Source organism: Astyanax mexicanus, chromosome 2 (genome assembly GCF_023375975.1).
Source record: "Astyanax mexicanus isolate ESR-SI-001 chromosome 2, AstMex3_surface, whole genome shotgun sequence".
NCBI lineage: Eukaryota > Metazoa > Chordata > Actinopteri > Characiformes > Acestrorhamphidae > Astyanax > Astyanax mexicanus.
Genome location: NC_064409.1, coordinates 53,567,117 through 53,704,687, shown reverse-complemented (window position 1 = coordinate 53,704,687; position 137,571 = coordinate 53,567,117). Strand labels below are relative to the sequence as shown.

At 37.8% G+C, this 137,571-nt stretch overlaps 7 protein-coding genes across 19 annotated transcripts in view; 5 read left to right on the top strand and 2 right to left on the bottom strand.

Annotated features, from left to right (window-relative positions):
* The first annotated feature begins 17,881 nt into the window (after nt 1-17,881).
* rfwd3 (ring finger and WD repeat domain 3) lies at nt 17,882-27,028 on the top strand. 3 transcript variants are annotated; one of them, XM_022672296.2, is made up of 13 exons: nt 17,885-17,941; nt 19,842-20,059; nt 20,396-20,652; nt 20,847-20,905; nt 21,082-21,294; nt 21,514-21,605; nt 21,696-21,810; nt 22,894-23,116; nt 23,202-23,352; nt 23,678-23,854; nt 24,736-24,950; nt 25,900-26,117; nt 26,240-27,028. In XM_022672296.2, the coding sequence occupies exons 1-13, from the start codon at nt 17,918-17,920 to the stop codon at nt 26,381-26,383; spliced, it is 2,106 nt and encodes a 701-aa protein (XP_022528017.1). In that variant the 5' UTR covers nt 17,885-17,917; the 3' UTR covers nt 26,384-27,028. The 3 variants fall into 3 exon arrangements, with proteins under 3 accessions (XP_049330517.1, XP_022528017.1, XP_007244317.2); XM_007244255.4 differs by having other exon boundaries at nt 17,898-18,117; XM_049474560.1 differs by lacking the exons at nt 25,900-26,117; nt 26,240-27,028 and adding an exon at nt 25,775-25,884 and having other exon boundaries at nt 17,882-17,941.
* Nucleotides 27,029-27,839: 811 nt separating this feature from the next.
* glg1a (golgi glycoprotein 1a) lies at nt 27,840-55,327 on the top strand. 2 transcript variants are annotated; one of them, XM_049474559.1, is made up of 28 exons: nt 27,840-28,231; nt 37,209-37,238; nt 37,516-37,602; nt 38,616-38,831; nt 40,944-41,147; nt 41,261-41,332; nt 41,484-41,670; nt 42,434-42,645; nt 42,983-43,104; nt 43,282-43,383; nt 43,911-44,064; nt 44,516-44,545; nt 44,891-45,028; nt 45,236-45,322; nt 45,523-45,585; nt 45,742-45,855; nt 46,019-46,107; nt 46,521-46,638; nt 46,761-46,853; nt 47,226-47,363; nt 47,447-47,570; nt 48,453-48,595; nt 48,711-48,812; nt 49,457-49,564; nt 49,659-49,779; nt 49,898-50,004; nt 51,625-51,788; nt 54,580-55,327. In XM_049474559.1, the coding sequence occupies exons 1-28, from the start codon at nt 27,923-27,925 to the stop codon at nt 54,602-54,604; spliced, it is 3,459 nt and encodes a 1,152-aa protein (XP_049330516.1). In that variant the 5' UTR covers nt 27,840-27,922; the 3' UTR covers nt 54,605-55,327. The 2 variants fall into 2 exon arrangements, with proteins under 2 accessions (XP_049330516.1, XP_007244318.2); XM_007244256.4 differs by lacking the exon at nt 44,516-44,545 and having other exon boundaries at nt 27,841-28,231.
* Nucleotides 55,328-56,234: 907 nt separating this feature from the next.
* On the bottom strand, nt 56,235-69,006 carry si:dkey-234i14.3 (fibulin-7-like). Of its 3 annotated transcripts, none has more exons than XM_022672304.2 (7): nt 68,896-69,006; nt 60,978-61,146; nt 60,620-60,793; nt 60,294-60,470; nt 58,831-58,968; nt 58,572-58,707; nt 56,235-57,034 (listed from the first exon to the last, which is right to left on the bottom strand). In XM_022672304.2, exons 2-7 carry the CDS (start codon nt 61,015-61,017, stop codon nt 56,674-56,676), a joined length of 1,026 nt encoding a protein of 341 aa, XP_022528025.2. In that variant the 5' UTR covers nt 61,018-61,146; nt 68,896-69,006; the 3' UTR covers nt 56,235-56,673. The 3 variants fall into 3 exon arrangements, with proteins under 3 accessions (XP_022528025.2, XP_015460013.3, XP_015460012.3); XM_015604527.3 differs by lacking the exon at nt 68,896-69,006 and adding an exon at nt 64,486-64,662 and having other exon boundaries at nt 60,987-61,146; XM_015604526.3 differs by lacking the exon at nt 68,896-69,006 and adding an exon at nt 64,486-64,655.
* On the top strand, nt 67,410-70,234 carry urahb (urate (5-hydroxyiso-) hydrolase b). 3 transcript variants are annotated; one of them, XM_007244261.4, is made up of 4 exons: nt 67,410-67,637; nt 68,856-69,000; nt 69,540-69,675; nt 69,771-70,234. In XM_007244261.4, exons 2-4 carry the CDS (start codon nt 68,864-68,866, stop codon nt 69,858-69,860), a joined length of 363 nt encoding a protein of 120 aa, XP_007244323.2. In that variant the 5' UTR covers nt 67,410-67,637; nt 68,856-68,863; the 3' UTR covers nt 69,861-70,234. The 3 variants fall into 3 exon arrangements, with proteins under 3 accessions (XP_007244323.2, XP_007244322.2, XP_022528026.1); XM_007244260.4 differs by having other exon boundaries at nt 67,411-67,637; nt 68,853-69,000; XM_022672305.2 differs by having other exon boundaries at nt 67,415-67,637; nt 68,718-69,000.
* A 1,338-nt stretch (nt 70,235-71,572) lies between these two features.
* On the top strand, nt 71,573-94,448 carry tdrd12 (tudor domain containing 12). Of its 5 annotated transcripts, none has more exons than XM_049474558.1 (38): nt 71,573-71,827; nt 72,632-72,681; nt 73,433-73,597; nt 73,734-73,870; nt 74,599-74,718; nt 75,074-75,129; nt 75,232-75,317; nt 76,289-76,490; nt 76,579-76,658; nt 76,766-76,848; nt 77,394-77,465; nt 77,554-77,602; nt 78,819-78,922; nt 79,009-79,062; nt 79,160-79,249; nt 79,351-79,411; nt 79,528-79,635; nt 79,723-79,908; nt 81,463-81,616; nt 81,759-81,886; nt 82,047-82,235; nt 82,846-82,974; nt 83,075-83,192; nt 83,318-83,457; nt 83,624-83,829; nt 84,928-85,009; nt 85,294-85,475; nt 85,992-86,199; nt 86,519-86,611; nt 87,440-87,612; nt 87,740-87,967; nt 88,161-88,225; nt 88,336-88,405; nt 88,509-88,622; nt 89,887-90,040; nt 90,612-90,672; nt 90,763-90,865; nt 91,247-94,448. In XM_049474558.1, exons 2-37 carry the CDS (start codon nt 72,640-72,642, stop codon nt 90,834-90,836), a joined length of 4,263 nt encoding a protein of 1,420 aa, XP_049330515.1. In that variant the 5' UTR covers nt 71,573-71,827; nt 72,632-72,639; the 3' UTR covers nt 90,837-90,865; nt 91,247-94,448. The 5 variants fall into 5 exon arrangements, with proteins under 5 accessions (XP_049330515.1, XP_022528019.2, XP_022528018.2 ...); XM_022672298.2 differs by having other exon boundaries at nt 71,574-71,827; nt 76,573-76,658; XM_022672297.2 differs by lacking the exon at nt 71,573-71,827 and adding an exon at nt 72,010-72,127 and having other exon boundaries at nt 76,573-76,658.
* Nucleotides 94,449-103,306: 8,858 nt separating this feature from the next.
* Nucleotides 103,307-117,145, bottom strand: dbndd1 (dysbindin domain containing 1). 2 transcript variants are annotated; one of them, XM_022672308.2, is made up of 7 exons: nt 115,467-115,702; nt 113,055-113,318; nt 111,754-111,858; nt 111,357-111,581; nt 110,285-110,431; nt 107,416-107,553; nt 103,307-104,410 (listed from the first exon to the last, which is right to left on the bottom strand). In XM_022672308.2, exons 4-7 carry the CDS (start codon nt 111,385-111,387, stop codon nt 104,238-104,240), a joined length of 489 nt encoding a protein of 162 aa, XP_022528029.1. In that variant the 5' UTR covers nt 111,388-111,581; nt 111,754-111,858; nt 113,055-113,318; nt 115,467-115,702; the 3' UTR covers nt 103,307-104,237. The 2 variants fall into 2 exon arrangements, with proteins under 2 accessions (XP_022528029.1, XP_049330514.1); XM_049474557.1 differs by lacking the exon at nt 115,467-115,702 and adding an exon at nt 116,714-117,145 and having other exon boundaries at nt 111,357-111,858.
* nfat5a (nuclear factor of activated T cells 5a) overlaps nt 115,723-137,571 on the top strand; it is a 22,466-nt gene continuing 617 nt past the window's right edge. The window contains exons 1-13 of the mRNA XM_007244265.4: nt 115,723-116,055; nt 123,094-123,216; nt 124,831-125,407; nt 127,871-128,054; nt 128,144-128,334; nt 128,434-128,606; nt 128,700-128,834; nt 128,948-129,000; nt 129,093-129,225; nt 131,107-131,181; nt 131,279-131,403; nt 131,505-133,800; nt 134,406-137,571. The exon at nt 134,406-137,571 is cut by the window's right edge and continues 617 nt beyond it. Of these exons, the coding sequence (XP_007244327.4) occupies nt 115,983-116,055; nt 123,094-123,216; nt 124,831-125,407; nt 127,871-128,054; nt 128,144-128,334; nt 128,434-128,606; nt 128,700-128,834; nt 128,948-129,000; nt 129,093-129,225; nt 131,107-131,181; nt 131,279-131,403; nt 131,505-133,800; nt 134,406-134,626 (4,359 nt within the window). The 5' untranslated portion in view covers nt 115,723-115,982 and the 3' untranslated portion in view covers nt 134,627-137,571. The remainder of the gene's footprint in view (nt 116,056-123,093; nt 123,217-124,830; nt 125,408-127,870; nt 128,055-128,143; nt 128,335-128,433; nt 128,607-128,699; nt 128,835-128,947; nt 129,001-129,092; nt 129,226-131,106; nt 131,182-131,278; nt 131,404-131,504; nt 133,801-134,405) is intronic.

Genomic DNA, 137,571 nt, shown 5'->3' with positions numbered 1-137,571 from the left:
AAAAGAACTTAATAAAATAGAATCAACCTGTGCATTAGACACTAAGGCATTTCTCAGCACTAGTCTCGGAACAGACAGCCGCATGGTGTCGCCAAACGCCGCATCAGAGCTCCTCCACTCACTTACCCGGTGTCTTCAACTGTGGGCATTGTCAGGTTAATGAAAATGTCAGCTAGATGTTTTTACCTTTAAACGAGAGAGTATTCAATGAAGATCAGTCTGAGCTCGAGCCTTCTTGACCTTAACATTGAATACATAAAATACGGCATACAATTCAGTTTTTTTATTCTGATTTTAGTAGTACTTCAAGCTACACCTATTGTTGATACTACAGGTCTATAAATGTGCACACACAGCTTCCACAGTCGTGGACAGAAGTATACATACACTGACGGACATATATGATAGTCAGCACAGTACTATTCGAGTCTTTATTCGATTAAACTTTTACAAACACAGGGTAATAGGGCTAAGTAGAACACAATTAATACAGATACGTGCATTTGCAAATGTGTGCATAAATGCAGAGGTGTAATTCAAACACAAGCTAAATTGCAATATTAATAAGCAAACTTTACAAATATGTAATCCAGTGATTATTATTGGCAGTTTGTGTGTGTTAATGGCAGAGTACAGTATGTATAGTATGTTAAGGTAGACAAGGTCTGTTTTTAGTTGAATTTTAAAGTGCATACAGACCCTGTGCTAATGTATCTTAGTGTGTACTTTTTGAGTGTCCTGGGAAGTTCAGAGTTATCAGTAGCAGTGTCGGTTGTATGGTTAGTGTTGTTGATAAGACCAGTTTAACAACGTTAAACTGTTTTTGAACCAGGTAGTTCGTGCTCTGATGTTTCTATAGCTTTTTCTGGATGGGAGGGGTAGGAACTCTGAGTTGCTGGGGTGAGTGGGGTCATGTTGATGGTTTCCTCCAGCAGTGCCGTGATGCAGCTGGTCGGTATGCTCTCCACAGTGAACTGTACTCTGTAAACGCTAGACTCCACAGTGAACTTCCAATCACTTGTTTGAACTGTTCTCTGTCTGGGTCAGAAAACAGAGTGTTAAAAAAGAGTGTAGAAAATAAACCAAAAATAAGAAAATATTAAGACAGTATGGAAAATATAAATTCTAAACAGAGGTCTTACACTGACCTAGATTTTATTGCAGTCCAAAAAAAGAAAGTTTAAAAGATTTCAGTCAACTTCATTTAATTTGCTAACGTACATATACTTCTGTATTTCAGGCCTGTAACGCATTTCAAAATAGAAGTGGGAAAAACAATTTTGTCATTTCTTCTCATAAAACACAATACATTTTGGCAGAAAGGATGCCGAACAATTAAAGTACTTAGTCCCATTCTTCCTGCAAGAATGTCTTAAGGTATGCAACAGCATAGGGCATCCTCACATATTTAATAACATTCTACAAATATTGTCTACTAAGGACAGGTCAGTATACTACAGATAGGCCAGTCCAGTACCCATACCCTTTCTTCTGTGTTTGTATTGTTTACTCCATGTGGTTTTGTTATCTTGTTCTACAATGTTGGGATGAACATCCCTGGAAAAGATGTTGCCATAAAGGCAGTATATGTTGCCCTCTATGTACTTTTCTTCATTAAAGCTGCCATCACAAAATCCCATACCAATACAGTCCCTGTTTTTTGGACGTGTTGCTGATAACTCTCCACTTTTTATTGAGAGCAGAAAGTGTCCAAAAAAGATATAAAATGAATTTTCATTTCGGAACTTTCAGTTGTATACAAATGACATACATTCTTGATATGTCTATGTCAAACATCTATCACCTTTCTCATTGTATTATGTGTAGGTCACACTTTTTTATATAAAGACAATTATGACCACTAACAGGAAGCTAATAGGCCTTGGTATCCCACTAAATCAATTATCATAGAACGTGTGCATATATGGTTTTCTATTAAAGATGTATGCTGTTTACACATTTTGTCCTAGAAATATAACACATCAAAGAAACCGCCGAAAGCCCAACACTGCCATGACATTTATGTATATAATGAGTGTATATAAACTTCTGCCCACAACTATATAATCTCCATAGAAAAGCATTAGAATAGGATGATCTGGGCAGCTATACATGAGTCACCATGACCAAAGCCAAAAGTCTATTGAGTATAAAGCCTACAATATTAAGTTGTAGAGCAGTGGACTGAGGCAGTGGTCTTGTTGCCTGAGGCTACAGCCAGTGCAATTGTGATGAGCTGAATAAGTGATTTTGATACTGAACTAATCAGTCAACTCAAGTACTAATGATTTTTATGATTGCAATCAAATCCTTAAAGCAATGTTTACACATATAGTGTAATGCTATTGAAACAACATTATGTACTTATACCGAGTGGTCCAGCGGTCTAATGCACTGCCACCACCTGCTCCCTCCAGGTGGGTAGATGGCGCTCTCTCTCCCCACATCACTCCTAGGGTAATGTCCACAGCACAGGGCGTCTGTGAGCTGATGTACCGGAACCGAGTCGCTGCGCTTTCCTCCAAGCGCGCTGGCTGCTTGGCAACGCTGCATTAGCAGCAGCTGTGTAGAAGCGGTGGCTGGCTTCACATGTATTGGAGGAAGCATGTGTTAATCTTCACTCTCCTGGTGTGTTGGGGTATTACTAAGTCCTAATAAGTGTAAATTGGGAAAAATTAGAAAGAAATTATAAAATCATTGTGACGGTGACTGTAATATGGAGAATTGTACATGCTACTCTATGTCCGAAATTGCAACTGCAGTATGAAACTTTGGTGGAGCCGCACAAGAACGGTTCCAGTACATCAGCTCACAGATGCCCTGTGCTGTGGACATTGCCTAAATCATATTTATATACACTGATAGGCAAAAGACATTGGATGGCAATGTGCAAATTGATCATCAATGATTCCATGTGTATATGTTGTGAGGTGTTATCTTGGAAGTAAGGCTGAAAACTGGCCAGCATGCTCATGGTGATTTCCTAAGTTGTGCAGGCATTTAACATTCCTCGATACACAGTGTCACGTGTTAACCTGGAATACATCATTAAATACATTACCACCCACAGTGGACAGTGCAGTGGGTAATAATGATTGTTACCACAGACATCTGGCTAGAACTGTCTGAGTAAACAAACAGATGACTCGTACCCACATTTAATGCTAGAGGCCCCCATATGCATAGCCTTCAGGTCAGTGCAACATCCTTTAGCTACCGTGGGACATGGCAAAAGTCATGGGACCAGATACTAGTGTTGCATGTCAATGAAAAATGTAATGTTTTATACAAATTAGATACCGGTTCTGTATGCGCATGTACGGTTATCCTTGAGGGGAGTCTCCAAAAGCAGTTTGTTTTTATTGGGAAACACAGTAGCTCATTAGTTAATTTCACAAAAACAAAGATCTTCAAACTGTTTGACATGTAGTTTATAACGTAATATAAAATTTGAAGCTTTCATTTGCAAAAACAGGTGCTACTCTTTAAACATACAGTGCCATGCAAAAGTATTCGGCCCTTTTGAACTTTTCAACCTTTTGCCACATTTCAGGCTTCAAACATAAAGATATGAAATTGTATTGTACAAAATTTATTGTATATCTTAAACTTTTTTTAGAAATAAAAACTGAAAAGTGGGGCGTGCAATATTATACGGCCACTTTACTTTCAGTGCAGAAGTTCAGTGAGGATCTCTGAATGATCCAATGTTGACCTAAATGACTGATTATGATAAATAGATTCCACTTGTGTGTAATCAAGTCTCTGTATAAATGCACCTGCTCTGTGATAGTCTCAAAGTTCTATTTAAAGCGCAGAGAGCATCATGACACACCAGGCAGGTCCGAGATACTGTTGTGAAGAAGTTTGAAGCCGGATTCGGATACAAAAAGATTTCCCAAGCTTTAAATATCTCAAGGAGCACTGTGCAAGCAATCATATTAAAATGACGGATTATCAGACTACTGCAAATCTCCCAAACCCGGTCGTCCCTCTAACCTTTCAGCTCAACAAGGAAAAGACTGATCAGAGATGTAGTCATGAGGCTCATGATCACTCTGGATAAACTGCAGAGATCTACAGCTAAGGTGGAAGATTCTGTCGACAGGTCAACTATTAGTCGTGCACTGCACAAATCTGGCCTTTATGGAAGTGGCAAAAAGAAAGCCACTGTTGAAAGAAAGACATAAGAAGTGCTGTTTATACAGCAAACATGTGGAAGAAGATGCTGTGGTCAGATGAGGCCAAAGTTTAACTTTTTGGCCTAAATACAAAGTGCTTTGTGTGGCCGAAAAGTGACACTGCTCATCACCCTAAACACGCCATCCCCAAAGTGAAACATAGTGGTGGCAGCATCATGGTTTGGGCCAGTTTTTCTTCAGCAGGGACAGGGAAGATGGTTAAAATTGTTGGAAAGATGGATGGAGCCAAATCCAGGACCATTCTGGAGTCTGCAAAAGACCTGAGACAGGTCAATGAGACAGGTCAAACAAGACAATGATCCAAAACATAAAGCAAAATCTACAATGGCATGGTTCACAAATAAACGTATCCAGGTGTTAGAATGACCAAGTCAATGTCCAGACCTGAATGCAATCGAGAATCTGTGAAAAGGGCTGAAAACTGCTGTTCACAAACGCCCTCCATCCATCTAGCAAATCATAAAGAAGAATGTGAGGAATGCTGAGGCTCATAGTGTGCAGAGGTCACCAACTTATTAGCTCAAGAACAGTGTGTAGAGAGCTTCATGGACAGGGTTTTCATGGCCGAGCAGCTGCATCTGAACCTTACATCACCAACTACAATGCAAAGCATCGGATGCAGTAGTGTAAAGCATGCATCCACTGGAGTGTAGAGCAGTAAAGACACATTCTCTGGAGTCATAAAAATGGACTTCTCTGTCTGGATATACAATGGACAAGTCTGGATTTGGTGGTTGCCTGAAAAAAGGACTGCATTGTTCCAACTGTAAAGTTTGGTAGAGCTAGATTATTGTGTGAGGTTGTTTTTCAGAAGTTGGGTTTGACCGCTAATTTACAGTGAAAAGAACTAAAAGACCGAGATATTGAACAATTTTATGCTTCCAACTTTGTGGGAAAAGTTTGAGGACTGTCCCTCCTGGTTCCAACATGACTGTGCATCAGTGCACAAAGCAAGTTCCATTAACAACAACTTGACTGCACATCTATGGGGATGAGTCTGGACCTCATAGAATGGTTTTGGGAGGAGTGTCTTACAAATGTGCTTCAAGAAGAATGGTAAACTCACTTCTAAATCTTTTGAAAAGTCTTCTCAGAAGAATTGAGGCTGTTATATCTGTTATTATAATTTGATATTTGCAGATGATATTTGTTTAATGATATGGTATTTGTTTGATATGATGCTGGTTGAACAACATCACATTAAACCTTATGGATAAAAAATAGGATGTCACTTAAGTTCATATGTGTGCAAAGGCAGGTGAGCAAATACTTTTTGCACTATAGTCTATGTCACCAAGTCCATCAATGCTTGGAAGTCCTGGAAGATTTTGGAGTGGCCATCATAGTTGTCTGATTTGAACTCTACTGAAAGTCCTTGAGATTTGAAAAAGATGGTTGCAGCACACAAACCAAAAAATATGAGTGAACAAATAGTTCATGAACAAAATGGGCTTACATTCCTCAGGAATACTGCCAGAAGCTGGTGTCTTGCTCTGCATCATTCTTATAGCAGGCAGTAACAGCAAATGTGTGATCCCTTATTATGAAGGAAATTTCTTCAGTGCAGAAACCTTTTTTGGTCCATATGGCAAATCATACTGAAAAACAGCATCAGTCTAAATCAGATGAACAAAAATAGAGCTAAGTTTTGGGATTAAAAATGGGTGCACAAATCTGTGTCCAAAATCTGCATCCAAAAATAACATCTTTAGCAACCCACATTAAATGTGTTCTGCAATAGTAACACTAACAAGAAGAGTGATGTTGTTGATGTAGCAACAAAGCTAGACTTTCCCCACTCCCCACTGAAGCTAAAAATATCCTGAATTCGGCTGACTATAGGCTGGAAGTCGCTCAAAGCTTCTCCTCATTTAACCTACTGTGCCTCAGCGCCAATAAACAGGAGCAAAGCCTGTGGTTCCAGCAGATGGCCGGATGTAAAGTGAAAAAGCAACAATTCAATAGCTTCTTTACACTGACTCACTGTTTGTGATCATCTGTACCTTTTACAGGGTAAAAGCATTTTTCAATATTTTTTTTAGAAAGAATAATGGAGCCTTTTTGTACTAACAAATCTGTAAACCTCTCTTGTATTTGGTGTTTCCAAATAAATCTGGTTCATAAAGAGCCCGCAAACTTCTATATATAAAATCCAAGAGGCAACGTGGTAACTTTGTCAATTGTTTCTGTATATAATAATATAGGATTCTGTATATGATGACACGGCAAACTGTGACTTAGCCTACATAGAATACTAATGGCATGAAACCTGTTTTCTTAATAAAGAGCACATTGTCAGCTACACAGACAGTGCCATTCATTCACTAATATTTGTTACTGCAAATGATCAGGACCACGGACAGCACCAAGAATAGTCAGAAAGGCAGGCAGCAAGTTGTTGACAGAGGCAGCATTTTGTTGACTTGATAACTACAGGATTTTAGCACAATGTTGGCATATACTTCCAAAATTCAATACCACAATATTATCCAAAACTCTACACAAAACAAATACAGGACGTTTAGACCCAACTTCTAGTCTTTGTGTTAGATGTTGGAGTATGAAAAAGGCACTAAAGACGCTAACATGCCAAAAGAATCTGAAGTGTTCCCTAAAGTTGTGGCTTGGGACCACCTGCACCATATTAGTTGTGAGGTTTTGTCTTGTGGGTGAGGTCAAACAGCTACCTGCGTGCTCATGACTAGCAGCTAATGTGTGGCTGAGTCCCAGAATTCTTATGCAATTTTTGAGAATTATATGTCTATTATTCATACAGTGGTGTGAAAAAAAATTTGCCCTCTTGCATTTTTTGTTATTACATTTACCTATTACCTATATATAACCTAAGTAAATATAAAAAGCATGTTTAAAATGATTATTTCATTTATTAAGGGAAAAACTATCCAAATCATTCTAGCCCTTTGTGAAAAAAGTGTTTGCCCCCATAAACTGTGATTAATCACACTTTTTGTATAGCTGAGTTCAATTTTACTAGCAACAACCAGGCCTTTTTACTGCCAGACCTGTAGAATAAAGAAATCACTTAAATAGAACCTGTATCTTTCTTCTTATTTAAATATTAACACTGAACACGTGAGACCTGCAGTTCTTTAAATGTTGTTCTGGGATCTTTTTTTGACCTCCTGGATGAGTTGTCAATGCCCTTTTGAAATCATTTTGATATGCTGGCCATTCCTGGGAAGGTTCAACAGTGTTTCATGTTTTCATGTTCCATGTCTGACAACACGAAGCAGATAAAAGATCTCAAAAAGCAACACATTATGTTGCGATCTTCAAAAAGATGAAAAAGCATTAATATCTGTTTTCTAATGCTTTGGGAATCCAGAAAAACACAGTAAAAGCTATTTTTTACAAATGGAGAAAACAGAACAATGATGAACCTTCTTAGGAGTGGCCAGCCGACAGAAATAATTCCAAAAGGGCATGGACAACTTATCCAGGAGGTCACAAAATAACCAAGAACAACATTTAAAGAACTGCAGATATCAACTGCCTCAGTTAAGGTCAGTGTTAATGCTTCAATAATAAGTAAGAGACTGGGTGAAAGTGGGCTCCATGAGAGATTTCCAGGGCAAAAACCGCTGTAAATATTCTTTGGACTGACGTGACAACAGTGGAACTTTTTGGAAGGTGTGTGTCCCACTACAACTGGCGTGAAATTAACACATAATTTTAGAAAAAGAACATCTGAACGTAAAACACAGTGGTGGTAGTGTGATGGTCTGGGGCTGCGTTGCTGCTTCAGGGGCTGAACAACTTGCTGTAATAGATGGAACCAGAAATTCTGCTGTTTACCAGACAATCCTGAGGGAGACAGTCCGGGGATCTGTTTGTGACCTCAAGCTCATGCGTACTTGGGTTCTGCAGCAGGTCAATGATCCAAAGTACACAAACAAGTCCACCTCTGAGTGCTATTTAAAAACAAAATGATGTATGACAACAAATGCAAAAACACATCGCTATATATAATTGTGTGCACTATAGAAGCTGGGTTAGAAATCAGTGCATTTGAAAACGTCTGAATTAATGAACTACAAACAAAAAGTCTGAATACTTACATCATATTTGGCAAGAAATGCAGTTACTGTGGAGCCAAATATACACCTCCACATTACAAGACATAGCTTTACTTACACCAAAATATTTTTTACAACTAATAGTGTAGTTCAGGGTTCTGCTTAAACAGGCCCATTAAACCTCACAATGAAACTGAATCAGGAGCATTTCAGTAGTTAAATAACCTGCTGGACATTGGCCCTCCAAAGCTGGAACCCTGGTGTAGATACAATGACTATACCTACTTTAATTAATTATAATATGAAGAGCAAAAGCTCAGACAGAACCACACTCTTTCTGATTTCTGCCACTTACTACTTTAGCATCACAAACAGCACATTTAGAATAGAAATACATGTTAAAGAATAAATTAAGGAACTTTTATTCATTTTCAGTTACAGATCCAGTTTTACTGCTCAGATCAGTGCACTTAGTGCCTTAGTAGTTCCCTGCAGAGTAGACTAAACAGCATGCTTGGTCATTTGAAGTGTGGTACCAAACATGGAGTCAAAACATTCAGTATTCAGGAATTTCAGACTGTGTTTAAGGAGTTTACATATGAAGGCTTTCAATTAATCAGTTCATCCTTACCTCATGTAAGGGAAACCCTGACATGCCAAAAGTCATGGAACCGGAACAAGTATCATGTCCCATGACTTTTGCTATGTCTCATTGAAGCTAAAGAATGTTGCACTGACCTGCAGGATATGTGTGTGTGTGTGTTTCCAGTGTATGTGTCTCTTAGTGTATGGGTTTTTCGTAGATCCAAGTTTTGTATAGAATTAGTTGGATACAAGTTGCGGGTGTAAGGTTGAAGATTTTAATGGTGTCCTGTAGAAATGTGTACAAACTGAGAACCATTCAGGAGCATTTGTTAGTTTACTCCCATCTTATAGTTTACCAGTGTACTACTATTAGTCTTAGACAAAGATGTTTTGTTCGCAATTCTTTGCCCTCAATTCAGTTGTTTGGACTTATTCAAGCTGAGGGCCATTATAAACACCTACTTAATCAATGTTTGCAAGTAACTCAAAAGGCCTTTATGGTCTCACCTAACAACTGACCAACAAACATAACACAAGCTCCAGGATTCCTCAGTGTTGCCTTTTTAATGTAAACAAAAACACACACGGAAAGGAAGTGTTTATTTGACAAAACTGGCTAGATCTTGTCCATCTGGATGGTGCACAGAGGGCTTGCAGGATATCAACACAGAATGGACACCGCCTAGTGTTTTTGCTTGCTTAAGCAGACTAGGCTACACTGCTTTTCTACAGGTCCCATTAAAAACATCATCCAAAATATTTGCATTGGGTTTCTCACACATGTTTCTTTTTCCTTTGTTTGATGTCCCCCCCTTCTCCACCCCCTGCTCCCCCCCACCCACATCTGCTCTCCCTCGTTTCAGTTCCTCCACCCGGCGAGACACACAGACACATTCTAGGAAACGGACACTGCTCGGGTGGTTTCAATATGGGAGCCGAGAGAGAGAGAATCAAAATTGATGAGGGTTTGTTTGAATTTCAGGCTTAGATTAAGAATCTCCGCCCTTATAGCCCTCTCTCTCTCTGTTTATTTTTCCGTCTCTCCTGCCTAAATGATGTCAATGGAAGCCGAGCTATAAAGCTATTTATAGCATCTCCCCCTCCCATCAGAATCACATGATTCAGAGCCGAGGCACAATAACTACCTCAAGAGAGGAGTCTGCATGAATAGAGACAGTGAATATTTATGAACGGGCAGACTGCTGTCACATGATGTTCCCTCTCCGTAACACGCGAAAGTTTTGGGGTGGAAAGTGATCCAGAAAGACTGGCTCTTAGCTAGAGTCACTTTTTTTTAGCTTTTCTTTCATTTCTGGGCGTTTTAACCCCTCGTGTTAAATTCATTCATTATTCATTCATTCGTTCATTCATTCATTCGCTACTCCACTGTACAGATTCGCGCTGTTCTTTTCTCAAAATACACCACAGATTCAAAGAACAGAAAAATACTTATTTATAGAACATTTAATTCGTTAAAAAAAAAACACTGCTTGAACAAAGCCCACAACCCGTTTCTGTCGTGCTATAAGTGGTAGTGCTGAAGAACACTGTACAGTAGATTGAAACTATGCTTAAAAAAAATAAAGAAAAACATGTTCTTTGGAGCGAACCCATTAAGATTTTTTTTACAAAGAACCTTATAATGCACGGTTCTTCAAATAACCATTTTTGCACCATATTTTGTATGAGCTTTGAAGAAAGTTATGTCAATAATGTAAAGGTTCTGCACAAATGAACCATGTGTCCAATAATTCATCCATCCATACATTCTTTCTTTCATTCATTCATTCACTTCTTCACAGTACGACTTTCCCAATAATTTCTTAAAATACACCACTGAAAAAAATTTTTTTTAAAAAGGAGTTCTTATTAAAATAAGAATCCCATAACTAGTTTTAGTCGTTTGTATTTCCATGTGGTGTTCCAGTGCTGCGGGTTTCTCCTCAATTAATCCAACCTGCTCCCTCCATTCACATGCAGGCCTATTGCGTAACACGTCCAAGTCTACCCCTCCTTTAAAACACTCACTCACGCGCGCGCGCGAGCACACACACTCAGTCACATACACACGCAGTCCCGTCGCAGTTTTGCATTATAAAAAAAAGCAACACAAAAAAAACATTCAAATGATCAGCAGCCCATTGAGCTTAACCACCCCACCTCACCAATACACACAGAGAACGACAGAGAAGCAGAGAGATTTACTGCTTTGCTATAAATCCCTGAATTTACACCAATATATTCTTCCCTCCACTGCAACACACTGTCTCCACCAGAGCGAACACGAGCGCGCGCACACACATACAGCCCGTGTAGCCTATAGATAGATGAGCTAGGCTAGGCTAGGCTATCTTCTCCCCCGCACTGAAAGACCGTGCACCTTTTTTACGGCTATTTTGACCATATAAGCATGTTTCACATTATTGCAGCATCCATCCTATCTGTGTGTATGTGTTGCCCCCAACGGCCACACGTGTGGGAGAGCACTCTTCTCTCTGGTTCCTGGTTGACATGTTAACACTCCCTGGCTGCTATATTTAGTAAGCCTCCCAGTGCTGTTACTATTCCAGGCATTGTACATGAGGGGGCGGATGATACTCGTTCATGAAAAAGAGGATAACACTCTCACTCTTTCCCTTGCAGCTCTTAAGCCACACTCATATGCTGCCTGTTTTTTTTTTTTTTTTTTTTTTTTTTCGCAAGGCTGCAGCAACAGTGAACTGATGCCTCCTCATAACCCACCGGTCCGAGAGCTGCCCAGTGTTCAACAGTATGCAGTAGGCTACTTCCATCTTCATCCACAGCCTGCTAAGCCACAATTTAGTCTTCTGCTACATCCCGGTAAAAATACCTGCATTTAAAAGCAGATGGATTTGGCTATATGTGGGAAATCAAGTCATTCTGTAATCATGTATAATACTTGTTGATGAAATGTATGAATTAATATGGCAGCAGCAAATACGCAGGTTTTACCCTGCTTAAATATCCAATTCATGACCTGCATTTGTTGTTAGTTGGTTTTGGATGGTCTGTCTAAGCTGGTTGAAAAACTGAACATCCAGGTGAAAAGATACCTAATGCCAGCAAGCTAGCTGGTTAACCTTTTTGAACCAGCAAAATGCATGCTTAGCCATGCTGGTCATCGAGTTTGGTTATACTGTATTTGCTGGTCATGCTGTTCTTAATGTTTGACCAACTTGGGCTATGTTCCCATTAACAGGCTTAAGTGACTCAAATCTGATTTTTTGCTCAATGTGGATCAGATCTGATTTTTTCATGGCAGTGTGAATGTGCCAAATCCGATTTTAACAAATCAGATTTGAGTTAATTTCATATGTGGTCCTAAATTGGATACTTATCCAATCCGATCCGTGCAACATGAATGTGAACGGTCAAATCGGAATTCTTGTACCCACACATCTCTTGGTGCAGCTGTGCAGCTATAGCTGCAAAAACAGCAAAAGCAAGCCGCCGGGCCTTTTTACCTCCTGAGCATGTACTTCAGACGGCTGTTTGCGCTCCATTTGAGCAAAAGGTGCTCCACAAATGAGCTGCAAACGCATCCATTTTCCTTTATAAAGCTAGGAGTCGTCTCTCAAATATGACATTTTTTGTTTGTGGTGAAGAAGGCAACATTCATACATGTATCAATGTGCGCATGTGAGGCGTTTCAGGGACAGATTTGTTCACATTACACACAGACACAGGTTACTTACATTTGTGAATGTGAACCATTAAGATGGTTAATCCGATCTGGCCAAATCCGATCTGAAAAAAACAGATATGAGCAATGTGGCTTTTAATGTGAATGTAGCCTTGGTTATGCTAGTCAACCGGCCTGGTCTTTCTCACTGGCCAGTGTGGTCATTCTGGGGAATCAAGGAAGTTTAGGTAGCAGAGTTTTAGCCTGTACATTCATCTTTTTTTTCCATTACAGAGCTGAAAATCTGTTATGTTTCACCCTCTAATCCTAGCCACTGCCCATTCCCCAATCCTATTTCATCATCCTGTGTTGCAAGGTATGGATTACAACAGCAGGTAAACAGTATACTGCAAGTTTATCACAAAAGTAAAACACAAATAAATATTGCTAATGTGTTTGACAGATGGAGACAACTTATAATCCAGAAGAACTACAAGACAGATACCAAGCTGGTTAATTTTCTCTTCCGAACAGGTAAGCACAGAGCAACCATATCTAGATAATTTATCACAACCACTGGTAGAGATGGCCATTTAAGTCATTTAAACATTCAAGTGCTCACATTTATACTCAGAGTGTAGCTGGGTTGTCAAAGCATTGAGTATGTGAAATAGGTAAAGTGATCCAGACTACTACTGGCTAACATCGTCATGCTATTGCTATTACAAGAATTGCTATTAGTCACAGAAGAGGCGAAAACAACAGGCTCACCTCAGCAGCAACCAGTGTTAAAGAAATATATTACAGAAATGAAGTTTGACTTTGTATTGGCTTAAATTTTGCAACTAATGTGATTACACAATGCCACTGCAAAAGTTCTCGAAACTGGTTTTGCAGTCAGTTGTGTTGGTTCAGTGTCTTTAACCGGGCAAACTGCGTTAGCTTCGTGTGTGGAAAGGAGTGGGTGGGCAGACGACTCTCTCCAGTGTTTTGAAAATGGACTGTGGTAGCCATTTTACACACTTGCTGTCATTTGGTACATATTGTTCCTTGTAGGTCCATGAACAATGCTTGGTTTAGTGTCTTTTTGAAAAGAGAGTGCGAGTGTGTGTGTGTGTGTGTGTGTGTGTGTGTGTGAGGGGGGGGGGGTATCTCTGTGAGAACAAATCATGTGACACATTTCTATTTTTAACCCAAACAAACCTTGTAAAGCAAGGCTCCGGTGCTCCGAGTTGGGTTCACGACGCAGGTTTTGAGGACTCCTGTGGTTTGCATGTAATGTATTGGTGTGAATGTGACTAAAACATGAGCTTCTGCTCTCGGCTCCCCACAATCACGCATGCGCAGAACTTCTCCAACCGCCTGGTTTGGGAAATACCTTTGTCACGAGCGCCGAAGGGGAAAGACTAGCAGGACAACAGCGCCATCTACAGCCTTATGAGTCTCCACAGGGAGACTGTTAGACACACAAACTCAACATAGAACATCTCTATTAATATACATAAACATCTGTAATAAAAAAAAATTGAAAAAGAAATTGTTTCATCCAGAAAAGCTAATCAAGCTGATTGTGTGTTGATTTCATATAAAATAAATGGACAAAAAACGTAGCTGGTTCGTTTGGTACAACATACGTCTCTGTTATTGAAAACGGTCACATTAATATGATATAACACTGAAACAACTGTTAAGTCTGAAACAAGAGTAAAGAAAATACATTTCTCTAAAAATCTGAAATATAACATGTTTTCTTACCTGCAAAAGGGAGACAGTTCGTGGTGTGTGGGCTTAGGTGGCCATCTAGTGGGGAGAGTAACAAAGTTTCAGTAGAACTGTTCTGTCTGTCCATAAAATCAGGGGGTCACACAGGGCCACGTAAATAAAGGAAGGCCGTCGTTTCTCGTCCTTTAGCTCAGTATATCTTAATCCTGGTACTGGAGACCAATATGCTGCACATTTCAGTGATTTTCCTCCTTTAACACACCCACCTGAATTCAACAATGAATTAATAATTAGCTGATTATTTGACTTGGGTGTGTTTGATGCAGGAAAAACACTAAAAGAGCAGGGCAGTGGGCCTGTGTGCTTATGCATATGCCCAACTCTATGTGTAACTCTATGTTAGTTTGTTTTGTGTTCATTTTTTTGTAATGTGAACTTCCCAAAAAGACTATATTGTGAATACATAATGAGAGTGAAATTGTGACAAAGCTGTGATTAATGTGTTATGAGCTTTGTTTAGGATCAGTTTAATTTGGTTATTTTACCCTTTTGTAGCTAGGGTCCTTATAAATGCTACACCAACAGCCTTTAAACACAGCTTAAACACAGCGTGAAGACACTTAACTAAGTAATTCAAACTAGTGTTGCTGAACTACACATTGTCCTGCATTGTGAATGATTATTCATAAAAAAAAATTTGTATTTCATTTTATATCCTATATAATATGTTCACATGTAAATACGACTTTGTAGTATTCACTGCACTGATGGGTTATAGGCGGAGACCCAGTTTTACCTGTGCCCAGCATATCATGTATATGGTTGTCTTGTTTTAAACAAGACTTTCATTCCAACCCCACAGAAGCTTGCTTATATATATTTAAAGATCAATTATATTGTAGCAGTGGCATGTTGAGAAACAGTCTTTATTTGTAGCTCTTTTTTACTTTGTTCTCCAAAACAGGTGTGTTCTATAAAGCGGAAGACCCGAGACTCATACTAACCCCCTGTATTAAACCTCTTGTTTAGCGGTCCGTGTGCCACGGCCATAGTGACAACAGACCAACTCAGGCACCCGCTGGCAAGTGGACCCACTCATAACACAACCACTTCGTCTGTTTAAGTCCACAGTTAACCATTACACACAAGGAGCATCCCAGGAGCCCCAGGGGCTGACTCAGACTTACATGGTTGGCCCACCATGATGCCATAATCATTTTTGTACAGATGTTTTATTTTAAGACACTTTATTTTGCAGCATTTGTTTGGAAACATGCTTTACATTTTCAGATTGTATTATTTACCATCTCTTTAAATTTTTTGAAATGTTTTCTGAGTATTTTGCCCCACTAGCTGAACAAAGTATGCTTGAAAGATTTGTTTTTCCCCTTTAGATAAGCCTGCAGATCCAGGGGTTCATGGACATAGGGAATTGTGGTAAACTGAGATGCTGGTGCTGTTGTTTGCCCACTGCATGTGGTCACTCAGGTTTGTGGACAGTGGAGTGGGAGGATGCCGGTGTTTCAGGGTGCCTCCCTGTCTATGTTACCTTCTGACTCTCCGCCTTTAGTTAGGCTGTTTTATTCAGATCTGCCAGAGTCATTAGCCACACTCTGATAATGTTTCATATTTTCTCCATAAATCCAGTCAAAACTAATTCCCTTCTTCAACCTTCCTCTGAGTTACTGACTGCCCACCAGTCTGACCCAATACCGATGGATGTTGGACCCTCAGGCTCTAATGTTTCCTGCCCGGCCAGACTGATAGAAGTTTCTGAAGTCAGGCTTTCCCATCATCCACCACAGATTAGCTGCCCATTGTCCCTCTCACTCTCCACTACTGATTACATTCAAGCTTACATGAACTCTAACTTCTTCCATTACTGGTGCTGCTGTACACCTGAATATATAAGACCTATGTGGATGTATAAAGACTTTTAAAAATTCATTTAAAAGCTCTCTGTCCAGTGGAAGGATGATCGCCCCTTATATGTGAGTCTTGGTCCTTCCAAGATTTCTTCCTCCTCCAGCTCTGAGGAAGTTTTTCCTTGCCTCCATGCTTATTGGGGTTCTGTGTTCTGTATTCTGTGTTTTTTATGTTTAATATTTTGCCTGATCCTTTGTCCTGTAATCATATTTGTGTTAAGCTGCTTTGTAACAACATCAGTTGTAAAAAGCGCTATACAAATACATTTTATATAAAAATAATCTTATTAACACTTCTAAAGACTAAATACTAAAGATTTATCAAATATTCTGCACTTTTTTTATTTAGTGAAAAAAATGGTGAAAATGTCAAATAAATTATACAGAAAAAGTTTTAAGAGTTCAGAAATCAATATTTAGTGAAATAACCCTGGGTTTTAATCAGTTTTCATGCATCTTGGCATGTTCTCCTCCACCAGTCTTGCACACTAATTTTGGGTAACTTTATGCCACTACTGGTGTAAAAATGTAAGCATTTCAGCTTGGTTTGATGGTTGTGATCATCCATCTTCATCTTGATTATATTCCAGAGGTTTTCAATTTAAAAAAATAAAAGAAACTAATTTGGTGGAAAAATGTAGTGAAAATGTCAAATAAATTATACAGGACAATAATTAATTTAGTCTTATTGCAGTGTTTTCACTAAGATTTTTTTTAGCTTCGGTGGCAAAACCACAGTCCATGTCCTCCTCCCTTAGCCCCCTTGACATTATGTATCAGAGTGCTACTGTATTGGTGCTACATGACATAAAAGGGAGGAGAACTACTTTACCTAAAAGTACATTTCATTGAAATGTGTGATAGAAAATATTAACTGGACAAAAGAATGGTTACTTTTCTACAAATACTGTATTTAGTCTGTCTCTTTTGGGATGTAATTATTATTTCTCCAGTATAGACAATAATATGAGTTTACTCTTATTACAAGTGTATGTTTAACAAAACTGCACCCATACTGCATACATTTATGATTGGAATTAAGTATATTCATAGTTCTCTAAAGCCCATAAAAACTCAAAAAGAATCAAATTTGGTGTTATGAACAGTATGTACAGTTGTGTTTATTATTTTTTTGTGAGTCATATGTATATAATTGTTCTTATTATAAGAAATCTTATTATATTAACTTGTTTTCTTTGCATTATTGCTCTGCATCTTTTTTGTTATTTCAGCCATTTCTCATTTTCTACAAATAAATGCTCTAAATGACAATATTTTTATTTGGAATTTGGAAGAATTGTTGTCTGTATTATCTAGAATAAAAGAACAATGTTCATTTTACTCCAACATATACCTATAAATAGCAAAATCAGAGAAACTGACTTGGAAAATTAAGTGGTCTCTTATTTTTTTCTAGAGCTGTATATGTGACCATATAATATAAGCTATTAAAAAAATACATAAAAAACAGTTAGGAAGAATCATTCATAATGCAGACCAATGTGTAGTCAACAACACACAGAAGTTTAAAATAAATAAATAAATAAAAAATAAATAAATTATAAATAAATACGTCATATATAATATAAATATTTTTAAATATGGGATATCAACATTACATTTATTTTCTGTTTATTCTCATTTTTATTTTTAAAATTGTTTCTATAGTTAAATATGTTTTTTTTAACGTTGTTTTCCTGAGCGGTCGGATCAGGTTGTGTGATGAGGGTGTCTGATTGGATCGCTGAGGGCCTGGTCGAGGCGGTAGTTGTGTAAAGCTGTGGGAATGGGCGGAACTACAGTATGGCGCGGACTTCAGAAGCTATGGTAGAGAGACTTTGAGCTCAGATCGATCTGAAGTGTAAATCTGATTATATAGAGTCAGGTATTGATCTCGGGAGATTCTCAGCAAACTACCCTCGACCCCTTTTCGAAGCGCGTATGGGTCAGTAGATATATAATGGTTGATTAATGTGGAAGAGGACGGGAATTGCGGTTTTAAGGTAATGTTTTTGTAGCTTCGCAGTACTGTGAGCTGGGTTTAGCTAACCTAGCTGTTTGCATCACGAGTTAGCTTCGAAGCTAACTTGCAGTCTGTGCTTTATAAACACGAATCGCCATGCATCAGACCACGCTTTAATAGCAGTAAACCGACAAAGAGCTGTGTATATTTATACTGAGGGGGGTTAAATGTGCTGCATGTTTGTATTCGACTGATAGATGGTAATCTGTTTGCTAGCTAGCGCTAGCAGGCTAACCAATGTAACCTAGCGCCAGACTCATAAATTCACTAACTAGCTTTGCTAACAGACCCATCTAGCCACCTCGCTCAATTTAAGAACATCTAGTAAACCCACCAAGAGGTTACATAGCTAAATTAAAGCATTTGCACATTAATTAAAAGCCATTATAGCTAGCTAGCTAATCTAGCTAGTTACGTCCATATATAGCTCTTGAGAAAAAAATAGTGCCCATTTCAGTCTCTCTGATTTTGCAATTTATAGGTATATATTTGAGTTAAATGAACGTTTTTGTGTTACGGACATTTTTCCCAAATTCCCAATTTTTTTTTTTTGTTATTTATAGCATTTATTTTGCAGAAGATGAGAAATGACTGACATAACAAAAAGATGCAGAGCTTTCAGACCTCAAATAGTGCAAAGAAAACAAGTTCATATAAAAAAAAAAGTTTTAAGAATTCAGAAATCAATATTTAGTGAAATAACCCTGGGTTTCAGCTTTTATGCATCTTGGCATGTTCTCCACCAGTCTTGCACACTCATTTTGGATAACTTTATGCCACTCCTGGTGAATAAATGTAAGCATTTCAGCTTGGTTTGATGGCTTGTGATCATCCATCTTCCTCTTGATTATATTCCATAGGTTTTCAACTAGGTAAAATCAAAGAAACTAATTTGAGTGGTGTCCTCTTATTTTTTTTCCAGAGCTGTAGTTAGCTAGCTAATAGCATCTTGGGTCACTGTTTATTTCTGACATTTTAACTAACTTATCTAGTTAACCTACCTAATTAGTTAGTAAGCAACTACTAACACTTGCTCCACTATCAGAGCTTTAGTAATTATTATATAGGTGTAGTAGTAAATCTTCTGCTGTATTAAGTGACAGCTTGAAGTCTGTCAGGCTCATGTAAGACACACTGTGGGAGGGAAATGGGGCCTGGTGCTGGACATCTCTGGCCTGTAGGTTGGTGCTTAAAAGAGATGGCAACCTTTCCTTGTTGCCCGTACCAGTTGTTTCATAGACCCGCTGGGAGCAAAAACTACCAGGCTGATTTTATACTATGGACCAGAGAAGTGGTGTACTGCTTCAAACGTTGTAAACCTGCAGGGCTGCTTTAAATACACAGACTAGATGGCACTAGATGTTGTCCAATCCTATTTCCAATTTCTACTCCTTCCCTCTGTTTTCGAGTGTATTCCTTTTTCTTGGAACAGATATACAAGAGAAAGGGGTGAAATCTGTTGCACCATTAAAGGCAGAACAGGGATGTTAGTTTAAACAGAGGGGTAGAACTAAGTGGTAGGGCCAAGAGGGGAAATGGGATTGGCCTTTGTCTCACTGTCCACTCTAAAGCTTTTTGTAGCACAAATTGTGGTGTCACTTGCCAAGGTCAATAATAGAAGGTTTGTTCACTCTGGACTCTGTGCCTATAATAAAACAGAGTAATTCAGCGTAACATACTAACACTTTTTTTTGTGCTTTCCAGATGGAAGACATGGAGGTGGATGTGCAGTTAGGAGCAGCAGGGGCAGCTGTTAGTTCTGTAGGGGTGGAGGTGCCGATAGTCATTCCTGACTCTGGGAGCAGCACAGAAGTAGAGGAGGATGAAGATGGTGATAGACAGCTTGAAGGAAGAAGCACTGTCCCAATAGAGAGGCCACGACTTGCATCAACTCAGGCTGTCAGGAGAAGACGGAGAGCTAGGTATGATGAATAAATACACAAGTAAGCCTGTTGGTTGGCGCCTTTGCAATCAGCTGTACATAATTTTTTAAATGTTCAAATCTGCTGCTAATGTACTTTTAGATCTTGGTCAGTGGTTCCAAACTGAGTTTCTGGAGTTTTCACATCCTAAAGTTAGTTAATTTAATGGATTAGTAGAGTATCAGTGGTTTTAAAGCAGAATAACTTCAAATATGCTATTCAGTGCTAGGGTTACTGTACATTACATACTATACATGTGTATATATTAAGTACAAGCCCTGCATGAAGATGTGTGTTATAATTATGCTTAAACATGCACTTCAACTTGCTTCACAGGCCAGGATTGCGGTTCCAGTACTCGACTCAGACTACACTTCTAAACAGAGGCCCTTTAGACTTCTTGCTCAGGGTTTCAGCAGGGAGTGACACAGAACCAATCTCAGGCAGCACAGAGGAGGTGAGTGACTCTGAGGAAGAAGGACAAAATGGACAGAGCGCAAATTCTGGACAGTCTTCAGAACCTGCCCCTGTGTCTAACTCCAGCCAGCAGGCTCCAGTGGTGGCTCCTCTACTTCAGGAACCCAGTGCAACAGGTAAATTTTCACATTGATATTCAGAGAATGTAAGTGGAGAATTTAAAGAGACTTTAGAAATACTTCTGGTTTAAAATGCTGTTAAGTGTACTATAAAATAACAATTCTCCATAATGTAGCTTTAAATAGTGGTCTTATCTTGTTGTGTTGCATAGTTTAAACAGAGTGTCCATTATGTCCTTGCCTTTACACAGGTCCTGTTGTTTCTGCTGATGTTGAGAGGACAGAAGCCCCAGTTCAGTCTGAACCCAAGGTTTGATTTTTTTACTTTAGTTTGTTTGTTTTTCTGCCAATTTCACAGTTACATGTAACAGTAAAACTGTTTATATTGGTCCTTTTTGAAAGGTCAAGAATGTCTTTCATATTTAAAGAAAAACAGTAATTGGAATGTCATTCTCAGAGTGCTTATGACTTAACTTTCCCATGCAGACTGATTCAGCTCCAGCAGCAGCTGCTGCAACTACTGCCTCCTCAACTGCTGTGGATGAAAGTGAGGAAGGAGAGGGTGAGACCTGCTCCATATGCTTCGAACCTTGGACCACTGCGGGCGAGCATCGTCTGGCTACTCTGCGCTGTGGCCACCTGTTCGGCTTTACTTGTATTGACAGGTGGCTGAAGGGCCAAGGAGCCAAATGCCCACAGGTCAGTTGCCTTCAGATAGCCATGAGAGCAGTTGCAATGATAAATCAGCATTTAACGCCCTCTTCCTCCACAATTAAGGCTTCATTGATTTCATAATTATTGTATTTTAAAAGTGGACTGAAATATTTATTTAAGATAATTTTATGAAGTGTTTAGTGGGGAAACTGATTTGGGAAATCTATCAATACCTTAAGTTTGTGTTTGTTTGTCTTCTTTCAGTGCAATAAGAAGGCCAAGCGAACTGACATAGTCTTGCTTTATGCACGGAAACTGAGGGCACTGGACAACACAGAACAGGAGAGTTTAAAAAGGTATAGCAATATCTTTTAAAACTACAGTTTGTTGTTTTTTTGTTTGTTTGTTTTTACCTGAATAAGATGATTGTTTGTGTTTGTGTCTAGATCATTAGAGCAGGAGCAGAGCTTAAGGAGGAAGGCTGAATTAGAATCTGCTCAGTGTCGCCTGCAGTTGCAGGCAGTATCAGATGAATGTGGGAAACTCAGACGAGAGGTTAAGGTATAAAATCTCCCTCACGTTTTTCAAATAGGCTACTGTTTATATATTTTTTGTTTCATTTCTTGCTATACCTTAAATTATCTGAGCTGATGCCGATAGCCAAAACCACACAAATATATCTTTGGGTGTCGACATTTGTAACTTACAAAAAGGCTAGACACCCTGTTATAATTACATTAATACAAATAAAAATAAAGGTTTATTTAAAAAAAAATAAGTAACACAGCTAGCGTTGGCCAGCTTGTTGTAGTAGCTTAAGCAGCATCACTTAGTCCTTTTCTAGCATACAATAAATACGTTCAGCTAGTATTGTTTGAAATATTGGCAAAATCAGCCAATGATTAAAAAAAAATAAACACATTCAAATATAATTGTGCATCACTATTATCCCCTAAAAAAGGAATCTGATGGTTAAAATTAAGGCTGCCCAATCATCCACATTTACCCACATTTACCACAACCAATTCAAAGATTATAGTATATTGGAGTATTTTTCTGCTCATTTTTTTAAAATTTGCCTTTAAATTTGGACAGAATAATGCATGCCATTTATGCAACAAATATAGATGTTATTGCATGAAAAATATTTTTTTATTCAAATTTTTTGTCATTGTTGCAGAGCACACCTTTCTCAGTAGTAGATATGTGTAGTTATCAGACAACTCTATTCCCACAGTCACAGTTTATACCTTGCTAGGTATTCATAATCTTGTTTAATTTTTTAACATTGTTTTTCACATTTGTGAATTTGGAAGTGTTATTGATGAATTGACCTTTAGAAATATTTCAAAATAAGTGATTTACATTCATTTTAATTTAAATAGAAAATTTGTTGTTGCTACCATTTGGGAGAAAATATTTTGCATAATGAGAACAATATGGGAAAACAATACTGCTGTGCCTCATGGAATTAAATATCTGGTCAATAATGGCACTGTAGTCAGTGCTGGGCAAATGCTAGCTGGAGTTTTGTCCAGTGTGTCAAAAAAAATACCCTGTAAATACATTGGGGTCAACTGTAATAGTGTTAGACTATGTTTCTACATGTCCAATAAACCTGCTTTTACATTCTTTCTTGTGCAGGAGTTACGGATGTTGATGGGACAGACTGCCTCTAGCTCCTCTCAGTCCCAGGCGTCCACTTTGTCACTGTCTCAGAGACAGGAGTCCTCTAGCGGAGGACACTATGCCTTCTCCAAAGCTGTTCTCGTGTCTCAGGCTGGAGGCTGTCGTGTGTTGTCTTACTGTGAGCCCCTTAGCTGCCTCTTGGCCTCTCAACCCTCCCCTCACTCTACTCTAGTACCTGGTGAGCATTTGTGAAAGCCTGCTAATCTTTCTCATACCATAAGTATTCATACACAAAAACTAACCTTCTCGCTCTTTTTTTGCAGGGTATGGGGTGAAGAAGATTAGTGCTGTGAATCTGAAAGCCAGTCATTATGTCCCTATCCACGCTAAACAGATCAGAGGCCTTTCTTTTAACAGGCAACAGGATAGCCTGTTGCTCTCAGCTGCTCTCGATAACACTGTCAAACTCACCAGGTATTTACCTTCCCCTCCCTTTCATATGCTGTTATTTTCCTGCTTTGGTCCTAAAGACGCCTGTACTGCAAATGTTTAATTTGTCAGCTTAAACGCAGCTAATTGTTGTTTAAAAAGTATTGATCTTTTTGCAAAAACACACATAGTATGTGTGAGCCTGACATGGTGACGTAGTTGAGTAACAGTACTGGTGCATACACTACACTTTCTTCTGTCAGTGATCATCTGGGCATTGACTAAGAGCTCAAAATTCTGTATTAGTCTATTGTACTGTACTATAGCTTACAATGTTATTCTGTTTATACATTCATTATTTTTTCTACAGCTTATGGACAAACACTGTGGTTCAGGCCTATAACACTGGTAAACCTGTCTGGAGCTGCTGCTGGTGCCATGACAACAACAATTACATATATGCTGGCCTAAGCAATGGCTCTGTGCTGGTGTACGACACCCGGGACACCAGCACTCATGTGCAGGAGCTTGCCCCAGTACGCTCCAAGTAAGTGAAAGACTTCTTTCTTAGTGATAATAGGGATAAAAGTAATTCCACTGTTGGTCTGTTTTTTTCCCCTTTCTCTCTGTCTCTTCTTCATTCACTATCATTTTGACTTGGGCTATTGGTGTGCTGGAGGTAAAAGTGCCTACAATTATTCTAACATTTTAGCATGGTTATGTGTGAAGCAAGTAAGTAGAATCTGTTAGCAATTGTTATACATATGCTTCTGTTTTATTCTGCACTTTGTTCTTGATCTTGTCCTCATAGTCCTACAGCGAGCTACTGCTTGGTTAATACAAAAGGAAAATCTACCAGAGGCAGATTGTCTGTCCAGTATAATTTATTCTTTTCTAATATTGGATACACAAAATGCATTTTAATTGTGGCATGCTGGATCATTGATTTCTGTAGAAATCAACAAAAGATTTCTTAATTTGCTTTTTCAGTTTATACTACTGTATATGTCACAGAACATCAAAATATTGCAGTGTCATTTTTTTTTTTAAAGTATTGTGCAGCCCCTAATCAGTGTTTTGAATCACCAGCAATACTGTTTTCCTTAAACCAGCATGGAACACACATAACTTGGAGTACCCTGTACTATTTTTGAAGGCTGTAACTTTTAAATCATCCTTTAGGTTTATTGGAACTGTCTTTTGGGTCACTTTTTTGGGTCACATTTTTGCACACATTTTCTTCATATCGCTCAGTTCAGTGGTACCCACCTCAGATCATAAAGTCCTTATTTCAGTTCAGGACGTTTATCTTTTTATTATTATTTTTTTTTTTATATCAACAATTTCCACTCAAAGTGGTATAACAAGAGGCATAATACAATGATGTTACTTAATTTCTATTGTTATTATCTTTTGTTTTGTCTGCAGTTGTCCAGTTGTGTCTCTGTCCTACCTTCCCCGTGCTGCTTCCAGTCTCTTTCCCTGTGGTGGCATCATTGCTGGCTCTCTTGAGGGAGCCTGCTTCTGGGAGCATGTCGATGGCACTACCTACAGACCTCATGTTCTGCCTTTAGAGTCTGGGGGCTGCACAGATATACAGGTGGAACCGGAGAGCAGACACTGTCTTGTCACCTACAGACCTGGTAATGATTTTATTTGAAGAACCTCTGTTATGAGGGAGTGTAGGGCTCTTTAAGTATCAAAGTAAGAGACGTTGGGTTGTGCAGGATTTGGCTATTCGGTATTCATTTCATCTAAACTATCCTGCTTATTTTGTCAACCAACAAATCCATGTATTTCATGATTACCCAGTTCCCCTTTTGCATAGCTTAGTTCATAGTTGGGTTGAGGTCAGATCACATTCTTAACCTCAAGCAATCTGCCGGTGTTTGTGCGTTTGTTTGCTCCACATTTTAATAAGATAATAATTTAGTTTATTTATGAGTAGGGCTTTTGCACAAACTAGTAACCCAGGACTCCTTTTCTTATACAAGAGAACTCTTTGCTATATGCACAAATGCTCAACTGTATCATGACTGACTACATATTCACTACAGCCAGTGATACTGTACCTTAATCTGGTGTGTACATATTTGTAGTGTTTTTATTGCATGTCTGCTGTACTATTGTCTACGCACCTTTATTTTGCCTAATGTCTATTTTTGCACTAATGTATGTCTGTTACTGCACTGGAAATCTAATATAAGTATGTTGTACTGTACAATATAATAAAGTTAAATTAAATTGAACATTTTGAACCACTAGATGGCGCCAAATTACCAGCAGGCACCCTTATCCAGAGCGACTTACAAAAGTGCTTTATTGTTTACTTTAAAATATCCATAGCTAGTTTGAGACTAGGATCAAGAGATACACCAAGCTTTGATAATGTTTAGAACCCTATGAGATTTTTTTTATTCGTTCATGATTAATAATTCTTCAGAAACACTGCATTGTGCAATTTCAGTTTCCTCTGAGCTCCAACACAACTGACAACACACCATATAGGGTAACTGAGTGATTCCTAAACTAGATAAAAAGTTTACTTAGTCATATCATGACTAGTGACCTAAGGCGTGTGTGTTGTTGCAGGCCGTGCAAACCCTTCTCTTCGCTGTGTTCTGATGGACCTGAACCGAAGCCCCCACACTGATTCCTCCCAGGCACCTGTCTGCTCTTGCTCTCCAGTCCAGACCTTCACTGCCGGCTCCTCCTGCAAGCTGCTCACAAAGAATGCCGTGTTTAAGAGCCCAGCTGGTGAGGGATCCACACTTGTGTGTGCAGGAGACGAGGCATCCAATTCAACCATGGTATGATATTGTTTGACTGTATTGCTTTGACTGTAAATTTCTTAATTTACTTAGAAGCTGTTGACCTAGGATTGAAGTTGAGTAATAAAAAGGTTCTCAAACCGCTCTGTTGTCTTTTGAAGGTGTGGGATGCTAGTAGTGGTGCCTTGCTTCAAAAGCTGCCTGCAGATCTTCCTGTATTGGACATCTGTAGTTTTGAGATGAACCAGGAACACTACCTGGCCTCACTCACTGAGAAGATGCTAAAGATCTATAAATGGGAATGAGCGGAGTGAGAGTCTCTGAAGATGTTACTGATGGGAGGCTGTTTTAATTAAAGGACTCCTTTAAGGATGTTGCTTCTGACTGAATGTTTGAAGAGATCTCCAGCAGGAGTAAAATCAGCTGTCATAATGATTCTGATCTCTGCCTCTAATCTGAATCAAGTGCTTGTCTTCAAGGCATCATCCTGACTGTGATGAGGAAATATGGTGACGTGACATTGAAAGATAAGAAGTGGAGTGACTCTTCTGTTGGCCTGAGTTTTATTTGCAGACCCAGACCTTTTTGGGTGTGGTCAGCATTAACAGAGCTTATAAACTGGGCTGGTAACAGAATCTTCATTTATGGAAGACTGCTTTCATTGTCCATATATATCTGATATTTCCTGGTATTTCTAAATGTTTGTCTTTTTAGTGTTGTTTTTGTTTGTTTGTTTGTTTTTATGCAGATGTTTAGTTCTTCTACATCCACATTTTTATCCACAAAATGATCAGTGAACACAGCAGAATTTAAGAAACACAAGAGTGACCTGCCTTCATGTTATGGATATTTGTATATTTGTGTGGTGGCAAATGTATATATGTAAATTGATTTTGAAATGTTTTGTGTGCTTGTAATGTTTAATAAATACTCAGATGTTTAACATTAAATTGTGTGGGTGTATCTTCAGTCCAAGCCTCTGGAGTCAGTGTCATATACAGCTTCTGGGGGGATAAAAAGACCACTTACTTTTGATTTGACCAAATTAAAAACTTCTGCAATATAATCAAGATGAACATGGAGGATCACAGCCATCAAACCAAGCTAAACTGCTTTGCACCGGAAGTGGCATGAAGTTATCTAAAAGCAGTGTGTAAGACTGGTGGAGAAGAACATGCCATGATAAATTAAAACTGTGATTGAAAACCAGGATTATTTCACCAAATATTGATTTCTGAACTTTATGAATATGCATTATTTGAGGTCTGAAAGCTCTGCATCTTTATTGATATTTCAGCCATTTCTCATTTTCGGCAAATAAATGCTCTAAATGACTATTTTTATTTGAAATTTGGGAGAAATGTAAATAGCAATATCAGAGAAACTAAAGTGGTCGCTTATTTTTTTTTTCCCAGAGCTCTAAATTTTTATGCTTTTTGGCCATAGTCAATAGAAATAGACCAATGGTAATAACGTTGTAGGTAATATCTGGGTATATATCTGCACAGTCTATAGTGTCCCTTATTAGGATTTTAGTTTTTTTGTTTGTTTTTTAAGAATATGAGCTTTTTTTATGGGGGTGATAAGACTTGTTCAGTAGCAGCTGGTATGCACAGGAATAAAAGATATCTCTAATACTCCATATAGTCACCTGAAACTGCCTATTTGACCTGATGTGTGGTGGGAGAACACGTCAAGTGGGAGCTGTGAGGCTCGCGCGCAGTTAAAGCGCTCTACGTGGCCGTTCTGTGTGCTGCTGCCACTAAGCGCCGCGCACGACAACACACGCACACACAGCACTTGCGTCCGGCTGCCGTAGCTAACGTTAGCGTAGTTTGCCGAAGATGGCGGCTTGTAGACGTGTGCAGCTTCTCTTACTCTGCGCGTGTCTCTCTTCTCGCGTCTGCTTCACTCTGGGAGGAAAGTCGCAGGGCGGACTGAATGAAAATGCACCGGATAATGGCGAGGGTGGTAAAAACCCGGGCGCTGCGCTGCAGGAAGGGAAGCCTGCAGGGGCCCCTCAGCCCCGCCGCACCACCGGCTGGAAGCTGGCAGAGGAGGAGGCCTGCCGGGAGGACCTGACGAGGCTTTGTCCCAAACATTCCTGGAATAACAACCTGGCCGTGCTCGAGTGCCTGCAGGACCGAAAAGAGGTTAGTAGGGTGACGCGGAGCTGGGCACAGTAGCTCTCAGTCTGGGTGTGCCGGTGTTCTGGCGAGTTGTGCTACCTAGTCGAACCGTGCTACCCTAGTGTAGCGTTATATATGTTAATTAAGAAATACAAAAAAACTATATTTTAAACCATTCTTAATTCAGAAATATATTTAGGCATAATGTATGAACAGCCTAAATCACTGTATCAGAGGGGAAAATAAGCTAACAGGGGTAACTAATAATTCGAAAAAGAATTGTTTTATTTTTGTTGTTTTAATTTCACTGTTTATTAGTATGCTTTTTTTACAGCCACTTACGCTGTGGTAAATAAAAATAAAATAAAAACTAAGCTAATTCAGGTTGTTTAATGCACCCGAAGACAACAGAATTATCATAAAAAATCGTGAAAACATTTAAATATGTAAGTCAGCGCATGCGCAATGCTGGTAAGAAGCTCATATCGCTGGGTAACATAACTCGACGGAACACCGGTAGCTAGAAATGAACACAGCCTAGGCAGCTATCTGAGCTAACGTTAGTTAATGTTACTGTGCTGCTGGCTCTGCTGGCGCAGCTGTAATGAGAGGAGAGTGCAGTGCATTCAATATGAGTCATATTTGGACATCCATTATATTAACCTACCAAGCACGCTAGGTTATTATATTTGTCTAATAAACTACTGACGAGAAGGTTATTTAACACGTAGCTAGGTCCTGGCTAAGCTAACATAGCAAACGCTAGCTAACTAACTGGATGATGTGCAAGTAAGCTAACACTTGCTAGCTTGGCTGTAGCTAACTATATAACGTTAGCTCTGTGATTTGTGTCTGACCATCTAGCTCAATATATAACGCCTCTTTGTTGTTATATCTGGATAGCCAACTAGTTATCTAAGTTATTCGCTAATGTTGCCCTCCACAATATCTACGAATACTAGTTACACTCCACCGCAGTTAAACCACCATCGCCAGTAGAGGAGAACTGGCTGTTTCCCTGAGGATGTAGGTGAGATAGGCGTTAGCCTGCTAAAGTTAATTAGCCAGTTAGCTTGGGTTAGCTGGTCAGGATCGGGAAAACTTCCGCCTCAGAACCTGCGAGGGATTCGCTAACGCTAGTTAACGTTAAAAAGGCTAGTTAAGAGCTTTTATATGAAGTTGTGTGACTCTGTTTCATATTGTTGGTCTTTAAACTGTTTTTGCTGTGCATGAACCAGTGAAAACTACTAATAAATAAGCGACAGTGGCTAAGCCCAGTTCAGCTGTTAGTGAACGCCAACTAGTCTTCATCATTTTTTTACAGTCCAACATTATCACTTACGGAGTCCCTTAACTATCAGAGTAAAAACTTTTGGCTTATTTCACTTGAAAAAAAAAGATAATTGCCCTAACTTAAGCGTCAATTTCCACCTGTTTAATAACCAGTTCAATCAGTTTATTAGATGCTCCTATCAGTTTTACAATGTTTCCCAGATTTATTAAAATCCTCCCTCAGTTTAACAACCTTACATCATTACCTATAAGCTAAGGCAATGATTTAAGAAAGTCATGGACCCAGTGTGTAGCAATATGGAAATTAATGTATAAAGCATTTGTTCTAAGTTTTGTCATGTCTTTTGGTCCATTCATCATGACATTTTGATATGATTTAAAGAACAACTTCCAAAAAAACTTTCTTTAACGCTCTTTAATCTTGATTTTGTTTTTATGTTTTAGCAACTTGAGCCTCTCTTTTACTCATTCACTAAATATTAGATTTTTTTTTTAATGACCATTTTAAAATCTGTTTACTCATATGATTAATCTTCATTGTAAATTTATAACAAGAATAAAAAGAGGCTTGGCATTGGTTAACACTTTAATGTATAAAATATGGGCTCTGCATAGGTAGTTTATGTTTTTACCAGAAAAAGATGTTCCCAGTCATTTGGGTAAAACTGCACTACAGAGTGGGCCAGCTCATCCTAGCTGAGGTTATTTAAATTGATCTAACTTAAGTATGTTTGGTAAGAATGTGTTATTGTACCTTTTAGATGTTAAATAGTTGTCTTAAAATATGTGTTGCAAATGCTGTATGTACCTGGGTGCAAATAGTCACTCCCTTAGTTTAAATTAAGGGGTACATTGTGTTAAACTGAGGAAACAGATTGTTGAAAACTATTTAACTAAAGGAATACTTTCTTAATTTAAGGGAATGGTTGATGTTCACAAATATTTTTAACCATGATACTTCAGGGGCTCTTTTCTTATAAGCAATGTGTGAAGTAATAAAAATATTTTCTCTACATTTATGTCCAGCTGTTTGGTCTACTGTGTATAATATAGTATCTGTTGTATCCCTGTGGCTGTGACTCATCAGAACAGTGAACTGTGGTAATTTTATGGAGGCAGTATTGTGTTGGCTTTACAGAAAAGAGAACTGTCTAATAGGTAGATTTAATCTACATTCTTTCTCATGTCAAGGGAAAAATCCTGACAATTTCTAATGATTTTGCGTACTTGATAGTTTTGCTCAGTTTGGGCGAGAGTGAACAGCTCATGCCATCTCCAGTGCTCATACAAGAATGCTTTGCATTACTAAAAATAATTAAACCACCCTTTTAAATTTAGGTGAACTGATTCCTTCCCCACCTCTTAAGCACTTTAATTATGGACTAGATGTTCTTTATGGGTCTTTTTCTGGGAGGGCTGTTTGTGTGGACGTGAATGTTGACTCACTGTTCTTACTGTTCATCGGCCGCCATTATAGGCAGTGATGAATCGTTGTATGGTTTGCTGTTACTGCCTGACACTGCTGAGCCTCAGACTGTGACTTTTTGTTTAGATGGTGGAAGGGCCCAGAATTAAGATATACGACACAGGATTATTGATTCTGAGGCCAGTGACTTTTGTTGGTACTAAAGTAGCTAGGCTTGGCATCATCAGTATGTTATCATTACACTGATCTCCCCTGTTGATCTGAGAAATCAGCAAGTGTTTTGTAGAAATGGGATGGCTTGCTGTTACTTAAATGTAATCAGATCTGTGGAGCTCATTCACTGTCTCCTCCTGTCTGGATTGGTCATTTTGCGCATGTTTTCACAGTCTTAGAAAATGGAGCTCAGTGATCTATAAAAAGATGGGGTTGTCTTAATGAGAGGCTTTGGTACAGGCTGAGGGAGTTACTGAGATGGTTTGATGTTGGCAGGATTATGAAAAGGGGGTCAAACATTTTGGAAGGCACTTCTTCTCCTAAAACGACACGTGTTCATATTCTCTTTGATGTTCAGTCCATTTGGGAGGGATGTTGAGACTAAAATATGACTAGACCTCAACTTGCCACTGGGCCTCTAGTGCTTACTGTCAGTATTTTAGGTTTTATATGCCTTCTGACCTACTGGCCTACATTTTCCACGTAACAGTGATTATGGGTTCCAAAGTGTTGTTTAAATGTGAGGAGCCCTGTAGTTACAATTGTATAACCAGCCAGTCTGCAAGCAGTTAAATGTTATTTTATTATTATTATTATTTTTGATGTTTGTTAAATGTCCAACATTAAAACTAATATCAAGTCAAGGTACATTGGCTATTGTTAAAACTTCTTGTTGTGTCATTTTTGTGATATTTTGTGGAATGAGTTTAAAAGGCTTTAATGTGAAGGGGGTCAAACAGGTTGGAGAGTGTTTTTACGGGATTAGGGTGCCATTTTTAGCATCAAGTAGGCACTCAGCTTCCCTTCAGTTTGCATGTAAATGAGAGATTTCAGCCCGTGCGGTTCTTTTTTGACATGCTTTTAGCGCCTTTGCTGTGTGTCAAGGCTGCGTTTGAGTTGACTCTCAGCTGTTCAAAGAGAGACTGCTCTGTGTTAGGATGGAGGAGAGGGGTCCTCACTGTAAGAGGACCTGGTGTTGTCTTGGATCACTCTGGAGCCACGGGTCTAAGACAGGATTTCCCACAGCTGTATTTAGCCAAGGAGGCATGCCTAAGCTACTAGAAATAAGCACCTGCTACAGTCGAGGGATTTTGGGGTTGTGTGTGTGTCTGTCATTGTTTTCTACATTTGATCACTTTGTTAGCTAGTGGTGTTAGACTACAGCTTTTGGAACGTATGTCTTAATGATCTGTAGCTCCCATTGCTCTCAAATAGGGTGTAGTCTGAGTAAACTGTCACTGCAAATATTTGCTGGACAGGCAGACTGTTTCTTATTGACTTTTGTGCCTAAAATTAGCTTAAACAAAGTAATTAACTCATTGTAGATATCTGTTAAGACTCCCTGGAGTGTCAGCACCTAGGATACAAATGTTTACATCCTGTGAAATTCCTGTGAATTTTTAATTTTGTGTAATTTGCAGCCAGTGCAATACATTGTTTTACAGACAATACAATAAACAGACCAGCCTCTGTATGTCATCTCACACAAACCATATAATTGATTGTATTTCTTTTTTTTGACAGTGTGAATCTGATTGTTTTTCATACATTTCATGATGAATGAAACAAAATACATAAATATATCCAAGTCTTATGCATAACCATATTTCAACCATTTCTCTTTTTTGGGTGAAATTAGCCATACATTCCTTTTTTTTAGCTTGGACAACGTTTACATAAAAAAACCTAAAGGCTGATCCTATTTCTTCATTCATTAAGTCATCTAAAATAAAATAGCATTTTTTTTCCCCCCCCAAAAGGCGGAGTCGATTCCCTCTTTTATTCGTTGGAGCAGCTCATGTCTACAGTATTTTGCTGCAAAATATCTCCATCCTATTGCCAAGGAAGCAAAGTGCCCTTTCTCAGGCTGTGGTTTTAAACTAGTTCTCTTGACCAAATGTGAAAAAAATCCTAAGGGTCCTGGAAACAATATACTCTTTTAAGAAGAGTGAGACCCTACCCTAGATCCTTTAAACGGAATTAATCTTAGTTCTTAGAAATTCTGGCATCTCTCCAAGCCTCAGCCCTAATTTGTGGTGTGAACTGACCTTGTATGTATGAGAGCGTGAATGAATGAGGGAGTGTAGAGCTCTATTTGAGCCGTGACCAGCGCTAATCCCACTCTGCTCTGTGCTGGTATACCTTCAGGCTGTGATGGAGAATTTGCTAAAGGGGTCCAAAGGGGTGTTCACTTTTCTCGGATCAGACACCAGCTTCTTTGAAACAAGTCCTTCGCTTAAGGTCCAGACACACCAATCTGACATGGGAGGGAGAGTCAGCTGAGGCCAACACACTGGATCTTGTAACGCTCCAGTTAATAATTCCTGAGAAGCTGTTTCCTACCCTATCATCATTAAAGTATTGATTGCTTTTCCATATTATCACAAACAGCACTAGAGCAGCTATAATTTCACATTACTTTCAGTGACTGCATGCAGCTGTGTACATTTGACACACTGGGTCAGCATTTTACTGATCAGGTAGGGTCAACATTTTGTAAAAGTGTTCTGTTACCAAATATTTGTACCACAAAACATGTCTGAAGCACACTATTTTAAGGAACACAAAACTAGCCTTGGGCAGCACAGTTACACACACACACAGGTGGCCTGGGGTTGTGGGTTTAATCTCTGGGCATCTTTTAGAGGTTTGATTCAGAAATTGGCACTCAAGTTAGTCACACAGACTCCTCAAAAATAACATGAACAATGTCCAAATATTATGTCATACAATACTGTGACAATTCTCAAAAACAGTATGTGTTTGGAATTAATAGTTTACAAGACTGCTGGTTTGTTTTGTGTTGTTTTAACCTCAACTGTTTGGTAGCTGTGTTGTTGTGTCTACAGTCCTCATTGTTTTGATTGCTTAGAAAGTGTAACTTTTCTTTTATTTAGATTTTGTGAAAAGTGAATAATATTGTATTTGTGAAAATCACAAAATATGTCTTCAAATTGTAATGACTTTATAATACGTATCATATTGGCTAGTTTTTTCCAATACACAGCCCTAGTGAACAATAAGCATTTTTTTCATTTGATTGTATTTTGTGATTCGTACACCTTACTGGTTGGTTTGTTCTCCCTGCTTTCATGTAGGTTCCTCCTACCCCATAAAAACACACAAGAAACGTTGCCATGCTTAATTGCCTTATGTGTGTGAGTAAATAGTTGTGTGTTGTAGCTGTATTGAACAGGCCCCATGTTCAGGGATTATTCCTGTCTTGAACTTAAAGGTTCTGATGAAGATGGACTTGCCAAGAACTTGACCATAAAGAATCTGATAAGATTAAGATTATTAATTATTTAATGCATGAAAACCACAAAAGAGACTTAAATCATTTCCCTGCAAATTTAGGCTAGTCATTATAAAATAAAACCAGTGGATGGTCAAAGAAATTGACATGGCAAAAAAATGTTTAATACCAAATTGATGTATATTTTAAAGAAATAAGATATGGTCTAAAAAGAGAAGTGGGCCTGCCATTCCTGAGTTATGTTGACAATGCACTGCAAAAGTGGGAACCAGGGTGTCGGAACAGTGTTAAACTGTTGTCTCTTAGGTTTGAATAAATGTTTACCAGTCTTGCTCATTCATCATCTGATCTGCTAATGCTTGTATCCGTAGTTGCTTTGATGAGTGTAAGGGTAGTGCAGCAGGCTTTCCCATCCATTAAGCACAGGAGCATTACAAGACTGGTGACTTTTTAACTTTGTATGCTGTTACACTCTTGTACGTTGAGTGCGTCTTGAGAGTAAAAATAAACATGTGAAATAGGAATCTGGGTTGAGTGTAATGTTCTCAGTTTCTCAGGGAGATTGTTAGTTTGTTTCCCTCTCTTGTTGTACCAGACCAGACTGTTTTACTTAGGCGAGACCCAGATTATTTTTACTGTGGCTTGCTTAGATCCTGTGCCAAATCATGCACTCTGTATTCACTGGGATTGAGAAAACCCTCCAACCTGCTTGCCCTTTCAAATATAGAACAAGGGACAACAAGAATGCTGAAGAAAAGAGATTTAAATTGAAGTTTTCTTTCCTTTCCCAAACCAGTACACCTGTTGGAGTAAAGTAAAGTTAGTATATCATCAGCTTCAGTTTTTTTTTTTTTATCTTCCTATGTTTCACTGTACCTCACATTTTACGGCTGTTTTTCTGATGTGAGCAGGGGCTGTGTTACAATATTTTTAACAGGTTCTGGTGATTTCACAGTATAAATATTCGTTTATTAGTTACTTGATTCTTGGATTAAATGTGCAATCCTAGTTTTTTTTCTTCATATAAAACTGAAATTGAAAGCAGACAGGTAATAAAATTCTAATGCATTAATGTGCTTCTGCAACATTTCATGCAAAGCTAAATATTATAATTCTAACAACACTGTATCTAATATGTTTACCTGGGAGTTTTTTTCCTGGTTGTCTGTGAACAAGAAAATATAAGAACAGCCTTCTAACAGAAGAGCCCTTTCTAAAATAACCAGATTCATTCTCTCTGAAAGAAGACCGTTCCACAAAGGACATTTTAGAAGAATTTCCAGGAAAGGTGTCTAAATCCCCCAAACTTACAAGCTAGTTAATAAACGTCCGGTTCTTTTAGTTAGAGATTTTGAGGCGTGTTCTTGTATCAAGAATAAATATAACAACATTTTAATTTAATCAGATATACATTATTGTGCAAATGTTTTAGGCACCTGTGGGAATTGTAGTAAAGAAAAAGCTTCTTATAATAAAAATAAGTGTTTATTAGCTCAGTAAAACACTACTAGCATTACAATAAATACGAACAGCAATTTTACAAAAAGCTGTTTTTTTACAGCACTGTTTGTCTTAAAACATCTCGGAATCTCTCCTTATCTGAGTTTAATAGAGTTATTTCTAATTCTCATCATATCAACACCTGGTTTGGTAAGTTGGTAAATCAGGTGAGCTGCTGATGGAACTGAACATATACACATGCTGGCTGAAGGCATCCAGGAGAAAACTGGAACCATTACATTTTGTTCTTCAGCTTGGCTCACAGGATAGAACATAGAAAAGTGACACAGCATGTGAAGTAATCAGTGTAAATGAACCGATTGAGAAATGTTAACAGTATTTATTGTGCAAACTGCATTTTAGTAAAAACATGTTCTGTTTTTGCTATGTTGCAGTTTGCACAATAAAAAATTGTATCATAAATACTGATGCTGCATTAATGTAATGAAAGGACATATGGAAAGGGGGGGGGGGCATTAATGTGCGGTGACGTTTACTAAAGTCTGATTCTACACACAGTTACTGGTCATGTGCAGGTATTGTCATGAAATTAAACTTAAATCCACAAATAAATGTTTGTGCATACAACATCCAAATTATGCAGGTCACACCTGTGGAGGACTCTAGCAACTTAATAATGTTAATTGTTTGTGCAGCTTCTGACATGTCTTAATTACACCATTCTTATATTGAACATTTTAGATTTAAAATAAGCAGCTACATGTTTGTTTACCACAACCTACAGCCTACATACACATTAAAATTACTTGACTAAACATGTGAGAAGCAGGTCTCCTAAGGACTCTATTTAATTTTTAGGGTTGTATTTTTGTTTAATACCTTATGGTTTACTTCCCCATTTATCCTCTGTGGTCCAGAGATGCTTTTAAATGTTCTTGTCTACAGTATTTGATGGAATGTTTACCCACATTTAGATTCACACAAGATTATAGTTACCTAACGTAATATGTATGGCTCATTTTAACAGAAGCAAAAAGCTCCAGAATCTTTAAAGACATAGGAGCGTGCAGTCTGGTCAAAATAGCTGACATTGCGCATTCAGACAGGACTACAATTACTGAGAATGTCCTTTAATAATTACTTTACCACCTACTAAAGCAAAACTAATCCAATCTGGATAGTGTTTAAGACTGAATAATCTGGAAAAAGTCCTTATTTTGTGCTGCTGACTATATGTAATCTATATATTCTAATTTGAACTGTGCAGAGGGTGTGTTTTTTTTTTTTCAGTGGTAATAATGAGCTCTTAAAAACTAACCAAATTTGTCTTTTTTTTTTTTTTTTTCCTCTAGGATACGGAGATCTCGGGTGATTGTAACCACGTAAGTCATCTCAGTACTTTTATTTCCTGTCAGTGTGTTTTTATAGCTTTTGAGCATGCTTAAATAAGTTTAATACTCAGGGACATCTTTATTGGAAACTGTACTGTCAGATTTATTCATAGGCTTAGTGGAAGTGTATTTTTCCTCATATACTTACAGAGATGTGTTCATGTCTGTTGGTAGCCCATCAGTATGCTTGAATGCATGCATGGCAAGGTTGAGTCTTATTGGTATGCATGAGCTGTTCATTTATTACATTAAATCCTGTTATTTTTAGCTCCTGTGGAACTATAAGCTGAACCTGACGACAGACCCGAAGTTTGAGTCTGTGGCTGTGGAGGTGTGCAAGAGCACCATCAGTGACGTGAGTGCCCTGATCTCAATGTTTCTAGAGTAGTGGGGGTTCGCTACAAATGATTGCTGTCAAATACATGGATGAACATGCTGCTGCATGACCATGTAGTTAAAGAAAGGAATCCATTTTAGTTATAATTGCTTATTTGTATGTAGTGTTTGAGATTGTAAAAGAGTCAACAGCTCTCTAGCAAGTGAGCCACTCAAAATGATTCCATATTTGCACCTCACCCTGCATGCACACCAAAAGTAATTAAAGAGCTAGCTCCTGCAATTCGTTTATTTTCAGTTAGGCGATGTGATCAAGTTGAGCTCTGCGTAAATTTATGTAAAACAACGCTGATGTGTGACAGCAGCTACCAGTCTGATTTGTCCTTTTGCGAATGAGAAGGAATGGCATTGTTGCTGCTGGCAAGGCACACCAACAGTCAGCAAGACAATCTTTATCATATCCGAAGTACAATAATACTTTTATTGGAAGATTTTCAGCCAGGAAGTGTAGAGTGAATGTTTGTTAAAAACATCGGCAGATACTGAGTAAATTAACACATACCAGTTCAGTAGTTGTTTTTCCCCAAATGAGGAATGGTTATTTTAGGGGTGTTAACGTTTAACTAATAAATAAGGCCTGTATTTTCTCAGTTTGTTGTTTCTGGTTAGCTTGAGGATGCAGGCTGCCTGTTTGCACGCCTGCCAGAGTGTCTTCGCCTAGTGCATGGGTGACGGGTAGCGATTTTATCACTTGTGGTGTGCACACAGGGTTACAGTACAGGAAGAGATAGAAACTCGTTTCTGCTTCTCTTTTTGCTCTGTTTCAAGAACTTTCTTACAAACCAAATGTGGTGCAACAATATTTATACGGTTCTACAAATTTAAGCAAAAGTTGGTTTAGAAATGTTTTGTAGTAGGTTCAGCTTTACTTTTGAATCTGGACTAAAAGCAATAATAATTCCAATTTATCTTTACATTTAATTATTAAGTATAAATTGTAATTATTGTAATAAAATGCCTGTATGCGAACAGATTAAGGAGTGTGCAGCAGAAGAGCGAGGAAAAGGCTACTTGGTGTCATGTTTGGTGGATCATCGTGTTAACATCACTGAATATCAGTGCAGTCAGTACATAACGAAGATGACCAGCATCGTCTTTAGCGACTACCGCCTCATCTGTGGTTTCATGGACAAGTGCAAGGAGGACATCAACACATTACACTGTGGAAGTGTTAACACCGGCGAGAAGGTGAGTCTGGACCCTCTTGATCAAACGTGTCAGACATGAATAATCGTATTCGGGGACACACACATTACAGTATGGGGCTCAGAGTGGTCCAGCAGGCTAAGCATTGCTACTACGATCGGGAGATCGCCGGTCCGAATCCTGTTCATCCCATTTTTGTAGCTTTTCATGAGCTATAGGAGCCCTGAGAGAGCACAATTGCCTTGCTTTCTCTGGGTGGGTAGATGACGCTCTCTCCCCACATCACTCCAAAGGGTGATGTCACTCAGCACAAGGTGTCTGTGAGCTGATGTATCAGAACCGAGTCGCTGCGCTTTCCTTCTGGGACATTACTAGTGGTAAGAAGACTCCTTGGGTAATTGGCCCTGTAAATTGTGGAGGAAAAAAGAAAAAAATTGGGGGAAAAAAAAAATCACAGTATGGTTTGCACTATAGTTTTGAATTGTATTTAACTGTATTTAAAAACAGGCTGTTGTGCAAGTCACATTTTCTCCAACTAGTGTCGTATAGTATTCTCTGAGGTAGTTAATAAAGGCTGTAGTTTGTGTTTCCACACACATTTTAGGTCCAAGACAATGATTTTGTGAGTGGAAATAAGTTGTGATAAGAAAATCTTTTTAACATTTATCAGTCGTTTTAATATTAAAGGTTAGAATGAGAGTTATAAAGAAAAAAATTAGATTCTTTTACAGTTATTAACAAGACTACAGTTATCTTAGCAATACTTTAAAAACCACTCAGGTTCCTACCATGCCATGTAAATCAAAAGTGTAACTTAAGAAAAAACTCAGATGTGAGAAATCCCAGTTCTAATGAATGACTTAAAATCATGAACCAAGAACATGAAAACATGCCCATTGAGTCGAGGTTTAAATTTAAAATACATTAAAAATGTACTTGAAAAATAGTTTCAGCTTTACAGCTATATAAGAAAAAACATAAATAAATAGAGAAAACGTATGTCACTGGGTCAACACAATATAATTTCAATAAGAAAGTAAAGGAGAGAGGGAGAGATAAAAAGCAAAGTTTGCATGGTGAGGACCCATGAGCATCTCTTCCCCTAATTCAACACAGACTTTATCCAAGCAGGCATATTTTTATGCAGTTGCCATGTAGATCAATGGGACCAAATACAATTGGATAAAAGCTATAATATGACCACGCCAGCAGTGTCTAGTTTTTAGCTTGTTGTCCAGCTCTAATGACGTGATCAGCTCCAGCCTGTCTGGCAGGAGAATAGGTTCTTCTTATGGTGTTGTTTATGAATGTCCTTTGTGCACGAGGACTGGTTGCTGAATTCACAGAGGACAGTATCATACAGTCAATGAAAAGGTGTCACGTTCTGCTTACAGCACTCGCTGTTGATGAAAACAATCTAACCTTGCTAATTCATGAAAAGGCACAACAACCTCGAAGGCCAGGTTAAAAGGGAGTAAAGATTATAAAGCTAAATGTATAATTAATAAGTTAGAAAAACAATATAAATAAATAAATGTATGTATGAGTTAGTAATAAGAGCGTGAGGGATTGGTTATCTCCTTTCATAGGTTTCTGGGTTTCATTTGATGTATTAAAATTTCCACCTTTGCCCAAGATTTTTTTTTTTTTTTTTTTTTTATAACAATAAGCACTACTTTGAACACTGAAAACCACAAATACATCATCACAGACATCTACAGCACCTTTAGTACGATCTTGCTACTAATGTTGCTCACCCAAGTGTGGTATCATGACCCTGAATAAAGATATTAGTCTCTGTCTCTTGGCCTTCAGCATCCTACACAGCCTCCTGATGAATCATGTGCTATGTGTTTCTCATGAGCATAGTCCACTCGTGTCTCTTATTACTGTCAGAATGTCTTATTTATTAACTATAATTGTGTTATGATCTGATGGGAGGGTTGTGGACAGAAGAAAATGCTCATTTACGTCTTTTCAGTGCGTTTAGACCTCTACATCCACTGAAGACTCATTATCCCCTTTTTACATATCCCATATTGTAATGAAAGCAAGGATGTATGGTAAATAGTAATGTGTCTCCTTAAGCAGTTCAAGGTTTTGTTGTTTGAACATTTTTATTTATTTATTTTTTTTCCTCATGCTCTCTCTCAGGATGTGCACTCTCAGGGAGAGGTGATAGCCTGTCTGGAGAAAGGTCTGGTGAGTGAGGTGGAGAACCAAGCAGGACATTATTCTATTAAGGAGGAATGTAAGAAGGCCATCATGCGCGTGGCAGAGCTTTCTTCAGATGACTTCCACTTGGACAGACATCTCTACTTCGCTTGCCGGGAGGACCGAGAGCGCTTCTGCGAAAATGTATGCTTGTGGTTTTATACTCGTGTGTACACATACACACACACACACACACACACACATACACGAACAGAAGAATGCCCATTAATCTTATCATTTTTCCGATTCCGATTTAGACTGCAGCAGGAGAGGGACGGGTTTACAAATGTCTCTTCAACCACAAGTTTGAAGACACTATGTCTGGAAAGGTATTTAAGACACCAAAACACTTAAGAAGGCCTGGATATGATGTTTAACACATTTTTAGGTGTTTCATTAAAATGTATTTAGGTTTATTAGACTTGATTTTAATAGAGTATTATGTATTGTGTGTTTTTAATACTGCATCTTGCTCCACAGTGCAGGGAGGCTCTCTCCACCAGACAGAAGCTGATTGCCCAGGACTATAAGGTCAGCTACTCTCTGGCCAAGGCCTGCAAACAGGATCTGCGCAAATACCGCTGCAGTGTGGACACCACTCTTCCCCGAGCTCGAGAGGCCAAGCTTTCCTACCTGCTCCTGTGTCTGGAGTCAGCTGTTCATCGAGGTAGAGCCTTTAAATTGTTGAATTGAAATTGATAACTGCCCTAAAGACTCTAAATTACTTTGAAAGATGCTTTAACCCTAATGGCTGCCATTTGCAAACATCTTGTTTAACCATGATATTCATATATATTCATTAAGGGCTCATGTAACCCAAATTTCTTTGGGGAGGGTGGATGCTTGATTAGATGGAATGGCTTAATAGAAAAAGTCTTCTAGCCTGTATGCAAATTTATGGTACATGGAACAGGCGTGCATAGGCCATACTATAGCCTGTCTTCATGTTGTTCGTACCCTGGAACCCAGTTTTTAATTTTCTGTCCTTCCCAGCTGAAGTCTTCCCAACCAAGGCCTGAACATTAAATATTTGAGTCAGAGGTGTTAACAAGTAGAAAACCTCGGAGGACTCAATGTTAGGGAGGCACCAGAATATGAAAAGAATACATTTAGTTTGTATATGACTAGTTCTCTGTGTTTTTATATTAACGTACGATTAGATGTGCATGAGTTGTTTTTAAATGATAATATATTTCTTATAAGAATGATATCTATTTAGTAAAAAAGGATACCCAAGTCTATGGGAATGGGAACCTCTGTGAGCAGTATATTAGTTCTTGGTATGTGTTGTGGTGTGACATTCTTGTCACTTAAAAATATTGCTTATGGTATATTTAGAAACAGCCTCAACAGTTGATTTTAAAGTACAGTACTTATTTAACTCTCTTCACTCTTGCTCACTCTCACATGTCTCTATCCCTCTCCGTCAGGACGCACAGTCAGTGGTGAGTGTCAGGGTGAGATGTTGGACTACAGGCGCATGCTGATGGAAGATTACTCTCTGAGCCCGGAGATCGTGCTTCACTGTCGTGGTGAAATCGACTCACATTGCTCTGGTCTGCACCACAAGGGCCGAACACTTCACTGCCTCATGAGAGTGTCCAGGGAGAAAGGCCTTATGGACAACATGTGCCAGAAAGCTGTGAGTTTAATTAAGCTCAAAGTTAATGTATAATTTTACAGTATTTTGCCAGACTTGAGCAAGGAGATGTTCTTTAATTGATCAAAATCCTTATGATTTGTATGATGAGGATTTTGTGCCGCAGAATGAGGATGGGTTCCCTGGCTGGGCAAGCACATCATACTATACTGTTAAGAATCATAATACTACATTTACCACATTCAACATTTTTAAACTTTGTTTCCTGTGTGACCATAAATGTGAATGTCATGCAGATATCTGGGCTAAACTTAATTCATACATTTCATACTGTAATGTTTATTAGGTATGTTTATTGTTTTACATGATATGTCCTCAGCTCCAGACTTTGATCCAGGAGACTGACCCCGGTGCAGACTATCGGATTGACCGTGCCCTCAACGAGGCCTGTGAGTCTGTCATCCAGACTGCCTGCAAACACATTCGCAACGGAGACCCCATGTGAGTGCAGTTCTCACTCAGATGTGTTCTGTTCTCATATCTGCCCCTGTATATACTGCTATTGTGTGGAACAGTTCTTCAGGGTGTTGTGACATAAATATTTGTTTAAAAGGTTATAAAGAAAAGTGATGGTAATGTCTTACTGTGTGCACACATTTTTTTTTACTGTTTGTGTAGGATCTTGTCTTGCCTGATGGAGCATCTCTACACTGATAAGATGGTTGAAGATTGTGAACACAGGTTGCTGGAACTACAGTACTTCATTTCCAGAGACTGGAAGTGAGTAACCGAACTCTTGGTGTTGCTGCCAGTATCATGACTCTCATAACTGTTGTTTTAACTGTCGTAAACATTTTTGTTAAACCAAAAAATTCCAAAAGAAGAAAGAAATAACAGTAAGGGAACAATTTTGACATATCATATGTGATATTGCTAAAAAGTATATATTGATATGATCATCGTACATTAAAAATCTTAAAGTTTCAAACCTACTCATGAAACAGCAAAGCCCTGGATGCATTAATATTACTATCTGGACTTCAAGTGTCAACATAGATATCTAGCTCATGTAAGATTACCTTACATTTATGTAAACTAACATCAGATCTCGTTCTGTTCTGTACTGCACCACTATTTGCATTACCTTTGCATCATTACCAGTAAAACTCTTATTCCATGTTCTTCTTAAAATGTAAGTTTGTCCTTGTTTTTAATCTCCTGTCACCTCATGTCCTTCTCTCTGTCTTCTCTACCGTCAGTGATTGAACTGTAATTCTCTGTCTGACCTTTTCTGCTCCATCTCTTAGGCTGGACCCTATCCTGTACAGGAAGTGTCAGAATGATGCAGCACGTATCTGCCACACTCATGGCTGGAATGAGACCAGTGAGTTCATGCCCCCTGGAGCCGTCTTCTCCTGCCTGTACCGCCATGCCTACCGCACAGAGGAGCAGGGCCGACGGGTAAGAGTAAAATAAAGCAACAGTATTCATCAATTTTGAAGAGGTTTTAGGCACCTAATTATGTTAAATGGAAGTTCGTCTAGACTAAATTTGATTTAGTTTGTGTAAAACCAGGTCACACTAGAACAGTTGCAGGTAAACATAAGTACAGTAAAAAATACAGCAAGACTTCATTTTGGAAAGTTATTAGTATTATATTAGTTAGCTTAAAGAACTCAGCTTTGTTACCATACAGCACTTATTAACCAAAACAAGGTGTTCAATGGTAGCTAAATGTTGTCTTTCGTGTCAGACCTAAAATCACACCCTTTTGTGTGATTTATATTAATTGCATTTCTTCTAATATTGGTGTTTAATAAACAAATAATCACTTACTTTCCAGAAAATAAGCTTTTCATTCAAAATGTTACAATGATTGCACTTCTAAGCCTATCCTTAAATTTAACCACAGGATTCCACCGAACTTCAAAGTGATAATTCTGTAAGTACTGTATTTGTAGTGCGGGTGCTCAAAAATGTATGTCCCCATCCCAAATTATGCATGCAGTAATGAGGAAATAAAGGGGTCAGTTTGGTGCCACAATTTCAGATTTTGTGTGTTTTTAATTTTGCAGAGACTGAAAATTCTTTAAATTCAAAAAGGTGATTTTTGTCTCATTTTGCTGTGGGAAGTGGGGTGATCCTGCATAATTTGGACATTGAAACTTTCCAAAAGTGGGTGTTTCAGTGTTTTTCCTGTTTGAGATAGAAACCAATAAAGGGTTTGTGTGGCTTTTATTGTGCTTGTTGCCTGTATTGGGTCTAAAATTCTGTTATGTTTTTTCAGTTGTCGCGTGACTGTAAGACGGAGGTGCAGCGAATCCTCCACCAGAGGGCACTAGATGTGAAACTGGACCCAGAATTGCAGAGGCGTTGTATGATTGATCTGGGGAAATGGTGCAGTGAGAAAACTGAACCTGGACAGGTTAGCAATTCTTGTAGTTTTTCTATGGGAAAAAGTATTTCTTTTTCATACCACCATAAATGATTTAACATATAGTTTCTATTTGTCATTTTCAAACAGTACTCTCTTGTAGATTAAGCTACAGTTATCTTAAACATTGAATAAATCATTTTGCAGTATTGTTGTGTAAGGGGGGAAAAAAACTTACGTTTTGTGTGTGTTTTAAAGGAGCTGGAGTGTCTGCAGGATCATTTGGAGGATCTGGGCTCAGACTGTAGAGAGGTTGTGGGTAACCTCACTGAGCTGGAGTCTGAGGTAAAAATAAATAAATAAATAAAGCTTACTCTATCCTCCACCCCTCACATCTGTCTCTCTTTATTGTACGTTTTTGCCTAAACTCTGGTCATAGAGGATAGAGGATGGACTGCTATGTCTGTTTTTTGTTGTTTTTTGGATTTGAGGTTTGTAATGAATTTGAAATGATGCGTGTTTTTTTTTTTTTTTTTTTTGTACAGGACATCCAGATTGAAGCCCTGTTGATCCGAGCATGTGAACCAGTCATCCAGTCCCACTGCCACGTGAGTCAAGCTGACCATTTACCTCTGTTTTACAATTCTACTTGGGTGAAACACAAAAAGAAGTTTTGATAATATTTCAATTCAATTTTCAATTTCAATTAAAGTGATTTTTTTAACTGTTCTTTCCCTCCCCGCTTCCTTTATTTTGACTCTTAGGAGGTGGCAGATAATCAGATAGACACTGGAGATCTGATGGAGTGTCTTGTGCTCAATAAGCACCAGAAGGAGATGAATGAAAAATGTGCAGTGGGAGTCACTCACTTCCAACTGGTAACACACTTATAAATTTTTTACAAATCTAAATTTTATCACAGCTTTATGTGCAGTCAAATAAGTGTCTTCTTTATGCAAAAGGAAGCTGCTTTTGAAGACAACTAAACCATTGCTGACATTTGACTGTTCTCTTCTACTTTTCCCCTTTTTTTTTCCTCAGATCCAAATGAAAGACTTCCGATTTTCTTACAAGTTTAAGATGGCCTGCAAAGAGGATGTTCTGAAACTCTGTGCTAACATAAAGAAAAAGTAAGTAAGGCTATCTAACAAGCCTACAAATTAATAATGAATAAATGTATCTTAAAATTGCTATTATTAGCAGTATTCAACTACAGTTTGCATTATATTGCATTGCATTTAGTTGACTCCTTTATCCAAAGCGAATTACAAATAATGAAGTACATTGGCAATAGAGAACAAGATGAAGTTCAAGACAAAAACATTTTTGACAGAGACTAAAGGAGGCCAAAAGGAAATAGTGGAATATAGGAGGAAAGGAGGGGAAGAAGGAAATGAGGTTAGAAGTAGTTAGAGGTGTAGAGGTTAGAGTTTGTTAGAGGTGTTAGGAGAGTAAGAAAATCCTGAAGACTGAGCTCTTCAAAGAGCACTTAAAGATAGTGAGTTGCAGGTGGAATCATTTAATGTTCTCTGTGTGTCTATAGGGTGGATGTGGTAATCTGTCTGAGCACCATGGTCAGGAACGACACTTTGCAGGAGGCAAAAGATCAGCGTGTCTCAATGAAGTGCCGCCGTCAGCTCAGAGTGGAGGAGCTGGAGATGGTCAGTCAGCTTTCAAATCAAAGTCCAAAAAAAATAAAAAATAAATAGTTAGTCAAATATGTTTTATGCTTGTGTGATGCAGTCTTAACATCCTCTAATTGTGGTATTTTGTTCTGCTGCAGTCAGAAGATATCCGCCTGGACCCAGATCTGTATGAGAGCTGCAGGCAGGACATTAAGGAACATTGTCAGAATGTCGTGTTTGGCAATGCTCAGGTCAGTGTTTACATATATATGTATATATATATATATATATGTCAGATGTTTACTTGAGTTTGAGTGTTTTTTTTTGTCAGACTACAGCTAAAAAAAAAGCATAACAGTGGGTGTACATTATATAATGTATATTCCAAGTCAGCCTAATTGCTATGCTACTATTGTGGTGTAGGTATTGTAAATATTGAACAAATTGTGACAAATCCACATATAGATTGTAATAAATTGTTGAATGATTTTAGTTTTGGTAGGTACAGTCAACCTACCTACCAACTCTGTAAATTACACATTTGTGTTCCTGGTTATCTACGGTATGACCACAGGCACATTTATCATGTTGTTTTAATGTTTTCTGTTTCTGTGTGTGTTCAGGTGATTGAGTGTCTGAAGGATACGAAGAGTCGCCTGTTGCCACGATGCCACCAGAAGATCTTTAAACTGCAGGAAACTGAAATGATGGACCCTGAACTTGACTTTCAGCTCATGAGAGTGTGCAAGCAGATGATTAGGGTGAGTAGCTGTGGTTATTCTTGTTTTGTAGTTGGTAGTGTAGTGAGTAGTGTTCTAACATGCTCCTTTTGTTGTGTCTGCAGCGTTTCTGCTCAGAATCTGATGCCAAGAACATGCTGCAGTGCCTGAAACAGAACAAGAACAGCGAGCTCATGGACCCCAAGTGCAAGCAGATGATCACCAAGAGACAGATCACTCAGAATACAGGTCCTCTTTTACACACACACACACACACACACACACACTCTCTTGCACATTCTTACTTCATATTTCACGACACTTCAGTGGTCAGTAAACACCAATTGATACTTATGCATCAAGCCCTGCCGCAGCCTGCATGTAACTACGGGTCGGGACGCAGACAGCCACAGCTGTGATTGGTCCACCGAGCCTTGCGACACAGAGCTGCTAATACGTGAACACAGAAGTATAAAAGTGCTCCGCTGCATAGTGCACTCTCGCTATAGAGTTATAAGAGTTATGAATTGGAAGCATGCTACTCGAGATCCACCCTTATTGACGGTTATCAGGTTTATTAGATTGGTGCTTGGGTACTTTAAAAAGAGTTTCCCTTGCTCCATTTAAAATAAATATGTATATATTTCTGTTCACACAAAATGGCAGCATTAGCATCTTAGCCCTGTATGGGACAATAGTACCAAAAAATAAAACATGTGTTTGTCCCAATTACACATTACACCTTATGTAGTGTTATATGCAAGTCAAAATGTTAATGGTTTCAAAACAGATTATGATATGTTTGGAATAAAGCAATATTTACATTTATTAATGAAGTCTAGTTTCATCAGTGTCTACTTTGTAAATCACTATATAGGTAATAAGGAGGTAATTCAGATTGACGTTTTTATATAGATGTTTTCCAATCTATATGACCGCACTAAAATACAGAGTTCTTGGGTTTTTTTTTATCTTCACCTTAGAGAGAGTTTTTAGGGGGAAAAAACTCACTGACCAAAAACATCCCTTATTAATGTGCAGATTAAATTATCAGTTAAAAAAAACACTAATATATAGTACTAATAGTCTAATAGTGCAACTTTTAAAATGGTGTTTTCTTCCCATCTCCAGATTATCGACTGAACCCAGTGCTGAGGAAGGCCTGTAAGGCTGACATCCCAAAGTTCTGCCAGAACATCCTGAACAAAGCAAAAGATGACAATGAGCTGGAGGGCCAAGTTATCTCATGCCTCAAACTTAAATATGCTGACCAGGTCCGTCCCAATGCTCTCTACTCTATACTTTGCTCCTTTATACACTGTAATTTAGAGTACTATAGATCACAGTACTCGGGATGTGGTTGTAACCACGTTAAAACTGTGTGTGCAGAGGCTCTCTCCAGACTGTGAAGACCAGATCAGGGTAATTCTGCAGGAATCTGCTTTGGACTACAGATTGGACCCTCAGCTACAAGTGCAGTGCGCAGACGAGGTCAGTCTCTACTTTTTAACTCTATAAATTAAAAATAGTATCAAAAAGTATCTAAGAAAGATGTCTGTGTATTACTGACTTGCAGTGCAGACAATCCACCATTTGGCATGGTATCTTTGTTTTCCTATTCATGTAATTATTATTATTAAATATCAGATTATATAACTAAGTAATATATTATTAAATATTATATATTTTTATAGATCACAGTTATTTATGATGGCTGTATTTTAAGATAATCGTACAATTTACAAATCATACAATTTAAATGTGCATCAAATATGATATACACTTAGCTATAAAGGATTTAAGGATTCAGTGAGACTTTGTCATTCGCATCACATGTGGTACATGAGGTGGAATGAAACTGATCTCACGATCCAGTTTACACCCAAGAGCAGTTGTTAAAATAGATAATTTAGATAAAATACATACAAAAAAAGAACACAATACAAATAGAATAGAACAAAATAGATAAAGATGAATACACAAAAAAATAAATAGGGAGAGTAGGCAGGTAGCAGCAACATGAAGTCCAGAGTGCAAGTAATTAAAGGATTAATTACCTTCAAATTCTTTGATGCATGAATTCAAATAAATGTAACTGTGTGTTGCTGAACTGTGCATGTCTGTGTGTGCCTCAGATCCCGCGACTGTGTGCAGAGGAGGTAGCCGCACAGGAGCAGACAGGCCAGGTGGAGGAGTGTCTGAAAGTGAACTTGCTGAAGATTAAACATGAGGGCTGCAAAAAGGTGCCCTACCTCTTAAAATTCTTGCCAAAATCTGACTTGCTGTGTTTTGCGCATATAGTTTAATGTGTCTGTTTTTCTATGTGTTTTTATCTAGGAGGTACTTAATATTCTGAAGGAAAGTAAGGCTGATATCTTTGTGGACCCAGTACTGCATACAGCCTGTGCTCTGGACATTAAGCACCAGTGTGCTGCTATCCCCCCTGGCAGAGGAAGACGTAAGTGCATAAAAATGTTGTTTAAAAAAAAAAAAAAAAAGTTCAACATATGCCTTAAAATGTGTCAGATGATTTGATCTGTTGTGGGGGTGTGTTTGTGTGTGGGTGTGTTCCTCAGAGATGTCTTGTCTGATGGAGGCACTTCAAGATAAGCGTGTAAGACTACAACCAGAGTGTAAGAAGAGATTACAGGACCGCATCGACATGTGGAGCTATGCTGCCAAGGTACAAACACATGCATAGTCTTAAGCAAAGGTTTGTCCTGATCAAATAATGTACCTTAATTGACCTTCCATACCTCCCATATTGTCTGGTATAATCAAAGGTAGGTAAGCAGAGCTGTGGATGCTATTATGATTCAATAAATCTCACAGGAATCTTGAATGGCAGTTCTGTCTGCCTGTCTGTCTGCATTAACACAACGTGCATGTGAATAATTCGAATAGTGCTTTATGTACGTCATTCATCTTGCTTGATAAAATGAAATGTTATCAGCTGCATGTAACTTAGTTTGGTTAGCCTTCCACAAAACAACCTGAGCCATGTAAAAGTTTGGCTGCAAGCTAGCTGGCTGTCAGGGTTTTTTTGCTACCTAAACGTGCTACAGTAGGTGGCTGTCAGATTATTTAGGATCACTAAACGTCCTAAACTCGACGACATCGGATTTTAGAGAAGTTGATTGTGATCATGTCTTGTAATACTGTGAAGGCTACATTTCAAGCTCACCTTCAGGGCAGTCGCTCTACTCCCACGGCATCTTCAAACTCCTCTGCTAGTCGGCTGAAGCGCCGCCGGGTCCTGTGCTGCGCTTTTTGTTTTTTTTTTCTAGGGAAGCGTGCTGCGTGTCCCCTGCTACGCCCGCGCCCCTCCCTTTTTCCTATTTCTTGAGGTGTCTGAATCTGAATGATTGACTGATTTGAAAACTTTGTTTTACGAAACTTCAATCAAAATTACGAATTATAAAGAAAATCTTGTTGAAATATGAAATCATATTTGCCTATATTATTTTTTCCCCTCCCTCGGAAGGGCAGTATCAGCCAAGGACGGCAAAAGGGCAGTTGCCCAAGCACATTGGGTCATAGCGTCTGCACGTCACTGATAAATCTCATTTAAATTCCAGTCCCATGAAGTGAGAGCAGGTTCCATTTAAAGTCTTGGAATTCTGTGAAACATCTAATTTCAGGTTTTTAATCTTATTAATCAAGCAATTTATCCTGCACTCTACTACCCAACAATCCTGTTCATCTTTTCTTAATTTTCTAAATAAATGAAAAGTCTATAATACAATTGAATGTAAAGTGCAGAGATATAATCATGCCTTAACATCTGTCTCTATAGCATAATAATGATTTTTGTAAATTAAATGCAAAACAAATTTGCATGATAAATAAATATTGTAATACAAAATATGTGGGGCATAATATGTTGGATTTGGGGTGAATTTGAGAGATGGATGTATTTACACTGCTCTAGCGTGTGAGACAGAAAAATTCAGAATTCCTGGTATTTGATTATTTAGGAGTGTTTATCCGCTCCAGTAGAAGCTGAGAGACTGACCTCCACTAATCACATTTATTGTTTACGTTATAATGTCTTGTCTTTTAAAGATTTATATTATTTATATAGCGCTTTTTATAACTGTTGTTGGCGCAAAGCAGCTTTCACAGAAATGTGTGCAGTAAGTAATGCAGGCAAGGAAAACCTCCCTCAGAGCTGGAGGAAGAAGAAACTTTGGGAGGAACCAAGGCTCACATGTACCTTGTACTATCACATGTACTATCATGGCTAATAGTACTGTCCTATCTTAAGTACTGACCTTTTTTTGTTTCTTCTCCTGTTTTCCAGGTGGCACCAGCAGAAGGTTTCTCAGACCTGGCCGGTCAGGTCCTCTCCTCCCCTGCTAAGAACTATATCTTGACGACGATGGGCATGTGTGTGGTACTGCTCTTCCTAATGGGGCTGCTGTGCGGCCGCATAACCAAGCGTGTCACCCAGGAACTGAAAGACAGGTAGAGAGGGCTTCAAGGGGCAGGAGAAGGGGGAGACCCCGCCCGTCCTCCTCTTTTCCTACCCCATTCGTCACGGGGAGGGGGGAAAGCAAAGCGCACTCCTCTCTCGTCCACCCGCCCTGGGCCCTAGGGATGGCATGGTGAAGGGGGTTGGGAGTAGACTCAAGCTGTGTGTTTTTCCTGGTACTGGCAGTTCGCCGTGTTGGGACCTGATTTTATCTTCTTTCCACTGTCAATGATTTCTGACTGCGTTACACATGCTTCATCATCTGCCTCTCTGTGACCTGCCTACTATGGACCCTCGGGTGTGTGTGTTCTGCCAGCGTTGTGGCACACGCTGCCACCTCTTTCAGTTTTCTCCATGTTTGTGAAGCTCCTGCTGCATTTCCTTTTCTTTTTTTCATATGCAAATCATGTATTTAATGTTGATGCTTTCGCTGTATTACATTGTCGTGGTAGGAGTTTAACTCGTGTGCTTGAGCTTCGTTGTGCTCATGCACCCTTTGTGCTTTGCTGAAGTGGTAAGGCAGCAGGTTCATGCTAACTACAAAAATATTTCTGTGTCTTTGGGAGGTCATCATACACTGCAGCAGTTGCACATGGTGACCAGGATGTGTACGTGTGTGTGTTTGTTTGTTCCATTTTCTTTTAACTAGGGTTGCACAGTTTTGTTACACAATGGTTACAATTATTTGTATTTCAGTTATTAATTGCCATTAACAGAAGTTGTGGCATTTAACAGTTAGTTATTTATATCTTTAAATTTTTTATTGAAATGTTGATGGGTGTACAGGTAAGCAGAATAGAGTCCTCATATGATTTAGATAATCAAGGAGGTCAAAACCATGATTTACATTGAATTGTGCAGCCCATGTGCATATTTTTGATGAGACTGAATGACTGTATGGGTTTATTATTTTTTTTTATTGAGTCAATAGCTGAATATCCTCTCTATGCGACTACTTCAGTTTTCTCAAAAAAAGAGTTTACCTTTTTGTTTCGTTTGGGGCTTTCTGCAGGGTTTTTTTTCTGGTTGAGGTAATCAGTTTTAGGCTTGCCAGTTTCACTGTATTCACAAGTACTGACCGACAATTGAGCGGAGAATGAAGAGCTGTTCATATCTGAGCCAGAAGAACTCAGGATGTAGTCCTGTGTCCTTTATATGAGTCTGAATGCTAACCAGGAATAAGCATTTCTCAGTCAGATTTTTTACAAATCTATTACCATGATGATCTGTGTTCATCACTCTTGTTTCTGGAGGCTTGATATGTTCTAAAATGGAGTGATATTGGACTGGATGCCAGGGCACTCATGGAGCTCAGGCCAGCAAATCTTAATCCTGTATTTAAACTGGACATGGGGCTGCCCATTGCAGTGGAGGAATCAGAAGGAACCTGTGGTGATTTTAATTGTAGGGTATTGTGTGTGTATATCGTCACTGTCGGGGCAAAATCATTCATCTTCAGAATGGGATCTTTACAGTAGCAGCTGAAAACATGCTTTACAACATTTAGTCTAATGATATTTTATTTCCAGTATTAACGGAGTGATTTCTATTGGTTCTTTCATAATGAATTTGGCACACAGTGTACAGGGCAGCTGTTGTTTTCAAATGATGTGAAATACCTAAATAAGGGAGAGATGTAGTGAGGCCTTGCTCCGACTGTGACCTGTATGCTTGAGGTGACTTCTTGTGCTCAGATTTCCTGTTAGCTTGGCTTGCTGAATGTTGAACAGATGTGCTGCTTGCTGACTGGAGTTTTCACAGTGCCATGTTTTAATTAAACAGTGCTAATAGTATTAAGCTCATGCTCAACCTTCAGAGCTTCCCTGCAAAGCACATTTGTTTTGAAATGTATGGGTCGTGCGTGCGTGCGTGCGCGCATTCAGGTGTGGGTGTTTGTGTGCGTATGTTCGAATGTGTGTGAGTGCTTGCCTAGCTGAGTCTTTTAAGTATTTGTTGAGGTTATTCATAGCCTTAATTTATATTTATTTTTAGGTTTTGGGTTATTATTATTTTTTTTTATTTTTCTTATTTTGTTTTTTTGATTTGGAATGTTTTCTGGATGCCTTGTTCATAGTATCTTCTGGTTCTAGTCTTGTTCTTCATCTAAAGAGGGAGAAAAATAGAACTTAGTTTTACTTCCATTCTGTTCAATTAAAGACTGTGAGGATGAGGAGCTCAACACTCCATGAGTCTTGATGTAACGATGACTGCCTGCATAACTCCAGTCTTCTGAAATTATTTGCTCAACATCTTTACCTACAGTCTCTTCATTCCGATGTCTCCTGCATGCTTCCATATCTCTCTATTCCTCTGTCATCGGTCACCCAGTTACTGTGTCAGGTTGCTGTTGTTTACTGTTCAAGTCTTTTAGCATAACAGTTTTGACAAATTGTACGGTATTGGCATAATTTTTTTTTTTTTTTTTTAGGATCACATACGTTACTAATTTGTATATATTCAAAACTCAACACTTTTTATGTTCTCTGGACTGACAGACAGTTAACCAACTGCTGATAGAAAAAGAGCCTTACTTTGGTCTCCATTCATTCCTGCCTATTTTGCAGTGACTTGTATATTTTTGTACAAATAAAAGTGGACTTTTTTTTTTTTTCTTTTCAGTTTGTTACATTCATTCTGCGCTTTGGTAATATTCTGACCATGTTAGAAGATATGTTGCTATGCTAAGAGGAAGAAGAAAGTTACTGTCCAAATCCTGTATATAGCTGTGATTTTTACAGAGGAAATTCTGACCTCAGTTTTGTTTTGTTTTCTTTTTTTTTGCAGACCACGAAAATTCTTGTACAGATAATGAGTTACATTCACATACAAGAAAAAGTAAGGACAACACCCTAAACTGATCGTCCTAAGCACTAGTGTTGCAACGTCTCGCAGCCTGATCGAAATCAATATTATTAATTCTGCTTGTTTAATAAATTCCCATCTTCTGTTTTGAAAATTGTGCTGTGCGCTTGTTGAATATTGAAGGTCTGGTCCACTGAAAAGGTTGAGCTTTTGATTAAAAAAAGTAACAATATCAGTATTAAATTGTCTTAAATTTAGTTCTGTGCTTGCATTAATTTAGTAGTGTTGTGAGATAAAAACTTAAGCAGCTGCTTAAGAGTCATCGTTGAAACAGTGGTCAATTTTTTTGGAGGACCATTCCTCAAATATTCCTTAAATGAAAATTCAATTTTAAGTGGGTAAATCTGTTAATTCTGCTAAATTACTATCAAATAATTGTCTTAATTTCAGACACACATGCACTCAGATGGTGTAAAAACACAGTGATTCTACAAATGCTTACTTACTGCTGTGATTTTCTCCCAGTTGACTGTAGACTCATGAACTATGAGAAAAATGCTAAATAGCAAAGATGAATTTTGTTTCTGTATTTTTTCCCAGTCTACAAATTTATTAAAAGTATTCTCCCCTCAGATCTGATTAAGCCATGTATTATACATATATAAAACACGCTTTTTTTCTTGTCTTTTTTCTTGGACAATTGTTAATAAAATCAATTTGCTGGTTTGTACTTTGGACTCTAATTCTTTAAAACATACATTTCTTTAGAAAATTACATGTGAAGGGTTTGCTATGCATTTGGATGTAAAATTTTGTTCAATAAGTCAATAAGTTAAATAAAAACTTAATACGTTCATCAATATGCTATTATAACTCAAAGTAGAGTTAATATTGCTTGTTGTTCTCATGCCTTTCAGCAAATAGGTCTGTGTGTAGAGTTCTCTACCCGGTCATGGAATGCCTAATATAGTTTTAGGCAGATAAATGATGTGCATTGAGGAAAGGTCTGTGAGGTCAGGCCCTGGCACTCTGGCACCCAGGTGGAAAATTCTTTGCAGAATGTGGGCTTCTTTCGGTGGGCTTCTATTTTTCAACGTACTACCAGCAACCATCTCTATCCTCTCACTTTGTGGAATCCTGCATGTGCCTTGTGACTCTTCTGTTGATTATGATTCACTGTAACCCACAGTCTATAGTAGTGTTTTTGGTTTGGCAGCAGTGATATTTTTAAATGGTTTAAAACCAAGTTAAAGCGCTTATTGTAAAATTTTATGATGCCACTGGGTTTCATTGTGAAGCATTTAACCAAAAATCTTACTCTCTTACTCAATATGAAACATTTTAATTCTTCTTGATTTTTTTAATTAACCCAAAAGAGCCCAGATACAGTATCCGAATATATATGGCTCGTTTTCTTTTTTTTGATAAAGTTCACAAATGTAGAAATGCTGTGAGGAACTTTATCTTCTGAAGACTCTATGACTCCATGGGCTCATGTAATAAAGTAATCGCTCTCAGACACAAACCTTCTCATCTGCACGTTTGCCCTTTTTCACTTTTTAAAATGGTTTGAAATTTACAGTTCTTTTACATCTTCAAAATTGTCTGAATAATAGACCAATAGAAAGGCTTCAGAATTTGAATAAACAATTACTGTTTATTTGAAACATTAAAAAAGATAAATATAAACTGACCTAAAATGTAGATCATTTGAAAGAAAAATAAGGATCTTGTGAATTCATCAGAGGAGCATAAACCATTGCATAAGACCGTGAAATTATGGCTAAAGTAAACGTGGAAATACACAAAGATATTGTGATAGATACAAAGATACTGAAAAATACATGAAATATTGCAATTAAAGAAATATGAAATATTTGGAAATAAAATGCTTTGATGGTCTTCTAAAACGAATGAATTAGATTTTTCTCAGGTGAAGCTCTTGTCTGACTGTTACCTGTCAGGCGGGTAAAAAAAACAGGTATTAAACACCACTTCCTTGTGTAAGTCTCAGGGTGTAATTACTTTTGCACTGAGCACTTTAATTGTCCAGTCCAGCTCCTCCTCACTTTCCGTTCAGAAGGTATACGGTGAGACGAACAGTGTGACCTTGGTGACGTATCGTCCGAGCAGTGTCCTCTTCTGCAGTTCACTCATCTCTACCTCAGCTTCCAGCGTGGCAGGGCCTTGAACAGGGTCCACCAGCAGTAGCTGGCCGGTCTGCTTGCCTGAGCGCTGAACAGCAAAGTGCGCTGTTCCCCGGTTTCCCAGCAGGCCGAAGCGCAGTGTGTCCCCCAGCACACGAGCCGCAGACACTCGGAACAGAACTCGGGGGGCAGTCATGTTTGACACCACTGACATGAAGTGGAAGTTCACAGAGACTGGAGCCTGGAGGCAGGCTTTGTCCCCCTCGAGGCATGGATTACGCTCACAGCGCCTAGAGAACCGAGGGCAGAGAGGGTTGAGAGTGGAGACATTTTTGTTAGTTAAGATTAGTTATTCTACCAGCTTTATTCTGCTGGTTAACCAGGTTGGTTGTGCAGGTGTTGCAATCCTGATGGTGCTTGAACACAGGCTAAACTAAAATAATTAAACAGAAACAGCAGAATAAAAAAAAAAGTTATGCTCTCTATTAAGAACCACAAAACAACATGGAATATACTGGAACATTTTTAATGTTTTTTATTGTACTACTGCACAATTAAGTACATTTACTGCAATTCACAATCCAATTACTGCAGAACATTAGAGTTTGACAGTAATTGATGTTACTGTTTACATGAATTTGGGTAATCAAATAATTGGAGAGGTCAGAGTTTACATAAATCAGCGGTAATCAGATTTTTGCTTGCAATTATCCAATTAAATAACAGAATTAAACATGATATAAACATCATGTAAAACCCAAACCTCACGCTGCTCTTTTTTTTTTTAATTCATCCAGACGCAGTACAAACATACAACAGCTAAAGGATAGATTTTTTAAATTCTTTAGATTCAGTGTCAGTACGCGTGCCCTATCTTACACCCTGTGCAAGGGGCGTTGCAATGCTCATTGCTATCTTACACCTGCGAACAGTCAACTATCACGACTTGCCCCTGCACCGTTAAAATAGCAATGAAGCTCACACAAATATATCCACGGTGATGGGTACATTTCTGCCGTATTGCTATCTTGGTGGTGAAAAAAAACACAGGTGCTATACTTACTGATTAAAACCCTGAAAACAGTCACTCATCGGACGTCCATTCCTGTTCCTAGCTCACCGCATATATACCTCCACTTGTTACACACACAAGGATACGCAGCAGTGCACTTACCCAACTTAACATCAACAATAAACAGAATAAAAAATAAAATGACATTGTTCCTGTAGATGGCCAACTTGCACACCTTCACAATGTGAACACACAGGTCAGTTTCGTCCTGTGTGCTAAGAAGCACAGAAGCGCTGCACCATTAACATACTGGCAAAGGTTGCAGCATACGAAAAAAGGGTCCTTTAGAATATGGGGCTTATACCTACAGAGGTATATAGAGGATTAAAGGTGAAGTGTTTATTAAGTCCTACATCACTGTTATTATATGTACTGTTTTATTATTTAATGTTGCATTTATGTACCTTTAAATTTCTATATGTATGTGTGTGTGTTCAGCTTAAACCTGACAAATACCAATCGGCCAAAGCAATGGTAAGTGACGTACTGATTGGTTTATTGCATGTTACACTTAAAACACACCGATGATTAATCAGTAATTAATAATTAATTAGTACATGCTTTTAGGTCATGGCTTTTCAAGCCACACAAGGTGCACTTTTTGCATCCTCTGATTCTGATCTAAGACATCAGAGTACATTGTAGAGAAAATAGAGTGCTATTTATATGACTACCTAAATAAATAGATTATTGCAGTAATCACATTATAAGCGTATTTCTGAGTGCATGTGAACTCACTTAATGTATCTACTTACTGGGGAGATGTTTTGACATAGGAGGCATTGCGGAAGCGAGGACACTCAACCTCCACACAGCGGTGACCTCCAAAAGTGTTCACACACACCTGCTCACCTGTGCAGTTGTGAAAACCCCCTTCACACTCGTCAATGTCTGTGGTTAAAGAGTGGAGAAAACGTAATCTTTGCAGACTGCTAATAAACCCACATGTGCCTTATAAGAGCATCGACTACATCTGCTAATCCACAAGCATGTTAGAAAAAGATGGGCACAGACCTTGGCAGTTTCTGCTGTCTCTGCTGAGAGCGTACCCTCTGGGACATTCACAGCGGAAGCTTCCAGCCGTGTTCACACAGGTGTGCAGACAAAGACGACCAGGCTGAGTCAGACGGGAGAGCGCACATTCATCAATGTCTGAAACACACATACATGCAAAGTGACCTACATATTTAAACATGCATTCCCCAAAACCAGACTACGCACCTGTACAGTAAAACTCTACCTTCCTCTAAAAAACAGATTCCTGCAGACACTGAGGAATGTGTTGATGTACACTGATCAGCTGTAACGTGGAAAACACCTACTTAATACTGTATAGGTACCCAGTCTGTTCTGTAAAAGTCAAAGCCAGCATGTTTTTTTCAGCAATTTGGGCTGCTGCAGCTCTTCTGTGGGAACAGACTAGGTGAGCTACCTTGTGCACCCTTGATACTGAACACTTCATATTGAGAACTTTTCTCAAGACCTGTTATTTTGAGGATGCACAGAACAGGTCTTTTTGTCATCACAATCTTTTTCCTGCTTTTTCCTGCTTTTAGCACATTCACTTTTAGCACTTTTCCACCTTTTCGTCATCAATAAGAGGTAAATCTAGAATGATGGAAATACTGGACTACAAAAGTTTGTTAGAGGGAAATCAGAACGAGCTGAGAAAGATCTCAGAGAGCTTAGATCACAGAGGGAAAGATGTCAAAATCAAAGACTTTGTATAGCCGAGCCTTTAAATGTTTTAAAAGTTTGAGCATTAAAGGAAGCTACATGGGAGAAAAGAGTCACATGGGAGAACTTTGAAAAGTTGTAAATCATACAGTTTATCATTCAGAATGCTCTTCATAGAGTAAAATACACCAAAACAATAATGCACCAAGAAGGAATTAAATTTAATTGTGATATATGTAAGTAAATACAATATTATAGCAAATGTGTGAATTTCCTAAGGAACAACATACTAAGTTCAATTACATACCTCCTTTCATAGCCTGTCAAGTGGGCAAAATATATGCGAGTGGTTTATAGAGGCATGTCTAAAAGTAGCCCCTGGGAGCCTTTTTATGCAGCAGGAAAAACACTTTTACTGAGACCTTCTTGTGGCAAGACCCAGTGTCTAATCAAAATGACACTCTTCTGGAAAAGAGTGTCATCCAAATAACTTTTCGGTTCTTTTTTGAGCCATCCTTAAAAGGTTCAATAAAGAACCATGTACAAGTGGCAATTCTTGTACAATGACATGCCAAAAGTCAGGGGATAGCAGTTAATTGTCAAGTGTTACCTCAGGGCACAGCTTGGGAACACACAAACCTATATAATGTCAATGTGTTCATGGTAAGGTGATGTATATTATTAGGTTCGAGCAAGGTCTGTTAGATCATGTCAAATGAATGGGACATTAGGCACAGTCTGAAGAATGACTGATCAAGCCAAATAAATTATTTTTGCATTCTCTTCTTCAGAGAGCTTACCTGTGCACAGCCCTCTGTCCTGGCTGTAAATGCTGTAACCCTGCTCACAGGTGCAGTGTTTCGAACCCTGGAACTCAATACAGCGGGAGGGTCGCACATAGGTCGATATTAAGGGTGAGGATGAAGGAGATGTGGGCATAGAGGAAGTACCATCATTGTTTATGCCAGCATCTGTAGCTAAGGGGAGGAATTAACAGATTACATCACAGCACATATTTAGTTTACTATTATTTGGTATAACAGGAATATCACAGGAATTAAATATACAAGATACGTAATGATAAAGGATATAACTAATGGTGAAAGTTATATTAACAGGCTTGTACCCTTGCAGGCTGCATGCTCTCCACTCCAGGTGAGGGAATCCTGACACACTCTGGTCTCTGCCCCTGTCAGCTCAAAACCAGCATTGCAAAGGAAGTGAACCTCATGGCCAACTCGAAACACTCTCCCAAGCATCTTGCCATTAGCTAGCAGCTCTGGGGGCGGGCAGGATGCTCCTGGGCATAAGAACCAAAAGTTAGAAATAGAGTCCACACCGTAAAAGAGCAGCAACAAAATACAAGTTCATATCTAAAACACTCTTAAAAACAGATCAGGAAAATCTAATCATACTAATTAGATTATTATTATTATTATTTATTAAGGAAAATGAACTATGGTACAGGTATGTATGTGCCATACTATTCTTGCCTGTAGTGGTGTTGTTGCTTGGTTTGGCCATGCTGCTCTGTAGCAGGCTCAGTTTCTTGCGGAGGCTGCGTACGTTCTGTAAGAACGAAGTCTCGTGAGCTAAGAGCAGCTTGTTGACTTGACGAAGAGTGCTCTGCAGTTCTTGCCTGTTCACACAATCCTGTGAAGTGCAACCCGTCCAATTCAGTATATAAGCAGTCATATTTAACACAAATATTAAAAAACAAACCAGATTGCTGTGAAGGCTGCTCATTTTAATTTTAAGTTTTATTTTTTTTGCTTCATGATCTATAAGAGGCATGTCTAAGGTTCATTAAAAAAACAGTTCAGTCGATTTATTTTCCACATAATTAAAAGCCACTGTGGAATTGAAAAGATCCATTACTTGTTTGCGAAATAAACTAGAATACATATATATGCTGTATTTCAGGCCCTTCAGATCTGCACTTTATAAGACCAACAGTAGTAGCAGTTTTCTACTTCATGTGCATATAATATTTCCAATAACCCGAGACCCTCCATTCTTTTTTGTCTAGGAAGCCACTGTTAAAGAGATATTCTTTCCCAACTTTCCCAACAAGACTTTGAGGTCTTGTGGTCCTCAACTGCAAGTACAAATACAACTGGCATAGCAACAATTCATGGAATAATAGCATGTACATTTATCATAAGTGTTATTCCATGGGAGAGCCTGGGACATCGCAGAGCATAGTAATGATCGTGACCAGCAATATCCAGCTAGAACTGTCCATATGCATCAGGCTAGATAAGTGACTCTGGCATTCAAAAAGCATGGCACATGATAATAGTTTCCGTACATCAGAGTAAAAACCACAAGAATCCTCCTCCTGGAAAGCTACTTTTTGCAGTTTTTAACTCTTTCACTCCCCATTTAGACAGTCACTGCAAAAAAATGTTTTCTATGTACCATGGAGGCTAAAGAATGCTGCACTGATCTGTGTGCTAGGCATGCGAGTACTTCTGCACTGAATGTGTGTGTGATTTCTGCCAGTGTCTTGTCGGTTCTCACAGACAATTTTAGCCAGGCGCCGCCAGTCACACTCATTACCATCAACTATGACATTGCTGTCCATTGTGGGTGGTAATGCCTTTTATGATGTATTGGGACCACACACAATGAGAACTGTTAAACAGCAACACAACTTTAGAAATGGAATCTATCACTATTAAGGCCTCACTCAGAATCTGGCAAGTGTTCAACTTCAGTCACAACACCTCACAACTTATGCAAATGAGTGTTCCCAAGTGATCCTATAACACTTCATTCACCTCTAACAAACTTACTACTTCACCTCTAACAAAGTACTTCTAACCTCATTTCCTTCTTCCCCTCCTTTCCTCCTCTATCTCTTTGACCTCCTTTAGGCCCTGTCTAAAAATGTTTTTTCCTTGAACTTCTCTTACTAAATATACATCATTATTGTCGCTTTGGACTGTAATGTAATGTAATGTAACTTCCTGATCAATTGCCATGAAGTTATTGACATCACCTTTGGAATGTCAGTGAATTTTAACAATTGTTCCTTAACAAGAAAATGACACAACCCAACTCATCAGTTAATTAACCAGCTCTCAGTGAGTCTGTTTATGCTGGGAAAACAACAAATTGTGCTAGTTTCCAAGACTATAAATTCTCTAAATGACAACATTTTTATTTGGAATTTGGGAGAAATGTTTTTCATAGTTTATAGAATAAAACAACAAGGTTCGTTTTACTCAAACATCATATACACTACCGTTCAAAAGTTTGGGGTCACTTTGTGTTTTCCATGAAAAGTCACACTTCTTCACCACCATACGTTGTGAAATGAATAGAAAATAGAGTCAAGACATTGACAAGGTTAGAAATAATGATTTGTATTTGAAATAACATTGTTTTTACATCAAACTTTGCTTTCATCAAAGAATCCTCCATTTGCAGCAATTACAGCATTGCACACCTTTGGCATTCTAGCTGTTAATTTGTTGAGGTAAGCTGGAGAAATTGCACCCCACGCTTCTAGAAGCAGCTCCCACAAGTTGGATTGGTTGGATGGGCACTTCTGGCGTACCATACGGTCAAGCTGCTCCCACAACAGCTCAATGGGGTTCAGATCTGGTGACTGCGCTGGCCACTCCATTACCAATAGAATACCAGCTGCCTGCTTCTGCTGTAAATAGTTCTTGCACAATTTGGAGGTGTGTTTAGGGTCATTGTCCTGTTGTAGGACGAAATTGGCTCCGATCAGGCGCTGTCCACTGGGTATGGCATGGCGTTGCAAAATGGAGTGATAGCCTTCCTTATTCAGAATCCCTTTTACCCTGTACAAATCTCCCACCTTACCAGCACCAAAGCAACCCCAGACCATCACATTACCTCCACCATGCTTAACAGATGGCGTCAGGCATTCTTCCAGCATCTTTTCATTTGTTCTGCGTCTCACAAACGTTCTTCTTTGTGATCCAAACACCTCAAACTTGGATTCATCCGTCCACAACACTTTTTTCCAGTCTTCCTCTGTCCAATGTCTGTGTTCTTTTGCCCATCGTAATCTTTTTATTTTATTAGCCAGTCTCAGATATGGCTTTTTCTTTGCCACTCTGCCCTGAAGCCCAAAATCCCGCAGCCGCCTCTTCACTGTAGATGTTGACACTGGTGTTTTGCGGATACTATTTAATGAAGATGCCAGTTGGGGACCTGTGAGGCGTCTGTTTCTCAAACTAGAGACTCTAATGTACTTATCTTCTTGCTTAGTTGTGCAACGCGGCCTCCCACTTCTTTTTCTACTCTGGTTAGAGCCTGTTTGTGCTGTCCTCTGAAGTGAGTAGTACACACCATTGTAGGATATCTTAAATTTCTTAGCACTTTCTCGCATGGAATAGCCTTCATTTCTAAGAACAAGAATAGACTGTCGAGTTTCAGATGAAAGTTCTCTTTTTCTGGCCATTTTGAGCGTTTAATTGACCCCACAAATGTGATGCTCCAGAAACTCAATCTGCTCAAAGGAAGGTCAGTTTTGTAGCTTCTGTAATGAGCTAGACTGTTTTCAGGTGTGCGAACATGATTGCACAAGGGTTTTCTAATCATCTATTAGCCTTCTGAGCCAATGAGCAAACACATTGTACCATTAGAACACTGGAGTGATAGTTGCTGGAAATGGGCCTCTATACACCTATGTAGATATTGCACCAAAACCAGACATTTGCAGCTAGAATAGTCATTTACCACATTAGCAATGTACAGAGTGTATTTGTTTAAAGTTAGGACTAGTTTAAAGTTATCTTCATTGAAAAGTACAGTGCTTTTCCTTCAAAAATAAGGACGTTTTAATGTGACCCCAAACTTTTGAACGGTAGTGTACCTATAAATAGCAAAATCAGATAAATTGATTCGGAAACTGAAGTGGTCTCTTAATTGTTTCCAGAGCTGTGACATATTACAAAATAATTGATTACATTAGCATTTGCTGCATTAAATAGATGGTTCAGCAGCACTCACCTGACTCTCAGACCTGAGCACCTGGCCCCAGAGAAATATCCCCCACAACACCAGACCACGATACATACTGTCAAAGGTGTCTGTATCAGCGTCTGTATCAAACTACCTTCAGTAAAAATCCCTTGGTCGACTCCTTAGCTGAGCTCAGTGCAGCAGGTTTGTGAGTGTGCTAGTCCTGCTCTGAACTGTGTGTTTGTTTTCAGAAAAGCCAAACCCCAAACCCTAAACCCAGCCCTGAGAGAGAGAGAGAGAGAGAGAGAGAGAGAAAACATCCTCAGCGCTCCCAGACTTTCATGTGGTCCTGAACCACATTCATGAAGGACAGAAATAGAAGACTGTGAGGTAAACTGACAGCAGCCGTGCTGTACCACCCTGTTAATACCATTAAAGTTAATGTCTTTAATAGGGCTCCAGCTTTTTATAATATGCACGTACAGAAAGGCCCCCACTTTGTCTTATTAATCGTCATAAAATGGGCAGATTTTAAAATCGCTATACTACGGAGCCCGGGAGGGGCCGTGGATAAAGAAATAATTAAATCGAGTGAATGATATAGTAGTTCGTGCTCACGTTTTCTTTAATTCGAACGAACGATTTGTAATTCGTGCTCAAAATTTATTTTATTTTTGCTCACAATTTCTTTAATTCCAGCGAACATTTTTTATGAGCACTAAAACTATAGTCTTAGTGCTCATAAAAGCCCTGTAACAGCTCAAGAGGGAAAAATGCTATGGGGGGAAATATAGCATTTTTCTCTCTTGAGCTGTTAAAGGGTTATTGTGATTATACAGTTATCTACATTTATAACCTGCTGATTATTAATGCTGTACTGTTACAATTCGATAATATTTTATGTATAAAAAATATAATATGATACAGTGTGCAGATTTTGCCGTGGTGGTGGTGTCTCCACAGCAGCTCCCGCTAGTAGCCTGCCCTGTGGGTACAGCGCGTGCAGTCCTTCGCGGAGCTTATTTACCAACAATAAAGACAAATACAGACAATTCAAGCCATGAATGAAGGAATCATATACAAATATATATATTTAATATTCAACTGCTCAGCTTACTCCTATTTATCTTACAATATTTAGGAAATCTTAAAAGGCTTACATTTCTTAATGGAGAAATTCAATTTTTACTTAAAGACACGTTTTTAGAACTGTCAGTTTAATTTTTTTTAGGAAAAAAAGGACAAAAAAAAACTTTTGCTCGTTCTAAATAAGAATATGGTGCAACATTTTTGCAACTTTATTATTAAGTAATGTCAGTCTAAAATTTTAAAATAAAAATGACCAAAAAAGGTTTGTTGGTTCTAAATAAAATCAGTCAGTTTAAGACTATTGTCCTTCATGGTCTTCATTTTCTCCACATTCCTTTGCAAAGCCGTTTGCCTCTCCGAAATGTTTTCCATGTTGCGGTTAAAAGTCACAGTCTGAGTGACAGCTCTGCCCATCATGTCGGGCAGCTTTTGGGGGCCTTTGACAGCTGTCCCCACACCTTTAATTTCACAAAACACCAGGGCAATGCCTAATCCAATCAGCAACAACCCTGTAATCATTGTGCCAAAAACGTAGACGTCTTCGATGTCCTCCACAGAAAAGGCAGAATGAGTCCAACTGATTACTTTCGAATTTCTTTTATTTCTGTTGATAAATAAGGGTTAATCTGCAGTTACAGTAGATACAGAAGTTACAGTCCATACGGCTGTGTGATGTATCTGCGAGGGGGTTGGTATTTCGTAAATTTCGTGATGTGTAAATGGAGGTCTGTATGTTGAAATACAGTGTTGTAAACAGTCTCACATTTGTGAACAATGAGTACGGTGCAATTAAATTATCTGTTTTTTACTTTATACAAATATTAATTAACAATAAAAAGTACAACTGCTCAAGTGGTTTGCACCACTTAAAACCTGGGTCCTGCTTTGATCATGGTGTAATTTCAGGTAACATCAACAGATGTCGACAAAGGACTGGAATTACATGAAGAAGCGGGTCATTGTATCTTCAGCTTTTACACTGCAAACAGAGTTCATTCCAAGTCCAATCCTCCCCAAAATCCCTGCAAGTATCCTAAATATCATTAAAACGAAAATCAAAAATAGAATAGCCTAAGCTTGTTGTTGGAATCACAGATCAGTGATTATCATATACTATAGACTGGAACAGCTGTGTAAACAGACCTACACAAACAGAATTAGATCAGCATATTAACTGAATTCTCATTTAGGTTCTACATATACTTTTATGACCAAGCTTTTCCAAGGATATCATCACAGAAACAGTGATAAGATAAGCAAATTAAATCAGCATGGTCCTTCAGGAAACAGAGTTCAGCCTCATATAGAGATAAATATATTACATCATCAGCATTATTACTTAATATGAAAAGATAATTAAATCAGAAGTTACAATCTGGGATTTGTAATGCTTACATTTACTGTATAGTCAAACTGATGCTTAAAGACATACATTTAAAAAATGTTTTAGTTTCCAATTTAGCTGTAAGCTAAAACTGTTAGCTTACAGACAATTCTCCAAAATGACCTAAAATAAACTATTTTTACACTGACTTCAATGGAAAGTTAATAAGATTTGATGTCTACTGTAAAGTTTTGGAGATATATGTTTTTTCTATTGGACAGGGACAATATATATTTTTTAATGAAACATATTCATTCAAAATGCTGTGTAGTCTATACTGGTCTTAATGCCTGTCTTGGAAACTGCCCCCAAATGTCCTGAAAGACATTTGTCTATAGTTAGAGATGACAAACAGTTCCATATCAACATCACACATAGTTAACCTCAGAGTAAACTTATGTTGTGTGTGATTTGGACCATTTGACCCAGTGACAACGTAAGCCTGTTGTATGAGGTCAAAGTACAACAAGCACAGCATGGGGGTTTCTGTGCTAAACAGGTTAAACTGTTACCAGAGGTTTTTAAGCTGCATTTGGCCTGAAATCTCTGTTTTGGTGGTTATTTGTAGTGAAATGTGGTACCAGCCGAGGGAGGGATTGATGTTATTGATTAACTCATCACACCCACAGCCTCAAAAAGGTCAATCCAGGCTCCTCATTTCACACTGAATGGACAAGGGGGCAACATCGTCGTCAGTGACAGTACAGCAGATATCCTCACAGTAAAGGTACTACATTATATTTTTATTTTATTGTTTATTTCATAGTTTTAGACTGTTCATTAGTCAGGTACTGATGGGAAATGCAATAATTCATTGGTGTTTTAGGCTAATACTTCTGTGCAGGCTGCATTATTTTTAATGGTTCAGCACCATGGACAGTGCTGATTTGATTAACACTTACTGTAAAAGTTTATATGGTTATGAAGAAGAAGTAGGAAGTGTCTTTTTAAAACTATTCTCCACATAATGTAAATGTCCTAGGAGCAATTTTTAACTTCTTACTCTTCTGTAAAGCCTGTATACAGACTATTTATGTAGATTATACATAACCTATTTTTCAAAAGTAAAATATGGTATTTACATTTTGGAGAGTTTGGGTTTGGAGAGTTTACTTTTTACTACAGTTTGAATTGCTTCAAATAACTTCAGTACCCAAACTCTGCATGGTCAGACCCAAACTCTGCATGGTCAAAGTTTATGGAATTATGTCAGGATTGAAATTTGAAATGTATAAATCTGTATTATTTGCCCTTAATATGAATATGAATGTCTGATGCTGAACTAGATTCAACACAGCTTCAATGCAATCTACTGTGGAAAATCAAATAAGAAAAACAAGCTGCACATTTTGTTTCAAATGCAGTTTATCAAGTTCAGATTCAAATCTCAGACAGGCTGAAACTTAGATGATTAAACTTGTGCTTATTTGTTCTATCTAAAGGAACCCAGATGTAATATTTTCAGGTTAGATTACTTAAAAACTGACTCACATACATTTTAATTAAATGTAACATTTTAATACACATGATAGATACAGTTCAACATTAAACTTAATATTCAAATTTAAATAAATACAATTTTATGAAATTCAAATTCACTTTCATTAGAAAGTGTTGGACATGAACTATTTGGTTTTAAGTTACTAAAATCTGGATTATAAAATGACATTTAGATAAGCACTGATTTTTAAAAATTGTTTCATATTTTGACAAATACAAATTAATTGCATTTATCTTTAAGTATTTTCTATTACTTGAAAGCTTTTTAGTAAAGTTTCTGTCCTGTCCTGTTTTTTCCCTTTTTTAGTTCTTCGTCAATGCTTTTTGTTTACTACATGCAGAGATTAAAGCAAGTATGATTATTCTACTAACTATTAAACCAAAGCACTTATGTTCAATAATTTGATGCACACTTCTTGCCTCCACATCATCTCTTGCGTAGCAGATCACAGTATGACAACCTCTAAGACTGGGAGTCTACTTACTACTCATGTGCTGAACACTGCAGATGGAGTTCCTGGAGCACGCATGGCCCTCAGTCTGCACCGCTTGGATCCTCAGATGGCCCTCTGGAACCTCGTATCTAAAGGGTACATGCCCTGACAAATTACATTATACGTCAATTATAATAGTCTTCTGAGTTACTTGTTTGTAAACTTCATAACAGATGTTGAAATATTGCTTCTGGGGATCTGATTGCGTTCACCAACAACAGAGTTTAGGTACTGATGTTGGATGATCGATTTTGGATTACAATCATCACTCCAGCTCCAATCATTATTGTAACCTGAACCTCAAACTCAACCTGAATCCATAAACATGTTTGTTGAGCCAGTAATTATTAATGTACCATGTATTGCACCATGGCTCTTTCCTCAGTCTTGGTTCATACAATTTTCCCATTGGCTCCTGGGACCATATATTTGCATAAAGCGTGTTTTCTGTCACCCAAACATACTGTTTGCAACTTATAATGACTTGACTGAGTTAAGGCAATAAATATGTTTCTCAGTCTTAACATTGAAAGCATTAAGCTTGGGGTTGTGTGCATCTGCTCCAGTGTATGTAGGTAACTAAATTAATTGATAAATTATTAAAATTATCAAATTCTTTATGAATTCCCTTTCAGAACAACAGATGAGGATGGCCAGTGCTCTGATCTAATCTCCAGAGACGAGTTCACTGCAGGCATGTATAAATTACGCTTTGAGACCAGACAGTACTGGGAAAGTTTATGTCAGTCCAGCTTTTATCCATACATTGAGGTGAGTACAAAAGCAAATTGTTACAGCATTGTTCACATACACATATGGTGCTGCTGTATTGGGATAATCTTCTAAAAATGTTTCTTTTGTCTCAGATTGTCTTCACCATAACAGACCTGGATCAGACATTCCATCTGCCTCTACTCCTCAGCAGATACTCCTACAGCACCTACAAAGGCATCTAGTCAAGTGCAAACACATCCAGCAGGCTGCATGCATATCTTTAACAATTGTGTTCATTCTTTCTGGAATAACTTACCTGAATGTAACAGTATTGACACTTAAAGCCATTATGTATAATGAGAAAACACTGCTTTTTAATTCAATTTCTGGTCATAGTGTGTGTAATAAAACTGTTCAGACATCAATTTTTTTTATTAACAGTGTAATATAAAATTCATCACTTTTTAAGTGCATACAATTGTTTACAAATTCCTACAAATTTCCTCTCTATTTTACAGTTCTTCTCTTGTTGACACAAGAAGAATCTGAAAGCTGTGCTTTACGTTGTGTTGATTTCAACTATTTTGGGCTGACCAATAAAAATGATTCAAAATTACTTCTACATATTTTTACATTGTTTTTTGTGAAAGAAAACACGTGTAAACAAGTTTAGGATATCAATCATTAGACATTGAGATATCAATAGTGTAGTTAAATGAATCAGTTCTAAATTAATTTAATTAAAAGAGTTCTTTCTCTCGTCTTATAACCCTGCAGAGACACTTTTAAAGCATTCTTTTCAGTGGATAAGGACAGAAAAGAAAGTATTATTTAATAAATACATATAACTGTTACTGAATGTAAGTTAATTTCATACATTGTGAACCTGCTGTGTCAAATAGAGGTGGGCGGATCGATCCAAATATCGATAATATCGATACTAACGCTGGTATTGGTATTGAGCAATACTTGTGTAAAAATATCGATATTCAAGCTTTTTTCTCTGCCGCACGCACTGACTGCTGCGCACGAGGATTCACCACAGTCTACTCTCTGGTCTCTTGTTGTTGCACATGTGTCACATGGCTCAGCAAAGCCAGCCAAACCGCCACGCAGGTAGGCTCAGCCTGGCCCCGCCCACTCAGCGCTCTCCTCGAGTCGACACGCCTCTACCTCAGGAGATTAGTGTTGAGTGATATTTTTTTACACTCTGCTTATTTAAGGAAAAACTTGCATTTGAACTGCACTGAAAGGAAGACAATTCCTTATTTTTTATTGTTTTTCCAAATGACAATTCTATTAAAAAAAAGAAACAAAGAAAGAAAGAACTAGAAAAGATGTCTAGTGAGGGGAGAATTTTTATTTTATTTTTTAATATTTTTTTACTTTATATTTAAACTTTGTTTTGTTACTGTTCCATTGTTTCTAAACAAAAAATGTTGATTGTGATACTAAAGTATTTTGTTATCACTTACAATGTTTGGTGAAATTATATCCTAGGTTTTTGGATCATTTGGATCTATTAAAGCTTAAATATTAAAAAGTATCGGTATCAGTATCGATATCGGCAATACTGGCCCTGCGTTTACTTGGTATCGGATCGATACCAAAATTCCCGTTATCGCCCACCTCTAGTGTCAAATGGTGTTCCAGCTTATTAGTACTGGTGCGACCGTCGAGCACTGCGCATGCGCTGACCTACACTTTTTGAATATTTCACTTTTTTTTTTTTTGCACAAAAGCGTAAATGGGAAATAATAACATATAAAAGCAGTGTGTAATGACCTCTCATTGCCATAACTTTACCACGAAACGGTGATTTATGCTATCCAAATATACTAACTACAATGACTGAGAACGTGCTTTAATATGGTGCTTCTTTTGTATTTGTACAGTAACACTAGGGTAGCACGATTTGACAAGGTATTACAACTCGACAGAACACCGGCTGTTCTTTTAAAAAACATCCTTACTACTAATCAGTCTAAACATGGCCACTTCTCCCCCTTTAAAATTTAAATTTTTATTACAGTTAAAAAACATTTAAAAAGAATGTCAACATAACGAGAGACAAGCTGTAAATAGTAAGAAAGCTCCACAAAATAACGTAAACTGAACGTTTAATGAAGGCATACTGTTTTGTGCACTATTCAGGGTGCTTGTGGGCCGTTTGGGACGCAGCCTTGGAGTTTGCTGAAAGAACTTGAGGGTAAGCGGTCACATTGTGCCACATTTATGCGTAAAACGTAATTTTTTTCTCATTAAGATTAACATTAAGATAAAGTGAGACTTTTGCAACATATGTTATGCCTACAACCTGTTTATCCATTGCGGTTGAAAAAGGAAAACGTTTTTTTATATTAAAATTAATTGACCAGAACTGAGAATTGAGGGTGTTTGTGCGAGGCTAGACGTTGAAACGATTGGTGTAAAAAAAAAAAGAATTAGAACATATCGTTGATTGAACAGATATGAAACGCTAACGAAGACATATTTGGCTAATTAAAGGGTAAAAGACGATTATTATTCAGTCTTATATTCGCTACATACCTGTTAGTTTAAATGTACGGTTTTGGTGTGTTGTCTAGCGTTTAACGGTCGCATTTTTGAAATACGGCGTCGTGGCCTGAGCTAGAAGATCCGGTGAGCTAGGTTAGCAGGACTGCCCTGCTGTTAGAGAGAAATATTCTGTTCTGAAGCGACAGAACTGTTATCTATCCCTGGAAAGTTACGGGCGCTTTGCCATGCTAGCTAGTTACTGTAAATTAAACACGTTTTATATTTTGTTTTAATTACAAACAAACTTTTTTGCAGTGATCGACTAGCTAGTGTTTGGTACGCTAAGCTAGGTTAGGTTAGGTTAGGTTAGGCTAGCTAGCGTTAACGTTTTTTCTTGAACCACGGGGTACCCTAACCTTTCTAACTAACACATCTAGCAACTAGTGGTGTGTAGGAGTAAATTATTATGGATTTATTGCTAAAAGTAAAAGCTAAAATATGTTCTGCTTTTCAGATTTGGCAATGGACAAAAGTGGAGGAATGTTAGAGATATCAATAATTAAGGTACCGTGCACATTTGTATAACGTCAAATGTTCTGACTGTGTGTCTGTACACAACTGTATGTCCAGCACCATTTGTTCGCTTCATATATATATATCTCCCTTCATATAAAAGGTAATTCACTTTTTTTTTTTATATTACAAATGGTTTACATATGGAGCCGAAAGTAGTAGTTGTTTGGCATCACTTAAAGAACTATTGTTAGTATTTTGAGCCAGAGAGCAAGCTAATCAACACACTGTGCTGGAGTTGTGTATCCCAGATGTATGTTCAGTGTGAAAATGAAGGTTAGGGGTGCATCAAATTTCCTTAATTGAATCTGTAACCCTAACTTAAATAGCATCAAAGCTTTTTGACCAAAACCTAACAAATTTATAAATCTATCTAAATGCTGAATACTGAGTATGATTTTCACGTTTTAATTAATTTAGCCAGATTTTCTGCATTTACAAAAGAGTACCTCACACCACACTAGTTGTGATTTGATTGCGTCAATATAACACAATATAACTTTTTGATCTAATCATTTTGGTTGCTGAATATTTGCATCCCTTTCATTCAGTGTTTTTGTCTTGTTTTTGTAAGTGTTTACTCTGAAACTGTGTACGATTTTTAATAAACCTGGTCAGCTTTGTTAAAGTAAGGTAATCTTTAGTTTAATGACATGGCCAGGAAAACCTAAAAGCCTAGATAAAAGCAATCACAAATGTTGAATATTGAAATAATGATGGGCTTGTTTCTCTTTTCTGTGAGGTTGTGGATCCAGGATGTTTGTGGGGAAAAGTTGTGAAAGGACCTGGCATGCAAGCTGAGAACCCTCGTGAATATGAGGACCTGCAGACTAAAATGAATCTTTTCTATCATGATGTAAACCTGGAGGTGCAGGAAATAAAGCCAACTACGCTTGAGGAAGGACAGGTATAATGTTGTAACTAGAAAGCTGATTTAATTCAAACAAAATAAATTGACTTGTTATTCCTCCCCTTTTTTTTATTAATGAAAGCTTTTAACCTATTTAAAATCTCTCCTATCCTGTATTATTCTGTTTTGGCAGCTGTGTGCGGTGTTTTGCCCAGTGCTGAAGAGCTGGTGTAGGGCCACAGTGGAGTCTCTCTTTGTGGGAACAGTAGGCAGTCAGGCCATGTGTTTTTTGGTGGATCATGGAGAGCGTTTCATCATCAATACAGATGAGTATGTACAGTTGATCCGTGCAAACTTTATTTCTCATGTGCTTCAACACTTTGTAAAAATGCCAGTGTTAACTGTGCTGAATATTGTCTCCCTGCCAGAATCTGACTCCCACTAAGTGCATGCAGTCATGCAGTAGAATAAGCATAATACGTTTTTGGTCATTAATCTGCAGTTACTGTATGTACAGAAATAAAAAATTGCTTGTTTTTTATTTTTTTCTGAGTGACAATAGCCTGCCTTAGCATACTGTTAGTGGTCAGAAAGTCCAAATCATCAAAAAGTGCTTCACACTTCATACAAACTGGAACACCTCTTGGTCGGACCAAATAATGGTCATTTGATTCGCTGTGTGGCTTGCAGCATTTTTTACACATGCTTTTTTTGGGGGGTCGGACCAAACTGAAAAGTCTGAATGTATGGACAACAAATTGTGTGTGAAAGCACCCTAAGCAAGGTTTGTTCTTGACACATTGCAATTGGCATGATCTGTGCAATGACCACAAGCATTTTGGAGGGTGTTGGCATGCACCAAATTTTTGTTCCTTGGTTCACACAACACAAGCTCATGCTTCATTCAAAATAGACATTTAGCTGGTTAATTGTTTGCACTGCCACCTTGCAATGCTACATTTATTGTAGTACTAATATTATATTAGTTGTCTAATATGTTAGACATGTTTCTGGAGCTTAAATATTTTTTTATCAGTAATTATGTTTTTTTTTTGCAGTGTGAGGGCTCTTCTTGAGAAGTTCCTTCAGCTGCCTTTCCGAGTGCGAAGGTTTCAATTGGCGAGGATCTACCCTATGAGACTCAAGGTGTCCATCTCCACTGAGACGGCAGAGCTAGTGTAAGGCTTCACCTAAAGCACACAAAAACATGTTATCAGTAAGCATCGTCATGATCTTACTTTAGGATGTGTATTCATATATGTAATCAAATACAGTTATCATTCACCAACATAAAAGTCACGGTACAGCAACTAGTGTTTTGTCCCATGTTTTTGTCCATATCCCACGGAAAGTAAAGAGACATTTCTAGTCAGACACCATTGGTCATGACCATTACCACACACTGCTCTGTCCATTGTGGGAGGTAATGTCTTCTAGGGCAAATTCCCAGTATACCAATGTGGATCAAGTTACATTGAGAATTTATATATGCCACCCTTGACTTGGGTATTGGTCTTTTGTGTCCTCTTTTAGTCCATCACCCTGCTGGGATGTCTCTGCCACAAAATACTTGCACAATCTTCTAAAAGGTAAGAATCAAACTTGAGTATGTCTACATGTTAACATGAACATTTAAATTGGTTCTTTGTTTCAATTCATTTATATTAAAAGGGTATTTTTTTTGTTTTTAGTGTCTACTCTGGTGGAGGCAGTCCTGTGTGAGACCAATGCTGATTGCACTGCAGTTGAGTTGTACTTAACCATCAGGAATGTGAAGGTAAAGTGTTGTTTTCTTTTCACATCACATTTTGTAGTGGTCTGCCATAAATATTTTAGGTGTTTTCAGACTGAATTTTGTTTATAGAGTTTACATTGCTACTGTGATTGTGCTTGATGATTAGATTCTACTTTCTAAAGGACAGTAGTGCAACACTATTCCAACCGCATGAGACAGTATAGTGTTCTGTGCCAAAACTCAAAAAGGCTCTCAAAGGCACAATTAGAGGTAGCTACCATGCTTCCAAGCTAATCCATTTGTTGTTGGAAATATGATCTGATTATTTGCAAATGTTGAAGAAAAATAATAATTGTATATACTACACACTGCATAATACACTGCACAATTTTCTACTAATATTTCACAGGTGTGATAAGTTTGTCTTATCAAACAGACATGCACATTTTTATTTGTTTACTTGTACTCATACATGTGTAAATTTGTAATTTCGCCATACTTGTGTTGTATTACCTAATTTTCTGTATCTTAAATGGGGTAAAAAATTTGGAGAACAAACATCAAGTTAAATAGGAATGCATCTGTATCTTTCTGAAATGTCCTGCATGGCTCTTGTTTTCAGGTTAACTCTGAAAAGTCACAGAAACCTTATGTGCCTGTTTCTTAAACATAAATTGCACTGTCAGTGACCAGTCACAATTTACAGGTTCATTCACTCAGAGTTTAATTTAAAAGATTTATATGTAGTCCATACACTTTAATTGTGGTCTTGCAGCTTCCCTGCTGAATGTGTTTTTTTTTTACCTGAATAACATATCTGTTTAAATAACTAAATATAATTGCAAATCATACTCAGCAATGTGGCCTGTTGCCTCTGATATTCTTTTTTTCTATACACACATGCTTAGTTGTAGCTCCAGTTAAGATTTCAGACCTTAGGCAGTAGACTAATATTGGTATTGGTATTTTCAGTTTAAGATAAAAATGTCATCTTTTTTGTTTTCTTTTTACAGATCTGTGTGAATGATGATTTAGTTGTAAAGAAATTTGCTTGCTATTCAAGTGAGAAGGCCATTACAGAGGAGCAAAATGAGTCTTTAGATCGATCGCTTGTAAGCCTTGCCTGGGACATGTTCTCCAGACCTCAGCAGATCCTGGAAATGAATGGGTGCTGTACAGTGAGGTCACATTTTCCACGTGTTGTGCCCAAAAAGGGTAATTAAAATATATTTATGCATGAATTAGTCCTGATATGATTTTATGATAAACACTAACCAGTGTCTCATGCCTCTACTAGAAACAGAACAGCTGGGCCTAACATTGCTAGCGAATCCTCCAATGTCTGTTGTGAAATCCCCTCATCCCACTGTGGAAGTTTCTGCTGTAAGTTATAATGCTTCATCTACTCAACACTGGAAGTATTTTGCAGTGTTCCAGATTAAGTGTATGTTGAGTGCTTTACATTCTATTTTGGTGACCGGATGTTTTAGATGGAAACTAAAACAGAAACCAGTGGTGTAAGTGAAGAAGATGAATCCACTTGGAGCCTTGAAAAAGATGACTGCGTTACTGGGTGAGTTTGATGGAACAATACTAAATGACAGCGAGCGTGTGAAGTGGCTACCATAGTCCAATTTCAGAACACTGAAGTCAAAGACTTGAGTTCAAAAGCTTCTGCAATGATAATCAACAAGTAGTTATAATTTGCGAGTTGATCTTATGATGTATAGTTTGCAATGTTTTATTGTTTACACATTATAAACCAGATAACAGGTCTTATAAAACTGTTTTTTTATAAAACTGTTAGCTCACTTAATGCACCAGTGACTGTGTTAGCTAAAGCTAACAAAGCTTGTCCACTATCATTTTAGCCTTGGCGCATCATATTTATTACAATGTAGAGAGTCACTTTGTGCTGGGTTGTGTTGCATTTAACACAGCGTTGCCATCCGTTTATCCAATAAACTTCAAAAACAGACACGCCCACAGGGCAAGTTGAGAGATCCGTCATGGTGGAATACGTGAAAGGAAAGTGCTATAGGACATTTGCATTGATAATTTTAATGTGTTGAAATTAATCATCATAATCTTAATCTACATTTTTGTCTTCTCTACCAGTAACTCTGAACAGACAGAGAATACAGAAGGTGCCCTTGCAGAGCAGTTGTCTCTAAAGCTGAACTTAATCAGGTATAAACCACCTTAGTCGGTAGGTTTTTGTTTTTGGATAACTTATTTGGATTAACTGATTTGTTTTGTTTTTTGTCTCTCTCAAAAGGGTCATGAAGTTTCTGAATCCCTTCTCACATCTAAACTTGATTGAAGAGGTATGAAATCTACCTTATTTGTTTATAGTTCATCTATACTGTTGACACTGTGTAAAAATAAAGTTTGTGTATCACAGTGCAGAAAATTAGTAGTGTCAGCAATTGTTAGAACAAGAGTTGTCTGATTCCATGATCATGTGTTTGTACTCGTAAGTGCAAGCAGGGCTCAGATTCCAACAGCCGTTACCATGTGCCAAGTGCACATTGCTGCACTAACTAACTATTCCATCAAGATTCAATGGTCTGCATTTTAGTTTCAAATTCACAGAATGAGTGATGGTATGAGTGAGAAAGAGATCACGCAATAGGGTTAGTTGGTGAGACACCTGTCTCAACTTTATACCCTAGCAGCTCAGCAAACAGCCCTTAGAATTCATGAAGCACTTCGCCCAGCCGCCCTTTGTGCAAAAAGTTCATACATCCAGCTGCAGTTAAGACGGCAGTACTGTATCCACAGTATAAAAATGTCTGTAAAAAAAGTAGAACTCCCAGCTTCTTAAAAACCCAGCTAACTCTCCTCAGCCCCCACCCCCTCCTCATTCCCCAACTAGTTACCATTTTTTTCCTGAAAGTCTGATTCGTTTGGCTTCTGATCTTTTTAAAAACATGCTTTTTTTTAAGGTAATTTGTTTATTTTTTTTGTGTATATAATATAACTCAAATAACTAAACAACAATAAACAATTTAACTATTGCATTGCAGTAATTTACACTAACAGCTAAACTATTACATACTGTTGCTAATTGCTTTATTCTAAATAGGTGTTTGTATCGACAAGTCCAAAAATACACATACTTGTACCAAATTGGACAAAACTAGTATCTGCATTCCTACTTAGGGGGCTTTTACACCTACTTTGTTTGACTTTGTTTGGTCCAGACATTCAGACCTTTCAGTTTGGGTCCAAACCAAAGTAGCAGATGAGAAAGGGGCTATGAACGACAGCATGGACCAAAGGACAAGAGTCTGATCTGGCCTAAGAGTTTGTCTTGGTCTGTATCAACTGAAGCATGTTCTGGTTTGCCTGCAGTGTGAAGGCACTTTTGGACCAGTTACAGAAAGCTGAGACAGTCTTTAAACAAACCTAAAAAAAGAGGGGAAAAATTGGTGTTACATTGCAGATGCAGGTGCTTCACAATGTAACAGAGACACGAACCTTGGCGTGGACTTTTAGGTGTGAAAACTCCATTAGAGCTCTCCTTAACTGTGTTTTCAGCCTAATGAAGCTGATGAGCAGAAACAGACCTCTCATGGTGAATCAGCAGCAGAGAAGAGTGATTTGACCCTGTCCCAGTACCTTGAAGAAGATTCTGCTATCTGGTAGGAACATGGAATGAAATGCAGTATGTTCTCTGAAGTGTTTATGACAAGTTAGTGTTCATTTATGCCCTCGCCTTTTCTTATAGCCTTGAAATGGAAAAAACTACTAAATCAAGTGCACAGAATGACTCTGACCTGAGGTAATAGAAAAGTTTTGATCTACTGTATAACATATTGTGTAAATTATATGTAATTGCCTACCAGCAGCTTTTATTGATTTGTTTCTGTATGTGTCAGTCACAGTACTTCAAACGACACCTCTACAGAACTGAAAGAGACAGATTTTTCTCAAGAGTCAAATGCCAAAGACCAGTTATCCTGTGCCAGGTCAATTATCCATTCCCCTTTTTAGCCTTTTGTGTGATACTGTGCTGTTTTGTATGTAAAAATATTAAACAGTTTCTGTTATCTCATTTGCTTATTTGCAGACTGCTACAGTTACTAAATCCAGATCCATTAAATTTGGACACTGAATGTATCGAAGACAATGTAAGCGCTTAGTACTTCTATAGATTTTGTTTATAGGTGGAAGGCAGATTGTTTATTTCTTACATGTTTTGACTGTTAAAATAAAGTTAGCTGTGATGTTTTGTCCTGTGTGCCAGATTGTGTGCTATGAGCCCACCAGGAGAGGGGTATTGGTGCATTCGGCAGTCACTGTAAACCCCTGCAGTAACCTCAGCCTTGCCCCCATTACTGAGCAATTTCGAAAGGTAATCTGTCTTTCTGTGTGCTATATTTTAGTGTCCAGAAATGTGTCATATAGACACTATTTTGCCCCTCTCTTATTCTGTGTTCAGTTCCTGTTGAGAAGGAAGTACAATGGACCAGGCCTTGCTGAGAGCTATGCCTGGCCTTCTGTTGCACGGGGTTGTGATACAGTGTTGGTTGTCCACGGTGGAAATGATCCCCTCACTTACATTCCCCCTTTACTGGCTCAGCTGCAGATGGCCTCTGTGTTTAGTGCTCTTAATACACGGAAAGGGGTAAGAAAGATACTTGAACACTCAGGTAAACATCTCTGTACCTAGCATGTTTCAATACTTTACCTGTAGCCTTCCTTGTGTGTGTGTGTGTTTGTGTGTGTGTGTATATATATATACATATATATATATATATATATATATATATATATATATATATATATATATATATATATATATATATATATATATATATTTTTTTTTTTATATATATATATATATATATATATATATATATATATATATATAAGAGAGAGAGTGCAAGAGCTCTGGAGCACTTCAAAATGATCAGTTTCTATGATTTTACTATTTATAGGTATATATTTGAGTAAAGTGAACATTGAGGTTTTATTCTATAAATCACTGACATTTCTCTCAAGTTACAAAAACAAATAGTAATTTATAGCATTTTTTGCAGAAAATGAAAAATGGTCAAACTAATTAAAAAGGTACTGTGCTTTTAAACTTTAAATAATGCAAAGAAAAGTTCCTATTCGTTTACAAGCAACAGTGCTAATGTTTTAAGTGTTCAGAAATCCATATTTGGAGAAATTAACCTGATTTTTAATTACAGCTTTCATGCTCTCCACCAGTCTTTCACACTGCTTTGGGTAATCTTATTCCACACCTGGCACAAAAATGTAAGCAGTTCAGCTTTGTCTAATGAATTGTGACCAATTTACATCTTAGATGATTACATTCAGAGTTTTTTTCAATTAGGTTCAGGTCAGGAGATTGACTTTTTTGAATGTCAGTCAGTAACTGCAGGATTACATCAAGTGACCTATAAAAAGAATGGCAAATGGCAGCTAGGGTTAAGTGCATGGAAAGAACAGTTCAAAACAATCTCTTAGCTGCAGAACTCAAGAAGAAAAAAGGACCTTCTTCAATGAGAAGCAAAGAAGAGCCAGGCTGAAGTTTTCAGTTCATAGGAATTGAACTATGGAGGACTTGAGTAAGATCATTTTCTCTGATGAGTGCAGTTTTCAGCTTTGCTCAGCACCTGGTCATCAGATGTTTAGATGGAGTCCTGCAGAGGTGTACAAGCCTAAGTGTCTTGCACCCTCTGTAAAATTTGGTGTAAGATTGTTGATGATTTTGGGATGCTTCAGCAAGGCTGGAATTGGGGGTTTCGTCATACCAAGTTATACTCTATAGATAAAACTTTAGTATTTATTTGTTGTTTCTAAATTAATACAAACTTATTTTCTTAGCATTATTTGAGGTCTGAAAGCTCTGCATGTTTTTCGTTAATTTGACCATTTCTCATTTTCTGCAAATAAATGCTTTAAATTACAATATTTCTATTTGGGATTGGGGAGAAATGTCCGTGATTAATAGAATAAAACCACATTGTTAATTTTAATCTAATGTATACCTATTTAATAACAAAATCAGAGAAACTGATTATTTTAAAGTCTCTCAATTTTTTCCAGATCTGTATATAAATGCACATATTTGCTGTAAATGTCACTTTTCCCCCACTTACTGCATTTTAGTTTTTATTTCCCTATGTATGTTTAACGTTTGATCTCTCTCCTCTTGTTTATTTCTCAGCCAATAGCAGTGATCCTTTGTCCAGGCTGGGAAAAGGTGCAGTATGTGTTGGATCTGCTGGAGGACAGCCAGGCTGCTGCGAGTCTCCACCCTGCTGCTGTGTTGCTTGGGCTGAAGAAGGATGAGGCCAAAAATGCCAAGATCCAGAAAAACTGTAAGAGTACATACAGGTGCTGGTTTTGCTGCAAACCTGACAAATGGTCATTTGACATACAAACCTGTTGCTTCTCCTGAATCACTTTTGCTTTTTAGCATTAAATTTTACATCCTTAATGTTTTTGTGTGTTTTCCATTAGGTCAGTTGTTGGTTACCACCCCCTTTAGCCTGGCTCGGCTGCTTGAAGTACACTGCTTCCTGTTCCTTAGACTCTGCCACCTGGTTCTGGATGAAGTGTCTGAGCTCTACTCACGAGCACCTGATCAGGTGAGTAGTGAACATAATGCAGGGGTTATAAACATGAGGAAATCATTGATCTTTAGATGTCAATAAAGATTATAATTATGATGGACATTATTTTGATTAAAATTGTTATTATAAAATTATCATAACAAAAATTATTGTTTTGGTTTCTCTTATTGTAAAGATGTCAGCCATCTTAAAACATTTCCGTGAAGTGGCAAGGGAAAAGAGTCTTGAGTGTTCACAGCAGACTGTCGCTGTGAGCAACCAGTGGAGTCGAGAGTTGGATGGCCTGATTACGGAGCACATGGTCAGCCCCTGTGTTGTTGTCACTGTTCCAGAAGAAGCAGCCGTGTATGGCGGAGTTCTTCAGGTTAGGCACAGCTTAGTCTGTCTTTGGTAGTTCTGCTTGAGAAAACAGACATGAAATGAGAGCAAAACAGCAATTTATTCATGTGCTATTTGTTTCTGTACATGTGTAGCCAAATCTAAAAGGATATACACTTTATTATGAGAGGTTTGGTAAAAACTTTAGACTCTTTCACCAAAATAGGAACATGATTTGTGTCTAAATTGTGCTTTCTTAGTTTTGCAATGAAAGAATATACAATGAAAAAGAATATACGTCAGTCTGCGATGTGGAACTATTTTACAGTGTATGTACAATAGTCCCATTGCAAGACTTGAACTGACTTTTTCTGACATGTCCACCAGAGAAACATCATACATTCCAAAAATATTTTATTTTACTCCAATATTGGACATCTGCCTAATTTTGTGTAAAGAATTATTAAAGAATCCTATAAACTATATCACTGTGTTTTTTGTTTGTTGATTTATAAAGAAAAGTCCTGAAAATGATCAGGGGTGTCCAAACTATATCCCTGTATATTAAGCACCACTGCAATTAATATTAATGTTTAATTTCACAGTACAACCTTTTTTAATATATGTGTTTTGCATTATTTAATTCTTGTTTATAGACAGTCCTGTTGTGTCTGGACTGCAACAAGACCTCGGTGATGCTCAGCTCTCTGGACTTCAGTCCCTCTGTTCCCCAGAAAACCCTCATCGTAACAAACTCGGTTGAAGAAGTGGAGCATGTATACAAGGTGGTGTGACTATAGCTGTTACTAAACCTATGATGTCTTAAAAGAATGTGCATTTCTCTGCAAAAATGCAGTTTACTTAACCTGTTACGTATTTATCCAGGCTGTCAGCAACACGGCAGCATTCTCCTTGAAAGCTCATGAAGGCCTTTCTTACCAGTTTGACTTTGTGGTTGAGCAGTGGAAAAAAGACATTGGTTCAGGCACCCAGGTCATTTTAGGTATGTGAATTCTAAGCTCTTTTAGTGCATGATTTAACTTTATGTAAACTTCTGCCTGTTCATGCCAAGATGCTCTTAATAGTTAAACATTGAATGTCCATACATTTTGTTCCTTATTCTTCTAGTGACCACTAATGATTCCATGAAGGCTCTTGGTATCAGAGATGCCACATGTGTGGTGCATTACGGGTTCCCAGGCTCACCGAAACTGTTTGGGAATCGATTGTTCTGCATGTCTGACAACTTTCAGAATCAAGCTAAAAAGGTATGATCAGTTTGTGTTGTTTTTATAAGATACATTGCATGTAGGCATCATAAATAAGTTTAAGTAGACAGCTGAACAAAACAAATACATTTTTAATATACAAGCTAGTGTTTGATGAGCAGCATGTTGTAAAAAAATGTGCGTCTGTGTTTGCAATTTTGCTCAGAGCTCCTCTCCTGTGGTGCGGTCTGTAATGCTGCTGTCGGAGCGAAATGCTCGTCATGTATCTGGAGTGCTGCGCTACCTGAAGCGTACTTGTGCTACACTGCCCCCGGAGCTTCTGCAGTTCTCTGAAGGAGTCCAGCAGGCCAAGGAAGAGCAAAAAATTGGCAGAGCACTCTGCAGCCATTTAAAGAGCCTGGGTTTCTGCAGGTGGTTACAGTATAATTAAAACAGCATGTAGTGCAGTTCAGATATTAGCTGTTTTTTTTTTGGCTCTGTACATTATTGTCAGTGAATCACTGAAAATCTAAAATGCACATTCTAAAGTGCTGTAACATTTCTGATTAGTGAGTTTAGTCTCTGAACAAACTGAATATTGTGCCGGTTTAATCAGTTTGCTAACCCCGGCCTGTGCATACTCATTTAGATTGCATGTTAACAAGCCGGCTATATATCCTTTCTAGGACAACAAATGAAAACTGCTTATTTGTTGAACTTTTGTTGAAGTTTTGAACAAAAAAGAAATAAATTATATAAAACATGCCACTTTGTGATAATATTATGGCCTTAGTAGGAGTGGCCAGCACTTGTAGATGTATATAGCTACCTGCTTATTGAAATGTAAATATTCCTGTAGGACAGTGGATAATATTAAATATAGTCTCGAGTGGCTGCATAGTGGAGTTGATTGTCTCAGTAAATAATCCTAGGCATCCATTGAACATACTAAAGACAAAACTGGTGTCAAAATGCTTCTGAAACTAAAAAAGTGACTGACAGAAATCTGGTGAAATGCTCAGTATTTGCTCGTGTCTGCATGCTGTATACCTAAGGCAGTAATTGATCATTGCTTCAGATTCATGTCGTGAATTATAAACTTCTGAACTATGTCCACGTCGCACCATCCAGTCACTTAGGGTGATTTCACACATGTCATTTGTTATCCAGTCAGTTAATGGGTTTGTTTACTTGGAGAGTTTAATACATCAGGTTATTAATGCAACAGCAGTTTAGCTCAAATTAAAGTAGTATACTTGACAGTTAGGACGGATCACATTCTCACCACAAATAAACTACTCCCAGAGTTTGTTTGAGACCGGACTCTCACTGCCTCCTCTTCCGAGTGATTTTACAAAATTTATACCTGCTGAAACAAATCGCACCAGAGTTTGTTTTAACCAGGCTGATGATGATGTGAAAACGCACTTAAAGGCTGTCCATCTTACTTATAAACCTTTCCTTTAGCTGATTTTAGATGTGTGTTGAATATAATTTAGCATGAAGATCTTGTTTAAACTTTCTTCACAGGGAGAGTGCAGTTTGCCCAGACAGGCATATAATCAACAGAACACTTGATCATCCCCTCCACCCTGACTCGGGGACTGTCCAGGTAGTTTACGAACTTTTCATACACCAAACATTATTATTTTGTCAGATTAATACTAGCCTGTATAGTGTTCTTTGTAGTATTGTAACTATGGATCTGTGGAGTACCTTAGGTATCAGCCCAGCCGTGTTATTGTATTATTATTTTGTAGCAAATTTAAATTATATCTAAAGCTGCAAGACATAATCATATCCTTGTGAAGCCAGTTTATTGTAGGAATGGCTTCACAATGTCGAAATGTTGCCTATGCATTTTTCTGATTTTCTTTTTGGTTCATTCCTTCAAAGGTTTTGCCTCTTTACATAAAGAGTGCAAATGTGTACTACGGACGAATTGTGAGCCAGAAACAAGACCAGTTCAAAGACTTGGCTGCTGAGATGAACTCACACTATACTGAAGAAAGAGTTTTTGCAAAGGATGTGGTGAAGGGAGGCCTTTATGCTGTACATGAGGAGGAAGAATATCATAGGTAAGTTAGGGGACTGTAACATTTTAGTGGTTTAAATAACCATTTTTCATCCCTGATTGTAAATTCAAATATAGATACTAGTGCACCTTAAACAATTAGAATATCATTAAAAAGTTCATTAATTTTAGTAATTCAGTTCAAAATGTAAAACCCATGTTTATTTCTTCCTGGAAAATCTTACAGCACTTCATGCTTCCCTTTGCTGACAACTTTATTGGAGATTTCATTTTCCAGCAGGACTTGGCACACTGCCCACACTGCCAAAAGTACCAAATGGTCTTATAATATTCTAATTTTCTGAAATACTGATATCTAGGATTTAATTGTCTGCAAACCATAATCATCAGCAATAAAATAAATAAATTCTTGAAAATAGTATGAGTTTCACATTTTTAACTAAGTTACTGAAATAAAGTTACTTTTTAGTGATATAAATTGTTTTTGAGATCCACTTGTATGTGTCCTTAATAGTTATTGTTGTTGAGAGATATGCTTCTGTTTCTGTTTTTGTTGCAGGGTCTGTGTTACTAAAGTGCCAGATAAAGAAGATAAACTGTTCAGCAGTGTCACGGCTCATTTTATTGATGATGGCTATGTACAGGAAGTGAAGTCACATCAACTTTTGCAGCTTCCTTCTGAGTTCCAGAGCTTGCCTGGTCAAGCTGTGGAGATAATTTTGTGCAGGGTGCAACCCATCGATGGAGAGATGGACTGGAATCCAAAGGTAAAATGACGTGCTTAAAGATCTGTATTTACAGTTCTGGTCATTGTAAAAATACCTGTTTACCTTCTTTGTTAAATGCAACTTGTTGTCAAGGAATACATATTGAAGCAGATTAGTGTAGTCTACAGCGAGGCCTAATCATAGACTAGGAAATTGACCCATGAGTTTAATGTAACTTGTTGTCCAGTAACTTAGCCAACTTAGTAAACTTTATGATATATGGAACACTGATTTATAATAATAATTCTAACAAGAATAAGAGTAATAATAATTTTGACGAAAACAAGTCAATGTATTATTTTTTTTGTGTTGTTTTTAGGTAACCAGAGCCATCAGTCTGAAGATCAAGGGAAAGCTACATCAAGCCAAACTGATAAAGTGCTTGGGCAGTACTGTATGGGTTGATCCAATGGTAGGAATTGATTTTTTTAGTTGACTTTACATGAAATACCTTTTCTGCTTATGTTATATAATCTTTTTTTTATAAATTTTAATTATATTAATTATATTCATGATTTCTTAGTTTTTTTGCATGTTTGTCACTCTTAAATGTTTCAGATCATCAAACAAATAAAAAATATTAGTCAAAATCAACACAAGGAAACACAAAATGCAGTTTCTAAAAAGAGGTTTTTATTATTAAGGGAGAAAAAATGCAAATCTACATGGCCCTGTGCGGAAAAGTGTTTTTCCCCCTAACCAACTGCAAATCAAGTTTTTCTTTAGTCATTCAGAGGTGGACTTACTGGTGCGTTTTGGATCATTGTCCTGCTGCCCAAAGTCTTGAGGTCACATTCTCCTTTATCTGCTTTACAGCTTTTTGGTAGACAACAGAATTCATTGTTCCATTTATCACAGCAAGTCTACTTACTTTTACGCCAGATGTAATGGGGCAAACACCCTTCAAAAAATGTAACTTTTGTCACAGAGTTTTTTTTTTTTTTCCAAAAGTCTTGGGGTAAACTCAATTTATGTGTGTGTTTTGCCACTTGTGGTGGTTTTAGTCCTGGCTAAAGTAGAGAAAAAAAATCTAATTTTAATAATAAAAACCTTCTTTTAAAAACTGCATTTTATGTTTGTGTTGTATTTGACTAACATTCAAATTTGTTGATGATCTGAAACATTTAGGAGCAAAAAAACATGCAAAAAATAAATAAAACATTTTTAAGGGGGGACTTTTTTACACCACTGTATTATATTTTCTATATTGAATACGTTTGAGTAAATTGTGTTTCTGCAGATCCGTGTGACACGTGTGCCTGGCCTGAGCAGCTTTATTAACGAGTATAATGTCCACGATGAGATTATTGCGACTGGGATGGGCACCATAAACTCACAGCACCTGGAGCTGCTGAAGACACTGTGCTTTGGAGAGGAGGCATCTGCAGCAGTTGTGCCTAGTGGGAGTGAAAGGTTATTGTCTATCGATAATAAAAAAAAAAGTCTGCCCAGGAAAAATTGATTGAGTAAACAGTTATCCCAGTCAAACCTATACGATGTATTTTATAAATATTTCACTTTTTTTGTTTTACCTGTTCAGATGTGAGAGTGAGGAGCTAAGGGTTCAGGCTGCTGAAGAAGCTCTGGCCAGTAGGATGAAGGCTGCATTTCCCAGCCTCTGCAGTGTAGATAAACTTACTGCTAACTACCACAGTGCAGATATCTGTGAGCCTTCAGAAGTCATGAAAAACATTAGGCCAACTCAGATTACAGTACCTAATGGAGGGTTGAGTATAGCCACCATGGTAGATGATGGGCAAATTGATAGGTAAGGAAAATCACAGTATTGAGTAGATTTGTTTTTTTATACCTTCCTTTTACAGTCCTTTCGTGATCAAAGATATGATTCTTGTTTCTTACCTGTATGTTATGTAACAGTAATGATCTTCTTTGTGTGTTTTCATTTTCTTCCATTGTGCTTTTTAATGTTTAAATCACTGAGAGCTTCTAATTTAATTTAGGTCAGTGCAACCAAGATTACTACCCCTGGTCTGGACTGCTGCAGTATCAAACAGTTCACAAAAAGGCAAGTGAAACGTAAAAGTAAATCAGGGATGTTGGGGTAAAACACAGAACGCAGTTCTTGCAGAAAGTGATTTACTAATATACAAAATATTTTTCATTAATTTTATTTAGAAACTACAGGTGAAACCGAGATGGCTGAAATTTTGCACACTGAGAAAAGTGTGGATCTTGTACCTCAAAGGTAATTAGTTTTTTTTCTTCTTTTAATGTAGTTACCTTTACAGAAGTAAAGAGTTAATGTTTGGAATTGTTGTTGCTTCTTATTATTTTTTTGCACATTTCAGTTTTCACCCACAGATCAAGTGGTTTCAACGGGAAGAGTCTGTCACTCTTAAAGTAAAGCTTGTCAACCCCATGATGCAGAAGTGTGAATTTTTCTCTGACAGAGTGCTTTACAGGTCAGTATATGGCATATTCCGCCGAAATTACATCTATATGTGCACACGAAATACTTTTAAATATATTTTATTACGCATTGTGTCTTTACCTAATTGCAAAAATAAGATATGTCATTAAAACATTAATGAGAACTACTTAGAACACTGAAAAATAGCATGTTACCTGTCCCCACTCTCTAAGTATGAAATTTACCATGAAGTATAATTATTAAAATCAGAGATTTTTTTGGATTGTTGTGTGACTGTAAATCCCATCTATGCTTTAAAAATGTTTTTTCATAATAAATACATAATGTTAAAGTTAAAATACACATTTTAGTTGTGTCCCTGGGTTTCACTCATTCCTGTTACTGTAAAACATTCCCCCATCTGAAACATCGGGAACATTCTACAAGTTACATCTACAACAGGAAGTGATGTCAGTTGGTTCTTCTGAAGATCATGGAAAGACCAAAATTATGTTCCCTCATTCGTTTTCATATATATTTGATCTTATTGTAACTATGACTAAGGAGGTCAGTCTCGGTACTCATTCCTGTTTCCTAAATGAATCCGTAGATAATATTGTGTTTTTTTTTAAATACACATTTGGGGAAAATTTACTAGAATGTGCAAGGGTGTTCTCATGCTATTAGCATAGCCGCCATTTAGCTATTTTTCATGTTTTTCCTAATTCTATGCTAAAAACTGATTTCTGTTACTATTAGTCCTGTTACTCAAAACATAAAAAGTAATAGGGTTGAGTGCCAGTAACAGGGGTGAGTGCCAGTAACAGGAGTGAGTTTTAGTAACAGGAATAAATACTGTCCCCTGGTTTATTGATTTGTTAATGTGAATATTAGTTAATGTAAAGTTTAATTTGGAAGAGGTACAACAAGCAAATGGCACCTATTTGGTGGAATGGCCCAATAATTCTCTGAGAGAATTATTACATTACTCCGATTCTGGCTTCACTCTATTGGCTCCCAGTTGTTTTTAGAAGACCGTTTAAACTTTTGCTTTTATTGTATAAGTCTCTGCATGGGTTAGCTCCCAGTTATTTAGCTGATTTGCTTGTGCCTTATGTCCCGGGACGGTCCCTAAGATCTGCCGATCAGCTTCGGCTAGTGGTCCCCAAGTCAAAGCTGAAATTGAGGCTGCCCCAAAACTGTGGAATAAATTGCCACTGCAAATTCAACTGGCACCCACTCTATCACAACCAGAGCATTTTTTTTTTTTTCAATTTATTAAGAAAATTCATTTCACATTTTTGTTTTTTTCCCAGTTCTTATGTAAGAAGCCGACGTTACTGCGCTGATCTAGAGTTGCACAGTGACATCCGGACTGAACAGTGCAAATGGGAAATGAAGTGCAATGAGCCAGAGATAACACTGGTGAAGAAGGAGAAAGGATTGTGGAAATCACTTCTCAAATGCAAGGCATGTGTTTCTTTCTATATACAACACAGTTACTCATCTTACTTTAGTGTTTCCAGTTCTGTCCTGAAACCTGGGTCATGTTTTTGATGCACTGTTTCAAGCATGCTTTTTCTGTTGGGCCTTAGGCACCCTCTAGTGGCCAGCAGGCTCTTCCTTAGGGATACAGCAGTTAGTTAGTGGACCGGTAACAGTACTTAATCATATAAATATCAATGTAAAACAAAGTACTTAATGTAAATCAAGAACTAAACTATGTTTAAACTATACCAGAAATTAATACGTTTGGAGAATTTGGAAATTAGCTAGCCAGAGATGAAGAAGACCATTAGCTAATCAGATATAGAGAAGACAGTTAGCTAACCAGAGAAAAAAAATGAATGGTGACACTTCAGAAAAGCGTACAAAACGGCTGCTCCTCAGACTAATTCTCAGGTTTACAGTGTTAGCACTTGAACAATAAAAAACCAAAACAGTTCTTGTCATTAACAGCCTCTGGTTTAAAGTGTAGATTCACTCTACAGCTGCAGAACTGTTTTTATAAAACCTTGTCTATTGATTTGTTTCTAAACAGAATACTTTTGTAAGCTATGACTTTGACCACATTGAGGATGAGGACAAGCCTGCTACAAATGGTAAGAGTTCTTGCAGATTTTTAATCAAATGGACATTTTAAAATGTATGCTACAGGTTTTGTTTTGTATGGGCTTGTGCTTTTTCTGTAGATTGCTCGTTTCTGGCAAGCACTGGAGAGGTGGGCATCTATACAAATTCAGGAAGTGGGAGTGATAGTGACTGAATGTCCAAGATCTTGCTGGTAATAAAGAGGTAATTTCTGGACTCTCTTCTTCTTAATCACATACATGATGATAAAGGCTAAATTAAACCTTTACCCCGTAACTGCCCAACAACCTAGATGTTTTGGCAGATTTTTTTTATATTTAATTTTTTTTTTTTAATTAAAAAGAAACCATAAGAAAATTCTGAAAGTATGACCGTGTCCCCAAACATTTGATGGATGCTGTAAATAACAGGAGTTCTTACACATTGGCAAACCTCTAAACAGGTTAATTCTGCATGTATATTATTGATCTTGCTTAAATATATAATGTAAAGATGTTGGCTTGGAAAATGTAATGACAACATTCAGGACATGATCAAAGTCTTCTTTACGTTATTCTAAACCTAGATTTTTCTTCTGATACACAGGTGGAGCTGCATTTTCTGAAATAGTGAAGCACTATTGAATACCTTGAATACCTTTGGGATGAGTTGGAGTCCTGTTTGTGATAGCAGAACTGCTCAACATTAGAATATTATGCTACTATACATTTTTTGTGATTGAATGCAATCAGATCCTCAAACAGTCTTCCAAATTCTAGTCTAAAGTTATTTCATAGAAGAAGCAACTGGACAAATTTCAAATTAATGACCTTGATTTCAGGAAAAAAGGTGAATGAGAACATGTTTACTATTCCTAACACTTTCTTTGCTTTTCCATACTGAAGCTGAATTTACTTCATCTGTCTTAAGCACATTGCTCGAGACGTAAACAGGCTTTTTTAGCTGGTTCTAGTCAGTCTAATCTGGCCTTGTTCTTTAGTGTTAAGAGTGTTTTACATATTGGAGTAAATACTCTTTGTTTACTAGTTAATGACGCCTAAATGCAAGTAGACTTTGAATGTTTCGCCTACCTTTGTCAGTGCTTTCTTCACTTTACAAGGCGCTTATTTTTCAGTAAGGGATCTCTAATAATCTAACTAATCTTCTGCATTAGTTTTCTTTCAGTTTTTTGTGTTTCCAAAATTGCCAGAGCATTAGTATTAATTTAGTATTTTTTGCTGTCTCTCTGGTCAGGCATTTACATATGCTTATAATAGACATGCATGTCATGGCAATATTGGGCTTTCAGTGATTTTCTTTGTACTGTTATTTTCTGGGGTAAAATGAATTTACATCTTTATTTGGTAGGTTAGGGGGATTATAGACAAATAGCTACTGTAAGAAAAGTATTCCTTATTCAACAATTACAATACTATGCAAAGGTAAATTCTAATTGCTAACAAATAGCTAAATATTTCCGATAAACACTTGTGAAACAGGGCTCCTTCGTCTTCCAATTTTACAAATTTTGGTCAGTGTTGACAAATGTCTACACTACAGTCAGAACCTTAAGGTTGTCGATAATGTTAGCCTGCTTTCTACTTTCCACAACCACCTGTTTGCTTTTGGTCATTGTCTTGCTGGAAATCCCACCTGTGTCCAATTTGATGTAGGCCTTCTTCATTATTCTCCACACTATTTATTAGTAGCAATGTACCCACAGAGCATGTTACTACAACCAGCATACATACTGTACCTCTAGAAGGATACAGTTCAGTGGACAGTAAAGCACCACTAAATTAATTGTTGTAAGTTGGTGTACAGTGGCTTGGAGAAAAAATCATACCCTTTGAACTTTTTCACATTTTGTCCCTTTACAACCACAAACTTCAAAAAAGTGTATTTTTTTTTATTTTAAGTGATAGACCAACACAAAATAGAAAATAATTGTGAAGTGGAATGAAAATGATACATAGATTTAAAAAAAATGAATCAAATAAATATCTGAAAAGCATGATGTGTAAAAGGATTCAGCCCCCCTATATCAATACTTTGTATAGCCACCTTTTACTGCAATTACAGCTGCAAGTCCAGCTTTGCACATCTAGAGACTGAGATTTTTGCTCATTCTTCTTTACAAAACAGCTCAAGCTCAGCCAGGTCGGATGGAGAGCGTCTGTGAACAGCATTTCCACTGTAGCTCTGGCTGTATGTTTAGAGTCATTGTCTTGAATCTCCTTCTCAGTCTCAAGTATTTTGCAGCCTCCACCACGTTTTCTTCCAGGATTGCCCTGTATTTAACCCCATTCATCTTTTTATCATCTCTGACCAACTACCCTGGCCCTGCTGGAAAAAAGCATCCCCACATGATGCTGCCACCACCATGTTTCACAGTGGGGATAATTTGTTCAGGATGATGAGCAGTGTTACTTTTCCCCCCCCAAATACCATTTTACATTTAGAACAAAACGATTAGCTTTGGTCTCATCTGACCACAGCATCTTCTTCCATATTTTGGCTGTACAAACAGCACTTTTTCATATCTTTTTTTAAAAAATGGCTTTTTTCTAGACACTCTTCCATAAAGGCCAGATTGTGAAGTGCACAAGTTGTCCTGTCGACAGATTCACCCACCTGAGCTGTGGATTTATGGAGCTCCTCCAGAGTGACCATGATCCACTTGGCTGCTTCTCTGACCAGTGCTCTCCTTGCTTGATATGTCAGTTTGGGTAGACAGCCATGACTTGGTAGGTTTGCAGGTGTAGAATACATTTTCTATTTTTGGATGATGGATTGTACAGTGCTCCTTGGGATGCTTAAAGCTTGGGATGTGTTTTATAACATAACCCTGCTTTAAACTCCTCCAAAACTTTATCTCTGACCTGTCTGGTGAGTTCCTTGGTCTTCATGATGCTGTTTGTTTACTAGCGTTCTCTAACAAACCACTGAGGGTTTCACATAAGAGCTGTATTTATACTGAGACTAAATTACACACACCTCTATAAAATACTTTTAAGTTTGTGACAAAATGTGAAAAAGGGGTATATTACTTTTTCTTTTGCTGCCCACACTATCTAACGTAGAAGGCAGTGTCAAGATTCAGCTTCTAAATCAGCAACGCAAAAGCTTGAGTCAGAATGAAAAGCACAGAGAATAATCTTGTATAGTCAGACTGTTGCAGCGATAAGGCTTTTGCTGCATGCATGGCCGAGCATCAAAACAAAACAACGAGCGTCAAAGAGACCCACCAAGTTTCATTCTTGTTGGTTGATTCCTTGTGAGTACAACTATAATTTTTGTATTTTTTTGGACATGTGTGTATATTTCTCAACCCCTATTGATTTTCAGAAAAAAAATTAAACTTGTCTACCAATTTGCCACTATGATCAGTCATAATGAGTCGGTAGAGTAGGTTGAGTAATTGATCTTGTAAATTGGGGAGAAACTAAGATAAAATTAAAATAAAATAATATAAAAAAAGAAAAGTAGACTAATGCACTTATTGGAAGAGGAACATCAAGCATGGACGGTCCATGGCTAAGACCTGTGTGCTCTATGGTGTCCTAATCAGAATTGTAGTCAATTAGCCCTCAGCCTTCAAAAAAAAACAAAAAAAAAACAGGAGTTTAAATGTTGAATAGCCCTGATATAGTGTATGTTGTTCTCATTCTGACCTACAAAATAGCATTTCTGAGATCCAATTAAAAGTTCAATGTTTCCATGGCACTTGCGATAACGAATGAGTTTATGGAAACCTCCTGCAATTTTTCTTTTTTTTTTTTTTTTTTTTTTTTTTTTTTTTTTTTTTAGACTGTAGTGGTAAAAAAAATAAAAGCTTTTATTTTCATTCCAGTGAGGAATCTGTGTTACTGAAGAGAATTAAATCATCCTAAATATGTTTGAGTAAAATAAACATTGTTGTTTTATTCCATAAAAAACTACGGACAACATTTCTCCCAAATTACAAATAAAAGTAGTGTCATTTTAAAGCATTTATTTGCAGAAAATAATAAATGGCTTAAATAACAAAAAAAAAAGATGCGGAAGTTCATATACATAAAGTTCAAAAAACAATATGTGGTGGAATAACCCTGGTTTTAATCACAATTTGCATGCATCTTGACATGCTCTCCTTCACCAGACGTACTGTTTTTGGATAACTTTGTCACTCCTGGTGCAAAAATTCAAGCAGTTCAGTTTGGTTTTATGGTTGTGATCATCCATCTTTCTCTTGATTATATTCCAGAGGTTTTCAATTTGGTAAAATCAAAGAAACTCATCATTTTTAAGTGGTCTCTTATTCCAGAGCTGTAAATCTGATTATGCAAACCACTTCAAGAGGTGGTCTAAGATGAGCTTGAGTCACGATACATCAGTGTAAATGCATCTGTTTTTCCAGTACACATTTAATAATCAGAACTCCAGCAAGGCATATTACTAGCAAATGATGATTGAGAGATTACATCAAGTGGTCAGGGATAAAAACAGGGTCTAGACATCAAACATGACGGCTCGACAATGCTGCATCAGCAGCAGCTCGAAAAGAAGCGGTGGCTGACTTCACATGTATCGGAGGAGGCATGTGTTAGTCTTCACCCTCCTGGTGTGTTGGGGCATTACTAGTGATAGGGGGAGTCCTAATGAGTGGGTTGGCTAATTGGCCCTGTAAATTGGGGAGAAAATAATGAAATTTAAATCAAATTATATATATATAAAAAAAAAAACTAACTTGCCTTTGGGATCAGAGGTAATCTGTGTAATCTTGATTGTTCACCAAACATTTCCTGATGAACATGTTGCATTCTAATCTATGAGTATTGCTTTTTCCTTGTTTTTGGGAAAGATGTGTATATACACGTTCAGTCTGTTTTGTTTAAGTGCTTCTTAGAGTTAAGAACATTACAAGAAATTTAGTTATTTGTTAAATACAGTCTCTTCCAAAAGTATTGGAACAGTGAGGCCAATCCCAAGTAATTATATCTGGATATACAGTTCAGAAGATGGCATAATTACTTGTTTTCCACAGCTCTTTTTATGTTGGTTGCTCCTCAAACTACAAACCCAAAGTGTAGACATTCAGCGATATTTATTGTTTGAATCATTAATGTATCAGGACACACCTGAGCAACAAATCACATCTTACAGTCACATGTTCCAATACTTCTCCTCCCAAGAAAAATGGGTGGGATCAGACAGATGCTATCTTCTGAACTGTGTATCAGATCCAGATGTAAATGCCTGGAAAAAAAACTGAAATAATGCTATTTTGTCTCATTCATATAGTATTGTCAAGCTTAAATGTTTTCAGTCTACAGCTGACATAAAGTGATAGGCTTCTTTTTCAATACTTTTGGAACAAACTGTATATCCAAATGTTTGTGAAGAGTACACATCAGTTATCACTTTAAAAAGTCATACAGTTGTTTTATTATATATGATGTACTTTTTTTTTACTAGCTAAACATAGAACTTTTTTTTAAGCTGTATTTGAGTTTCTTTAACAATGTTATTTTTTGTTCTATGTTTGAGCAGGGTGTTTTTTGTTATGTTATGTTGAATGTTACTGATAACATGTTTCACAGGAAAAAAATATTTCTATTGTTTTGAGTTTTCTCTTGCTTCAATGACTGTGTTCCTGTATGGCCAGTTCAGTTCTTTTGTGTTTTGAGAGCACTAAAACGCTGTCATTTTATTTCAAACTCAAATCCTGTGATTGTATTTTATGGTTCAGGTTTGTCATGTATTGTTATCAGATTGCGATGTAGTCTGCCCTTCACGTTTTGGTTCTGTCAGCTTGGGAGTGGTAGTGGTGGTGTTGTGTAATTTTGGCAGATCAGCACTTTGTTTGATTTCTGATTTTGTGAAGGTATTCTTGATTAATAAATAAAATGACATTCAGCAGTTTTTTATTGGACATTTTTTTGTTTATTAACAGGTTTATTCCACTTGTAAACTGTTAGACATTTAAATATTTAGCATTGTGTGAGGTCTCAACCTGAGACTAAACTAATAAGCAATTCTCAACTCACTTCTCAATGGCAACTCGTCATTAAACAGTATGTTTGTAAATGAAGTAGCTTGATTTAATAATGTATTCTTTCAGATTTAGATCTGTGATTACTGTAATAACTGGCACAGAACCACACAAGTTCATTTTTATTGATTTTGATATAGAGTTTAAAACATTATTAATATTTACATTGTTACAGCATGAACCAAGTGTTCATTAAAATAATGCACACAAAATACTACCAGAGTAATCAAAAACCCAAAACACTCGTGTAGACCGATCTAGAGCAGCAATTAAAAGCTGTTTTCATGGGTGCATGATGTGAATGAACATATGAAACAGTGTCCTTTTTGGGGTGTATGTAAAAGTTGCTTACCCTGTAGTTTAGGCACCTGTACAGCTTTACAACACATGGTAAAAAACAGCCTGTACATCCCTGTATCAAGTGGGGGTGTTCTACTGAATTCAAATTCAATCTCTAATACCTTTTGTAATATATATATATTTTTTGTTTGTTTTAGAATTTAACAAACTCTGACAATTTTACTAATGCTAACACCAAATTGTAAGTAAAAATCAGTGAGGTAAAATGTTACTGGTATAAGTGCATTGTTAAAATTCATTGTTCTATTTGATAAGCCAATAAGCTTTAAGTACACTCAGTTACGCTGATCTGGCAAAACATTTTTCTGATACTCTTAATATTGTGTTATACCCCTTAAAATACATATGCACAGTGACACGAGTCTTCAGTGTCATCAGTGTATTTCTGGCTCAGTGTTTTGCTTAAATGTATCCCTCCTGTAGAGAATGGTCACGTTGAGAACTGAATGTCAGTATGCTTGACTGAAGGCACTGATGAAGGAGAGGACAATTAAAACTATTTTTTTTACAATTTGTAACAATATAAAAACATGTAATCATTTATCAAATGCCACGTAATTAAATAAACATTGTTTATTAACAATATGCAGAAAGGACTATTGGTTTTCATTCGTTTTATTTGTGAAGTTAATGGAGTTAGAATTACAAAAATATATAGTTTATGTAACAATCTAGAGTTTGGTTTTCAGGACATTCTCACTGTGTATAGTCATGTTTTTGTTACTTTCGTGTTTATAGAGTTAAACTACCCAGCTGGCATTTCAACGTTGAATCAACACTGATATAGCAACGTTGTTTCAACGTCATATGTTCAACCTTCAATAAACCATAACTCACTAAAATGAGAAAAATCCTATGATTAACCGAGTGTTAACAATAAACTTAAATCACTGCACTAAATCTGAGTATAAAGAAAGTTACCCACCACTACCAATCTGATTCAACATCTGATCTTATAAACACTAAAACAGTAAAACTAATAGAACATGAACATCATGTTAAATTAAAAAGCAGTTACTGCAAATAGAAGTAAAACACTTTTTCATTCCTCCATGCAAACGTTTTTAGAAATGTAAAAGGCTGATTCAAAAGGCAGAAAGTTGAGGACATTATGTTGATTCAACGTTAAAATTTCAACATTAGCACAACCATTGAACATTAAATCAACGTTAAAACAACAACATACATTAATTTAGTCATATTTCAACCACATTTCAACGTTAAAGGACGGTTGTGTGCCAGCTGGGATAATTTACACAGTGATTTTATTTCTTATAATCCATGCTTGTTGGGGTCTGATGTAGGCTAATATTGTTGGTGTGCAATTTGGGCCCAATCCCATTTCACCCCTGGGCCCTACCTAAGAGTTGTTAGGTTGGAGGGGGAAATGTTAGGGCTATATGGTGACCCCTCAAACTGAGAGACACCCTAAAAAAGAGGGCTGAGGACCACTAGCAAGATGTGGCAGCACAAGTGACCAAAGAAGCCCTTTCCTTGTTAAAAAGTACGACAAACACTATATTACTATAGTTCAATGTGTAGTTTTGTGATGTCAGTATGCCTGACCCATCACCGGTTTATTCTGGGGAGGGATACATTTTAGTTTAGTCAGGTAGCCCTCATTACTTTTAACCTCGTTTGTTTTGTACAGTTTTTCTTTGTATTTTTTGCGTGCTGTGAACTAAAATAAAACCCACTGGGGATTTTGCATTTACCTCAGACATGTTCGTCTGTCTCTTGTTGGCAGAGCCCGCCTTACAGTCCTTACACTCTTTCACACCTAAACCCAACAGAAGTAACTTTTACAAATAAAAAAGGTTTATGTCCATTTTCTTCATAAAAAGCATAAATAAGTTAGCATTAGTTAGCTCATCCCAGTAGCTAGCTAGGTAATCGCCCCGTTCCACCTTAAATTGTGCAACAGATGCTGGAAAAATAAAATAAAAGTTAATAAAGCTTATCTCAGCTCCCCATCACAGACAAATTAAGGTATGGGCAATAATAATTAATTACTGCAGGACCTGTCTTTATGGAGGCGTACAAGGCCCTAAAATTAACCAGCAGCTAGGTTGCGGAATTTAAGCGCTCCATTGCTATATACACTATCTGTAACTACCGGTTTCCTGAAGGGTTGTCCCAATTCTTAGGGGGAAGATTTCACCCCTTTCATTGTAACACAGCTCCAAGGGAAAGGGTTACCCTCGAAAACAAGGGGCAAGAAACAGAAATTAGAAATGGGATTGAGCCTTGGGCTTTCAGATTGCGCGTGCTCTTGGTGCCCTGCTCAGGGTTGCCAGGTCCAGCAAAAATATCCAGCCCAAAGTCAGTAAATACCGCCCTTCAGAAGTTTAAACCAGCCCCAAATATATGTCTGTCCCATGTTTGAAGCAAAGGTTTTTATCTAGTTTTATATCGCATACAAGAACATTTAATAGTAACATAATTACCTAAATCACTTCTGTTCTTGCCTCCCTCGAACTTTTTTCTTTCCCTCTTTATCCTCTTTCATCGCCTTTTTCATCTCTCTCTCCTTTTTTTTTAATCTCCTCTCTTCTGTCCTCGCTCTCATTTACTCCTCATTTCTGCTCACCTTGATTTTGTAAGTGGGTGAATACTGTCATCTAGTGGTGAAAGGTTGGTATTGTGACCTATTTAATGTGGCCGGGAAAATCTGAATAAAGCGCGGGAGAATAATAAACTACCCTAAAACTCCAGACTCCTGAATTGTTTGTAAAATTATGGATAATGTCGATTGTGCTTTAAGATTTTTAAAGACTTTTCCCCCTGTAAAATCTGAAAAGTCCACGGCAGTGTGGTTTATGTTTGGTTTTCAGGACAAACCAGCCTAAAATGACAGACAAGAAATTACAGATAATCTTAAATTATGATTTAGTTAATGCTGACCTTACACCAAACGATTTTTAAGCGATTTCACTGTCGCACACACATTTCCAGAGTCCATTCCATGTTTACAAAAGCATCAGGTTTGAACCACAATTTGCTTTAAACCAGAGACTGTATATAAAGATGGACGCCGTGTCGCCGTTCCCATTCATTCAATGAAAATGAAGCCAAAATCTTCCGCCATGTTGGCGATCCTGATACCCGAGTCTGCGCAGTAGAGACCAGAGGAGGGAGAAAGACTGTGGAGAGACCGCCTACTCATTTAAATAACCCCGCCCCTGAGGGCTGCCTCGCGGTCACAGCCTGCAGAGCAGAGCGGGAGCGGAGCTGACGGTCTGTTATTGGTCCCGCCCACAAGCAGCCCTTTTACCATAACCACACCTTTTTTGAATAGAGCTAAAAAACGTTTTAAAAAACGAATGCTGTGGGGATATAAAAGTTTGACAGTATAAACAGAGGTTACACTAGCTGTTGCATTTAAATAAAGGATGTAGAATTACAGTATATTGGAAAAAAACGTGATTGAACACCACAGAGAAAAAAAATGCTGTCCAAAAAAATATTGCTGCACGTTTGAAGTTTGCAAAAGAGAACCTGGATGTTACACAGCACTACTAGCTAAATAAACTGTGTATAGATAAAACTAAAATTGAGTTGTTTGGAAGGAACTATGTGTGGGAAACAAGGGACACAGCAAACCATCACCAAAACCTCATCCCAACTGTGAAATATGGTGGAGGGGGCATTATGGTTTGGGGCTGCCTTGCTGCCTCAGGGCCTGGGCAGATTGCTGTCATCAACGGAAAAATAAATTCCCAATTTAACCAAAACATTCAGAAAAAAGAATTCCCAAGTTAACCAAGACATTTTGCAGAAAACTAAAGAGCATTTGTCCGCCAGATGAAGCTCAACAGAGTATGGATAACGCAACAGGACATCGACCCAAAGTATAGAAGTAAATCAACAACAGAATGGCTTCAACAGAAGAAAGTACACCAGATGCCCATCTGCCTCTTCTGACTATGATTGTTTAAAGATGCAATGTTTTAAGACGCAAATGAAATGTAACACCTGTTTGCCAGTGGTGGAGATTCATTGTGTATTTATTTTGCCTTTACTGAGGGTGATCTTCTTTGTGTGTTAATGATAAAATCAGTAGATAATGACTAAAGTGCTTGCTGTGTGTCTCTGTTATTGCCTCTCAGGAGCTGACATTGCAAATGTGTGTAATGAAGCAGCTCTCATTGCTGCCAGGCATCTCAGTGGAGATGTAAATGGCAAACACTTTGAACAGGCTATTGACAGAGTGATTGGAGGCGAGTGTTCAACTCTGCACTTTTTCTTACACCTTGCAGATACCAGATTGGACTGATAGCTTGTGTGCATTAACTTGCTCATATGTATTATTTGTAGTTGTGTCAATCAATTAAAAAATCTGATTAATCGCATCAATATTTAATGTGTTTGTTCATTACCCCAGACCTGCAGAAAAAAAGTCAGGTTTTGCAGCCGATTGATAAGAAGACTGTGGTATACCATGAGGCTAGTCATGCTGTAGTCGGCTGTTTTTTTTAACATGCTGACCCCTACTCAAGGTATATGATGATATACTTTAACATGCTTTACAAATAAGAATTGTTTATTAGCTTACTACAGCCACCATTTTTACCTTTAATTTACTTATTGTTACACTAATACTAATATACAGGGGTTGGACAATGAATCTGAAACACCTGTCATTTTAGTGTGGGAGGTTTCATGGCTAAATTGGAGCAGCCTGGTGGCCAATCTTCATTAATTGCACATTGCACCAATAAGAACAGAGTGTGAAGGTTCTAATAGCAGGGTAAGAGCACAGTTTCGCTCAAAATATTGCAATGCACAAAACATTATGGGTGACATACCAGAGTTCAAAAGAGGACAAATTGTTGGTGCACGTCTTGCTGGCACATCTGTGACCAAGACAGAAAGTCTTTGTGATGTATCAAGAGTCACTGTTTCCAGGGTAATGTCAGCATACCACCAAGAAGGACGAACCACATCCAACAGGATTAACTGTGGATGCAAGAGGAAGCTCCCACTAAATGTTGAAATTTGGCTTCTAGTTAGCTCGCTAAAGCTAATCTTTAAAGAACTCACACCTCCACTATGTATAGTGATACACTTGCCATCATACACTCCAAACCCTGCCACCATAATGCTTTTTCTCTGCACAAGTAGGGCACAGCTAGAATGATTTATCACAGGCTCAGTCTCTAAGCCTCTCTCTCCCTGAAACTGATGCCCTGCTCATCAGGGAGACTCCCATTTTAGATTGTGGACACAGTCTAGATCACACCAGAATCAGTGCGGTCCAATGCTCTTGGAGGTTCTGCAGAATGAAAATCAGGGAAAACACAGGTCCACAGAATCTTAAAACTAGGTAACACTGTTCACAGCAGCATAAGTAAGAATTGAAATAAATCAGGTCTCAGAGATTATCACACTTCTCTTATAGAAGAGAATCAAAACCTGATTCACCTCTATAAATATGAACCACATTCGTGCAATTATTCATGTTTCACAGTATTCAGGCTTTTATAGTATTTTATAAGCTTGTGTGTGTGTGTGAATATAAACCTGCACTACTGTGTAATGTTATGCCTGCTAGATATTAGTTTGCAATATCTTAATGTAATTCTATCTAGTCATAAATCAAAGTGGCATATTCAGAGACACAAAAGCAATACTTTAAAAATATTTCTAATGTGTAGTTAAAAAAGACTTTACAGAGAAATGAAAGGTAGCGTACATTACAAGCCCAATTCAAAAAGGTTGGGACATCATGAAGAATACAATTTCATTTAATTGGTTAATATACATTCATTCCTGCATTTCCGGCTGCAACAAATTCCAAAAATGTTGGGACGGTAAACACATCTTAGTGTGTTTAAAGGTCTGGGGTCATCATCTTGCATTTTTAAATTTACATATTTTCTACACATTCTTTAATGGAGTCAAGTCAGAAGTACAAACAGAACAGTCAGTCTGGTGTCTGTACCTTCTTCTTGTGCAGCCATGACTTTCTGTTTTGCAAGAGTTTAAGTGAAATTCTGAACTGCAGTGACAAAGCTGGACAAGCTGTACAGCTTGACAAAGGTTTGCCAAAGTAATCCCTTGCACATGTGGTTCAGTTATAAGCTATTGTTTAATGACGGTTCATACTGTCTGCAATTAAATAAAAGTAAAGACGATGTAGGAAACACTACACATTTCTTTTGCATTTTATACTATTCCAACATTTTCTGATTTGTGGTTTTAAAAGTAAAAACATTCAATATATTCTTTCCTCCCACATTGCAGGGCATCAAAATAAGTAACAACACCACCATTTTTTAGGTTCTTTATTTCCTTGTCATTGTTTTTTTTTTCATGTTGATTTGATTCTGACTTTGAGTTTCTTCTTGTTTCGTGTGTCATACCCTGTTTTAAACATGCTAAACATAATTAAACCCTGTTATAACCTGTAACTGTGTCAATATTACCATACAGTTGTATAAATACTCAAGTTAAAGGTTCTCACACAAATGAATGGCATGTAGTTTCTCACTTTTTCTGGTTTAAATTCTTCAGAAAATCAATCACATACCCAGAGGGCTTTCGAGAAATACTTGGATGGAAAATAAGCAAAATAATTATTTTTAATACTTACTTCACCAGGTCATATTGCTAATGAAGACTTTTTTTCAGCTCACTCCAAATTTTGACCTACAGTGTCTGTAGGCAGCTCACGTTCTACTTTTGTGGAACACACTTCAGTTTGGAATTAATTCACGTAGGTTTAATTTTAATTCCACTGCTACACTGTTGCTGTCCAGTGCTGTGTGCTCATATATGCTACCCACAGGCTGTTGAATAAAATCCCTATCTTGTTAAAACAGACTGTGGTGTTTTTTGAGGCTTTGCATCAGGCCATGACGTCTCCTCCTACCCTGACCCTGAATGGGCCACAATGCTTCTTCATGAGATCATGCTTGGAGTTCTTCACAAAGTAATGCTGATAAGACCATATGAACTGCATCGCTGATTCACCTCCAATTGGTTGCTGGTTAGAGGAGGGATTTTGCATCTTTAGTAGAGCTCACTTTTCTTTCTACCATATGAGGGTCTCTGTTTGCCCCAGTAAGGCAAGAAAATCACTTTATCTTCAGTAGGGTTCTCCGTGTCCTTCAGAGATCCCCTGTCTCTTCCTTGGGAAGGAACCTGCATCCCCCAGACAAGAGCTTCTGTCCTGTCTGAGCCCATTGAGCTGCTTATGGCTCAGGGCTGCTGGGATTGGGAGCGCTCTATCTTCAGCAAAGGCTCTGTATTCTCTGAGTCGCTGTGATGTTTCCTGTCTCGTGACTGCTGCTCTCCTTTGCCACCTCGCGTCCAGGAAGGCGATCGGACGTAACCACTGTGAGGAAATCGTGGTAATGGAGGCTGATGATGATCTGAGGGGTGAACAAATCAAGATATCAAATTAAATCTGTAAAACCTCTTAAAAAGCTTTTAAAAGCAAACAATTTCTGTCTTTTTACAGCATTACTATTGTATAATGAATAAATTCTTATTGGAAAAACCTGTATTTGCGTATGCCATGCCTTGTGAGGTGGCCCATGCCAGGTGCCTCAGAGCCCAGAAGGGTTGCCAACATTTCTTGGCATGGTTAACATAAACTTAATCTTTTGCACAATGAATTTTTAAGTGGAATTCTAAACTGTAGTGCTTTAGAGCTTGACAAAGGTTTGCCGAAGTAATCCTTTGCACATGTGGTTTAATTATCAGCTTTTGTTGAATGATGGTTCATACTGTTTGCAATGAAATAAAAGTAAAAAAAAAAATGTTTGCGGTATGCATACTGTAGATGTACAAAGTGTTATTGTTGAAATTTAGAGGCGGAGGAAATGTACATTAAACATATTTATCCTGTGAACAGACTTCCCAAGTCTCCCGGAAGTTGCGGGAGTCTACCGCATCTCAATAACGGCTCCTTGATGCCTGCAAGTCAGATAAAATCTCCCAGAAGCTAAAACGAGGGGCCAAGAGTGAGCACACACTCGCACACACACAGGCGACACAGACATTTTTACCCAATCGCGTGTAGGAAAGAAAGTAAGAGGGAGTGAAAGGCGCTCCTCTCGTGTGTACATTCATGAAGCGCAAAACAAAGATGGTTCTAATTGGCCTGTTCTAATCAGCCAATCAGTTTTTAGTGTGGGCAGGCAGTGTTTTTTTCTCCTTTTGAACTGGATGGGTTTAAAAACAGTCTTGCACACTGTACAGTTTGTAATAGTGATTTTAGCATTGCCCACAGGGGACTAAATGATTGCAAAAGGTATGTTAAGGTGAGTTAAGGTGGGAATTTATTTTTGCAACTTGGGATGTCTGTGTGAATCACAGTATGATAATTTTGAGCAGGATTTATTTTTTTATCAGTTTAAACAAGAATCCCTTTTTGATAATAGTCCCTTTCCTATTGTTTTTTTTTCAGTATATCAGGTACTAGTTTTTAATACAAAAAGGCATTTTTATATCTTCATAGCTCTATATAGACACACACAGCAACAGCAGGTTAGATGTTACACATATTTTTCATCTTTTAGCTTAACAGATGCTAATAGACGGTTACCTCAGCTTGCTAATACTACTTTGTGTCTGCTATTGATGTCAAGTGTAAAAGGTAGTACTCAAAGCTGTGTTTTATTACATTTATTTGGGTAATGTATACTAATGAACTTAAAATTTGTGCTCCTTGCTGCCATTCTTTGATAATGCTCTGCTACATAACACTAATGCTAGCTTAGCTGTAAGCATATTATCACCAAAGTATGTACAAAAATATTAGTACATAAAAATGTATAGATTTTGTTATCTGACCATGTTTAGTGGGTAACGTCATTAGTTTGGTGCAGCAGTAACATTACTGGATAATTATTTATGTGTGCATAGGCAGAACGAGAACAATAGCTAAGTGTGTTGGTACACTAGCTAGCTAGCATTAGCTTCATTTGGTAAAGCTACACCTGCCACTCGTTTTTCTCCTGACAAGTTTTATACAGTTGCACTTTGCATGCTAAAATGTTTATTTTTAAGATTTTTTTGTATGTTTAAGATAGCAGTGTTGTAGTTTTACAAAATCTTACTTTTTTTAAATGTTAAAAATGATTAAATCAATGAAAATTGTAAAAATGAATGCAGTAATGCCTTTTGAAGTAGTCTAATGTTTTCTGTAGTAAAATACAGCAGCCTATTACTGTTATAGTAATCACATTACTGTGAATATAACTGTAATAAAAACAAGTTCATAGGTACTGTGATTTAATGTACAACATGCAAAACCTACATACGTTTTACTACAGCAATTTACTAGCTTATTGCTCCCAGCAAGTTACTGAACATTTTATAGTGTTTGTTTTGGAGTCTTCAAATAACTGCTGTGATGCTAGTTTCTTAGTTTTTTAGTAAAGTAAAGGGTTTATTGAAGGTAAAAGTTAGAACAGATAGTGTTTGAGGGCATACTGTTACTTAAGCCAAGCAACTGATGCTACAGTAAGCTCAAAAGATCAGAAAGAAAAAGGCAGAGCTGGACTGGTGCCTCTGACAGTGTTGTGAAATAAAATATTTAAGAGGTACACATTTGTGCACTTCAGCTCAGTGATCTATCAAAAAATCATGTGCTTGAAGAGGGAAAATATGAAGAATTGTGGGAAAAATTAGCTGGATGAAAAAACTGCTCTACACACACACACACTCTTAACTTTAAGTATTAGTGTTCTGAATAAACAAATTATTAAATACAAAAATATTACTTTTCGATCCAGCACTTCTGAAGTCAGTTTTTAAGGACCTCTACATGGTCTGAATTTCTGTTATAATCCAAACTGAAGCACATTGCTGTTCCCGTAAATAACTTGCTCGAGAACCTTCCCAGTGTGAATGCTGAGAGGCGCCGTTAAAATACCAATCCGCTAAGGTCAGAGTGCACTTGGTTCTTACAGGGAATGCCAAGAGACAAACTAACTGATTTGTTTCACATTACACCCAAAACCCTTTTATGATTAAGCAAGATAATTAGTACATGCCTTTTGCATACTTTCAGCTGTGCAAGGTGTATTTTTTGCATTCTCACGATACCAAAGACAAACTGACACGCCCTAAATCAAGCTGCATGGTGCAAGGTTGATGGCTTGAATATAGATCACTAAAATACGCTCCTACTAATAAATGCATTCTGCTACTTTAAATTGGACCCATTGCTATGGCAGATACATACACACAGACAGCTTATCTAGTCCCTATAGAGCAATAATGTCAATAGAATTTGACACATGTGCTAGAAGGGTATTATGCCTTTTGAGCTGGAAAGCAGTGAAACTTGTGTACTTTCTATTCTCTTTACAGTTTGCGAATTGTGCAGGCATTTAAAATATTTTTTCCAAAAACAAATTTGACTTACTTGCTGGGGATTCACTGTGGTTCTCTTCATCTGAATCAGCAAACACTTCTCCCAGTTCCTGATCAGACATGTCTGTGAGCTCTGTCAGGTCAAGGAGATCAAAGTGTACCTCCAGGGAGGACACACTGCTCAGGGGCTCTGATGAAGCAGAGAACACCAACACAAGATTACCAAAATTATTACAAAAAATATACTATAAAGCTTACAGTGTGCCTCAGCTTTGTTTGACTTGTGATCAAGGTGACAGTTAATGCTATTTGTACAGATTGTGTGATAAGCCTGTATTACCTGTTCACCTGTATGTTATCAGCTGAATAATTTTACATATTGTCATTGGCTCTTTTATGACACACAGTGCTCAGCCACCTCTATCCTCTTCTTCAATGTTCTGTGTACCAACTAAAAACATCCATCCAAGAGGAGTCCAGCCAAGAGGACCATTTATGAAGATCTATAGGGGTTGTTTTCTGTCTTGGTCCTGAAGTACCATATTTTCTGCCTGATTTAGTAATCTTTTTGTACAAGTCATACTGTGTAAACTGTGTATTTTGCAGTAGCCTGAAAATGATGCTGAGCTACTAAGGGTGCATTCACACCTGTTTGGTCCAAAACAAAACAGCAGGTGTTAGAGGTGCTGCCCAGTCTAGACCAAAGGGCCAAAATTTGGTCTGACCTAAAGAGGTGGTTTAAGTTCAGATTAAATGAACCACGGTCCAGTTTGCCTGCAATGTGGAAACACTTTGGGTTGTCATTATTATGCTGGTGATTCCATTATCTATTCTTACAGTAGATTAACCCTTGTTTATAAACAGAAGTAAAGGAATATGAGCTGAATCTGATACATCATTCTGCTGGCTAAAAAACAAGCATGTACTAGGAAGGAAAGCGAATAATAGCAGGAAGGCTGTTATTATTAAACTGCAGTCTAAAACCAAAAACTAAACAGACCAAATACAACCCCTGGCAAAAAGTATGGAATCACCAGTCTTGGATGAGCACTCCTTCAGACATTTCATTCTGTAAAACAAACTCTGATCAAAAACATGATACAATAATAAGGTCATTCCAAAGTGCAACTTGTTGGCTTTCAGGAACACTCAAAGAAATGAAGAAAAAACATTGTGGAAGTCAGTGAATGTTACTTTTATTGACCAACCACAGGGAAAAAAATATGGAATCACTCAATTCTGAGGAAAAAAGTATGGAATCACTCAAATTGAAGGTAGAAAATAAGGACACACCCAGTCAATTTCCTTTCCCTAAATGGACACCTGCCTCAGATTAAATCTGCTCGTTAGTCTGCAGTTAAAAACACCTGCAGTCATGACACTTTGGAGGGCTGCTGGACGAATTAGAGTGGCAAGAACCATGGCTCCAACAAGAGAAATGTCTCTTGAAACAAAAGAGAGGATTGTGAAACTTCTTGAAGAAGGTAACTCTTCACGCATGGTTGCTAAAGATGTGGGCTGTTCACAGTCAGCTGTATCCAAGATATGGACCAAATACAAACAGCATGGAATGGTTGTTAAAGCCAAGCGTACTGGTAGACCGAGAAAGACATCAAAGCGTCAAGACAAGCAACTTAAGGCCATTTGTCTTGAAAACCGAAAAAGTACAACTAAACAGATGAAGCATAAATGGGAAGAAGCTGGAGCCAATGTATGTGACCGAACCGTAAGAAATCACCTAAAGGAAATGGGATTTCAATACAGGAAAGCTAAAAGAAAACCATCATTGACACCTAAACATAAAAGAACAAGACTGCAGTGGGCTAAGGAGAGGCAATCATGGACTGTGGATGACTGGATGAAAGTTATCTTCAGTGATGAGTCAAGAATCTGCATTGGACAAGGTGATGATGCTGGAACTTTTGTTTGGTGCCGTTCCAGTGAGATTTATGAAGAGGCCTGCCTGAAGAAAACAACCAAATTTCCAGAGTCCTTGAAGATATGGGGCTGCATGTCAGGCAAAGGCACTGGGGAGATGACTGTGGTTAATTCTTCTATCAATGCACAAGTTTACATTGACATTTTGGACAGTTTTCTCATCCCTTCAATTGAACAGATGTTTGGAGATAATGAAATAATTTTCCAAGATGACAATGCATCGTGCCATAGGGCAAAAACAGTGAAGGCATTCCTTGGAGAAAGACACATTCAGTCGATGTCATGGCCTGCAAATAGTCCAGATCTCAACCCAATTGAAAACCTGTGGTGGAAATTGAAAAAAATGGTCCACAAGAAGGCTCCGACCTGCAAAGCTGATCTGGCAACTGCTATCAAAGAGAGTTGGCACCAAATTGATGCAGAATACTGTTTGTCACTCATCAAGTCCATGCCTCAGAGACTGAAAGCCGTTATAAAAGCCAAAGGTGGTGCAACTAAATACTAGTGATGTATTTTGAATCATCTTTTGTTTATCTGTTTTTCATGATTCCATACTTTTTTCCTCAGAATTGAGTGATTCCATATTGTTTTCCCTGTGGTTGGTCAATAAAAGTAACATTCACTGACTTCCACAATGTTTTTTCTTCATTTCTTTGAGTGTTCCTGAAAGCCAACAAGTTGCACTTTGGAATGACCTTATTATTGTATCATGTTTTTGATCAGAGTTTGTTTTACAGAATGAAATGTCTGAAGGAGTGCTCATCCAAGACTGGTGATTCCATACTTTTTGCCAGGGGTTGTATATACAATATAACTGACACATGAGAATTGGTTCAGGCTGGTCCAGAATATAATGTGTGAAAACAACCTCTAAGTCTCTGAATACACAACAACAAGATGGTCGTTTAATTTTTTTTTTTAATTAACTGACCAGGGAATGTATGTCTTATTGTATTATTCCATTTGTAAATGTCCACACTTACGGCGTCTCTCTGCTGTCAGCACCTGGCTGCAGTGGTGCCCAGGGGTTCCAACGTGCTCTCCTGAAGCATTGTGGGATGCCTCAGTAGTGAGACTGGCAGAGCTGGAGGACTTGAGAAGTTTATGAAGGTCTCTCTCCCTATTTGGCTCTGCAGAAAGAACGCAGAAGCAGAGCCTGGCTGAATTCTTGCCGGAGCTGTTTATTTATGTGAGAAAGTCCTGCCAGAGGAACTCCATTACTGAGTGTCTGTCTCTGGTTTGAAAGGTTGCTGGTGGTTGCCAAAATTAAGAAACGTGATAGACTTGTGTTTCACAGTGTTGATGCAGTTTGCCGCCCTCTATTGATTTCTCCAGGGCTGCAACCACAACATAGAAGTGTTCTGTTTCATTTTAACCATCACTGCTCTCATGGGAAAGGAGGATACAGATGTCTTTTTAATAGAAACACTTTACATTTTGGACCTCATAGTCGATATGTCCACTACACTTAGTGGGAGAGATATTCTGTCAGTGAAAGTACTATGTTACTATGTGTGCCTCTTTTCTCTGCAGTGTGCAGGTCATCCCTCCCTTACCCCACACCTCTTATTACAATAGATTAGCCCCCTCACACAGCCCACATGCACAAAGTCAGACAGTCAGCAGGGTCGGCCTGTAAATATTTCTACACTACTTCACTGTTGCAGTGTATGACATGTTAGACATGTGAAATGCAGTACATTATGTTATGTCTTAATCTGTGCTGATTAAAAAATTCCTTTTGTGTAATTGTGTTTATACCGTAAATCCAACTTTGCAAAGCAGATGACACAAAGGTTTATGCCAAAATGACCAAATTCCACTGTGAAATCATAAGCATGCATGGGCACCAGCTGTCCACGCTGCTGAACAGAGGCAGTCTGCCTGCCGGCTTCTTCTATCTATCTGTCCTCTCTGACTTAAAAGCATACTCATAAAAAATCATGCTATTTCAGTAACGGGGCTTCCATTGGATGGATGCTCTTTCCTAATTTTACCTACACTGCTGGTTGCTGGGCTGTGTGTTGGTCCAACAAAAAAAAAGGCGTCTCTTACCTGCAGCACTGGAGTCTGCCTGAGCCTCCATTCAGCCTACAGCAGCAGCCGGTGCAATGCTGTCTGGCGCTGCAGCCAGGGATGGAGGGAGGGAGGGGGGTAAAGGGAGGAGGCGTAGCCTGCTCCGTCACTCTCTCTCTCTTTCTCTCTCTCTTTCTCTCTCTCTTGCTCTCTCCCTCTCCCCATTTCTTTCCTTTGTACGCACAGTCACGCTTCCACACCTCCCTTGTCATTGCAGCACACACAGCACAATGACACATGCAGACAAAACAAAGAAAAACAAAGCGTGAACATGCAGTCACCTATATTATACATAAGACACTGTGCACAAAGCTAACAAAAGGAAACTGTAAGGATGGGACCACTAGTAGGCTGCACATATAGATTTTGGGATAACTGGAAGGAGGTGCAGCTGTTTGATGAGATGGGGCTGGGCGGACTGGGCAGCAGACTCTTCTTATTGACCCTTTCAGCAGCCAATGTACTCTAGTCCTTTGTATAACTTGAGTAAAAAAGAAAAAAATATTAAAGGGCATGTTAGGTCTGATTCAACAATGACAATAATGTTTACAGTCATCAGACAGTAATAAGACATAGACTTTCTTATTTTTTTGCCAGGGCTAGTTAGATAAAGATCCCTCCTTTTAAAGAAAGGGCGAAAAAAGAAGACTTTCCAGATAATATGACAATTTGGTATCATATTTTTATGTTCTGATATACATATGTAACACACAATATTATTTTTTAAACATATAGTGGATGTAGGGGCAAAAAAACTGATGACATCCCAGATAATATGACAATATTTTTTCATATTGTAATATGTTTTGAAATGCATATGCAACACACAATGTACTTTTCTAAACACATCGTGGATATTATCAGTGCATAAAGAACACTGACCCACTGTGTGTTCATTCATTACAAAGTACCAGAGCAATAAAACTATTTCCTTTTGAGCTGTAAGGTGTGCAGTGCATTTTGAATACAAAATTATGAGAAAGTATTTGAACAGTATTTTTTAAGAATCTGTCAATGCCAAAAATGACTTTTGATGTCATGTGACGTGTTTCAAATGTTGCAACATATTTCTTCCCTATTGCACATCTCTACATTCACTGTAAATTCTGGCCCTTCCTCATTATCAAACAGTGACCCTTTGTAAGCATATTTTAATCAAACATTAAACTATTGCAGCAATGATTTATAAGAACATTTACTAGAGGGAGAAATTCAATGCTTTACCTTTGACTATAGTTAATGCAGAAAGTAAAAATGGGAGAGGACAAAGGAATTTATAGGAGTACACAAAGTTTTGTGATCACTCTCTGAAGTTAAAAGCTCAATACAACTTTCACTGTTGACTCTTAAAGTTGACTCTTAATATGAATCCCACTCTTAAATGAAGATGCTTCAAATGAAGTTAACTTATTGATGCAGTGGATAAACGACTTGAACACATCTGGGCCAGCTAATCAGCTAACTAACAAGCCATTCCTAAGTTGAAAAGTTAAGCAAGAAATCCTCTAAAATGTGTACGGCAAGGTGTCCTTTAGGATCAGCATTGGAAAACACTGGCTTAAAGAATCTTAATTTGATAAAAAATATTTCTGTACTATAAGGAACTGATTGTACACCAGTATACAGCAACAGACCAGAACCAATGACCTTTTAAGAAACAAAATATGTTTACAATACCTTAGGATAATTCCCTTTAGTGCAGTCATTCAAGAACAGCAAAGAAAAAACACGACTGGGAGTTCTGCCTGGACAGCTGTGAGAGCAGCAGATCTTGACACAGGCCTGCAGACTGCTGGGTTATGAAGGACAGCTTTGTTGCTCTGATTTCAGTTCTTAGTGTAAGCCTTTCACATCTGAGGGAGATCTTATGGAGTTCCCACATAAAAACAGAGATTATAAAACATGATTCTGAATCACAGCTTGCACATGCTGGAGCTGGATCTGTAAGAAAGAAAAACACTGTTAAAAACTGGAAATTGTATTTGTATCACTAAATACTAACATTCAGCATATGTAGTAGTAAGTAATGTACTTTGTCAAAATAAAAAGTCTACTTTCATGGTACTTTGGAACCTTTGTTTTGGCATCATGTCCTCTAATTTTTCCATCCAAGAATTTGGCCTTAGCCTTCACTAGGGAGGAGCTTTTGACAGGCCCTTTATAGAACCAAGCTTAGTCCTCCCCTTTATTTTGATAACACACAATAAGAAACTGTAATTCCTGTTTCTCCTGGCTGAGCGAATTTGCCCTTCTTGAGCAATTCAGCCCAGGACAAACCTGAAATAGCTCAACTTTGTAACTTTGTCACTAATCCAGCTACCTGGACATATCAGCTATACTTGATATTCCACTGTTTGAACTGAAGATAAAAAGGTAATGCCTTTTATTTATTTAATTATTTAAGAATTAAACAGTATAATCTGTATAGTAGACCTAACAATGTATGTAAACTTATTTAAACATAATGTTTATAGGCCTGAACCAGTTTATTATCAAAACAATGTTTTATTTGTTTTTTTATTGTATAAAAATTGTTATATTGTATGATATGCTTAACAACATGATTTTAGGGCTTGGCAATATGAGAATAATATCTCAATATGCTTAAGATAATTGGCAATATACAATATGATACAATATGAAGAAAACCTTAGCAAAGAATAGTGTATAACATCAAGAACAAAAACACAGCATGTTGTTCTTCTTAAAAATAGATATCTACTTCAGGATCTTAGTAAATTATATTTTAATAATATTCATTCAGTCTGAGTTAAATCAATTTATAATAACTTTAGTTTAGTCAGTTTCCATTAACTTAACATGTGTGCATAATAACTAACAATTTTAGGTCGAATAAGCTCATGTTTCTAGTGATTATTACTGTAAAAATATGTTTAAGAAAATGAAAAAAATGCCATGCTGCACTGTTACTAGGAGTTTCTGCAGGAAGATTTTTATAAGCCCCTCAGCTCTGTTGAGATTTATCCCTCTGGAAACCAGGAGCACTATAGGCTTGTGTGGTGCACCCTAGGCTTTTGTCCTTAATGGCATTTTCTTCCCCTTACATTACTTTTACCTTTATACTTTAAGTAGTTTTGAAACCAGTACTTTTTATACTTTTACTTGAGTAAAAACGTGAGTTGATAATTTCAACAGAAGTATTTTTAAACCCTGGTATCTATACTTCTACCTGAGTAATGAAAGTCAATACTTTTTACACATTTGTTAATATATTGATATGGACGATACGATATATTGCCTAACCCAACATAATTTAAATGGAAATACTTTTTAATTTAAAATGCTTGCGGAATTACACTGAGGTGTAAATAAAGTCATTTATAGAGAGGGTTTAATATAATGACTTTTTAATTACCAGCAAAGCCAGACATAGACTTATATGTAATGTATAATATTGTTGTAAAACAGTGACGAAACACACTTATCAGCCACTAGGAATAAACTATGAATAAAAACTGCAGCTATACAGCTCTGGAAAAAAATAAAAGACCACTTCCGTTTCTGAATCAGTTTATCTGATTTTGCTACTTATAGGTATATGTTTGAGTAAAATGAAAATAGTTGGTCTATTCTATGAAGTACAGACAACATTTCTTCCAAATTCCAAATAAAAAATATTGTCATTTAGAACATTTATTTGCAGGAAATGAGAAATGGCTGAAATAATAAAAAAGATCTTTCAGAGCTTTCAGACCTCAAATAAAGCAAAGAAAACAAGTTCATATTATAAAGATTTAAGAGTTTAGAAATTAATAGTTGGTGGAATAACCTTGGTTTATAATCACAGTTTTCATGCATCTTGGCATGTTCTTCTCTACCAGTCTTACACACTGCTTTTTGATAACTTTATGGCACTCCTGGTGCTAATATTCAAGCAGTTCAGCTTGGTTTGATACACAAGCCTTGATCCATCTTCCTCTTGATTATATTCCAGAGGTTTTTAATTTGGTAAAATCAAAGAAACTCATTATTTTTAAGTGCTCTCTTATTTTTGTCCAGAGCTGTGTGACTTTTGAGTTCATAGTTGGACATGATTAACGTATACACATAAGCTCAGCAGCTACTCACTACTGTGTTACCGCGGTGTATATACTCCTTACTCTGACCCGCGGCTTCTCTCTCACTCGGATGTATGACTGAGCACTGTATGCCTTTTCAGAACATAATCATTTTGAGTTTATCTGCTGATATCAGTAACATGAGCTCATAAACAGACGAAACTGTAGCAACGGCTGCAGACTCTCTCCCTGTATCCTGCCAACAATAATGGAGAAGTTGCGCATGCGCGCGCGGAGGGGGCGGAGCCGTTGGGGAAAACGGTGAATGTCTGTTGTGGCTAGCTAGCTAATCAGATGGCTGAAGAGAAATCCCAAAAGCTTTCTTTTGGGAGGCTAAATAAACACAACCGTCTGTAGTCTGGTGTTTATTTGACACCGTAGGCACTGTATTTGTAGTTTGTAGCCTGTCGTGTCTCGGGCTGTAGTTTGTTTCCCCCTGAGCAGTGGAGAATCCGCTGCTCTGCTCTCATGAGGCACAGGGCTAGTAGCTAGGCACTTGGCTAGCTTAAAGCTAAGTTAGGTTAGTATGCCCTCTGATTTTATATCTCTTCTAAGCACGGATATCGACCTCAATTCCCCTAAATCTCTGTACTCCAAAGGTAAGCCTCGCATTGTTACTGATATAATTCGTTAATGACTTGTGTGAGCAACTGGAGACCGTTGACGGCTGCGTTTCTAATGATAATCTGTAGCTTCTCCCTCAGATAAGGAGACATGGCTAGCGGCGGTAACCTAACAGCTAGGTTAGCTGCGCAGTGCTCTGTTTAGGTGCATGTGTGTGTATGAATGTATGTATGTATGTGTGTGTGTGTGTGTTTGTTTTCATCTACTTCTTGGTGGGCGCGTTCCTTCCCACTGACCCCCTTCTCTCTCTCCCGTTACGTGTGTTCTGTCGAATTGTGCTACTATGTCAAACCGTGCTACCCTAGTAGTATTTCATTTTTAAAAGGTATAAATAATATTTAAAAAAAAAAAACAATAACGTTATATTAGAAAATACTACAAGCAGAAGCCCAGCTAGGATAGATGTGGTAGGCTAAATTATTGTATTAGGTAACTGTTAAAGGTAAAAGGTTCAAGTTACATGATTAAAAACCGTAGTTTATATATAGTTTTATAGTTTAATTTTTTATAACTATTTTAACTGCTATTTGCTCTTTTAACTGCTATTTAGAGTTTTTTTTCTAACAGTCGTGCATGTTTTTAATGCTCTCATTAAAAGTTAAGGAAATAACATGAAAAACATAAAAACATTACAAAAAAATGGTGTGCGCATGCGCAGAGCCTCAATGTAGCACATATCGATGGGTAGCACAACTCGACAGAACACCCTATACCGTGATCAGCAGGGCCGAGCTTAGACCTGAACCAAGCTTAAGTCGATCAGATCAGAGCTGCGTGCTGGAGAGCTCAGCTCAGTCCCGCGCTGTTTTAGAAGAAGGAAGTCGTGCGATTGCAGTCTTGAGCGTGTGCTCTTCGTGCCTTAAGTGTTGGACCAGCGCCAGCCATGTTAGTGTCTAACACAGGCCTGGGTTTTAGCATTAAAACAGTCCGAGCCTATGTGAACAGCTTTCCTGTCACAGCAGTGGCTCTAGCCACTGGTTTGTTTATTTTGGTCTGTTAAAGGCGTGCCTGATAAAGTTTGGGTCTGACATTGACTGAGCTGTGGTGATAGTAGTAGTAGTACAGGCACTGCTGTGGACTGAGCTGTAGCTGGCGTTAGAGGCCCACTTTCATATCTTGAGAATTGGCACATGGTGTTGTTTTAATTGAGCATTAATTGACATTTATATTAGTGCTGTCACGCGAACAATTTGGAAACAAAATATGCTTGTTTTGACTGTTCTGTCCATTGTGTCAAAATTTCCATTTGAATTAACCATAAAGAAAATGCTTATAATGCTCATTTTTTCTACAAAAACAAACAAAAGCATTCATACCCCCTGATCACATTTTGTCATCTTACAACCACAATCTTGAATGTATTTTATTAAGATTTTACGTCATAGACCAGCACAAAGTATCACATTATTGTGAAGTGGAACAAACATGATACATGGTTTTCAGCCCCTTTATATGAATACTTAGTAGAGTCAACTTTCGCTGCAATTACATCCACACGTTTTTTGGAGGTATGTCTCTTGAAACTGAGAAACTGAGCCATGTTGTAGGTCTTTTTCAGCCTCCAACAACTTTGACCAGGGCTCTCATTGCTAGAACTGTTATTTGGGGCGAACAACTATCTATCGGTAGGTTTGCAGTTGTAGAATCCTTTTTTCATTTTTGGATGATGGTCTGAACAGTGCTAGCTGGGATGCTTAAAGCTTGGGATGTGTTTTCATTCCATTTTACAATTATGTGCTATCTTGTGCTGGAGTATTACCTTAGGTCTCAATAAAATACATTTACAGCTTGTGGTTGAAAGATGAAAAAATGTGAAAAAGGTCAAGGGTAATAATACAGTTTGGTGTTTTTCCTTTGTACAGTAACAGCTTCTATTGTTCTGCAAATGTTTTACAGTAGATTTGATGGTATATGGCTATGAGCGTATGAGAGAGGCCAGGTACTGATAATGGATGGTCAGTTATAGATTATTCTAGAGTTAATGGCTGAAGTTCCAGCATTCTAGGGATGTCCATACATTTAAATGTACATTTAAATGTACATTTATCCCTCTATGCATAGGTTCTCCAGAGTGTTCCTGTTTTATTGGCAGTGCTTTTTATGGTGATTAAACATAACATGAGTGTCTGAACATATTTTCATGTAACAGGTTGTATGTTGTATGGTTAGAGCTTTATTATTGTAAAATCATAAACTGTGTTTGGTGGTGGTGAATGTGTGTGGAGTATAAAACTTCTATTTTACTTGCTGTCTACAGTTTGTGTAGAGCTGAGTACAGAGCGGAAGCAAAGGTCTGAAAGGAAACAAAGCAAAAAAAAAAAAAAAGGTGCACTTGTACAGGAAGGCTACATACACTAGCAGACGTACCTGTGTTAGGTTTTGCTTTTCCACTGCTCCGTTTCCTTATTTATAAGTTTGAATTCTGAATTGAATGAGTGGAACAACCACTTCCTGTGACTGTTTAGTGAAGCACCTGTTCTCTTCTATTAAATTACCTCTTACTATGTGTAGACATGTTCCTAATTCAGCATCGAGAGCTGTACTTCTAACCTTACAAACCCCTTTCACCAGATTTAATCCCCATATTATAAAATGCAGCCCGAGGAGAATGGGATGATTCTTTAATCTCTCTGTAGTCAAGGGACACATAGTGACAGAATAGCTGGAATGTGGATCATGTGGCCTGCCAACCTGCCTGACTTTAGTTTCAGCTCAGGCACCTGGTTCTCTATTCACCCAGCACTGCCATAGTGTTAGGAGTGCCAAAGCAGGTAGGATCTGATTTCGCCACTCTCTGCTTGTTCAAAACACCATGTGCTCAGCACTCGTAGCCAGAAACACTTCTGTTTTGTATTTGTTGTGACTTTGTAAAAGCACTTACATTTGTTTTTTATTAGTTCTGAATGATGATGTGTTTTAGCAACAATCATTAACAATTTACATATTAATACAAAGTGTAGCACCTATGGATTATCTCCTACACAGAATGCATGGAAATAATGATCCAGTGATCATTGAAGTGATCAGCTGTTGAAGTGATTCCTCTTGTAGCTATTTTTGGCTTATGGTGCAAGTGTGGCTAGACTAAACTAATATATATATATATATATAATATACTTTCCAGTCCTCATATATGATCAACTGTATATCATTATCTGTGAGGAGCTACAACATATAATGGAAATTATTATTGTCTGCATTTACCTTCAGTTAATAGCATCTGTTCTGTCTATTTATGTATGCATGCATGTGCAGATTAAGAAAACTGAAAGAAATCAGAGTAACTGTATATACATACACTGAGTAATCCAAATACTGGGCAAATATCCACCTCACAACTTTACAATACATATCTTATAACAGACGTTTTTTCCAAAGCGACTTCCGAGTAATGATGTACATTTGAAATCTCTCCTGATCTGATTTTAATTAAATATGTCAGGCCTTTTTCTGATCTAAGCAGTCCAGTTATGATCAGATTTGATGGTGTGTTCTAATCACTTTAGCTTGGTGTCATTTCTAAATTGTATGCTTCAGTTCAACTGTATGTATGTAATGTAATTGATTTTCATTACATGTTACTAGTGTAATCTACCTCTGTCAAGCTCTGGTCTGTGATATCTTTGATTTATGATGAGTTGTTTTTATTTGTCATTGTACGTGGTCACACCAGAGCTTTGCAAATGTGCAGTCTTTCCCTTAACAGCATGTTGGCAAAAAAGCTGGCAAACCCAAACACATTACATCACTAATTATTTATCAAACAGAGCCTGACATTCAAAACTCTGTTCATCCCTTACTTTTATTATGGCTATGACTAACGATGCATTTTTGATTCAGCAGTAAAGGGGAAGCACACACTGAAATTCATGAGATCATTTTATAAATGAGAGAAATGTTGCAGTGTTTCTAGGTTCTGGGGTTGTCATGTTTGGAGTTTTGAAGTGAATTTTCTTGTTAACTGTTCTAATGTTACCTCACCTCCTAGAGACTTCAGTTACAGACTTCTTTCAGTTACATGTGATGGCATTTTGTATGACCTGTAGGAAAAAAATAATTTAGGTTAATTTCTCAGATAACATATTTCTTTTGTGCATGTGGTTGGGACTTTATCCAGGCATCCAGGTGTTTGGCCTAAAATTGGCTGTATTATTTGTAAGAATTTTCCCACATGACATTGTCCATTGAGAATCAGTCATAAGTCATATTGTAACGGGTGTTTGGATAGTAGGCTAGTTGCTCAGTAAGTGTTTATTTAATGATGAAATTATGAAATGCTGAGGCTGTTCAGTGTGTTCTCTCTTGGGGAATATTGTTTGTCTGCTGTGCTGTCTTTGAATTCTCTTCTTGTGCACATATTCACTAGGCTGAAAAGCAAAACAGGGTTGTTAAGATTTGACTTAGGCCTATGGTTTGAGGCACTGCCCAAAAACCTGTGGGAGACGATCAGCCTCTTGCGCTTAATAATGCCCTGACCACAAAACACAAAAGTGTTAGGTCCTAAAAACTTTGCCTCACAATTTCACACTTATTTTTCACTAAATTATTTGCGAAAGGTTAGTGAATTGGGCAGCTGATTAAAATCATATGGACTAGTTATTTTAGTTACCATGGTAACAACCCCCCACCCCTGCTCATTGCTTTTTTTTCACCTGTTCAAAAAGACAAACAACAAAACAGTAATCATGTTTGAATTGGTGTGTCGTCTGTGTCAAATGAAGGGTAAAGCAGAGATAATAAATCCTTCCCAACTTGACTTTACTGTTTATCATGGTTATTTTCCACCCAATTTTTCCAAATAAGAGGATTCTGTTATCAGCACAGGCCTACGCTAAAGACCAGCTTTTGTCTGCTGAATGAAATAGGAGCTTGATGTAATGTCTAAACAGTGTAACTTTTCAAACTGTATCATTCACTCCACAGTTTATACAGTCCATATATGGCAAGTCATTTCCAAAATCAGCTCATTTAGTCATAGATTTGATGTTTTGTTAAAATGTCTGCAGGTATTTTATTTCTTGTCCTGTTTGTTTTGGTCTGATTTGCTCTGACTAAAATCCTAAAAAAAAAAAATTAGACACTGTAACAAACATATACACTGAATATCTACAGCACCTGAATTTGGATGAAAATACTGAGACTCTATACACAAATGTCCAGATCATTTAGAAAATGTGGGTCTCCAGCAGTGTTTTTATAAAAATCTTTTCATCATTTCAAAGACTTTTTGTCTTGTTAAATCTGACTTGCCCTCTGTCTGCCCCCAAACATTGTGTGAGGCAGGTTGTGGTGTGAATATGATCCAATTGGTCCAGATAATTACTACAGCTATGATTAAATGCCATCTAAATTGCACAGAAGCATGCACAAGACCAGAACACATGAACTTCTTCCTGTATTTACTTCATTACTCCTGTCCTTTTGACCTCCACACTTCCCCTGAACTGCGATTACACACAAGCGGAAAATGTGTATCTTTTTGAGACATCCTCTCGTCTTGTGGGCATGTCTTTGTTTATATTTAGACATTTGTTTACAAGAGACTTTGTATAACTTGGATTAGTAGGTTTCGTGAGCCAGAGAATGCATTAATGGGAATATGACTAGCTGACAGGTGCAAATCTTTGCAAAGACCACATTTGATAGTTAATTCATTTTTGTTTTGAAAGAAAGAGCAAATGTTCATTATAATTTGCCATTGACTGTACAGAAACCCAAGACTGTACCTAACCCTTTCATGAAAACTGATAAAAACCTACAGTAACATTTATAGAGGCGTAAACTCTACATTTTTAGTTGTATTAAGTTTATTACAACTGGGGCTTGTTGAATAAAGCCTTTGTAAATGTTTCTGAAAGTCTGTCCGTTGTTATAAAATCTTTTATAGGTATCTTGTAGCCTTACAAAGATTCCCTACAGTCAAATATCACCCTTCTATTTCAGTACTCTGACTCAGATTGGTAGTTCCATTTTATAGTGAAGTGATGATGCTTAACTGCATGTCTGATGATCAACATAAGCATTGTTGCATCAGCCAGTTGTGTTTCTTTGTAAAAAAAAAAAAAAAAAAAAAAAGTGCACAGACACAGGCTAGTTACTGAAATGTAGACGGCACAGTGTGTGTGTGTGTGGTAATTTTCAGTCTCATTTTCAGTCACACTCCCACAAGTCAAACACAGTTTCTAACATTTTGACTATTATTTAAACTAAATTAGGCAGGTGCATAAATTTGGGCATCCCAACAGAAAAATTACATCAATATTTAGTAGATCCTGCAGAAATAACAGCCTCTAAACGCTTCCTATAGCTTCCTATTTTTCTTTATCATCTCCAGTTCAGCCAGGTTTCCGAGCATAAACAGCCCGTTTTAAATCACACCACAGATTTTCAATAATATTCAGATCTGGGGACTGAGATGATCATTCCAGAACGTTGTGCTTGTTCCTCTGCATGAATGCTTTGGTAGATTTTGAGCAGTGTTTAGGGTCGTTGTCTTGTTGAAGTGTCCAGCCTTGGTGTGACATCAACTTTGTCACTGATTGTTAAACATTGTTTTCAAGAATCTGCTGATATTGTTGTGTTGTTAATGCTGTGTTCTTTTTCCACCATGCACACCGCCCTCCAAATAACTCATAGTTTTAGTGCGCTGAATAGTTGAACGATGCACAAAGGCACCATCTGCAGCAAGATGATGATGTAGGTCTTTGGAGCTGGCCTGTGGGTTCACTATGACTGTTCTCACCATCCTTCTCCTCTGCTTATCTGAGATTGTACTTTGCCTGCCACTGAACTAGAACTGTGCCTGTGGTCTTCCATTTCCTTCCATGGTCTTCCAGTCTTAAAAACTGATATACACTACCTAATCCTACTGATGTTTTTGAAAGGCTTCTAAAGGGGGAAGTATATTTAAATTAAAAGTAGCAGAAGTATTTTTTGTTTTTGTTTTAATGAGGAAATACCACGCTGTCTTGTGGTTTAAGAACAAATTATAATTTTCCTTATGCATTTTTCAGAATCCGTGTATGACCTTCTCCCTAAAGAACTGCAGCTTCCCCCCACCACACAGGACAAACACACCATGAGCCAGAAGAGCGGTGGAGAGGCAGGTCCTCTTCCCTCTGCAGCCCTGGCCTCAGGTAAGCTATGTTTTATGCTGCCTCACTGCACCATCTTTTCTCCTCAGTTGATTTAAAAGACAGATTCATTAGATTTTCCTCTTTCAATCGAGTTTTGATCACTTGTTTCACTCTGTCTTGCCCACTTCGTACGAGTTCAGGTTGCATGTTAATGTTCTTCTTGCCACTTGCTGACATTTTAATTATTGTTTTTTTTAATTGTTTTATTTCATTTATGATACTGCTTGCTGTATTATTTTAACTTGCCCATTTATTCATGACATACCCATTAAGGTTTCAAAATGTGTATATAGATATCTAGACTTACCTAAAATACTTGCAGACTTAAAATGTGCTGTTCATTTTTTTAAGCAGTGTTTAAGTTACCTCTAGAACCACCAGAATGTTTAAAGAATTTCCTGTTATTGCTCTCACTGAGCAGAAGTTGTTTCCTGGTTTTTGCCCAGACTGCTTTCTGGCATGTGCCCACCAAAGGCATATTATGGTTGAGGTGGCCTAAAAACTTAAAAACTTAAAAAAAAAAAAAAAAAAAAACTAAATCATTTTTGTCAATTTTTGCTTTTTAAAAGTGTTACAGTAGAAGCCTAACTTGGGGCTTTTCTTTTGTTATTTTCCCCTTTTAGTAAACTGATCTCTTGTCTAATCATTAGAATCAGTGCAGTGGGGCAAGGTGAAGTGCTTGCTATTTTCTGTTTTAAAAGAAACAGACATATAGTGAGGCTGCCCAGGCAAATCTGTGCTGCTGCAAACTGTAATAATGAAATCAACGCTTAAATTGTAAATGTAAAGCTGGGACACCATGATTATAAAGCTGGCCTTTTGAATTTTTGACCCCTATTTTATGTTTTTGGTACCATGTGCTTTTGTTAGCAATAGCACTTTGGCATTTATGCTACTGTGGTGAATTTACTGATTTATTGATTTGAGCACAAATGACTGATTGACCAAATTGCTGATATCAACATTGGATGATTCTTGAATGACCAGCACTTACTGCTCTTTTGCTGTCATTTGTCGTTTTTATTCCAGGGTGTTCCCTCTGAAACAGGGAGAGTCTGCTTATAAAATGGTCTGCAGTTCTCTGCTTCGTAGGTCAGAAGCTTGTTTATTCTGTCTCCATGGCTACGCTCAGTCCCAACCAAATACTCCAATTGGCATGCAGTATTTGACACCTGGCACACCTGAGAATTATAATTGAACAGCATTTGTTTTTTAAAAGCTGTGTAGATTAGAACTGTCCTTTATTAAAAGACAGCAGCCATACATGCTCTGTATGTCTGCATGTTTTCTTACCAAATTTTAAATGGCCCAGGATTTCAGATTTTTAAACATTAGGACCATAGACTGTAAAGCATTAATGATTTAAAACAGAAAATTCTGTGTAAAAACATGTATTCTTAGTTAATTAAAAGGAAAAAGACATAATACATGAAAACATTAATAATACATAATGATAGCACTTATTTTTCTATATTTTTATTTGGAAATTGTGGTCTTAAGGCATGGGGGGGAAATTGCCAACACATTATTATGCACAAGTTCACTGCTTGATCGGGACTGCTAGCCAGATGTATTAACAATAATTATTAACCCTTTGCATTGTCCATACTACAGATGCTGCCACTGCCTCCACTTCCCCTGGAGGGCACAGCAGTGCACTTCCTGCCTCTACCTGTGCCAGCATTCACTCTGCTACTTCAGCTCCAGAGCAGTCTTCCAGGCTCCATGGATGTATCCCTGCAGAGGTGCTGGGAGTGGAGCCTGGTCCAGCCTCTGCCATCAGTGGGGCTGCTGCAGGCGATGGTGTTGGGGTACCAGCCCATCAGAACCAGATGACCCCGTCAAAACGGCGGACCGTCCTGAATATCTCGCCGCCTCCAGAAGACCTGCTGGATGACAGCCGTATGTCCTGCCAGGACGAGCTGGTTCCCAATCCAGACTCGGAGCAGAGCAGCAGCATTTGGATGGATGACTCTGTGTCTAACTTCAGCATGCTGAGTAACAGTTCATACAATGACAATACCGAAGTACCCCGCAAATCCCGGAAGCGTACACCTCGCCAACGGCCAGGCCCAAAACCTGTAGCCAGGGATGAAGCAACCATGGATGTGTTTGATGCAGACAGTGCAAAAGCGCCGCACTTTGTGCTTTCCCAACTTGGCTCAGAAGCAAAGGGCAATCTCAAAGGAAGGTCCGTTCTTTTCAAGATTAAATTTGCTGTAAACATTTAAAGCACTTAAAAAGCAGCAACCTGTTACCATTCATAATATTAATAATTATCATCATTAATCCTAATCCTAATAAAATAAATACTCTGTGTAGGCAACAAACAGAATAATGCAAAGGTAATGATCCATCCAGGATCGTGGTAACATTCAAGCTGCAGTGCAGAGACACTCTGGCAGTGGATCATGGAAACATACAAGCCATGATACAAATCACATGCAAAACCTTTGAAACAATGTACCTATCCATTGACTTAATGCAAAACAGGAGTTATCCAGAGTGATTAATCAACAGATTGATTAATCAACAGTATTTTTATTACAAGAGTGGGGTGAATGATGCAGAGAGTCATGTAAAATGAATGTAAAAACCCTCAGGCAGCAAAATGTAAAGTTGTAAAGAAAAGTCACATTCAACTGATATTACAATAAACATGCAAACAATACAAAAATATAACAAATCCAGTGTACAGCAGCCCGTTTACGCCAGTGTTGTACTTAACAGGGGATGAACTTCCTGACACTGTCTCACATCTTCTACGAATAGGCCTTTCTTGCTAAAAGAAAACTCTTTATTTTGCAATTATTACACATCATTAGGAACACATTGAAATCATTTGCATTTTGTATGAAGTATGATTGTGAAACACAGTTGAGCCATTGATTTTTATTAGTTCTGTCTTTAAATTTGTGACTTTTGCCCTGCTACTGGAATGTAAATTCTGATTGGTTCTGTTTTAAAGTGTTAAAGTGTTTCTTTGTTCTGCTTCCTAGCTGAAATAGAGAATGATAATTTGTCCTGTGAGTTTGTGCCCAGAGGTCAGAGTCTGTGTGGTTAGGGAAAATAATTTCTTTTAATAGGTTGCTGAACTAAATTAAAAAGAGTCAGGGCATCACCGTTGAGAAAACAGATTCTAAATATCTTCAGTGGGCTGGATTAGAACCTTTTTTTTGGCTGGTTTTGGCCCAAAGGCTGTATGTTTGACACCACCTCAGCATCTACATTCAGAATGCTCACCTTTGAAATTCCTTTACGAAGTATGTAATTTTTACTGTAAATTATTTGGCTGTATTTGAGGTCTTTACTCTGACAAGACTATTCCACAAAGTGCTCAATGAGCTGTTCCTTCCGAAATCTATGAATGTCCTTTCTGGATATTAAATTCTATCTCCACTCCAACTAGAGCTGGGCAATATCACAGTATTTTATTGTATTTTGATAAATAATGAGCACTGATGATATTGTGGATATCATCAGTGCATAAATAACACACCTACCTACTGCACATTTGTGCACTAATTTTTACACATTATGCCATTATGCATAGAAATCTTGTTTATCATGACCATTTCTTTAAATATTGGGATGCAGTACATTTGCCCAGGACTAACCTCAACCATCTATTTCACTAATAGATGGCTTAATTTTGTCTTAGGGCATATGCTGAGTGTGCTTAATGATCTGTGTTGTGTCAGGAACATTCTGAAAACATGAATGAAAATGTTGATGATGGCCAAGCAGACAACTAAACTAAATATTTTAACAATATTAATTACAGCTTTATATTCTTTATGAAATGAATAGCTAGGAAGGTTTAAAAGGTAGTTCAAACATGTAAATGCTTATTAAATTGATATGTAGTGTGGTTAGATTTTTATCTTTTTAATGTTCAAATTTAATTTTTAGTCGCTTCAGTGTTAGGATCAGCATTGTCTTTACACTTTAATGTCACTGTCAGACTAAAACCATGTATCTCTATTTAACTTTTGGGCAGTTGAATCTTGTTACATTATGTCAAAAGGAACAGACCATTTAAAATGTGTTTTTTTTTAAAAGAACAGACCATTAAAAATGCTCAGAAATAACTTGGAATAAAATTGTTTTCCATGACTTTTAGGGCTGCATGATATATTGTTTAAGCGTTAATATTGCAATGTACACATGCTCAGTAGTCACATTGCAGGACGTGCAATGTTAAAAATTACATTTAAAAAACACATTTTTAAACTTTATTGCTGCCTACAAATAAAAAAAAAAAAAACTGTTCTCATTATGCATGACAATGTTACCAGGTTAATGATTTTATCTACTCAATAGCATTTATTTTACTACAATCATTGATGCACAGATTATTAACATCATGACATAAAAAAATTGATGTCTAGAAATTTGGTAAAAAAAAAAAAATCTTTTTTTTTTTTTTTTTATATTGTTATATACATTAAAGAACAACAAAACATTGCAATTTTTACCGATGTCCTGCATCTCTTATGGTTTTTTCCTCTCTTTTAAAGTTGTTACTTTGGAGATACAAAGCTTTAGCTTCACAATAGGCAACAAAGACAGTGTGTCTTTTTATGCCATGCCCAAATACATAATCGCTCTCTCTCTCCTTCTTTTTTTTTTTTTTTTTTTTTTTGTTTGGCAGCACCCTGGAGGTGTCTGGGAGTCAGAAAGGGAGCATTCTTTCAACACAGTATCCACAGAAGAGTGAAGGAAAGGAGCTGAAGATTCTGGTCCAGCCTGAAACGCAGCACAGAGCACGATACCTTACAGAGGGGAGCAGAGGATCTGTCAAAGACCGCACACAACAAGGCTTTCCTACAGTTAAAGTAAGAATTAAGAAACTGAGTTTTGGCAAGTGGAACAAAACTCTGAATGTGGAAATGGGTATTCATTGTTTTCTGTCCTTTTGTTTCAGTTGGAAGGTGTGACAGAACCTGTTGTACTCCAAGTGTTTGTCGCTAATGACGCTGGACGTATAAAGCCTCATGGCTTTTATCAAGCCTGTAGAGTGACCGGGCGCAACACGACAGCCTGTAAGGAGGTGGATATTGAAGGGACCACAGTTATTGAAGTAAATCTTGAGCCCAGCAACTCCATGACATTAGCGTAAGAAGAATAGTTTTTTTCTTGTAAAGCAGCTCTTTAATATATTTTATAGGAAGGTATTGTGCAGTGCTGGAATTAAAGTAGGGTTTCTCTCTGCAGAGTTGACTGTGTTGGCATACTGAAACTGAGGAATGCAGATGTGGAAGCTCGAATAGGTGTCGCTGGATCCAAAAAGAAGAGCACTCGAGCTCGTTTGGCATTTAGAGTCAACATCCCAAGACCAGATGGCTCTGTTCTAACTCTACAGACCCCTTCTTCACCAATTCTCTGTAGTAGGTGTAATCTAGGCCGGCCTAAAAACAGCTAAGCTTTAAAAAAAAAGTTATTTATTGATTTTTAATGATTTTGTTTGTTTTATTGTTTAGCTCAGCCTGCCGGAGTGCCTGAAATTCTCAAGAAGAGTCTTCACAGCTGTCCAGTGACTGGAGGAGAAGAGATATTTATTATTGGCAAGAACTTCCTCAAGGGGACCAAAGTTATTTTTCAGGAAAATGCTGCAGGTATTGCTAAAATGACTTGGTGGTGGTAGTTTCTTACTTGGCCCAGGCATGTTCACTTGTGGTTTATTTTCTGTATAAAGCACTAATAAAACAAAATTCTGTGTTTGTCTCAGATGATAACTCATGGCAGGCTGAAGCAGAGATTGACATGGAGCTTTTCCATCAAGTAGGTACAGCAGGCCCAGTAATGGGTCATGTTTTCAGTTCTAATGGTAAATGCTTATTTTTAAACTCATTTATGTTTCTAATTTCACTTAGAATCACTTAGTGGTGAAGGTCCCTCCTTTTCACGACTTGACTGTGACCTCCCCTGTGTCAGTTGGGATATGTGTGGTAACGAACGCAGGGAGAACACATGAACTGCAGCCTTTCACGTACACTCCACAGCCAGGTTTGTAGAGAGATTAAATATTACATATTAAAAAAAAACTTAGTAAAGGTGCTTTTCTAAACCCCAGTTTTACCTTGGAGTCGTTTGAAGGTTGAATGTCAGTTTTTGTTTCTATTACAACCATTGATCAGCCATAAATTGAGCACTATCTGTCTAGTATTAACACCATGCTCTGGCCAAGTCGTCTAAATACCATAAACTGTTTTTTTTTGTCAAAGTGACTCATTTTCATTTTCATGTTTAATACAGTACTAGTTAAGTGTGGACACACTTTCTCGTTCAATGGGTTTATTTTTTTCCTGCATTGTAAATAAATGACTGAACTCATCAAGATTTCAAGTAACACATAAGGTTTATCATAACATATTTTATTGTCTTTGCCACTGCACTTGTGGATACTTTCAAAGTTCTTTAATTTTTTCAGATTTACTGACCATCATTGCTTATAGTATTTTTTTTTTTTTTTAAAGTTGAGTAGTTCTTGCCATAATAAGGATTAGAACATTACTCAAATAGGGTTTTTTACAAGTGGCAAGAAATTGAAGTAATTACCAATTGAGAAGTTCAGCACAGCTGTTAACTGAAAGCCATACCACTGACTGAAAAAATGGCAAGATGTGCAAAGCTGTAATCTAAGCAAGAGCTGCCTACTTTAAACACATTCTGGTTTGTAAAACACTTTTTTGTTCACTTATTAATCAATTTTAATATTACTCTACAATGCAGAAATTATTTTAAATAATGAAAAAACACTAAATTTAAGGTGTGTCTTAACTTTTGACTAGTACTGTATAATACATAAAGATAAAGCTAATGAGTATTTTTCACTTGACTATCTGTGCTAATGTTATGACTGATCAGTGTATTCTTGCTTTGTAAATAAAAACACACCAATAAGTTAAACATTAAGATCACCCACCTAATACCCTGATAGTCATGTGGGCTCACTTTACAGAACCTAGCTGCCCTGCAGTATCTGTCACTGACATTATCAGACCTTATAACTCCTGTCAGTTGGAAAGTGAATTCACCATGAATCTGACACAGATCTAGCGCACCCCACAGGTAAACGGTGTTCAGGTAATTGGCCATCCAAGTGATGTAAAAGAACACAGTACTCTTTAGACCAGGTGACCTACTTCCATTGTGCCAAAATTCAGTCAAGAGGCTTGTGTTCCCCCCCATCTTCTTTTGGAGTAGGACAGGTTGTCAGCATGGACCCTCTGATTGGTAGGAAGCTGCTTAGCAGTGTATGAGGCACCCTGTTGTGTGGTATTCCTACTGTAAAGATCATTAAACATTTTTTTGAAACTTGTGTTGCAGTAACCTTTATGTTGGTTCTACCTAGATAGGACAGACTTTGTTGCTCTCACACTTTGATAAGCACTCCCTGCAGATCGGACTACATGCATGAAACACAGGATAATCAATATTATTTGCTTATTTGATAAGTGGTCTTACTGTTTTTCTCATTGGTGTAAATTTGTCTCATATCCCGTATCAATATCAATATGGAATTCTCACATTCAGTAGTCATTTTAATAGGTTTCCCTGCCATAAAAGTAAGAGGGTGTTTGCTTCGTTTTGATTTTTTTCTATTTTGTATATGTTTAATATGCTTAAATGTTTTGAAAACTTAAAAAAAAAAATATATATATTTTGTCGACAAATGGACATGGGGAAACACAAAACGGTTACATTATTATTTTATTTATTAAAAGGAAAAAGTTATCTGATGCCAGTACCATAAATATTTTTCCCAGCAATATGAAAGAGTAGAATCCAATGTTAGGAAGCAATTGTGTGACAAATATGCAATGCATATGCATTGTATGGTGTTGTGTGATGCAGTATTGATTTATTATTTTTTTTTTTTTTAAGAAAAAACTGATATTTCTGTGAAGTCAGAATTGCCATCAACAGGCAAACCTTGCAACTTTGAAGACCAGGTGACAGGTAGAAATAAGTCTGATCATACTATGCATTCTTTATGTTGAATTAAAAGATTAGCTGGATGTATTCACCCTTTGTTTCAACTGTGTTTTGCTTGTAGCAATGCAAACCGGGGCCAGTAGTCTTAACAATACCTTGATGGCCCCAGTGATATCGATCGTCAAACGTGAAGAAGTCACTCCAATGGAAGTCTCTACCAACCCATCAGCATGCAACATTTTTAAGGTTGGCTATATGCATTATGTTACTAAAGTTCCACTGTAATATGGAATTATTGTTTGACTGCAGTTCCTAAATTAATTTCTTAAATTTCTTATTGTATGCAGCCTGCAGAGGTCCTTAATTCAAACCAACAGATTTTGGAAATCACCACGGTCCTTCCCACAAGCAGCAAATCCTTTCCTAGCCCTGTGCCTCTACCCTCCGTTGATGCGCAACAGTCAGCACCCCCAATTTTTGTACCCCCTGAGCCCCTTACTACTATTCAGAAACAAGACATCTCTCCCACGACATCCTTTCAAGTGTCCTTGTCAGAAGACACTACAGTTCTTCAGCCCGTGCCGCCCCAGGTCCCTCAGCAGTTCTTGCGGGAAACTCCAGAGACTCTCTCTCCAGAAGACAACAGTCCGGACGGAACAGGGATGGTGGTTGTAGGGATAGAGTCAAGGCCTCCTGCATCCCAGCAACCCCAGGTCCAGACCCTTCTGCCCCAGGATGAGGTGGCACAGCTAGAAAGAGCAGTGAGGGAGTTGCAAGAACAACAACAACTGAACTCTGTGCTTTATGGTCCAACACCTTCTGCTGAAAGTCTCCAGCAGCATGTCCAGGAGAACATGAACAGTTTAAGATTGGGTGGAAATGAGAACACAATGACCAACCAGCAACAGCAGCAACAAGAACACAGCATATTAGAGAATCTGCAGCAACAGCATCAGAAGGCACTAGTCGATCTCCAGCATCAGCAAACGGTTCTGGAAAATCTGCAGCAGCAACAAAAGGTCTTGGAGAATCTTCAGCAGCATGCTCTAGGAAATCTGCAGCAGCAACAATCGCATCAGAATGTTTTGGAAAACCTGCAGCACCAGAAAGTTCTTGAGAACATTCAGCAGCAGAACTCTTTGGTGAACATGCAACACCAGAAAGTACTTGATAATCTGCAACAGCAGCAGCAACATCACGAACATCTAGAGAAACTTCAACAAGAGCAACAGCAGGAGGTCTTGGAAAATCTTCAGAAGCAGTTACAATCAGAGCTTCTGCAACCACTCATTCCTATGCAGTGCACACCAAGTTTTTCTGGAGTACCACAGAATCAAATATCTGAGCATCAGGGTACCACGCAAACAGATGGTACTATGTCACAGCCAGCTGATGGTTTCCTCCAGAACTCATCCCAGCAGCCTCAGCAGCAAGCGCTTTTCCAGCAGGCAGGAGGGCTACTGACTATTCAGACGTCCAGCTTCCTTCAGCAGTCACCTTCCCAGTCCTCACCTCCTCAGCAGTTATTTCAGAGTCACGCCCCTCTGACTGATGCACAGAACCCACAGACAGCACTCTTTGGCACTTCCAAGACTACCCAAGTCCAACCAGCTTTGTTTTCGAATACTATGACACTGTTAACAAGCACCAGCTTACCTTCTGAGCAACAGACTCCCTCAACCACGCTTTTCATTTCACAGGGGGTTCTTCCTGCACAAATAACAGCCGACAATACCCAGAACCAACAGCAACAACAAATCGCTTTCCTCACGCCCATACAGACGTCTGGTTCGGCACCCCAGACAGTCTCGCTTTTTCAGGGACAACCCCAGTTGTCTGCACCAATGGAACAACAACAGTCTCCGCAGCCACAGCAAATACAAACACCTCAGCAAGCCTCCATTTTCCAGAGTATGTCTACAATAACCCAAAGCCAGGGTCAGCAACAACCACAGACTGGCTTACTCTTCTGTACAACCCCTATTAACCCACAAGACCTGCCACAGACTCTCCTATTCAGCAGTCAGAACCAGGGTCCAATTGGTGGTGACCCACTTCCACAGAATATATTTCAGGACCAGCAGCCCATGCAAGTAGTTCCAAGCTCTGTGAATGTGACAGCAGATAGTTCCACGAACCAATCTACAGTTCCTCCGTCCCAGTCAACACCAAGTCAACAAATTCTCTTCCCCCCAGCCAGTGTGGTCAGTGTGGCCCAGCAGGATGCGTCAGAGCCCATGTCTTTCCAAGATGAGAGCTCTGTTGTGGATGACTCGTCCACCAATATGCCTTCAACTCAGTCAGGACTTTTTCAGGACCAGCAGCCTATGCAGGTTGTCCCCAGCGCCAGTAATGTTGCATCTGTATCTTCTACAGACCAATCCTCTGTCAACATCTTTTTGCCCCAGGCAGCCATTTCAGCACTACAAAGTGGTGTAGGCACTCAAGAGTTACCTCAGGCTGCCACAGCAGCATCCATTTTTAGTGGGCAGGGTGGGGTGGCCATTGGAGGTTTGCAGAGCTCTTCCTCCACATCCAGTCAACAGAATCCTGATCCACTCTTTCAGACAGCGTTGGGGAGCACCCTGAACCAGCCTGTTCAGGCAGGGCAACCAGGCTTGTTTCTGTTTGAAATCCCCACAGGTAAGTCCTCTTTGATACATTTTGTAACCTAGGGAATATAGCACTTTAGTTTTGGAACATTTTATTCATTTCTATGGAGAGAGCTGCCACATGTTGTGGTGCGTGATTGGCTGTGTTGCATCGAATGCAGCCTCGCCATATGGCTAAACAGTTCAGTAGAGCTCAACTTTATACGAATGAGTATGGTCGTGTGCTGTTTCTAGCCAATTGAAAAGTAGTCTGGTACCTCACAGATTTACAACCCTCACACCCACAGCAAGCACCTTTCAAACATGCAAGAAAGGCTATTAACATCAGAATCTGGATTTACAGAATTATAGATTTAAATAATACCACCACCTCAAGATTATTTTGTTGCTTCACGTCCATTCATAAACGTCACAGACACAAGCGTGAGAACTCGTCTGACAAAGTGCATTGTAGAAACGTGTAAGTGGACTCGTACTGTTAAGCACCTTCAGACATGCACAGTGACCCAGAACTTTTAGAGACATTACCCAGAGGAGATATCTGTGTGATTGCAAATTTCCAGATCAGTTGTGCTGTTTTTTTTTTCTTCTTTTTTTTAAAAGTCTCATTAGGTCTTCTTTTGCTTTGTTTTCCAGAGTGTGGTCAACTTTTAAATTCTCCAGGTCCTGCACTGGCAGATCAGCTTGTGAACATGGGGCATCCTAGTTCAGATCACAACCAGAGCCAGCTTCAGAATAGTGCACAGATTCAGACTTTACTGGACCAGTCCAGCAATCTTGATGAGAAGATTGATGAACTACTAGAACGGTTTCAGGAACAAGGGAAGACACTCCCCAGGGATTTCTTGGAGCAGTAATGATGAATTGAAAGATCACCTTGGTGAGCCTGCTTAAGCTCTATTTTGAGCTTATAAGTGTAAATGTGATGTTATGAAATCTGGAGTGTCTGCATTTTAAAAAACAAAAACAAAAAAAGCCTTTAACATTTTTTGTCCATGTAGGCTGTTACAGGTGGATGTAATCATGGTTCGTTCTCATGGGGACCATTAGGGATCCGGCCAATGAATGTCCTGGCAAATCAGCATCTATAAAAATCAGTGATCTATAGAACTATTTAATATCTAAGCATCATGTTGTTGTTTTTCTCCAATTTGTCTTTGCTATTAGACACTATTATCCATCTTACTAAGAGAAACTGACAACTTGAACCACTTAGATCCAACAAATTGGACCGATATATTGTCTATGAATTTTTAGATGATATGTTTAGCACTTTATTGAGCTTCTAAAATGAGACACTCCATTTTAGCTTTCAAGCCATTTGCATCCACCTGTTTGCCTGTGTCTGTCTGTTTTAAAGTCTTTAGAGAGGCTTTCCCAGAATGGTCTCTCTTTTTTTTTTTTTTTTTAATACAGTCATATTTACTCTTCATTTTCATAATAACTTGTTTAACAAGCCATGATCATTATACATTTTTATTGTCATGATTGTACAGCATTCATCTGTCCTGATCCGTAAGATGTGTAACATTTACTGTATATAAATATAAATTTGTATGTAGTCAAGATATTTTTTTTTGTTGTTTCATCTAATGCATTTTATAAAGAAGAGACCCATCTTTAGTCATTCCTGTCAGGGATGTGTACCATCACTGGTGTAGAGTATGTTAACATTGGTGTCAGCTTAGCCTCGCTGATTAGCCTGAAAGTTGCAAGCTTTCAGTTTGTAAAGCTGCTTGTGGTTTTATTGTGGTAAATCTGGCATAGAATAACTTTAGTGGGTAGAGACAACATGATGAACATCTACCAGAATGCTTAAGTGACAGTGCCAAGGACTGAAATCAAAACCATCAGTGGATCATGATCCAGTTGCTTATCAATAATAGGCTGTACTTGTTGTTACTGTTATTCTTACTGTTATTTTATATTGTCACTGGCCATTGGAAAACTAAGTAACTCAAAAACAGCACCTTTACAGGAGGAGAGATAAAACCTTGTTAACTTACAACAGTCAAAAGAGTAAAAAGTGTTTTTCAGGTCAATTCGCAGGATATCTATAAATACATTCTTCAATACATTTTGAGTGTAAGGGACTGCTTGTGTGTTTAAATTAAAAATCATTTTAATTGGAAGGTGACTATATGCTCAAGAGATTTAAGTAGTTAAATTGGAAAGCTTGCAGGTTCTCAGGTTTTAGGTCAGCCAAACAGACTATACACATGCATGCCCTTGACATAGTGTGTAAAGTTTATGTATGTTTTGTGTGTTAACTAGTAGCAAATAGAGCATATTAATATTTGTACTCTGTTACATGAAGATCGGTCCATGTTTTTTATATTAAATGTATTAGATGTACTTTTCCAATTGGCTGGCTGCTGAAAATAACATTCATTAATGTGAAGGGTAGATGGGTCATCAATTCTTTCATTGTTTTTTTCTGACTTGGTAAATGAAGTTTTACAGGGTTCATTCTCAACACATTGGCATAGTGGTGTTGCATTGTTTACATTAATAACCATTGTTTTACCATTGTGTAACATTTAGACTGATTATTAGTAAAGAACTCATTCCTAAAGCTTGGCTCTTAGACATTTTGGCCACTTCCTAGAAGACAGTTTTCACAAATATGTCTGTTTGTGTCACATATCTTTATTTTACTCACATCCATCCATATGTTTACATCACCCATTGTTATATATTTTGAAGAACCAATACCATGTTAAACATCAATTTGCATCATTTTATTTCTAGAAGTAAAGTTAAACGTTTGTTTAAAGAAATGTAAATTCTCCCAAATGTGCTTTATATAATCAATTATTTATCTTGACCATTAACTATTTCCCTTATTTGTCCAACATCACTGTATAGATATTTGTTTTCTAATTATGTATTTAATGTTTGTTACAAACTCTGTACAAAGAAGCCTAACTTTTTAGTTGTGGTGTGTGTTTGTTCTTCTGTGTGATATTGGTTTGTAGAACATGTGCTGTCTTTGTAGTAAAGTGTAATCTCTCACCTGTATTAAGTGAGCCATACATACAGTATTTTTGTAAGACTGAAATTACTAAATGTACTATGTACATTTTTAAATCATTGAACTTTGTGTCCCTTCTGCAGTACTGTACTTCATACATCATGTCAATGGGGAGAAAATTCGCCCCCATCACTGTGCTATGAAGGAGGCGTTCTGTGTGGCTCGTGGAGCTGAATTACTGGCAGTCTAAGACATGAAAAAAGGAGAGGTTTTTACAGAGTATATAGGCTAATGCTTTGGAAGATATGTTCCATACTAAGCCATATAAACAAATCAGTAACTCTGATTTCAGAGTGAAAGAATGTGCTTTTACCTCATGATGTAAGAATATTCACACTACATCTAACTAAGGACCAATTAAGATGACAACTTTTCTCTCAGAATATGGCAGCAGAACTCTTTATGTCTTTTTGAATGATATATGGATGATATCTGTGAGTTCCTGTTTTTTTGAGTACTGATGTTCCAGCTTAGGTCAAAATACTGTCATACTGTACGTGCAACCGAAAACAAGCAGAAACAGAACAAAAACAGAACATTTCTGCGCAATCCATCATTGTAAGAACTACTTAAACTACTTAAACTGTTGTTAGGATGCGCAGATATTTATTCTACTCTCCATTGTATTGTGCTATTTTTATTGGAAGTACTTTGTGCCTTTGCAAGCCGTTTCCCCTTACTTCTAAAGTACCTTTGTAACTAATTACACATTTTGGGGTTTGTAGTTAAACTTTAAAGTGATCCAAAAGTTAAAAACTGCAAGATTTC

Excerpts from the sequence above, each read along its gene's own strand:
- si:dkey-234i14.3 (XM_015604526.3), bottom strand. The coding sequence starts at position 64,551 with ATGTATCGTGGTCTGGTGTTGTGGGGGATATTTCTCTGGGGCCAGGTG. Across the intron at positions 61,147-64,485 it reads TGCTCAGGTCTGAGAGTCAG|GATTGTGTGAACAGGCAAGA; the intron begins GTGAGTGCTGCT and ends TGCACTTCACAG. Across the intron at positions 60,794-60,977 it reads CACCACTACAGGCAAGAATA|GAGCATCCTGCCCGCCCCCA; the intron begins GTATGGCACATA and ends TCTTATGCCCAG.
- tdrd12 (XM_022672298.2), top strand. The coding sequence starts at position 72,640 with ATGGACAAAAGTGGAGGAATGTTAGAGATATCAATAATTAAG. Across the intron at positions 79,063-79,159 it reads CAGAATGACTCTGACCTGAG|TCACAGTACTTCAAACGACA; the intron begins GTAATAGAAAAG and ends TGTATGTGTCAG. Across the intron at positions 88,226-88,335 it reads ATCAAACAGTTCACAAAAAG|AAACTACAGGTGAAACCGAG; the intron begins GCAAGTGAAACG and ends AATTTTATTTAG.
- rfwd3 (XM_022672296.2), top strand. The coding sequence starts at position 17,918 with ATGGCGCGGACTTCAGAAGCTATG. Across the intron at positions 20,653-20,846 it reads TCAGGAACCCAGTGCAACAG|GTCCTGTTGTTTCTGCTGAT; the intron begins GTAAATTTTCAC and ends GCCTTTACACAG. Across the intron at positions 26,118-26,239 it reads AGGCATCCAATTCAACCATG|GTGTGGGATGCTAGTAGTGG; the intron begins GTATGATATTGT and ends TGTCTTTTGAAG.
- glg1a (XM_049474559.1), top strand. The coding sequence starts at position 27,923 with ATGGCGGCTTGTAGACGTGTGCAGCTTCTCTTACTCTGCGCGTGTCTC. Across the intron at positions 28,232-37,208 it reads GCCTGCAGGACCGAAAAGAG|GATACGGAGATCTCGGGTGA; the intron begins GTTAGTAGGGTG and ends TTTTTCCTCTAG. Across the intron at positions 43,105-43,281 it reads ATTCGCAACGGAGACCCCAT|GATCTTGTCTTGCCTGATGG; the intron begins GTGAGTGCAGTT and ends CTGTTTGTGTAG.
- dbndd1 (XM_049474557.1), bottom strand. The coding sequence starts at position 111,387 with ATGGAGGCTCAGGCAGACTCCAGTGCTGCAG. Across the intron at positions 107,554-110,284 it reads GCTGACAGCAGAGAGACGCC|AGCCCCTGAGCAGTGTGTCC; the intron begins GTAAGTGTGGAC and ends CTGCTTCATCAG. Across the intron at positions 104,411-107,415 it reads CCACAGTGAATCCCCAGCAA|ATCATCATCAGCCTCCATTA; the intron begins GTAAGTCAAATT and ends TTCACCCCTCAG.
- urahb (XM_022672305.2), top strand. The coding sequence starts at position 68,801 with ATGTTCAATAATTTGATGCACACTTCTTGCCTCCACATCATCTCTTGC. Across the intron at positions 69,001-69,539 it reads TGGAACCTCGTATCTAAAGG|AACAACAGATGAGGATGGCC; the intron begins GTACATGCCCTG and ends ATTCCCTTTCAG. Across the intron at positions 69,676-69,770 it reads GCTTTTATCCATACATTGAG|ATTGTCTTCACCATAACAGA; the intron begins GTGAGTACAAAA and ends CTTTTGTCTCAG.